The sequence below is a fragment of the Dendronephthya gigantea genome, unplaced genomic scaffold (genome assembly GCF_004324835.1).
Source record: "Dendronephthya gigantea isolate DGI-Jeju-01 unplaced genomic scaffold, DenGig_1.0 000003F, whole genome shotgun sequence".
NCBI classification, from domain to species: Eukaryota; Metazoa; Cnidaria; class Anthozoa; order Malacalcyonacea; family Nephtheidae; genus Dendronephthya; species Dendronephthya gigantea.
The window spans coordinates 3,258,615-3,402,793 of record NW_021163013.1 but is presented as its reverse complement, the minus strand read 5'-3'; the positions used below and the strand labels follow the sequence as shown (position 1 = coordinate 3,402,793).

The 144,179-nt window shown below is 36.4% G+C and overlaps 13 protein-coding genes and 2 non-coding genes across 17 annotated transcripts; 8 read left to right on the top strand and 7 right to left on the bottom strand.

Annotated features, from left to right (window-relative positions):
* Positions 1-17,104: 17,104 nt before the first annotated feature.
* On the bottom strand, positions 17,105-17,506 carry LOC114540247. The gene has a single exon (XM_028560532.1). It carries the CDS (start codon positions 17,504-17,506, stop codon positions 17,105-17,107), a length of 402 nt encoding a protein of 133 aa, XP_028416333.1.
* A 7,739-nt stretch (positions 17,507-25,245) lies between these two features.
* Positions 25,246-26,901, bottom strand: LOC114540241. The gene has a single exon (XM_028560521.1). It carries the CDS (start codon positions 26,899-26,901, stop codon positions 25,246-25,248), a length of 1,656 nt encoding a protein of 551 aa, XP_028416322.1.
* Positions 26,902-26,955: 54 nt separating this feature from the next.
* Positions 26,956-29,631, bottom strand: LOC114540230. The gene has a single exon (XM_028560509.1). It carries the CDS (start codon positions 29,629-29,631, stop codon positions 26,956-26,958), a length of 2,676 nt encoding a protein of 891 aa, XP_028416310.1.
* A 90-nt stretch (positions 29,632-29,721) lies between these two features.
* On the bottom strand, positions 29,722-30,669 carry LOC114540222. The gene has a single exon (XM_028560497.1). The coding sequence runs from the start codon at positions 30,667-30,669 to the stop codon at positions 29,722-29,724; it is 948 nt and encodes a 315-aa protein (XP_028416298.1).
* A 2,254-nt stretch (positions 30,670-32,923) lies between these two features.
* On the top strand, positions 32,924-33,235 carry LOC114540212 (histone H4). Its single transcript, XM_028560485.1, has one exon. It carries the CDS (start codon positions 32,924-32,926, stop codon positions 33,233-33,235), a length of 312 nt encoding a protein of 103 aa, XP_028416286.1.
* A 5,582-nt stretch (positions 33,236-38,817) lies between these two features.
* On the bottom strand, positions 38,818-41,964 carry LOC114540200 (uncharacterized serine-rich protein C215.13-like). Its single transcript, XM_028560475.1, has 16 exons — positions 41,961-41,964; positions 41,796-41,849; positions 41,623-41,649; positions 41,094-41,144; positions 40,965-41,015; positions 40,752-40,802; positions 40,580-40,630; positions 40,407-40,457; positions 40,234-40,284; positions 40,059-40,109; positions 39,886-39,936; positions 39,713-39,763; positions 39,543-39,590; positions 39,370-39,420; positions 39,208-39,234; positions 38,818-39,056 (listed from the first exon to the last, which is right to left on the bottom strand). Exons 1-16 carry the CDS (start codon positions 41,962-41,964, stop codon positions 38,818-38,820), a joined length of 909 nt encoding a protein of 302 aa, XP_028416276.1.
* Positions 41,965-57,757: 15,793 nt separating this feature from the next.
* LOC114542250 (forkhead box protein N3-like) lies at positions 57,758-64,786 on the bottom strand. The gene is made up of 3 exons (XM_028561931.1): positions 64,684-64,786; positions 60,960-61,256; positions 57,758-60,323 (listed from the first exon to the last, which is right to left on the bottom strand). The coding sequence occupies exons 1-3, from the start codon at positions 64,693-64,695 to the stop codon at positions 58,803-58,805; spliced, it is 1,830 nt and encodes a 609-aa protein (XP_028417732.1). The 5' UTR covers positions 64,696-64,786; the 3' UTR covers positions 57,758-58,802.
* A 186-nt stretch (positions 64,787-64,972) lies between these two features.
* Positions 64,973-74,207, top strand: LOC114542207 (transmembrane 7 superfamily member 3-like). Its single transcript, XM_028561924.1, has 11 exons — positions 64,973-65,155; positions 66,619-66,951; positions 67,980-68,269; positions 69,157-69,337; positions 70,152-70,238; positions 70,586-70,666; positions 71,389-71,541; positions 72,265-72,362; positions 73,094-73,142; positions 73,304-73,411; positions 73,673-74,207. Exons 1-11 carry the CDS (start codon positions 64,999-65,001, stop codon positions 74,029-74,031), a joined length of 1,896 nt encoding a protein of 631 aa, XP_028417725.1. The 5' UTR covers positions 64,973-64,998; the 3' UTR covers positions 74,032-74,207.
* Positions 74,208-74,252: 45 nt separating this feature from the next.
* Positions 74,253-115,012, top strand: LOC114540583 (betaine--homocysteine S-methyltransferase 1-like). 3 transcript variants are annotated; one of them, XM_028560722.1, is made up of 10 exons: positions 74,253-75,693; positions 75,759-75,873; positions 78,484-78,616; positions 79,212-79,297; positions 80,349-80,558; positions 81,245-81,392; positions 82,773-82,955; positions 83,845-83,975; positions 84,399-84,484; positions 114,862-115,012. In XM_028560722.1, the coding sequence occupies exons 2-10, from the start codon at positions 75,838-75,840 to the stop codon at positions 114,944-114,946; spliced, it is 1,098 nt and encodes a 365-aa protein (XP_028416523.1). In that variant the 5' UTR covers positions 74,253-75,693; positions 75,759-75,837; the 3' UTR covers positions 114,947-115,012. The 3 variants fall into 3 exon arrangements, with proteins under 3 accessions (XP_028416523.1, XP_028416509.1, XP_028416517.1); XM_028560708.1 differs by lacking the exon at positions 114,862-115,012 and adding an exon at positions 86,487-86,643 and having other exon boundaries at positions 74,255-75,693; XM_028560716.1 differs by lacking the exons at positions 74,253-75,693; positions 114,862-115,012 and adding an exon at positions 86,487-86,643 and having other exon boundaries at positions 75,700-75,873.
* Positions 88,658-104,447, top strand: LOC114540573. Its single transcript, XM_028560698.1, has 11 exons — positions 88,658-89,072; positions 89,268-89,497; positions 90,359-90,386; positions 91,307-91,520; positions 93,568-93,935; positions 94,079-94,322; positions 95,385-95,560; positions 97,399-97,596; positions 98,587-98,824; positions 99,596-99,975; positions 103,695-104,447. Exons 1-11 carry the CDS (start codon positions 88,976-88,978, stop codon positions 103,913-103,915), a joined length of 2,394 nt encoding a protein of 797 aa, XP_028416499.1. The 5' UTR covers positions 88,658-88,975; the 3' UTR covers positions 103,916-104,447.
* Positions 115,013-117,497: 2,485 nt separating the features above from the next.
* On the top strand, positions 117,498-126,521 carry LOC114540189 (sushi, von Willebrand factor type A, EGF and pentraxin domain-containing protein 1-like). The gene is made up of 5 exons (XM_028560467.1): positions 117,498-117,716; positions 118,583-118,610; positions 122,248-122,461; positions 125,696-126,060; positions 126,205-126,521. Exons 1-5 carry the CDS (start codon positions 117,591-117,593, stop codon positions 126,519-126,521), a joined length of 1,050 nt encoding a protein of 349 aa, XP_028416268.1. The 5' UTR covers positions 117,498-117,590.
* A 998-nt stretch (positions 126,522-127,519) lies between these two features.
* LOC114540177 (serum amyloid P-component-like) lies at positions 127,520-133,884 on the top strand. The gene is made up of 5 exons (XM_028560455.1): positions 127,520-127,688; positions 129,028-129,225; positions 130,872-131,106; positions 131,885-132,264; positions 133,664-133,884. The coding sequence occupies exons 1-5, from the start codon at positions 127,634-127,636 to the stop codon at positions 133,882-133,884; spliced, it is 1,089 nt and encodes a 362-aa protein (XP_028416256.1). The 5' UTR covers positions 127,520-127,633.
* Positions 133,885-136,994: 3,110 nt separating this feature from the next.
* Positions 136,995-138,145, bottom strand: LOC114540170. The gene is made up of 2 exons (XM_028560444.1): positions 137,960-138,145; positions 136,995-137,699 (listed from the first exon to the last, which is right to left on the bottom strand). The coding sequence occupies exons 1-2, from the start codon at positions 138,143-138,145 to the stop codon at positions 136,995-136,997; spliced, it is 891 nt and encodes a 296-aa protein (XP_028416245.1).
* A 3,849-nt stretch (positions 138,146-141,994) lies between these two features.
* On the top strand, positions 141,995-142,090 carry Trnal-uaa. Its single transcript is given in 2 exon segments — positions 141,995-142,032; positions 142,045-142,090. It is a non-coding gene; the product is annotated as a tRNA-Leu (tRNA).
* Positions 142,091-142,556: 466 nt separating this feature from the next.
* Positions 142,557-142,654, top strand: Trnal-caa. The gene is given in 2 exon segments: positions 142,557-142,594; positions 142,609-142,654. It is a non-coding gene; the product is annotated as a tRNA-Leu (tRNA).
* Positions 142,655-144,179: the final 1,525 nt, after the last annotated feature.

The following is a 144,179-nucleotide window of genomic DNA, read 5'->3' as shown; positions in this document are numbered from 1 at the left end:
TGCTCAAATCTTTTGATTTAGATTTGTGAATTTTTGAACGGATTACACATACATAGTTTATCAAAAAAGTTATCCACCTTCAACACGCTATTTATGCGAGCTGCTCGCTGTCATTTTTATAAACCCTGTATTTCACGCTAATACACAGAACTTATAAGGTTATCATATCAACAAACGATAATAATGTAATTGACATGATAAATATTGGCTTATTAATTTTATAACAAAGCAAGTGAAGCCGATTTCAAATGACTACTTTCAACCGATCCTAAATGTTTTTGTATTTTACACAATCGCAACCCCAACTCTTTTTTAAAATTATTTTTGGTTTTCCCAAACCTTAGCGTTATTATCCACTAAAGTTGACTAAATTCTGAGCGCGACCGTTTCCCTCTCCTTTGCAGTTAAACCATGCCCCAATTTCTGTATTTGGGAGGATGAAGTTTCAAAGTACGAGTGTTATGATCCTTCCACATATAACTGTCGGCGTGGCAAAAGATGCTGTTACGCCACAAGACGTAATAGACCACGGTGGTAAGTGCTATTATAAACTCTTTCGTGATTTTAATATCAAATGGGAATAAAGCTTTACAGGGTGCAAGAAAAAAGTTTACATTTGGTAAATATCTTCAAGGCGTTTACACCCATGCACTCGTGGTTAGAGAAATCATTTGCTATATTTTCAGGGAGTTATTTTAACACCCCCAAATTTCATTTTTGGGGGAGTTAAATTTTTGGTGCTATTTTGACACCACTTTTAGAGTTATATTAACTCCTCGGTGGAGTTACGAAGTCTTCAAACGTGATTAGTATGCAAAAATAATCCCATCTAGAGGGGTTAGAGGAATTAACTCCATTTTAGGAGTTAAATTCACTCAGTGGTTAAATTCCTCTCATTATATATTCATAATGGAGATTTGAAAACAAGGAGTGAAGATTGGTGATGCACATCGCGTTAATGACCATTTTTATTAAAATTGAACAAAATCTTTTATTGAAATCATTTACTACATCAGAATACGTGATGAAAGATTGCCTCGGATAGTTCTGGTAAGTTTATAACGATAAATGTCATAGAATCAACCGTTAAATAGCGAAATACATGGTCGATCGGCTGGAATAAAGCATTGACAACCGATCATTATATATCGTATAGCGTATTATTATATAAGGTATTCAGCGCATTAAAAATATCATATCCCACGGTCTTGTAGTTCTAGCATGGAAGGCCTTAATTGAAATTTTTTCGAAATCAAATTTTCAAACAAACTATATAAAAGAGCTCATTTGATATGAAATTTGAAATGTGAATTCCCCAAGTTTATATTTTTGGTACTTTAAAACATGATTTATAAAACTTTTTTTTAACCTCTTTATGTGCAAGAAATCCAAGCATGCTTGTTCATTTCAGTTTATAATAAATCAAATAATAAAGATTTTCCCTGTTTTTTGTTAAATATTTTGTAATGAATCTTTTTTATTTTTCTATCCAGGATTACCTTAAAATAACCAGGTAATATGGGACACTGTAATATTGTAAAACCCATTCCTGGTTCTTTTTAATAATTGTCTGAAAGTTGGTCAATATTTGAGTGTAATTCTCAAATGTTACACATTAGCTATTTACACAACCAAGAAGTGCTATAAACATTTGATTGCTGCATTTTTGGATAACATATATATGTGAGAGTTAAGTGGCATTTAAAAGCTTGGTGATTTGCAGTCTTCCATATCAAATGTGGTCTTTATGCTACAAAATTTTAAGTAATACATCTCTCAAAACTGACCCTTAAACATGTTAAAAATGATTATGAAGCTATATTCTCATAAGGCTATAAAATACAATTTTTTTGAAAAAGTTATTTTGTGTTCATATTATCTGTCAAAGAACCATGCATTGAACAGTGCAGATCATGTGAATCAAAGCATTAAAACCTGCAGATAATTTAGAGCCATAATTATACACAATATGTATTGCAAGGCAGGTTTTAATCAGAATTCAATTTTGAAATATTTGACCTTTTGAATTAACATTCTTGAGGGCTTATAAAAGTTAAATCTTCATGTATGAAAAACAATTAATTTATTTGTCTTTTCCATTGTCCCACTTGGAGACCTCAATAACATTTATACAAAATCACCAACAACATCAAATCATAGATTAATTAAACTGAAGAAATAAGTGTTTGTTAGGTACCACAGAATATGTTCAGAAATTAATAAAGAACAAAACATTAGTGATAGTATCTTAACATTAACTTTCATTTTAAATTTTGACAGTTAATTTTAAAATCAAGACCAACTGAGTAAACTAATCAAGAAAAAGAAAACCTCATGATGTGGGTTGAATTGCCAGGGACACCTATGCTAAGACTTCAGGTCTTTATATAGCTCAGTGGCCGGGTCTTTCTTGTCGAAATATTTGCAAAGTACACACGAAGCCCTCGCTCGCTCCGTGAAAAGTTCTCTTTCTCGGTACTTTTCATTCGAAAATGGTAAACTTAGTAAAGAACTTGCGATTTTGGATGCCAAAAGCTAGATTTGGCGACTACTGCGAGCTTTTTCAAGGTAAATATTTGAAGTTTTTCTTGCATTTAGTTTTCCCGCCTTTTAATTGTGTTAACTTGGCCTGCAAAAACAGACAAATTTATTGCAAGATTCTTATAGTTTGATTCTAAAATGTTTTTCAATTAGTTGTTTTCATAATTTTTGATGCCTGTCGATTTATTTTTTCTGTGGGGCTGTTGCGAAAATAGTTTTTCAGTCGCAAAACTGACGGGGAAGTATTTTTGTGTTTCTGATCAGCATGAATACATGATATCGCGAGCCTCCGATATTTACCTTAAAGACTTAAAGTTCCTGGGATATTTTAATAGTCTATAACAATTCGCATTCGTATCTTTAGAAGCAGTAGAAGGACAGAGGTCTAAAATGCCCGGTAGAGGGTAGAAGAAGCAATGCCAATGGGAAACTCAAACACAAATTTCAATTCAAGAAAGCCCTAACTTAGCGAAACTATGTTGAAAACAACCCCAAAATAACTGTTCAATTCTCAATGGATGAAGCAACTTATCATGATGCAGCAAATCTAGGTATGTGGAATTTTTTTCCTATTTTTTACATTAGCTAAGCCTAAGTTACTTAAAATTATTCCTTCCTTATACTCACATGTTTGTGCTTATTTGTTTGATATATTTGCATTTTGGATCACATAGAACATATAGATTTTGAAGGTCTGTTGAACAATGTGCTCTGTTATATGCATACAAAGTACACTACTCGAATTTACACTCATATATACATGGAATTTTTCTATTTGTTCATAGAATGAAGACTTGTTTCGTGCAATTGACACAACAGAAAACCCTCGCAAAATTTGCTACGAGGAAAATTGTAAAAGAAGAAACGTGGATCAGTATCCATAGCTTACAGCCAGGTCATCATCTTGGTACAGTGAGTCTTAGCTTAGCAGAACTCTAGTAGAACTGAACAACCAGTGCCTTAATGGCTATACCATTGTGTTTCATGCATGCATGCTACTCCACTTAAAAACATTTTCTAAATTTTTTGCAAATGTGCATGTGTGTTAATATGTAAATAGAAAGTATTAAAGAGCTATACTATAGAAGCAATTCCTTTAATGCGTAGTTGACTTGCTGTACTCAAACAGAAACGTAAATGATCTCATGTTTTCAATATTATGACAATATAATAACGATATTTGTGCTGCATTGTTTGTTGATTCGGTATTATTAAGGCGGTTTTTCACTATATAGGTGGAGGTGGAAATCTTCGATGGAACGGAATATTTCGCTCAATTCTCTTTTCAATTGTGAAATTAAAAAGAAGCAGATTTACTTGAAAGATCACAATTGAAAAGAAAATCAAGCGAAAAATTTCCTTCGATCGAAGTAATTTACCTATATGGTAGAAAACCGGCCTAACACCTAAAACGGTGTTAAATGTGTTAAACTCCAAAAATGGAGTTATTGATTTAACTCCAAAAGCGGTGTTAGTTCAACTCCGTATTTGGTGTTACATTTTAACTCCTAAAAAGGAGTTACTTTCAACTCCAAAAAGTTTCTTATTTTGAACCGATTCTTTAACACCACTTTTAGAGTTAAAATAACACCCTGAAAATAACAGTATATATGTGTAGATAGCTTGAGACATTCGGTCACCACTTTCACAGAAAGTTTTAGTCTAGGACCTGTAAAGGAGCTTGTATGCATTTCATTTAGGACAGATTATCTCAACTATAAAATGTGAATCCGGGACAAAAGTCCTGAAAATGACCACACCCAGAAACAGCATAGTTGACATAGCTCTAAATCCTGAATTATCAAAGCTACAGTCTTTTTGAATTGTTTATATGGTTCAGAATGGTTGCTTTTAGGGGTGGTCACTGGAGAGTGAAATTAGCCTAAGTTTCATATTTTAAAAGAAAATGAATGTTTACTATTCCAGGTCAACTGCTAATTAAGCATAAAATTACAGATTCACCTGGCAAAGTCTAATTTTCCCTATTTTCTAAAAATTTTTGCCATATGATGAAAAAACATGCTTATTTTAATATATTTATTTTATTTTATTTTACAAGTTTGCCATTTTAAAATTAGGTTAAACATAAATACATAAATTACATAAAATGGCTGGAATGACCACACAGAGATAAAATCTCCAATAACGGGGTTCCACAACATGCACAAAATATAACATATATAAAGCGTGACAAATATTTACTGTAGACATAGTAATAAACTGACAAACACACTGATAGGCCACAAAGAGATTGTAGCATCATGGTAATTGCACTTGCTAAGAAAGCGCCAGCTATATAGTTCAGCTGAACTAACAACAAGACCTCGATGATAAGTTCCATAAAGGACAACTTGTGTGACATTTCACACAAACAGATTTAAAAGTTCTCGGGTCATCGATGTTGAAAATACTGTCTGTTAGACTCTTATAGTAGTTGCGTAATAATGCTTTAAATGATGCTATAGACTTAGTTGTGTCTCTAATATAACTTGGGAGATTGTTCCACACGTTGAAAGCTCTGATATAATAACTGTTCTGGTAGTTAACTGTTCTGAACTTTCCTACATTTAGGAAAGTTCCTTTACTGGCACTTTTTGTTTCTCGCGTTGAAACTTTGACCGAGATGTTATTGTCAGAGTCATTCTTGAGATTTTTAAATATGTAGACGATGTCTAAATATTCGTGCCAGTAACACAGAGGTATGATGCCGAGGATCTGCAATCTCTCTTTGTACGACATATCTGTTTGGTATGGCAGGGATAGGATGAACTTGGTGGCTCGACGCTGAACACGTTCAACTGTTAGAATGTTGCTGACTGTCTGGGGAGCCCACACTTGACTATTGTAGGCCAGCTGACTACCAACTATAGTGAAGTAAAGTGTTTTACGGATGGATTGGTTACGGATTACGTATGTTGTTCGCTTTACGAAACCCAGCATCTTGTTGGCTTTCGACGAAACCTCCTGAACCTGTTGGTTCCATTTGAGGCCACCAGTTATATAGAAATACCCAGATCTTTCTGATTGTTCAATCGGTTGACTGGAGTTGCAAGCACTGTATACTGTGTGATGGTTATTTCACGAGATCTTGTAAGATGAAGCACTCCACATTTAGTTTGGTTTAAGTCCATCTTCCAGTCGTGACACCAGTTGGTAATGTTGTCCAAGTCAGATTGAAGGGTTTTGTTGTCTTCGAAATTTTTAATAGGGCGGAGGCATTTAGTATCGTCAGCGAACATTGCCATGGTACTATCTTGTGAGACAGACTTTGGGAGATCATTGACGTAAATTATGAATAGAAGTGGTCCAAGGATTGATCCCTGGGGAACACCTGAAAAACTGGGAGTGGTTTTGATGTTACACTAACTCCCTGAAAGGAAATCCCCAAACAAACGAAAAAGATTTCCTGTAATACCAAAGTTGTGAAGCTTCGCCAGTAATAGATCGTGACTTACTTTATCAAAAGCTTATATAAATCATAAATTATAAATAAATTACTTATTATAAATTTCCAAGGAAATAACAAATGTTTTTTTGGGATACGACATATTTCATTTCACTTCATTTCACCAACGTTTTTGCAAATGGGTGTATATATATATATATATATATATATATATATATATATATATATATATATACCCGTTTGCAAAAACGTTGGCCGCAGATAGATATATAGATAGATACCCGAAATCTAATTAGAATTGCATATGTTGTGTAATATGATTGAAATCCCATGCAAATGTATTCATATGCAATTCTAATTAGACTTCGAGTATCTATCTATCTATCTATCTGCGGCCAACGTTTTTGCAAATGGGTGTATATATATATATATATATATATATATATATATATATATATATATATATATATATATATATATATATATATATATATATATATAGATACATATATATATATATATATATAAAAATAAAATAAACTTGGTTTACTTCATAAGATTTTATTCACTACAAACTTGTTTCGTATGACAAGCAACGCTTGCCACACTCATCAGGTGAATTTAAATGTCGCGCTATGTTGTTGCCAAGGTTATATATTATACTATATACATGTTTGACGTAAACGGAAAGCTCTAGTGTTAAATTACATATAAATATATACAGATTATATCAAGTAATTATATTGCTTGAGAGAAATTTGTCTATGCCTGCATTTTGTTATCAAAGCAAGCGTTGCTTGTCATACGAAACAAGTTTGTAGTGAATAAAATCTTATGAAGTAAACCAAGTTTATTTTATTTTATCTTATATATTATATAATATATATTATTATATATATATATATATATTATATATATATACAGTAGGAGGCAAAAGTTTGAGTCCAGTCGTTGTAGAATTCCACTATTAAATCCTGGCAGTGTATTCGAGCTAAGACATGCGTATTAGTGTTTCAATACTGTAAACCATATTAATTGCACACTGTTTTGGTCCTAATGATGTAAATTATAACAAAATAAAGTTCTTATTCCTTTACGCTGCCCAAGATGGGTGGGGAAAAGGGCAAAGTGATGGTGCACAAGGACAAATAGTTGCATTAAGTATTGAAGGATTCTTTCCTCGTAAGATCGCAGAAAAAGTGAGAATTTAAAAAGGTGGTATGCAACTAACCTTGGAGAGGTTCGAAGAAACTAAATCCTACTCAAGCAAACATTTAGCTTCTTCGGTCATGCTCGGTTTGGCAATATTGAAAGATATAGCTAATAGGATCCTAATTAAAGAAAAGTATCATCCAATTCTTCAAGGACATGGAATTTCATCTGGGACAAAGATGATCGCGCGTCTAACTATACATGATAATCCCCTAAGCACCTGCACATCTTCTATGTGCCAGAAATCTTTTAGAAGCAAACTCGTTCTGGTGATCTCGTTCTCATGGCTTTCCACCTCAAATTCCAGATCTGAAACCCATGGAGCACTTGTAGAACCGTTTTAACCGGAAAAGGGCGAGGCACAGACTCACCAGCCAGGATGACTTGAGGCAAGTGGTCAACGAATGCTGGCAAGGTATTGAACGTGCGACATTAAAAAACCTATGGAGTCTATGCCAGCAAGAATAAACGTCATTTCAAGAGCAAAAAAGAGGGATACTAAGCATTGATATGTAATGCATTTTTGCAGATTAACATACGTAAAATGAATATCATAGCATCTCATAGTTGTTGTACAGCATGTATTTTTCTGTTTACTCATGTACTTTTTTGTAGTTCAATTATCGGTAAGGTTTTCTGTAGAATATTAATATATGCTGCTAAAACAATGAAATACAGTCACTGGACTCAAACTTTTGCCTCCTACTGTATATATATACCTATATATATATATACCTATATATATATATATATATATATATATATATATATATATAAAGATAAAATAAAATAAACTTGGTTTATATATATATATATATGCGTAGTATTTAACCAGTGCTTGCTATTACGTGTTACAATTCAAAGGATATCATTTAGCTGTAATAGATATGGTCGGCTTCATGTCAAAATGGTCAACAAACAACTCCACTGTCGTCAAGCGCTAGCTACGAATAATAATGGTCGGGAAATCGCAAGCCCAATCCAACCTTTTTGATACAGGCCTTTTATGGGAGAACCTGTCGCCCAAGGATCAACGACATTCCAAGTATGTGCAAGGGTACATACACAAACTCTCCTTCGACGCACCCCTTGGAGCACCTCCCCTGTGAAGGAATTTTACAAACAAAAGAAATTCCAAATCGTTTCTTGCCTATAAAGACAGCCACTTTGAAAGGGATTTCTTAACGAGGCTCAGCATACCTTCTATCAACTTGGAAATGCTTGAGTGTCCAAATTAGGCCAACAATTCCCAAAGCCGAGCACCTCTTCGATGAACTCATTTGGCTTGAAACATGTGGACACCACCTCACCAGCGACGCCTATCATCACTGCCCAAAAGTAGAGGTCGTGGCATATGCCTTATGGTTAGAAAAGAAACAAACTTATTATTTATAATCAATTCACATACCTTTCATAAAATTTCTTGATCATCTTGTTGGTTTTTTTGTGTTTTTTTTTTCAAAAATACATTTCGTTTTCAATTTTTTTTTTCTTAATTCACTCGATCATCTATAAGCATTTCCGAACACACCCATTGGAAGTTACTCGGCCGTTTCCAACCAATTCCCAAAATATTCCTAACCCTACGCGTGGACCCTAGGCAACAAATAAAAATGCTGACGTGGCGTGTTTTTGGTCCTGGATTGGGGGGTTTAACCATTTGTGTAACTGATTTAGTTACACATTTCCACACGTAATACCAAAGGATACAAAATATGCCAACTTTGCATGGATATACTTTACGTATTTTACAAAATTTCGCAGCCAAACTTTGTATTTCCACTAATTCAAGTAAAATCTTTCTTTCGTGGTACGATAGAAGAAAAACGAAATAATCTCTGCATTGCCTTCACCGTTTTTACAAAGGCAGTTGTCCACTAAAACTCATCGATATGAGGTGTTTCTACAACCTCGTTTCCAGGGTCTTTTACATTGATTCTGGGTTTGGCCCTGGGCCCTAACTTCTTATTTGTTAAACATTTTTTCCAATTTATGTGTAATTAGCGAAATATTTTGTAATTATTTCGAAAAAGTCCAACATGCTTTAAAGCGACAATAGGGAGCTTTAGTAGTGACTACGAGTACGACTACGAGTACGAGATTCGTCATTCTCGTGCGTTGTTTGCTTACGCCATCAGTCAAAACTCGTAGTCGCCGGGCTTTTGAGTACGAGTTTTTTGATAAACTTCGTACTCAAAAGCCCAACGACTACGAGTTTTGGCTGATGGCGTAAGCAAACAACGCGCGAGAATGACGAATCTCGTACTCGTAGTCGTACTCGTAGTCACTGCTAAAGCTCGCTAATATTATCCGTTCTACGTGACGCTGCTATTTTGAAAATTTTATGATAAAATATGCAAAATTTTCATGATTAAATACGCTTATTGAAAATACCCATACAGATTATAAATAACACTAGAGGGGTCATCGAGGAGAAATTGGGGAGCGCGTTAATGGGGGGCAAATTCAAGTCCCGGATGTTCAATCATTCACGATGTCCTAGGCCAAAATATGTCGTTTTTAACGAGTTTTTTCGGTTTCTAAATGTTTTCTGCCTAAAATCATTTCAGGATGTCTAAATTAGTAAAACCAGTTTCAAAAAGCACTGTTTTTCATTAAAAAAACGGCAAAGCGACCTAAATAACGAATATAATTTATTTTTAAATTGTTGCTAACGTGGTTGCTAAGGAGGCATTGTCGCATTGATCTAGCCAATCAGCGCTTGTCTTAGCATCCGGGACTTGAATTTGCCCCCCATTATCGCGCTCCCTTTTTTGACGACTGATGTTTTTGATACCAATGCCTCCTCTACACTGAGCTATATAATAATTCCTGGAGGACCGGCTCGTTATCTCGTTATTTTTCGGTAACTTCGCCGCCATCTTTTTGTCCGCAAAAACATGGCGGACTTCGCCCTTCTGCGCAACCGCAGAAGCTCTGCTGACGCCACATGGTTCCTTTTGGCCATGGTATTTACCACTGACCGGGCTCAAATATGAGCCCGCTACAAGTGTTTTCTCCCCCCTGGATTTAGTAAACAACAGGTTCTCCCCCCTGGCCTTTATAAAAAAAAATTCCCGTGAAAACTGGTTTTGTTTTTTTGAAATATAAAGTCGTGAAAACATCATTTATTGCTCTTTTTTGAAACATAAAGCGTTTTTTTTAAAATGAATACAAGTCGTAGACGCTGTTATTGCCAACGCAAGAACAAATATATGTTAAAACGTCAAAAAATTGTGGACAAAATTGAAGATTTTAATTCTGACACGAACTTACAGGTGGTTTTTTATATTTTCATTATTTATACATTCCTATAACAATGCTTGAACTTTTTGGCACTATTGTCGGACATTTTGGGGACAACAGGATATTTATGGACATCAATTAGACTTTTTTGAACCCTGCATGAACTGCAGAATTACTGAAAGTATGCAATTAATAATGTTTTCTTGAATGTCTTGAGGACAATATATTTAGGTATAATCCAAAGAAACAGAGGCCAAAGCTCAGGGGCAAGATGCTTGACAGCTGACTAAGTGCAAGAACATAGTTTCAACCAAGAGTCATATTTGCATAATATACTTTTCCTTTAGGTCATCAGCTTAATTGTACCTCAATGGGCTATAAAAGTTTTCAATATTATCTAATTGCACCCCTGGTCTTAATAATAAATAATATTCATCCCTCCATAGACTCAATTACTCCTGATTAGCCCATTGAATTTGAAGTTTGATACCATAAACAGAAAATTATAAAAGTGGCTGCAGATTGAAGATACACTGCTCACGTACACAATGCATGTTTATATTTATTTCTTTTATAATTATAACAATGGTTATAACAATACCAGCCAACAACAAAATCAGATATCATGGTAATTAAGGATAACTCAGTTCAATGTTCCAACAAATTGCATGACAATTAATTAATAAGCCATCTCTAGCTTGATTTATTTCATTAATTAATAAGCCATCTCTAGCTTGCTTTATTTCATTAATTAATAAGCCATCTCTAGCTTGCTTTATTTCATAGCATCTTCATCCTGAAAAATATAAATGGAGATCTGATCAAGATTTATTCACAAGGTGCAAGAAGTTAAAAAATCAATTAATATAAGCCATGATAATTGATTTGAATTTGACAAGGCAAACAAGATAATATATTAACTCTAGTTTTAACAGTCACCATCATCAGAGGTTGAAATTTACACTGTTTGCAGAAAAAATCTTATTACTTTGTAACAGCACCCACTCAGCACTTTTGTCAGTTAGATCATGTTAATTATTGCTTGAATCTAATAGACTCACTGGGGGGAAGGTTTACCTATTTATATTATTGTTTGCTATCATGAAAACAAAATAGACCAAACTCAAAGATTGACATTGCCAGGAATATAATTCCTTCCCCCACAGTGCCCACACAAGTCAAGAAAAATGATAAAGTTTGACTGTTTGAGTATATAACATTGCACATGTACCAAAGGTCTAAAATAGTATATTTGCTGTTTGTACCATAAGTTTTGATGGATTTATATGGCTCAGAACCTTTCGTAATAAGTTTATATTTGAGTCCAAAGGCAAAAAACTGAAATTGTTATAAAAACCGGCTTACCTGGATGCCATAAAATAACAGCCGAATGAGAAAAATCATTCCCCCGATAAGTGAATTAAGCCATTCACAACGTCAGACGTAGAGCACAAAGTTACGTCTCCTTTCCATTTGTTGAACAGGAAAAAAGAGGAACACTTTTATCCTTTTTATATGAAATAAAAAAAATATATACCGAAAGCCGAAAATATTTTCATAAAAACCAGGAGGGAGATGGACACAGTTTTTCACCTTGTATCGCGGTATGTCAGTGGTAACCACCATGAGCAAAAGGAACCATGTGGCGTCAGCAAAGCTCAAAATCCGCCATGTTTTTGCGGACACGATTTGGCCGCGAACCGGTCCTCCAGGAATTATTATATAGCTCAGTGCTCCTCTAGTGTTATTTATAATCTCTATGGAAAATAGCCACGAAATGTGGGTAATTTGAACCAACGATCCCAGGGCCTTTCCTCATTTGTCCTCTTCGCGCCATTCTCAACCCCATATTTAAAGTCCCCAAAAGGCCCTGGGAACGAGGTTGGTGTTAGTAATCTAATATCAAAGCTCGACCATCATCGATGGAGAGAGTTATCAAAGTTATTCGTTAACAATGGTCCGGCCAAGCTTCGCTTTAAAGACTAACCCTTTAAAGACAACTGCAACTGCATTTTGAAAGTTGGGAATGTTTTAAACAATTGGCTCGATGAGTTGAAAGATAGTGTGAAACAGCGTTTGACGATTAAAACAGCTTCGAATAGATTGAATATCTCAAGCAAAGAAAATTACAAACGAGCCAAATATCGGAAAAAATATAGTACGAAAGAGAGTGTTCAATAATCATAAAAATAGTGAATAGGAGCTTGCTTTTGGCACTAAAGAATAGAGGGTTTAATTAAATGTAATAACTAAAAAACCTATCTTTTGATTTTAGGTTCTCACAATGGGGCGGAGGCGGCGGTGGCGGAGGCGGCGGAGGCGGTGGAGGCGGAGGCGGCGACGGATGCCGCCAACCCGATTCGTAAGCTATAAAGATATGTAACAGAGAGAGAGGTAGAGAGAGAGGTAGAGAGAGAGAGAGAGAGAGAGAGAGAGAGAGAGAGAGAGAGAGAGAGAGAGAGAGAGATCCTTTCTAATTCGGTTCATTCGATTCAATTTAGGCGTTTCTGTCGCTGACGACTGAAATCAATGGCAGGGGTCAGGGAAGAATTATTGGATATCTTTACATCTGGAACATTTATTTCAGTCTAAAGTTTAAATTGTTCAAACAAATCTCTGAAAGATGCTCCAAAAGCAAGCTCCTTTAGTAGGAACGAGATTTAAAGAAGCACTTTAATAACCATAATGATAATAATAATAATCATTATAAACTCATTATAATACATAAATATAGGTTACGCGGTCATTATATACAAGAATTACATTAACGAATTCTATATAACACTATTAATACACGAAACGATATGTACAAAGGAGAAATATTATGTATGTGTATATAAAACACAATGACTATATACAACACAATGTATATATACAACACAGTAGACGAGACAATAAAAACAAAAGAAAGATATAAGAATAAAATGAATATTTGATAGATTGAGATAAAAGTAGAACAGGTGAAAAGTGAATAGGTGTAACATATACACTTAACAATGTTAGTACATGAAGAGCACGAAAATGTTGAAGATGGTCAACTTCATAATTTAAATCACAAAAGAACTTTTTTAGTTTAAGCTTGTAGGCAGAGGGGGAGTAGTCATTGATCCTTTTTAGGTCATTTGGCAAGGAGTTAAACAGCAAAACTCCGCTTTGTGAGAGTTTAGTTTCAGCCAGCTCAGGTTTGACTAAAGGTACCCTTAGATCAATTAAGGAACGTCGAGTATGGACACCATGCATCTCACCAGAGATATGAAACAGATTGCGAAGCTCACTTGGCGATGAGCTACGCAGAGTGTTGACAACTAACAGTATTTTTCTCATCTTAATCAAGTTATTGATGGGATTTTTATGGGGTTTTTATGGGATTTTAATGGGGTTTTTGTGGGATTTTTGGGATTTTTATAGTTAAAGGGTCTGAAAAATGGAGTTCGCCTTTCTAGGTATGATATGAACTATTTCAGAGTGAGATCAGTAACTTCGTATGCGCGGATTTTTTGAAGCAAGATAGTGTGATCGACTAAATCAAACGCCTTGGAAAAGTCAAGCATCAGAACTCGATTGATTTCTCCTTTTTTGATATTATTAACAAGATATTCATAAATCATTGTCAACGAAGTTTCGCATGAATGCCCCGGTCTGAACCCATGTTGGTGGTCCGATAGAATTTTATTTTCAGTTAGTAGGAATTGAACACATGCTTTTCTATGATCTTAGAGAGAATAACTAGAGCAGAAATTGTCCTAAAATTTCCTCTTTCATTCATTTCACCCGATTACTGGATTGAGATTAATTTAGCCTTTTTCCAAAAAGATGGAAAGATACCTGTGGTAAAGTTTTGGTTACAAATATTAGCTATAGAAATTGGTATCACTTTGGCAAAAGCTTTATGAAGTGAGCAGGGACTCCGTCAAATCCTGTTGCTTTAGAAGAGTTAGATTTTTTCAAAGAGTCAGATACTTCCTCAATGGTAATGGGATACTAAATTGGGTTGGCCTAATCGGCAGAGAGAAGGCTTTAAATCCGCTAAATTTATTAATCTAACAATGAGTGCTCGGTATGGGTGTTTTTGTACCGAACCCGTGCAGGTACCTTAATAATCCCCTAAAAGGCTATTTTGGATGATATTTAAAAAGATAAAACCATAAAACAATACACAATTCTCGCTCTCTCTCGTTTACACTACGTTTCGCACATTAATTCCCACGTTGTTTTTAAACCCGCGCACAGGCCCGAATTACACAGGCCACCCAGTTCAAACAATTTCGCTCACTTTCCCCTCTAAAATTTTATAAAATTTTGACATGCAAATAATATCAACTTCGAAGGTTTGCTCAGTTTCTACGGAGCAAATATCTCATAATAAGTTTAAGTCCTATGTACGTCAATCTTCTTCATCGATCATCAATCGTCGTATTCTCTGTTCTGCCTCTTTCGCTGCTCGTCTCTTGCTTTTTCTCTCCTCAGTCGCAGGGTTCTCATCTGTTTCGGTCTGGTTTACCTCCAGCACTTCGGGTTGCTTGAGTTCCAGCGAGCAAACAAAGGGAAGCGATCTCTGAATAGACTAAGTAATACTATGTCCCTTCGTCAGAATCTGTACTCCTCTCACCACGTTATCTTTCCCCTTCAAGCTGCACCACCTTTTCTCTTCTCTATTCAGCCCGATTCTTCTCTTTGCCGAGCACCAAGACGATCTCCCCGACTTCTGGACAAGCATTACCTCCCCTGTTGACCCGATGGTGTTCCATCAAACTGTGTACGTATTCTGCTTTCCATCTTTGCAACGCATGTCGTCGCTTCTGCTTTACACGTTTATGCAACTTCAAAACTTCATTCTTATCATCGGTGTCTGACTCGTCAATAGTGCAAACATTTTGTCCCCACAAAATTTGCTTTGGAGTGAGTACTTGTTCTTCTTCTTGCTCACGTTCCACGTAAGTAATCGGCCTATTGTTCACATTCTTCTCCACATCGATAACAATGGTTTTCAGTTGATCAAATGACAATGTCGATCGTCCTATCACCTTGTACAACGTTTTCTTTATATCTTTAAGTAAACGTTCATACATCCCACCCTACAAAAGAGATTTTGAATGATTGAACTTCCAACTAATTTCCTGTCGACGAAGTAATCTTGAAGCCGCCCCCTTTGCGTATCTTCTTAATCCGGGTTGCTGTTGCTTTAAATGCCGCGCCGTTATCCGACATGATCATCTTTGGCCTACTTCCTCTTGTAATGAAGGCATTCAATTTCGTTTTGAATTCCTCTGCTGATTGTGGCTTTGTCAACTCCAGATGCACGGCTCTAGACGAAGCGAAGGTAAATATCATGATATAGCACTTGCCGTCTTCTTTCTTGGTAAGCTTATATGACAACAGACCGGCAAAGTACTATGTACGCTTTACACACGTTGCATTTGTTTATGATCCTTTTTATCTTTGAGCGTAGCTTAGGGATCCACCATGTCTCTCTTAATGCGGCCATCGTGTTCGCACACCAAAGTGATTGATCTCGTTGTGTGTATGCATAATTATTTGTCCGCGAACTTTCCCCCTTCCAGATCAGATTGGCTGAAACCCGGGAATTCGAACTTTGCATTTCAGCAGACTTGAGCCATTCTCCTGCACGACCTCCCAACCTGGCGTCTTTAAGTCTACACTCATGTCCCTTTGAACCTTCTTTACCCATCGCGCCTTTGATTCTTCGAGCGCTCTTGTCGTCAGTGGGCCTCTCGTCACGCTTTTTGCTCTGGCGTTGTTGCTGAATCGCAATACCCATGCCGTGAGACGGAGGGTTCTCCAGTAGTTCGATCTAGAGAACAAAAAGTCCCAATCGTGAAGAGCTTTCTCCGTTGTGTGAAAAACGTCCTCTATAAAAGGCTTCTGTTCTTCTACGACACTCTTTGTTCTCACGAGCTTCGGTTGCTTTGGCCACCTGTCAGGCTCAACTAACCACTGGGGATCAGCGAACCAGCCACCCTTTTCCATTTGGTCGATACCGGCTTCCCGGCTGCCCAAATCAGCCAGATTGTCTTCCGACGGGCAATATTTCTAAGCAATGCCTATCTCAGCGGTAATTTCCACGATTTTTCGTGTCCGATTTGACACAAAAACTTTTCAGGGTCTCTCTGGGCTGGAGATGCAAAACAAAGCAACCAGACTATCCATCCAAATCGTGACTGTTGTTATCGGCCATCTTCGCAAAGCTACCACCAGATTCTTCGCCATGTTGGCAGCCATGTGTCCACCGACTAGTTCAAGTCTCGCAATTGAATTGTTTCTCTTCGCAATTCTAGACGTTGATGTAAGAAGCCCCCTGATTATCCCACTGGAGTGTTCAATAACTGCGATAGTCACTGCAGTACACGTCGTAAAACTTGCGTCAGCGAACAGGCGCAAGTGTATGGCTTTTATCTTTCGAAAATCTCTAGTAAGACTTCTCGGGACTCTCACGTTTCTTAATCGTTGTCTCCACTTTATCCAATCTTTGGCTGCCTTCGGCGACACTTCTGCATTCCACCACCTTTCTCATCGCACGCTTCCCGATAGATACTCGGCTTTCCTTCGTCCATCGTCGGAGATATTATTCCTAAGGGATCGCATACGCTACTAAGTTCCTTAAGAATTTTTTTTCTTTGTAACTGGTTTCTCAAGGTTGGCAGGTTTTGTTAAAATCTCAAGCCTGTCATCCCTCTTGTCTCATTTGTGCCCGAGTATTTTGCTGGGATTCGCTTCGTTGTCCAACTCTTCGACATTTGACCTCCATCTGTGAACTGGAAATCTCGCATCTTCCCAAATTATCTTCGCTTCCCGTTTGAAGTTTTCCAGTTCCGTGACATCGCTCCAGGTTTTCATTAGGTTGTCAACGTAAGTGTTCTCTTTCAAGGACTCGACCGTGTTTCCGTACTCTTCTCGGTGTAGATCGAAGTGGTGTTGTAGCGTGGCGCCGAGCATAAACGGACTCGGCTCCACTCCGAAAGGTATGCGGGTAAATCTTAAATGTTCCTCGATACCATTGATGTTAATTAGGAACGGGAACGCATCTCGGTCGTCGTTCTTCAAGCCTTTCTGCAAGTCTGCGAGCAGTAGATGGGTTGTCATTTTCGCTGTGCGCGGCGAAGAGTATAGGATTGTGGCACTTCAGCAATAAACCTTCTACATGGATGACTTTCAGATTCCATGATGTCTTTGAACGCCTTGTTTGTGTGTAAATCTCTCCTTGCCTCAAGTGTCTCTAGTGTGTCTCTAGGGAGACCGAGGATATCTATGGCCCGATTCTGAATGTGTTGTAAATCCTTAGCCAACTAGTTAGGGATCCCGCCCCAAATTGGTGAAGCGTACTCAAGAAGAGGACGTATTTTAGTTATATATGTGGTCACACCAATTTCAGAAGGAAGATTTGCTTCACGGCATACACGTAGAAAGTATAATCGCTCCAGCTACCAGATCATCTACATGTGCATTCCATTTTAAATCATTTTGAACATGAACACCAAGTAACTTGAAGATCTCAACCCTGTCAATTTGATCATTCTTAATTTTTATCTGGCTTGCAACTTAAAGCTGTTGTGATTTCCGAAAACTAACCCACATCTATTTGGTCTTTTTGGTGTTTATCTCCATTTTATTTCGGGCCGCCCATGCCTTCAGATTTTCCAAAACGGTTTGAATGTGACCACTGCCACCAATTGGAACAAGCTCATGCTGGGTACAATCATCTGCGTACTTACAGGTCCTGATGGAAACCCCTGGGGGACAGCAATCATCAATGTCATTGTCAAATACATTCAACAAGGTAGGCGAAATAACTCCACCCTGAGGAACTCCTGCTATAACTTTTCCTCTTCTAGAAACTACTCCAGGTAGCTTCACCTGCAGTGTCCTACACGATAAGTAACTCTGTACCCATTTCTAAAAGCTGCGAGAGATCCTCATTGAAGCTAGCTTTTCAAGTAATGTGGCGTGGTCGACCATATCAAGCGCTTTGCGGAAATCAACAACGAGTGCATGAATTTCAAGGTATAGACTCTTTGGTTCAGTGGCGTTGAACCAGTCCTGAATGATACTTGTGAGTGCTGTCACAGTAGGACGTTCTTCTCGAAAAAATTTAAAGCATGCTGAGTAGCACTGATCTTCAGGTCACTTTTATTCAGCATCAGTTGGACTTTCTCAAGAACTTTCGCTGCTAGGGGTAGAACAGAGATCTGTCTAATTGAAATAAGTCATTATTGAAATCTGATGAATTGTTGACTTTGTCTTTGGGTACAGGATTAATCAACGCATGCTTATATGTTGTTGGGTACTTGCACTGCTGTATACTGGCGCAGATGATGTCATGTAGCACTAAATTTTTGCAACTTGTCTCTGAACAGCTTACCACAAGTATCCCACAGGGGGAGCAGTAATCGAAGTAAGGCTGCACAAGACTTTTATAAACAGATTCTGGGGTATGTCTAGAAACAAAGGGTCTTATGCGTTCTATAACGCCAATCCCTGAACTCGCCTTTTTACATATCATTTCAATGTGACTATCCAGGTTAAGATTTTCATCTAGTTTAGTCCCCAAACACATTTGTGTGGTAGTTCGTGATATGGGTTTTGCATTAGCTATAACGGGTACATCACACATCAATTTTCATAAAGTTATATGGGGAACCAATAAACATCATTTTACATTTTGGTTGGATGCATTTGCAACCTGTTTTCTTTAAGCCAGTTAAATACAAGATCCGAGTTTAATTTTATAATAAGTTCATTTGCATCAAAAGAGGATGAAACGATTTGAGTATCATCCACATAAATAGCTGGAGTCGTTGATTTTAGACATTCAGGAAAATCATTAATATATAGTAAGAATAGTAGTGGTCCCAGTATAGAAAAGTATATGTCTGACAATCAACTTAGAATACTACAATCTATTTCTATAACTTTGTGACAATCTTATAGTTAATTTCAATTGTTCATAATAGGTTAGGAGTTTTCACTTAATACTTTACATATTGTTCACTCAACAACAGCAGTGTGTATCCATCTTGCTTTAGACATTTCTGGAAGTTCTTCCCAAGAGTAGCTTTCAAAGTTGAAACATTCAGCAGACTTCAGGTGTCCTTGCTCACCAGATCCTCCCAGGACTACAATGTTGTTTTCAATAACAACTGCAGTACATCCAAACCTCTTACATCTCATTGATGGCAGCATGTGATTTTGTTCTGTCTTGACATTGTACATGATAACTGTATCAAATGGCTGCCATTGTTTGTCAACGCCACCAATAACAACAATGTTGTCTCCCCATCTCGCAGTTGCCATGAGACTCACTTCATACGGCAGTGGTGACAACTGTTTCAGCTCATTCTTCTTTATATCGTAGAGTACGACACTGCTGAGGCCGTCTTTGTAACTGCCTGTTGTACTTCCGCCAACTATCAACAAATTATCATCAAATATTTCCATGCTGTGACATTGTCTTGGTTCTGGCATTCTTGATAAGGCCTTCGCAGTATAGGGAGGATCAAGCTGGACTGCTCTGATCAAGGCAGATGAACCATTTCTATTACCACCTCCAGAGACTATCAAGTGATCATTATACAGCACACTGCTGTGGAATTTCAACTTATCAGGTAGTTTAACAGGACAGTCACTCCAGTGTGTTGATAGATCAAGGTTTGGGTCAATATTCATTCTAATCATATCATCCACAATGTCAGACCAATCACAACCCCCGGCTATAGTCATATGATTGTTATAAGTAAATGAAGTCGCTGCCCAACGTTTCTTTGGCATTGATTGTAATGGCGACCATGTTCTTTGACGCCAGTTAAACATCTCTACAGAGTTAGTTCCTAAACCTCCAGCAACAATTATATTTTCCTTATCACCACTTGGTCTATTTCTTACTTTTCTTGTGTTTTCTACTTTCTTGCCCTCCATCGTGATAAGAACGTCCTTCATTTCATCAAAAGCTCTCACCAAAGCTGTTTTCAGTCCTTTGACTTCGTTGTTAATCGCTTCGTGTTTTCCTTCCATATCTGCTTTTATATCTGCGACTGCGCCTGTGGTATTTCTTGCGATATTTTTCTCTAAATTTGATATTTTAGTTTCAACTGTTTTATTTGTTACCATATTCTTCTCGATATTCGCCATTCTTTCCTCCATATCTGCCAAAGTTTTCGTCATTTCCCCGCATGAGTGACACTTCAACTTTCGGAATTCACAGACTTCACTTTCATGGTGAATGAGATCACGCTTGTTAACAATTAAACCACAGCCTTGATTTGTACAAACGGCTGGTGTATATCCACATGTATCTTCATGGCGGTCAAGATGCTGTAATTCTACAACTTCTTGACAACCTCTGTCGATGTAAACGCAGCGAATTTTCGATTCATTTAAGAAATCTTTTACCATTCTATTTGGTTCGGCCAAAGTCTCTACGGTCAGTTCATCAGCACACGTTGGGCATTTTTGGGAATTTTCCAGATGTTTCGTAATACAACAACGGCAAAAACAATGTTCTTTTGTTGGACACAGGACAGGTTCTTTCAAGACATTGGAGCAAATCTGACAAAGGAAATTTTGACTGACTTTGGTCTCGAAGCGTTCTTCATCGTATCCATGTATATATGAAGCCATATTTCACGTCACAGTTTATGAAGGCAAATATCTCTTCCTTATAAAGTGTTTGCATTAGACGCGTCCTTTCCCGTCTGGACTCAGAAGTTCCTGGAATTTGCTACGGTGTTTCCAGAAATGAATTTGAAAATGTTACGAGTTGACGGAGAGAACGGAGAGAGCTGGAGCCGAATTAAACATTTTTCTGATATTTTCACTAGATTTTAGAGAAATGTTATTTTGCAGTAATTACACTGGCCGATAGGGTCAGTGTCTTAAATCGCTAAGATTTTTTTTCGTCGACACAAAACGCAGTTTTCGCCATGGGATCTCAGGGTACGAGATATGTCCATCTATGGATAAGATATGGATAACTTCAGGACAACTTATGGATATTTTTCGGGCTACTTGTGTTTTATTAGAGATAAGTATCCCAAAACGCTCATTGCTACCACGGCAGTCCCCTGCCAATTGAATGTTGACTTTGTATTTCCGAAACGCGAAGTTTGGCTGTTTTTCATTGTCTTTTTAATATACTGAATTTTCTTGCTGGAAAATATGAATCTACACGTTACTGAATTGTACTTCAAACGGGTATGTACTACCAAACTCAGCTGTTAAGTCGATTTATGTTTTGAAAAATCAAAGCGCAGATTGTATGTCTATACCCGAGGAAACTTCTGGGGTATTAAACATGTACATAATATACATTGGCGACGCCAACATAAAATGTACATATCAAATCATTTTACGGTATTTAAAGAACAGATGCACAACGAATATTCCAAAATCAATCTAATGTTGGTTACTGTACACACAGGACTATATTTTCGCCACATCTCAGATCATCCAGCAATGTTCACAGAAGTGACAGAACTACATATTAAAATAAACCATAATTTTTTGGTTTGTTTTAGAGCACTTGTTGTCTTTTGCAATTTTGGACAATGCCTTGTCACATAATTGTAATTCCTTGATGTTGCTATCTGTGCATGGTGTTGTTCAATATTAGCATTATTAGAAATATTATGAACTTGGGCAATGATTTATGTTCTATGAATAACAGCCCACAATGGCGTTGGTTAGAGATACAGATTAGTCACTTGAGTTTAGTGAGAGTTACCCTCTAGCAATAAAAAATACTCTATTCTCTAGACCTTGAGTGAAGGCATTCCATTTGTCTAGATCTCCATTTGTTGTGCTTTTAAATTCTGTTTTAGAGCAATTGTTGTAAGAAAACATTTACATTTTATTAATAATTCAGCAAAATATTGTATCTGTGTTTACTGACTCTAATGGTTTTGATTCCAATGCAAGGGACTTGTTTGGTATGCCTCGCCTCAGAGTTTGATTTGATAGAATATTTTATGTTTGTATATAGATTAATTTGGAACAATACAATATTCGAAAGAGACAGTTGAAAAATGTAAATTATAATGAAACTGTGACTTCAACTGCTGGAAATAATTCAGCTAATTCAATTATGGTTAATAGTCAAATGTACAACATTAGCACTTAAAATAGTTAAAATATTCATAGTTTTAAGTAGGTTTAAACCACTCAGAAGCTTTGTGGACATATATAACCCCCCCCCCCAAGAAAAAACAATCCAAAATTGTTTAAGATAACAGATAACTAACATATATATAAATAACAGTTCCAATATCAATTAGAAAATCCATTAGTTTGACTTCTATGTACTACAGGGTATCCCCCTAACAAATCCTTTTAGCAATAGAATAAAATAAGAAACTGGTATTTTAAATACAATTTCAAAATGACCACTAATATGTGTTAGAATTGTATGGTTTACTTTTTTTGGAAGACCCCATACGACGTACATAGAATGCCTACATTTCAAATATAACAACTTGTGACCCTTGAGAACAATAATACTTCTAGTATTAGTATTCATACTAATAAAAAAGAACAGTGATGACTTGCGGTTCATTATAAAATGACCCCAATGCAAATATATTCGGCCAGTGTGAACGCCTGAGTCAGGGGTCTTGTTTAAGTTGACTCTAAAAGCTTTAACTTGTTTTATTAAAATGCGAATTTACACTTTCTAAAGTGCTGACGATGCCGCGATAGTTTTTAATATAAAACTCCATGTTAACTAAATCCTAAATACTCAAATTTAATCTTTGGGATTATGTTAGGAATTGGGTTAAGATTATGTTTTAGGTTTATAGTTTAATAGGGTTAAACTTTATCCTAAATTAAACTCTAATCCTAACCTAATCTGAAGGATTAAATGGAATTATATTGCCAAAATAGAAAATGCTAAACATTCCAATGTATCAAGAGATCAGAAAACTGTCAGGGAATGAAATTTCAAGGCAAGAGGAAGTTTGTTTTGGTAGTTAATGAGTTGAAAAAAAACTATCCGTCAGACTTATTTATTACTTGAGATTATGTTACGATTTGGGTTAAGATCAGGTTTTAGGTTTATTGCTAAATAGGGTTAAACCTAATCCTTAATTTAATCTTAATCCTAACCTAATCTCAAGGATTAAATTGAATTATATTGATTGTTATGTTGCCAACATAGAAAATCTAAATATTCCAGTGTTCCAAGAGATCAGAAAACTGCAGTGAGTGATTTTCAAGGGAAATAAAGGAAGTTTGTTTTGGAAAGTGGAAACCGTCGTTTTAATTTTTCAATTTTCAAAGTTCCAACGTTTCTATTCCAAACTTTCGTTTTGAAGCAAAACATTTTGAATTATTTTCTCTCAATTGCAAGGGAATACACGAGTTTCTCTAGCAAAATTTGTTGCACGACGTGACCGTAAACTTCAACGGCAGATCATTTAACCTTCGTTTCCAACCATCCTGGCTATCGCTCAACTAAAACGGGAAACTGCTCGCATGAGAAATGCCAAAACTGCTGGGGCCGGTTGTATAAAAACGTCATTAACTATGATTAGCGCTAATCACTGTAGTAAAATCCATAACTATGATTAGTTAACTAGTAACTACACGACTTAACAACTAATCACGTAGTTAAATTGTGGTTAACTTGCGTGGAGCTTGCGTGGGGTTGTTAAACAGAGAAATAGCATGAAGTATATTGAAATTATTGACCGGTATTATTGATTTTGAAAAGACTGTGGACTCGTATTTACAAAAATTGACAGTATTTTGATCTCAAATATTGGAAAAATGCAATAAAACAAGGAAAAATTCAAAATAATTCAACGAAAACGGCGCTCTTAATATAAAAAGGTCCCTTTGAGTCAAACTACCGGTTGGAGATGTTAACAGTTAACGTAATCGAAAGCAGTCAATCTTTAAATTGCCATCATCTGACAAAATCAGTCTGACATTCAGAGATCTTACTCTTAGACTTTTTTTTGTAGAATGCAGAGATGAACCACAGCGTCATTCATGCTGTTCAGAAATCTGGCCAGCTCTCAGTTGATGCAATTTACAATGCAAATGATGGGAAGACTCAACCTGCGTGGCTGCGTTGTTGACGAAAGTGAAACTGACACAGGAGGACGAGGATTAAGATGGTGAATCTAAACAATCAGGTGGTGACAAGATCATAAACATAAACCTCTCAATAGTGTGACCACTCTCTTTTAGTGTCCTTCCTGGTACCTCCAATCCATCCTCACTATGATAATCATTTCTTTATACCTTTCTGTAGTATATCCCTCACAAATATACCTCAATCTTCTCTATAACAATTCCTTCCACATACCCCTTGTTATATTCTTTCAGTTTCGTGATTTATTTCAGTTCTAAAATAGCTACAAGGCTAGATATCACCATATATGATCGATTGGTTTCTCTTTATTTTATTCAGACTTTTCCAGGCGCTATTTCAAGGCGCTATTATCAAGGCGATTCACTAAAATACATGCAATAGAATGTTACTATCAATCCACTATAACAATAACAATATTTCTATGATCTACTTACATGACCTTGCAGCTTTATAACAATCGATATGTTCTTATTAAATTCTTTATATTAACATGTTCTTCGTTCTATGTTACTTCTCCCACAAAATATCAAAATATATATCGCACGCTTCCTCGTTATTACCCCCAGCGTAGCTGTCAATCACTCTAATCTATAAAGTTCACTATAACGTCAATAATTAACTCTGTAAAGGATACATCGTGGTGATAACATCCCGCCCCCCATGAACGATCTGTTGTAGATGTAGTTCATCATAAACCGATTCTAATTTTCACCACGTTTCAACGACTGTCCGTTTACATATCTTGATCATCAGCAGCTTCTAGTAAGCAAACTTTCGCGACCGGACGTCTGTATACCGAGTTTTTTGATCTTACGTCAATTGTCCTTACTCGTCCATCCGGACCAGGGAATACGTCTACGATCCTTCCCATTGGCCACGTATTTCTGGGTACATTATCATCCGCAATAAATACCAGGTCATCAACTTGCAAATTTCTCTTGGGCTCATTCCATTTCTTTCTCTCTTGTAATGTTGGTATATATTCCCGCAGCCATCTTCTCCAATAATGATTTGCAAGTAGTTGCGCTCGTCTCCATTTCTTCTTACTATATTTGTCATTCTCGGAAATAATCTCGGGGGGTAGGTAAATCGCTAGACGAACGTTAAGGAAATGGTTTGGCGTAAGGGGTTCATCGTCGTTTGGGCTTAGTGGATTCCGGGTGAGCGGTCGTGCGTTCGCAATACGTTCAGCTTCAGTAAAAACCGTCTGCAGAACTTCCTCGTTTACTAGATCTTTCCCGACTATAGCTTTCAAGCTTCTTTTCACAGTTCGAACCAGTCTTTCCCATACACCGGACATGTGCGAGGCTCCTGGTGGATGAAAAACCCATTTACATCCTCTCTTAGATAACTCGTTATTAATCTTCGTTTCGTCCAGCTGCTGGATAGCTTCTCGGACTTCACGCTCGGCGCCGACGAAGTGTGTTCCGTTGTCAGAACGCATTTCTTTCACGTGTCCTCTTCGATTTAAAAATCGAACCAAGACTAAAATGAAATCGTCGGCTTCTAGCGACCTCGCTACTTCTAGATGAACTGCTCTGCTGTTCATGCAGGTGAATATCACTCCCCATCGTTTTTCGGTCGTTTTTCCTCTTCCACGCTTAACAAAAAAGGGGCCAAAGTAGTCCACTCCTGAATAGGTAAAGGCTGGTTCGTATGGAGTGAGTCGAGCCTTAGGCAGTTCGGCCATCTCTTGGTCCTGTCTTACTACAGTTCGTCGTTTGCATTTGATACATCCGTTTAAAACTTCTCTTATCGCCGCACGTGCTTTCAGGATCCAACAGAATTCTCTTGATAGCGCCAGAACTTGTTCATGCCCGCAATGACCGTTCTGTTCGTGCAAAAAACGAATATAGATCTCAGTCACATGGTGCTTCCTTGGCAATATCATTGGGTTTGCGGCATCTCGGGAAATTGGTGCCTTTGATATTCTTCCCCCGACTCGTATGATGGCTTCTTCGTCCAGGATCGGTTTTAAACTTGCCAGCCTACTGCCCTTGACCGTCAGACTCTTTACTAACCTCGTTATTTCTTCCTTAAAGGCTTGCCTTTGAACGAGCTTGATCACTTTACGTCTCGCATCTTCGAGGTCTTTTAATGTGATCCGTTTTACGTCTCGTGACTGAGGTTTCCTTTTCTTGCATTCGATCCATTTAACAAACTTCTGGAGCCATGCGATCTTCCGTAAACATTTCAGCCAGCATGAGGTACTTTTGATAAGTTCATCCAAGGACTTCACATGGCTAACTTCAATGACATATACTTCTTTCTTCAATTCGAGTGAAGTTTCTGGGACATGTTGTAGCTGGGTCTTCGGCCATTTTTCTTCCGGCTGTAAAAGGAAAGCTGGCCCAGACAACCACCGTTCGTTTTGTAGAAAAAAGGGCATTTCCAATCCTCGGCTAGCGTCATCAGCTGGGTTTTCAGCGCCAGGGCAGTGTTTCTACTGCTCAGGCGACGTTAGTTCGTGGATTTCTGCGATTCGATTCGAAACATAGGTTTGAAAGCGTCGCGTTTCGTTGTTAATATAGCTAAGGGTGATCATCGAGTCCGTCCAGAAAAACACTCTTTTAATGTCAAGCTCCAGCTCTCTTTTGATAGACTTGCCCATTCGTGCAGCCAAAACGGCCGCCTGCAGTTCGAGCCTCGGGATGGTAACGGTCCTTACTGGTGCATTTCGCGCCTTTCCAGCGACGAACGAGCACTCTATCTTTCCGTCTGGATAACTGATACGAAGGTACGTGACGGATCCATATCCTACTTCTGATGCGTCACTGAAATTATGTAGTTCCAGGGTACTTTCTTCGTGCTGAGGATTGGTATAATAGCATCTTGGAATCGTTATTTTACTCAGGAGATGAAGACTTTCCTTCCAACATTGCCATCTGCGTAGTATTTCTCCTTCAAGTTGTTGGTCCCAGGAATACTTCTTTCTCCACAAATCCTGCATTAACTTCTTTGCCACTAACATTACCGGTGCAGCGAGATTTAAAGGGTCGAAAATAGTGCATATCGTGGACAGAACTCCTCTCATTGTGTCAGGTTTCTTCAATTCTGATACTTTGAATCCCAATTCGTCTGACTCGAGATTCCAGCGTGTGCCAAGAGCCCTTTCAATGGGCAGTTTATCCAAGCTGAGGTCAAGATTTGGATCGGCTCGTTTCTCGGCAGCAATCGACGACAGTACGTCGCGGTCATTACTCATGAACTTCGTCAGGTTGAAACCGCCTAGCTCACACAATTTGATCAATTCTTCTGCTCGATGGATAGCTTCTGCAGTCGTATTTAAAGACTTTAAAAGATCGTCCACATAGAAGTTCTTCTTCACGGTAGTTATAGTTCCTGGATCAAAGTCTGCCTCGTTATCATCAGCTGTTTTTTTCAGAGCTGAATTTGCTGCGCAAGGGGAATCAGTTGCACCAAAAATATGGACTGTCATCACGTATTCTTCCGGAGGTTTTTCAAGGTTGTCTGGCCACCACAAAAACCTCAGTGAATCTTGATCTTTCGGGCAAACCTTAACTTGGTGGAACATACTCTCGATATCAGCTGCTATTCCCACGCTTTCTTGGCGAAATCTTAATAGAACACCAACCAGGCTGTTCGTGCGGTCTGGTCCCTGTAGTAGGTTCTTATTTAGCGAGGTGTTGTCAAATTCTGCGGCGGCATCGAATACGATTCTCACTTTTTCTGGTTTATTTGGGTTTAATACCGGGAAATGGGGTAGGTACCATTTTCTTGGTCCGGATTCACGGATTTCGTCTGGTGAAAGGCGACGTGCGTACCCTTTGTCGAGATAGTCCTCCATTACCGAGCGATATTTCGTTTCGAGGTCGGGTTCTCTTTTAAAGCGTCGTTTCAAGCCTTCTAGTCTCTTCTCAGCCTGCTTCCTGTTATCAGGCAAAATTGTGTTATCATCTTTCCATAGAAGCCCTGTCTCATAGTGACCATCTTTCAATTTGAACGTCTCTTCCAATATTTTCTGCGCACGTTCGTCTTCCTTTGACATACTTCCGTTTGGAAGGTAATCTTTTGCCCTTTCATGTCCAGTGGCTCTTGTTCCATACCCTTCGATACTCCAGAAGTTCTCAATTTGTTCATGCAATGTTTTATCACAGTCATTGTAATTAACGCTTACGTCTTTCTTCATTGAATCACCATCTAGAGTACCTGTTATGACCCATCCCAGAGGGCCTCGTTGGCCTTGTAGTTGTCTACCGGGCTTCTTCGATTTACGAATCTCCATGACTTCGTGTGCTTCTTCCACGTCCTTGCCAATTAACACCGACACCTTGCCAAGAGTTACATCTGGTATGTCAAGGTCAGCCAAATGCGGATACAGGTTTCTGTCGACATCTTTTGGTAAATATCTTTCAGCGATGTTAAACTTCTCGGACACCAGACCCTCTTTGACCTTAATTTTCTCTCCTTCCGATGAAGCGGGTCGCAGGTCAAACTCAACTACTGTTTCCTTTCTTCCTTTAAGATTTAACTCTTTTGCTAATTCTGCACTTATCATTGTTCCGCGTGAGGCATTGTCTAATAGAGCATATGTGGTCAGCGATGCTCCCTCAGGAGATATTACTTGCACAGGAACTACATGAAGTAACACCAATTTCGAGGCCGTGTTTGTTATTGTTGCATACTGTTCGGTCTTCTTTTCTTTATCACGTTGTAATTTGTTGCGTTCCTCTGTATCCTCGGTTAATTTCTTGTCATTAGAGTTATTATTATCATCCTTTTTCCTCGTGTTATGGAGCAGCACGTGATGTTTCCTCTGACTATCACAGGGACAGGAGTCGGTACTGCGACAATTCTCTCTGAAATGTCCAACCTTCATGCACACATGACATAGTCTCTGTTCCTTCACGATTTCCCATCTTGCATTCAAATCTTTCTTATTGAATTCTGGACAAAAGGCGAGTTGATGGGACCGTGGACAACATGCACATTTTGGCCATTTTGTTTTCCAGGGTTTCGGGTTGTTATTATCTTTCTCACGACCTTCCTCTGTTCTCTTCTTCTCAAGATCGGTATTGTATGTCAGGGTTTCCCTCATTCTTTTGGTGTCTTCGTTCTTCCGTCCGCGCCATCCGCCCAATTTTGGCTTTACATCCATGTTTTTCCCAGTGATGGATCCTATAAACGCAGGATCATTCTTGATGGCCGCTTGTCTTTTGACAAATTGTGCAAGATCCTTGAGTCGTGGCTATCTTCCACTTTCTCTTATCGAGTATGACGCGTCTCCCCATTTGTTGATCAGATAGCTTGGAAGCCTGGCGGCGATCAAGTTTAAATTCGATGTTGTGCTTGCTTCTTGTTCGTATTCAGTATCAAGTCTTTTCACAGACGATGTGAGCTGTTCAGCAAAGTTACGCAATCCTTTGTAGTCAGTGTTCGTTAACTTTGGACCGGATATCAAGGACTCAATACAAGAGGCAGCCACTCTTGCTGGCTGGCCATATCGTTCTTGCAAAATCGCGACGATATCCGGGTAAGAACAGCCGGTAACTCTTTTAACGGTTTCATACGCTTCTCCCGACACAAACTTAGGGAGAAACTCAATTTTTTGACTGTCATTTAGAATACCATCCTCATTTTTGTCGATTAGCCTTTTTCTGAAAGTAGGAAAGTCCGCTGGGTTGGCATCAAATTTCACGGGTTGCATCGCTTGAAGCATATTTACTTTTAACATTACTGCTTGACCATCCAGGTTTTTACTCGCTTCCGGTTTAGGATTTTCACATCCAGCAGTCTTGGTATGGTGTAAACTACCATGTTCGTTTTTTCCAGTTTTACTTTCTACCATGTCATTTCTGTTGTCATCCCGTTTTGGTTTGTCGTCATCACACCAAGTGGGCTCTAAATTTTTAAAGGCGGCGCGATCATTTGATGTTACGCTTGGACATGATTTTGCCCATAACTCGGTCTGTTCTATCTTTGTTAATTGTGTATTCTTGACTGGTAGAGACTTATTACTTATGCTAGATTTGTTTTCGCCATTCGGACTCGACAGGTCATCACTGTCATCATCTTGTATTAGTTCTGCCTTTCGCTCTGCGAGAGCAGCCTCTGCTTTCAGCTTTCTTACTTTCTCACGAATTTTAAATTCTATTCTCAATCTTTTTCCTTTCAAACTCAGATTCAAACATCGCATCTTCTTCGGCTTGGATAGCTGCTAATCGCTTCAATTCTGCCTCCACTTTAGCTTTCTTCCCTCTTGAACTCTTCGAAGATTTTGTCGAAACCGATTTTGAATAAACACTTTTGCTTCAAGGTGCTGTGGCTTGCTGTTGCATCGTCATTAATTGACAATGACGTACCCATTCTTGCGCTCCACAAACAGAGGAAGTATAGTTTTTACTAATACTTGAATATGCCTCCTCGACACGCGCGAACTCTTCTTCTGGCAAGTTCTTCGAGATATACTTTCCGTACGCCATATTATAAGTTTTCCATGCATTTTCAAGGGATTCTATGAGCCCCATAATGTCGTCGGGTCCGTACCCGTTCGCGATACAACTATCTAAATGATTTATCATGGCTGTTACACGCCCTTGGCAACCGCCTAGGTTACGCTTTTGGCGATATATTTCCTCATTTTCTACAGATTCTCTATCAGTATAATTCGGTATTTTCTGTCTTCTGCTACGCCGTAGACCTAGTTCGATTTCAGCTTCGATATTTTCGTGGGTGTTGCTCGTATTATTTTTCGCATATTTGTCATGAATATCAGGCTCTTCGGGCGGTTTTTCACCGCCTTTTTCACTAGACGTTACACTTTCTTCGCCTTTCTCATTCGGTTTATCCATTATAACGTTTTATATCAGTTTTAAACGCATAACTTGTTCGAGTTTAATACGTTTCGGTTCAGAATTTCAAATGCGTAATACGTAAACAATACGTTCGTTCGTGTATTTGATTCCACCAAACAAAGTCAAGATTCGATCGGAATCGACAAGGTCATTGAACGATGTTATATTCTTTCAGTTTCGTGATTTATTTCAGTTCTAAAATAGCTACAAGGCTAGATATCACCATATATGATCGATTGGTTTCTCTTTATTTTATTCACACTTTTCCAGGCGCTATTTCAAGGCGCTATTATCAAGGCGATTCACTAAAATACATGCAATAGAATGTTACTATCAATCCACTATAACAATAACAATATTTCTATGATCTACTTACATGACCTTGCAGCTTTATAACAATCGATATGTTCTTATTAAACTCTTTATATTAACATGTTCTTCGTTCTATGTTACTTCTCCCACAAAATATCAAAATATATATCGCACGCTTCCTCGTTATTACCCCCAGCGTAGCTGTCAATCACTCTAATCTATAAAGTTCACTATAACGTCAATAATTAACTCTGAAAAGGATACATCGTGGTGATAACACCCCTCCTTTGTAGGATTCCTCTCTTACGCAATAATCCTCTCTCTCTGATTAACCCCCTATAACAACTCCCTCTTTAAGGCCCTCCCAATCTTATATTATAATCCATCAATATAAAACCCTGCTCTTTCTAACACCAGGGCTCCTTTAATAATCCATACTTTTCGTACTCTCTCATCTCAGAGAAGCAAAGTTTCTTCTTTGTTTATTGTAAAATGTGAATCCAATACAAACTGTCAGGGAACAACAGCTGTAAGTTATTGACCTATCAGACCTAAAATACAATAGTAGGTCACATCTGGGTGCATTGCAAGCAAATGGGTTAGCAAGAGACACTGACAGATAGTTTTGTAAACTCATTAACTGACAGTACTTCTCTTTTTTGTACTTTCGTAAAAGTTTAAAAGTTAAAACCATTTGACCGATACTTGTACAACCGATAAATAAATAATGTGCTCGCGGTAAGGTTTTCAAGCATTTCACATTCGTTTTCACGCCAAAACGGTGTAAACACCGTCAATTTTGAAGCTAAAAATTGAAGCTAATTTAACCTATAAAGCATATTCAGTTTCCTTGGATCGCGCGGGTCTAAGCAATAAAATGGACAAAAAGCGATTTTGAGAACCCTCGAAATCGTCGTAAATCTTTGACTGGCACTTCCACTTGGTTCAGATTTCTCGTCTATGGCCATGCCTAGGGAGATATTATATGGCTATGGCAAAATGACTGTTGAACCTCACCGTTGATCCAAGTAAAAAATTTTAACTAAAAGAATGAAAACGAATATTGAGCTTGAGAAAAGTTAGGATCAATATTTGCATGAAGTGCACGGGCGTATGTAAATTATGAGAACATGAACCAATCAGCGAGTATTTACGCCAATGTCTTCGTTGACGTCCGCCACCAAGCCATATATAAGGACTGCGATTTCTGTTCCTTGATATCATTCTCACTCACAAACAAGCTCGAAGACACAGTAGAAGAAAAACCGAAGAAAGTGCTCGAAGATGTCTGGACGTGGTAAAGGAGGAAAGGGTCTCGGAAAGGGAGGTGCAAAACGTCATCGTAAGATCCTGCGAGATAACATCCAGGGAATCACGAAGCCCGCCATTCGTCGCCTCGCTCGTCGCGGTGGTGTTAAACGTATCTCTGGTCTCATCTACGAAGAAACTCGCGGTGTTCTTAAAGTGTTCCTTGAGAATGTGATCCGTGATGCAGTCACTTACACCGAGCACGCCAAAAGAAAGACCGTGACAGCTATGGATGTTGTGTACGCACTCAAAAGACAAGGGCGAACTCTGTACGGCTTTGGTGGATAGATAACCGCTACAATTTAAAGACGAAAAACAAACAAACGGCTCTTTTTAGGGCCACAAAATCTCGCAAAAGAATACAAACTAAATCAGAATATTTCTAATCCTTTTTAGTGCAAAGTTTCTGTGAAACTTTGCAGTATTGTGGTGAGTGGCGAAAATTCACATCAGACAGTCAGTCAGTCAGTCAGTCAGTCATAGTGTAAACTCCGGGGGGCGGAGTCTTTTTTGTTTGTCGTCTTTGATCCTATGTGGGTGGGTATCAGGAAGTTTGTTTGATCAAGTATATAGTTTTCTGATTTGTATATTCTTTTAGCATTTTCCAATTTAAACAAAATATGAAAGAATTACTGTGGTTATTGTAAATTTTATAACATTCGTTACGATGATATGTGTGTTGTTCCCCCCGGTACACGCGATTTCATCTTGAACAGCGCATTAATGCGCATAAGGCCGCGATTAATATTCAGAAGCGCAAAATACAATAAGGAGCGATGGAGCGACGAAGTGTTGTTTTGAAATATTTTAAGCGAAAAGCGAGCAAATGTTCGAGAATTTGTGAACTCATTAAACGCAGAACCAAGAAAGAATACGTCCACATCCACTATCGTATTTTAACTACACGCATAACATAATATACACGACTTATTTTGATAATGTACTTGTTACTTCACGAATCTAACATGACTTTGTGTTGATAGCAATTGATACTGCTGTATAATCGACTATGGAGGTTAAAAATTTTTTAACCATAACAGTGCTTAATAATTACTGTTTGTTATAGAGAAACAATGGAGCGAGACAGTTCTGTTTAAAATGTACAAATCTGAAGCAAATGGCGATATTACTAGCAAGTGCCGATCAGTATTATCAGGTTAAATGGTATGCTAAGGTGCTACACGACATGCACTATTACTACACGTAATAAACACTATATTTGAACTGATCCATTGATGCGCGCTTGTTATAAACACACGCATCGAATATTACACTGCGCGATTTGTTTAGATCGTATACTTCATTGAATACAGTGCTAGACAACACAAACTTCATGAAGCATAGGATTGTTTTGTATTTTACGTATTGCAGTTAATTCACGCTAAAATGTTGACAATTAAGTGCTAATATTATTTAGTTCGTTTTCTTACAGCACAACTTCATAGAGCTATATTTATTTAGTGCTTTGTATTTTATTTAGGTAGGCTATAGGGCGATTGCGCGCATATGGTTATGTAAATAGACGGATCGGTTTTGAATATATACAGGCGTCCAATCAGTCCAAAAGAAGGGCAAAGTAACTATTACATTAATTACGTTAGACCATGTTTCATCTGCGCGACCACATTTTAAAAGTCCCGTACGCCTATGCACAAACCAATTTTACTGTCATAAAAAATGCTTCAAAATGAAAACTGTGCATGGATCCACACAGTAGGCATTCAAGGCTAATTATATTGTTATGGTTGATATCCATATATAATATCGCGACTATAGTAATGTAATTTGAGTATGTTTGGTTATATTTTCGTGCTGTCAGGACAAGTGATCGATTCACGCATCGGTTATGTAAATCATGCAAGGTTTATTTACTTTAAGGTTTATACAGTATAGTGCAATTTGAAAGTATCTTGTGGGATTCTTCTCAGAAATATTTTATTATAAAATGTTTACATCATTTATTTAATACTTCAGTTCAGGCGAGAACGGGTTGTTTGTTTGAGCTATATTCCTCAAAAGCACAACTCGCAAAATAATGATGTACGTAAAAATTGAGCTAGACGCACACCTTGCCCGCTTGCCGTAGCTTTTGTTTTCTCGATAATAGATGAAATATATTGATAAGATAATACGCATCACAATAATATTTTACCTCGGAAGTTGAAACATGAAGCGTCAATTCACAAGTAAACTGCAGTGTAATATTAGTAAAAATAAACGTAATATATAAGTAGAAATACTCCTTGTGTGCGAAAATTGGGATTTTTAGGACTCTCGACCTGATACTTTCGACTCTCGACTTTATACTCTCGACTCTCGACTTTACACTCTCGACTCTCGACAATTACCTAGACTCACGAAAAAGCGTTTTATTATACTTAAAACGGATAATATGGATAACCGCGCATTTTTGCACAATCACAAGTATAACAGCATTTGCATTATAGCTAAAACTTTGCACTATCCTTGGATCCCTAGTTTTATTTTCTAAGCCCGGAAATAGATTTTTGTGGATTTTTTCCCTCTCGATGCTCTCCCTGCATGTCCTTAAATATAAAGTAGTGTTTGTGCGGACACCAGAAATTTGTATTTATAAAGCTTTGACGGACTTCTGAGTGCGCATTCGGCTATCTTTTTAAAGCTCATCAGTTATTTCGAAGCTTAAGTATATTAACTGATTATTCACCGAGCGTGAGGTCTGTACTGTCCGAGCGACAAAGGAGCGAGGTTCTTCCAAAAAAATCGGTTCACATTTCACATCACATATCGAAGAAGCGAGGTCAATAGACAATAACCTTTCTATATATGGTAGAATTGCATGGGACATCCGGGATACTGGTTCAGGGTTTTGACGGACCGCTCGTCAACAAATCTGAATAGGGGATCTTGAAAAGCCATAATAATGAAAGTTCACTGCGTTCACCGGAGTTCACGGCGTTTAGCTGTTAAAGGACACTGTGCGTCGTATAAATTTGTTCGAATGTTTTCAATCATGCAATTTCATATGAGTTCTGATTGGGTTACTTTGAAAGTGTAAAAAATGTTGATCGGTTTAAAACGCAATCTCCCACACCAAGCTCCAATCGAATTATTAGCTTGGGATCCAAGGATAATGCAAAGTTTCCATGCCCTGTAATTGCCTAATCAACCAGACGTTTGTCCCAACATAAACATTTAGACTTGTGCCAGAAAAAAATATAATGAACTAGGTTGAACATTAATCAAAAGGAAATTACTCAAAGTGCTCGTGATCAAGTTACGTTTATACGTTAGTCGCGGATATTGCCATTATTAGATTATAATTTTAATTGCCCATTTAAACTGCGGGCGCGATTTTCTCAGTTAAGTCTCTTTTCTTCGTCAAACAACTGTGACTACATTCACTACATTTATATGATGGCAACAATTTATCCGTCATTTCACAAGAATAGCCAAAATAGTTGCGTTGTAAATAATGGAATCTAGAAGTTACTATCGCAAAGGAAGTGCTGCCATACGCAAAATAACTTTGTACAAACAAGGATCGGTGATTAAGTCGCTTTTACACGACAAAATTTCCTTTGACAATTTTTTTCTCCTGTTGTTCTCCAAAAGTAGGTGATAATAATAAAGTAGGTGATAATGGTAATAACAGAAAATTTGCATAGAATGACTAAGTCGTCAGGCTGACTACGCCACTGAAATCAACACATGCTAAGCACTTTTGTAACATTTTATAAAATTAAAATAATTAAAATTTAATTAAAATTACATTTGGTACTATATGCACATAAAAAGGATGAAACCATATAGAATTTATTACAAGCAATGGATTCCAAATGTGGTATGCCTCAAACAAATAGTGAAAAACATATAATGTCTTCCCATAATTTTATTCCTCTGTCTCTGTACAACTAAACATTTCCATTGTTAGTAATTTTCTTTTGTACAGGCTATATAACAATCATTGTCCACAGAGAAAGATAATAGATCAACACCTGGGTCTAGAACAATTAAACTGTTACTTACATTATTTCATAGTCGCAGTAAGACATTCAAACTTGTTTTTGATTAATCTATACAATAGGGCCATTTATACGAGCGAAAATAAATCACGACCTAAATAAACCCAGCCTTTAGTAGAGCTCGTCCAAAACAAGTCACGACGACCAAATCCTAATTAAACATTGGTGTTCAGCATCAATTTACACTGCAAAAACTGTCTTGGCGGCCGGGACTTGCGACAACGAATTTGAATCGTTTATACGAGTGTTTGCATGCAACCAATTTGGAATAATATAATATAATAACAATATCCCATATCAACGCGCTGTTCGAGACTTATTTAGGCCGCGGCTTATTTTCGCTCGAAATAAACGGCTTATTTTCGCTGGAATAAACAGCCCTATAGCCCCTGGATATGTATATCAGCCGTATGGAGGGGCATATTTTAAAAATTTTCTTCTGATTTTTATCAGCATATGGGTGAAATATTAAAAATGCAGCGCCCCCCCTCATTCCGTAAAAAATCCCCCGGAAATCTGTGATAGACAGAAGGACAGACAAAAATCGAGATTTCGACTATATATACGTCCGATGTCAAGAATAGTGTGCTGCCGTGCTGGTAAACGGCAGCAATAAACCACCGTGCATATTATGTCTATATATGATGTGGATACTTATAATCAATACTGTATACCGCCAAAATTATTTGATTACTGCACAAAATGTCCGTTTTGTATAGTATCATTTTACTATACGCAGAATATCGACTTGCTATCAACATAATCGACTCGCTTTCAACTTGCTATCAACATAATATATATAATTCGTGTAAGAGATCTATCAATACATAAACAACAGTGCATCGTTTCTTCCTAACCTCTTAGCTCTATTTATGGAATAAACCTTCCAAATTATATTTGTGTTGAATTAAATATTGAATGCTCATAATTCATAACATAAGTTGATAAATAGTGTAGATTCTCTAAGAATTGCATTGCTCGATTTTACGCCCGGTATGTCTTAAAACAATGCTCGTCGCTCCTCGATTCTTTTAATACATCGTGAATAATGTTCAAGGCTCGACGGCACATACGCAGTTGCGACGTATGAGAAGAAATCGGGTGTTCCGGGGGGCAAAATCCCTTTAAAACAAAACCGAAACCATGGAAAATCAATGCCTCAAAATGTACACTAATGGTCAAAATTCTTCAATATTTTTAAAAAACGGCGTATTCGACCATGGTCGAGTACGCCGGAAAATAGCCTATTCGTTTAGAAAGTTTTGTAAACCTATTTCATTTTATTTTATATTTTAGACATTCGACCCGCATCGCTTTAGCAATAAAAATCATTCAAAATCGTCGACCAATTCTGGTGTATATTTTCCATTTTCGCTTGGACAAAGAAACTGCATTGGAAAAGTTTCTGCTGAGATCCAAATCAAATTATTATTGGTCCGGCTTTTTCAGATCTATCAACTACAGCTAGTGCCAGGGCAAAGTCAGCGAATCAGGGAAAGGCTCACGTTACGACCGAGAGATGGCGTAGCTTGTACGATGAGACGACGAGAGTTTACGACAAGTAAACTGAGATCAGTGACTTTCAGTTAGCCTTATAGACTCGCCTTAATTCAGACTTTCTCAATCGATGCCAACTCCACAAAAGTTTAAATTTCTGAAATTTCTAATGAACATAATTGCATACCTACACTGGCTATAAAGTTTAAACTTAACACTATTTCTTTGATAGAGTTTATGAGAGTTGAATATTTATCCATGAGTTGACTTTACGATTACAATAGTTTGATTGAAAATTTAAATTATAATAGTTTGTTAATGAAACATTGAGCAGCCTTGTTTTGCACTGATATAAGACTTTCACTTTTGTCAGTTCTTGTAGAAATATGTCACACCAAGACATGGTTTGAGGTTTTTTGAGCCCAAATGTTCAATTGAATTAAAGAGTTCACAACTCAGTGAGGAGGGAATGAAATTAAATGATTGACAATCTTTCTCACCGAAGCACTTCATGCCGCATTGTGCAACATTTTTAACCTGAAATTCTTTAAAAACAAAACCCTCGAGCTTGTGATTCTCAACACGAGTTGTAGCCATGCCAACGCAAGCTGAAGAGAAAGTAACAAAACTTGCATTTATCCTCGATTGGCGTATCATTTTTCATGATTTTCAGTGACAACATGAAAGGGACACCCTATAGTGTATTAGTGCATGCTATAGCTAGTAAGATATGGATCACACGGACAACTTATTACTTACCAGCCCGAGAAGATGACATGCCATTTCCTAAATATAAAAAGAAAGGAAGTGTTGAAGTCGGGTTAGTTAAATACACAATATTTCAGTCAGCAGCCTCTGAAAAGTTCTGAAGTCTAAATAATCTACGGAATATAAAGAATGTATTTACACATATGTTCTTACCTTTACCATGTGAAGATGTGCTCGTTGGAAGATGACTCAAAGAAGAAGTTTCTGCGAAGAAAATTCAAGATATTTAGTTATTATAAGAGATCTTATATTTGATTTATTGTCCATGAAAGGATTAAATTATACACTCACGAGATATAAAGATTATACTTTATACATTTTCTTACCTTTACCATTTGAAGTTGTGGTCGTTAGAAGATGATTCAAAGAAGTTTCTGCGAAGAAAATTAAAGATGTTTAGTTCTTATAAGAGATCTTATAGTTGATTTATTGTTCGTGAAAGGATTAAACTATACAATCACGATATATAAAGAATATACTTTATACATGTTCTTACCTTTACTATTTGAAGTTGTGGTCATTGCAAGATGACTCAAAGAAGAAGTTTCTGCGAAGAAAATTCAAGATATTTAGTTATTATAAGAGATCTTATAGTTGATTTATTGTTCATGAAAGGATTAAACTATACAATCACGAGATATAAAGAATATACCTTATACATGTTCTTACCTTTACGATGTGAAGTTGTGGTTGTTGAAAGATGACTCAAAGAAGAAGTTTCTGCGAAGAAAATTAAAGATGTTTAGTTCTTATAAGAGATCTTATAGTTGGTTTATTGTTCATGAAAGGATTAAACTATAAAATCACGAGATTTAAAGGATATACTTTATACATGTTCTTACCTTTACTATTTGAAGTTGCGCTGGTTGGAAGATGACTCAAAGACGAAATATCTGCGAAGGAAATTAAAGATGTTTAGTTCTTATAAGAGATCTTATAGTTGACTTATTGTTCGTGAAAGGATTAAACTATACAATCACGAGATATATAGAATATACTCTAAATACATGTTCTTACCTTTACCATTTGAAGTCGTGGTCGTTGGAAGATGACGCAAAGAAGAAGTTTCTGCAAAGAAAATTAATGATGTTTAGTTCTGATAAGAGATCTTATAGTTGACTTATTGTTCGTGAAAGGATTAAACTATACAATCACAAGATATAAAGAATATACCTTATACATGTTCTTACCTCTACCGTGTGAAGTTGTGGTCGTTGGAAGATGACTCAAAGAAAAAATTTCTGCGAAGAAAATTAAAGATGTTTAGTTCTTATAAGAGATCTTATAGTTGATTTATTGTTCATGAAAGGATTAAACTATACAATCACGAGATATAAAAAATATACTTTATACATGTTCTTACCTTTACCATTTGAAGTTGTGGTCGTTGGAAGATGACTGAAAGAAGAAGTTTCTGCGAAGAAAATTCAAGATGTTAGTTCTTATAAGAGATCTTATAGTTGATTTATTGTTCATGAAAAGATTAAATTATACAATCACCAGATATAAAGGATATACTTTATACATGTTCTTACCTTTACCATTTGAAGTTGTGGTCTGTGGAAGATGACTCAAAGAAGAAGTGTCTGCGAAGAAAATTAAAGATGTTTAGTTCTTATAAGAGATCTTATAGTTGATTTATTGTTCATGAAAGGATTAAACTATATAATCACGAGATACAAAGAACATACTTTATACATGTTCTTAATCACGAGATATAAAAAATATATTTACGCATGTTCCTATACCTTTCCCATTTGAAGTTGTAATCATTGAGAGATGACTCAAAGATGAAGTTGCTACGAGGAAAATTGAAGATGTTTAGTGGCCTTATAAAAAGTTCTTCATGGAGGTAGTATACATGCACACATTCCTACCTGTATCGTGTTGAGATGTTTGTGTAGGAAGTTGACTCAACGAACGAGGTGCTGCAAGAGAAACTAAAAAATTAACTGACATTTGAATTTCTGCGCCAAAAATGGACAATGGATATATGGGGCCAACTTAATGAATAACTGAGAGATCCTAATATATACAGCTGGTTTTATTTTTATAGTTTATAAACGGGTTTATGCCGCATGATAAAATGATAAAGAATATATATTATGTGCAAATGTTTGCACCTTTAACGTTTGCAGATATTTGTATTCGAGGCTGACTCGCGAAATTCCTTTTAGAACTAGTAACTGGAAATTCGGCTGAGTATAATTTTTGAGAATAGTTTTTAATGATGACTTTATAAACGGATATATATTTAGAACGCAATTATGATTCTGGTGTTCTGTATGGTTAGTAATATACTCTGATCTAGATCTACTACGATATTACTGGCCGGCGGTAATCGGGTACACAAAGGTACATTATGCTATTAGTAAAATGGATTACACATGATAACTTAGTACATACCAGCCCGAGAAGAAGAGGCAGCTCTTGCTAAAAATAAAAATAAAAAGCAAAATGTTTAAAATTTATAGACATAATTGAACAAACAATGTTGTGGTCAATTTTTTTCCGAAAGAGTTGGGTTGAACTACAATCCACAAGATAGATATAAAGAATATATTTACACATGTTCTTACCTTTACTATGTGAAGCTGTACTCGTTGGAAGATGACTCAAGGAAGATGTTGTTGCTACGAGGAAAATTGAAGTTATTCAGTTCGTATAAGAGATCTTATAGTTAATTTATTGTTCATGAAAGGATTAAACTATAAACTATCACGAGATATAAAGAATATATTTACACATGTTCTTACATTTACCATGTGAAGTTGTGCTCGTTGGAAGATGACACAAAGATGAAGTTGCTACGAGGAAAAGTGAAGATGTTTAGTTCTTATAAAACGTTATTAATTGAGGGAATATACATGCACACATTCATACCTGTATCGTGCTGAGATTTTTGTGAAGGAAGTTGACTTGACGAACGAGGTGCTGCAAGAAAAACTAGAAAATTAAACAAATGAATTTCTGCGCCAAAAATGGACAATGTATATAATTATAAGGCCAACTTAATGAATAACTGAGAGATCCTAATATACACAGCTGGTTTTATTATTATAATTTATAAACGGGTTTATCCCGCATGATAAAATGATAAAGAATATAAAATATGTGCAAATATCTGCACCTTTAACGTTTGCTGATGTTTGTATTCGAGGCTGACTCGACGAATTAATATGTGCTGCAAGAGAAATCATGGACTTTTGTTAGTTTTTTATGTAGTTTCAGCTAAAAAATAACAATAAAAAGTTGCTCCTGGGACAATAAAATTATCGAATAACATATAATGTGATATAAACATTATTATTCTTCAAGAGGTTAGACTTTATATAAGTTTTCACTGCGAGAAAATAGCAGCATTTACATATTACCAAAATGAAATATGGCAATTTATTGTTGGTGATCCTAACAGACTTGAGATCACCCTTGTTTTAATTGTCTTTCTTTAAAGGTTTTGACTTGTGAATACAATCTTTTTAAAAAAAAACCCACCGCAATGCATGGCGGTAAAAAGTACATGAACAATGTTTGTAGTCGGGAACCATATGCATCCAGTACCTGTGTCCTGGGTTGAGGTTTGTTTGGTCAGTTCACTGGACGGTGGTGCTGCAGGAATATTAAAGATATTTGAGATACTTGATTGTTCTACGGCTTGTAATATTTTGAGAAATGCTATTTCTCGACGTCCAACTTTTGTCATTCATACTATGGTCATAGAAATTCAGTTATCACCTTGTTAGTTTACTCATCCTGGGCCAGGTTGTATAAAAGACTAGTTAACTTTTAACTGTAGTTAAGGACAGAATTGGCGAATCAGAGTTTTGTATTTCTGAGTTAACTAGGATTTAACTATTCAAATGTAGTTAAATAGTCTTATACAACCGGCCCCATTTGCGTTTAGTCGTAAACGACTAACTATCATTCCTCGGCAATAAGAGTAAGTAATTTTTTGATTTTTTCTAATGACAAGAAGTGAAAATATTTTTTCGATTATGACGTATTTAAATTCACACCCAACTTACCGAACGTCTTTCTGCACCACACGGTTTTTGCCAACCTGTTCTTAACCCAAATCCATTGTGCATTTGATTCAATGTGTTTTATTTTACCCTTGTTATTATTCTTATACCATGCCGTTGTCACATCATCATTTCTCCCATATGAAACGGCTGGTTTCCATGCAGGTTGAGAACTCCCATCATCACAAGAGAACGTGCAACCTTTCACATGAGCACATTCCCATGAGTCATCCGTGACCACGTTATTGTTGAAGGAGGCGAGAATTCCACCAATATTGCGTGGGTCATTATGGGCTTTTATTGTCACATTTCTCGTGTCACCTGGCAAAGTGAAATGTTGAGATCTCTTAAAGAGGTTATCAATACTGCAGTTTTTCCCAGTGTCGGTGAATAATCTCCCATAGTTGTCAATTGTTATGTTGACTGATATGTCATCTATGGCGTTACCTTGAAAAGAAAAAGGTGATATAAGTAATTTATGTGGGATTGCAAGAATCGTCTTAAATAGTCGATTTCATTTTTTTTTCGGTGGGTTAACAACAAATCCTCATTACGAAAAAGATAGCTGTGTGTGCATGATGTATATAGGATGAACTAAAACAGGTTAAAGTATGAATATAAAATTGTATTCAAAAGGCATAAAAGCATTTGAGTTAAATGAAAAAGACTTAATTTGCGGTTTTGAACTTGATCGATCAGTCAAGCCATATTGATTGAATGATTTATACGTTTCGCGTAATTCAAAAAATTGTTTGAATTTCTTATGTCCCGTCCAATATGCATGTCCTGATTTTCCTGTAGCTTCAAACATTTTGTCAATGTCAGCCTGATTAACAAAGCTGAGTAGTGTTCCACCATTTTGTTCACATTAATTTTGTTTTGGACATCTAAGATGGAAAAATTTAACGCTTTCGAAAATAATGCGCTTGGAAATAATTCCCGTCAAGCATTGAAATCAGGCCTATCGATGAAAATCATGAAATCATGAATCACCAGATTTCGTATTACAGCACTGCAATACAGTGTATTAATATAACGTATAATGACGTAAAATATATAGAACATATAATTATAACACTTGTACACTTTAAGGCTTATATGAAATTTTGTAGACTATATGACACGAAAAATTAAGTTGCTGTTTGGTCAAGATCACTTCAGTCCAGCGAACATTGTAAAATCGAACATCGTTTGCCAGAGGTTCAAAGAGGTTTGAGTACTTTAATTGGGTGCATGGTCACAAAACTGAGATAACATAAATAGGTGCATCGATCGGCACTTAAAGAACCAAATTTTTTCTTACCAAAAATTGTATGCAAATTCCGAAGTAATTTGTGTGTAGATGCAACCTTATTAATTGCTAAGCTGTGACAGGTAGGACAAGAAAAAAGATTTTTCCAGACACGAGAGTCAGTAGATACATTTTATGCATCAACACATAATGTTTCTGGAGAAGTCTTGCTTGGGTTATCGTAGGCAGGGGGCACAAATTGTGTCACAATTAGATGTCTCGAAGATGATGTGGATTGATTTTTTGTCATAATTGTGAGTATAAACCTCCCAGTGCGTGCATTTGCATGGGATTGTCGTGTCTATATGGGCGACTGCACTGCTATATGCTTTGCAGAAAAAATTGTGCGCACTTTTGACAGTTTCGATCCGCTGTTTCCATATGGGCAGTATATGTAATTGCTATATGGTTTGGCTAAAGAATTGTGCACCTTTGCGCCAGGACGGAGTATTAAGTTGCTTTACAGGGCGTAAGTCATGACCTTTGGATTACGGAACGCGGGCCTTCGATCGCATATTCAACTAACAAAAGCGCAGATATATAGCGTATAATATTATTCAGATAACATGCTAGTTATATTCTACTGTTAAAGTTTTGGCAGATGCTCTAAAATATTGGAAGGAAATAAAGCATTTCATCATGAAATATTTAGAGATATTTTTTGACCACCAAGAATTTTTAGTTAAATAAGATTTGACATAGAGCTCATATTTTTCCTACAGATCTAGAGGTCAAATCTTTTCAATAACATACATAAATATTGCGTCAATTTTAAGTACAGATTAGAATAATCTGATTACACAGCATAACGCTATAATATGACTGTGTAGTCGTGTGTTCTCAAAATGAAAGCATATATAACTGTAGTATAAAAAGCGATCGGTATGGCAGAAAAACGGCGATTTTATATATATATATATATCATACCGATCGCGATTTTTTACCAACCCATTTTCAAACTTTGACATGCACGCACTGGCGAAAATTGGTTAAATGCACTTTGTTGAAAAATGAAAATATTGTGAATATGTGTAGTATAGCGTATATAAAAGTTGATGTAATACAACAGGAAACTCGCACACGATTCCATGCATAACGCATTAATTAGTTGTTTTTGCCAAAATGGATCGTGAAATGTATGGGTATAAACGCGAAAGTAGATTGGTCGTGCCAAATTACTTAGTGTATATACGAGGTAACAGATTGTGCGTATTCATTATATAATTGCGAAAATACCCAGGATTTTGAAGCCTGTTGACCCAGAGATGGGTTTCTGGCAGTGCAATGGGTTTCTGTGTCTTCCCTTCTGTGATAATACTTTATTGCGATTAACTTTACATTTTCACGGTTTTATTTAAACGTTTTACGGCTCTACCAAAACGTTTTCACGGCTTTACCAAAACGTTTTTACGACCCAAGCAAAACGTTTTTACAGCTCTACCAAAATCTTTTCACGGATCGGTCAAAACGTTTTCACGGATCGATGAAAACGTTTTCACGTTTTGAACGAAGGTAACCGTTTAAACGCTAAGCAATAAAATTTAAACGGGCGTTTAAATTTTTTTCACGGCAACCGTTTTTGTTTTTCACGGTTAGAAAACGGATAGCAAACGGTATTTCAGCCCGTTTTTGCAAACCGTTAATGTAGGTTTTTCCGTGGAGGGTCACTAACCCAAGAACAACAAAAATTGCGAGACTGTCGCTAATTCTGTCCAGTATTTGGAGGGCCATGCAGCCCACTTTCGCAATGCCCGCACACTTTTCAACCTTTCGCTAAAAATTCCAAATCATTGTAAAAAAGTGTCCTCATTTCGTAATTTTCCTTTACCAAAAAATTCAGTGTGGTCATGCATGGCATACAGCTGGTATAAGAATGGCAAAATTTTACTTTTTTACAAAATGTCTCGTTTGTTTTCAACTTTTTACCAAATCGGATTTCTATTTTCTTTATAGCCATGCAATCAAATTATCACCATGGTCTTGGCTGTTTGAAACGTTAATTTACTGCACGCAAGAAATGGAGGCATGATTCGTGAGAAAGAGAAATTGCAGCTAATGGCGCATGAAACTTACCAGCATTTATGATTGTTGTTCGAAGAAGGCAAACCAAGGCGGATATTGCTATTGATCTCATGTATTTTTGTTGCCACATTTTTCGCTCTAACAAGATGAGGCAAATGTTTTTTCAACCAAAATACTTTAACGTTACTTAGATCTTTAGGTCCAGCAAATTTTCAGCTCTCTACGGATAAAAGATCGGTTTTTAACCAGTTTCATCTAAACTACCTATATCACTTGTGGGGTCTTTACGGATTTGAATAGAGCTTGAAAAATTAGTTTATAGGTTCTACAACTCTTTTTGTTATAGTTAAATAGTTTCGGAAATACTTATATCTAAACATGACGATTTGCCTAAATTTCCGTCGTGCTCGGGGGCCTGGGACTCAGGAACTGAGTTCTTGTCAAACATAATATAATCAATTGTAATTTACTTCGATCTTCCAATAACGTAAAATATTTTGAGAAAAACTCGCCCAGTTGCTACAGCCATACACAACGCACCGTTCTCGCATTTTTTTCTTGAAAAGCGCAAACTATATCGCCAGTGAAACTCTTCATGTTTACATCATAAAAGACGGCGTGTTTGCAAATCATTCCTGAGTCCTAGTCCCCCCAACCGACGTATTTTCGAAACTATTTAATTATATCAAAAAGGGTTGTAGAACTTATAAACTAATTTTTCAAGCTCTATTCAAATCCGTAAAGATCCCATAAGTCATATAGGCACTTTAAAGAGTATAATGTGAATTAACACATAATACAAAATTATAGCATAACACTATATGCATGCCTACTACACCAGATTGCGAGAAATGTTTCACTTTTTGGGCTCAATACAGCAAAAGAACTAAATGAAACAATCTAATATCAACTGATAAAGTTCATGAAATGTTTACGTTTTCGAAAATAACTCATGGCAGCGTTGAACTGAATGTATCTTTAGTCAACGCCGAAGAAGGCCATTCATCTGTTAGAAACTGTTGGTTAGAAATATAATGTGAACTCTCTCTATAACGTGTTCTTTCAAGTTCAATTCATTGCAATCAAAATTATTAATACGCATTGCCATTGGAATGGAATAACAGCTTTATAGAAGACAGTTTACCTTAGATTGTAAGGATAATAATAAAGATTATATATAGAGTGCATTTTATTTTTAACGCATTTTATTTTTAATTTCATTTTTAATAATTTAGACTATTTCGTGAAGTTTGAGGACATTCTCACCAATTTTCCCCTCTAAATAGTAATATATGGAAAGTTTGAGATGCAGACAATACGGCGTTCAATTATATTTGAATAAGTCTATAGAGATACTCCGTTTTTTTATTATACAGTAATTTCAAGAAGGAAAATATTTAGCACTATCCGGTAGTTTATATATTGGGCTTTTTAAAAAACAAAGTCCAATAAAAAAGGCAATAAGTAACTGTCTTCGCAGAAAACGCAACAACTTAATAGCACAATTATATTTATAAGAACTATACAATTTCGTCCTCATGAAGCTAATCTTACTTTGCAAAACGTTAGCCAAACCATGCCATGGCAAATATATGTCGATATATAAATATTCTTACTTTCATTCAGTATAGAAGTTCTTTACTTACCAATTAAAGACAGCGCGTAAGATAGTGTATAAGGTTCTTTCCACAAAGCCTAAAGATCAATAACCGGCACACATCTGGTGAAAACAATGAGAGCAATATGCATTATTAAGCTGATATTATCCTTAATTAAGACAATTCGCAATATAAACGAAGTTATATATAATTAGATTGGTTTAAATACAATAACAATTTTTTTTTTTTATTTATTTAATTCGCCCAACAACAAAAAATATGACATTTACAAAGAATAGATATATACAAGAAATGGGCTAGGAGCCTACTAGAAACCACATGGCTTTTGCTTTAGGCCCCTAGGTTTATTAAGCTATATCAATAAATTTAAGCTCGTGTCAGTTCAAGTGTTTTTCAGATAATAAGGAAAAGAAAAGAAGTATTTTATGATACATATAAATACATACATTCATACATACACATACATACACATACATACATACACATACATACATATACATAATTATATTTACAAAAACATGTTATATTGTTAAATCTAGTTGTAAAAAGTACTTTTTTATTATTGATTTGAAGGAAGCATAAGACCTAGGTTCTTTATATTTTGTGGGAAGATTATTCCATACTTCTATGCCTTTATTGGCAAGGGTATGTTTGGTATAGTTTGTTCTATTATTCTTTTTGTGTATCAATGAAGAATTTCTTGTGTTATGATTATGAATTTGCTTATTTGTCAAAAAATAGTTTATGAATACTTCTGGTAGATTCTGTAGATGAAAATACCGGAACATGAATAAACTTGTTAAATAATCATTTATTTTATATAAATTGAGTATTTGTAAGTCATTAAAAATTGGTTCCGCATGATCGAAATAAGATTTGAAAGTCATTAATCTGACAATCTTTTTTTGAACATTCACTAACTCTTGAAGACGTGATTTATAGGTGTTACCCCAGATTAAATTACCATAAGTTAGATATGGATAGACCAAAGCATAATATATTAGCTTTAAGGAATTTAGGTTTGTAAAATGTCGAATCCTGGAAATAATTGCCGCACATTTGATAATTTTTTTCGTAATCAAATCCAAGTGATTACACCATGTCAGAAATTGGTCAAGAACAATTCCTAGAAATGTGATATTTTTTACTTGTCTTATATTGTTATTATTAATTGAAATGTTTATCGAACCATTAAGTTTCTTATTTTTTGATCTAAAAAGAATAAATTTCGTTTTTTCAGTGTTTATAGATAGCTTATTGGCATTCAGCCAATCTGTAATTTTATTCATTTCATTTTGAATAATTTCATTCAACTTTTTAAGACACGTATGACTATAAAGAATGTTTGTATCATCAGCAAATAAAACAATGGAAATCAGTTCACTACAGTTTTGAATATCATTTATGTATAAAATAAATAGTAAAGGACCCAACACTGATCCCTGTGGGACACCGCTTAAAATAGTCATTTCCTCCGATTGTACTCCATTATATTTGACTATTTGTTTTCTATTTCGTAAATAGTTTTCAAACCATTCTTTGGCCACTCCCCTTATACCATAATGTTCCAATTTCTTTATCAGAATCTTGTGATCAATTGTATCAAATGCCTTTGACAAATCAAGGAAAATACCAATTGAGTATTTTCCTTCGTCAATTGCTTTGGTAATTTTATCAATAAAGTCAATTAATGCATGTTCTGTCGATCTATTTTTCCTAAACCCATATTGATGTTTTGATAATATTTTGTTTTTATCAATAAATTTTGATAGTCGATTAGTCATAAGTCTTTCCAGTAATTTAGAAAAACAAACAAGAACTGATATAGGTCGGTAATTTTCAAATTTCATTGTGTCATTAGCCTTAAAAATTGGTGTAATCAATGCAACTTTGAGATTATCTGGGATAATTCCAGTTGAGAAGGTTAGGTTGAATACATGTGTTAATGGTTTAGATATTTCTTTAGCTATTAATTTTACAATCTTTGAACTAATGCCATCATATCCGCAACTTTTGTTCGACTTCATATTTTTCAGTTCTGCTTCAAGTTCATTTTCTGTGATAGGATTAAGAAAGAAACTGGATTGATAACTACCTTTGAGATATTTTTAAAACTATTATTGGCATTGTGCTTAATCTTATTGGCTAAATTAGGTCCAACATTAATAAAGTATTCATTGAAATTGTTTGCTATTGTTTTCGGATCATTTATTATATTTGACGAGTTTCTTTCGAAAAACGTTTTTGATAGAGTGGTATTTTTTTTTGGCTTATTTAGTAATTCGTTTAATGTGTTCCACATCATTTTTGAATTTTGCTTATATTTTATTAATTGTTCCTCATAGTATGTTTTCTTTGCTATTTTTATAATATGGTTTAATTTATTTTTGTATTTTTTGTATAATTGTTCATTTTTTCCATTAGGATTCTTAAGGAAGGTTTTGTATAATTTGTTCTTTTTTCTAACTGACCTTAATATGCAATTAGTCATCCATGGACTTTTGCTTTTATTTATGTTTTTTACATTGTTTTTTTTTCTTTTTAGTGGAAAATTCGCTTTATATACATCCCCAAACGTTTCTAAAAATTCATTATAGGCATTTACCGGGTCCTTTGTTTCACTTAATATATTATCCCAGGAAATATTTTTAATTTCCTTTTTAAAGGCTTCTATGTTAGTTTTATTAAACAATCTTTGAAATGGTACACTTGTAATTTTTTTTGTGGTTGTTTTACTTAAAATATTTGTGTTAAATATATGCACTATTGGCAAGTGGTCTGAAATGTCACTAAAAATAATACCGTTGGTACTATCCTCAAGATCTTCCAGGTTATTGGTGAAAATATTGTCAATTAGCGTGGCAGTATGTTGAGTAATTCTCGTTGGTTTAGTGATTAGCGGGAAAAAAGATGATGTGAACAGTTGTTCAATAAAAGTATTGGTATAATCACAAGATTCTGATTTCAAAAGGTCAATGTTGAAATCTCCCATTAAGTAAGAGAGTTTATTTTCTTTGTCTATCTTTTCTAAAATTTTATTAATTGTATTTTTGAATGTATCAAAATTGCTATTCGGTGGTCTATATATTACACCAATAATGATGTTTTTACCATTATCATTTATTATTTCAATAAATTTGGTTTCAATTATATCTTCTACGTTTTTGTCTAAATCATTTCGTCTTTTAAATTTTAATTGTTTCGAAATATATAAACCTACACCTCCACCTCTTTTATTTTGTCTGTTTGAACCAAAATACTCGTATTCATTTAAAGTAAAACAATCCATATTGTTATCATTCAACCAGGTCTCAGTAAGTCCTATTACCTGGAATGGTATATTTAAAGTATCAATCAAATTGTTGAATGAATCAAACTTATTTGATACGCTTCTGATGTTTAAGTGTAGTAATGAAAATCTTGTTTCTACATTTTTATTTCCTATTTGCGTTTGAAAATCCTTTGGTAGGAAATAATCGCAGTTTATTTTATTTGTATTGAAAGATGTATCAATTTCTGAATTATTGCCGGAAAGCGCTATGTTTTGATCTGGTAGAAATGGATTAAATCTTAATTGGCTTAGTCTATCCATATCATTCTGGCTAAGTCTGTTTTTACTATTTAGTGTTTCAAATTCATTTTTGCTAAGATTGTGAAAAGGAAAAGGATCATAGTTATCATACATTTCTAGCTATATAAGGCATTATATAGTAGCGTGAAAATATTGAAAGGTAATATATGAATTTTAGTTCTAGCAGTAATATGATACTCTCAAGATCATTTCGCTGGTTTGTAAAATACTTGCCCTTCGATGATGAGTTTTTCTCTCACAAACGTAGCTTTTTTACCCGCTTCCCTCGCTTTCTTAAATTCCGGATATAGTTCCTTGCGGATCTTCATTATTTCCTCGGGGAATTGTTCGCCTATTGCCAACTTTGTGCCCTTTAATTTCCTTGCATTGCGACGTATTTGTTCACGGTCTTGAAAGTAATTGAATTTTGCGACAATGGGTCGCGGTCTTGTCGTTCCAGACTTCGGTTTACCAAGCCTGTGCGATCTGTCGATCTTTACACTGACTCTGGCATCCTTGATATCAAGCTTTTCTTCCAATAGCCCATGTATTAGGTTAGTTGTATCTTCATCTTTAGATTCGGGCAGGTTATAAAAAATAAGGTTATCGCGCATTGACCTTGCTTTAAGGTCAATGACCTCTTTCTGTAGTCGTTCTGTTTGTGTCTTGTGTTTCTCTAGTCGCTGTTTTGTGTCTTCATCCGTTTTCTTTCGTGCAATGTTTTCAGCTTTTAAATCATTTACCTCCGCGTGCGCGTATTCAATAGAATCTCTCATTTTTCTCAAATCTTCCTCTACTGCGTGAACTTTGATCTCGATCAAGTCCAGCTTTTCAAGTTTTGTCATCATGGCTTTCATCATATCGTGTATATCCTTTAACTGTATTGGTTTTTCGGTTTCTTTTTCTTCCTTCTTGTCCTTTGACAATGGCTAATATATGTCGATAAAAGTCACATCTCACCGTCAGTGTAGCAATTATGAACATGGGGCATTAGCAAAAAACGGAATTCTCATATTTTCGTAATCGTTTTCGGGTTAAAATACAAATAGATACACCAGCGTCTTTGATAAAAGCCAAAACATAACAGTAATTGAATATTCTACTTTGTTTCAAAACAAATTTGTTGAGTTAAACAAGCAGGAACTGGATGAAACAGATGTTTCGTACAAACTTCGTGATACTACGTGATCTGCAGGTCCTAGACTATAGTTGATGTGCACGCACACATTTCAAAGGAAAATTAAAACGCTGGATGTAGCTATACACATTTAAGAAAATGTAAACGCTGGATGTACACACTCTAAGAAAATTTAGGCCTGTTTCAGACATTGAACTTTTCATGTGCCGAACCTAATGTTATAATGAGCTTTTAATAAGTTTTTGTTTAAGTTCATTTGCATTCGAATCGGCACATGAAAAGTTCGACGTCTGAAACAGGCCTTAAACGCTAAAACAAATTGGACAGTGAAGAGTTAATATACTGCCGAGTAAACATAAACGTAAACAAGGTCTTCTTTTGTATTTGTAATAACAGGATTGCAAATTTAACCTTTAATTAAGTGAAGACCGCTATATTAGACTGAAATTTTAAGTGAAGGCTGTTAGGATTGAAAATTTTTCGAAGAGAGGTGAAAAGCTGACACGAAAAGTTGAATAATCCATTTATCTAAATATTGACAAGCAACACAAGTTGAAATATGCACAGAACAATATTAAGTTTGAAAATCCAATATGGCGGATTATAATGTGTATGAACTATCAGAAATATTGTTCAATGAAATAATTAAAATCTGAGATACAATTGTGATATCCTGTTCTTAAACTCTAGATTATAATGAAAGATACAACAATAATTATACCCAGCCCAAATCATGGTGCGAAATAATTTGCCATCGTTGTTGGAAGCGAGTTCGCTTATCAAGCACCTGCCCTATACGCCATTGTTGTCATTGCAGAGCGAATACTTGACGTCTTAGCTTGTCGTATGAATTCACAAAACCTCATCCTTTCAGGTTCTACTCGATGTATTCCCAGTGTAAGATAAAATGTTGTTTAATAAAGACGTGAAATATCTTCAATCATATTACGAAACAAACTTCATACTAAGTATGCAAGCGAAGTAAACTAGAATCACACTTTGTAAAGGTTGGCAGATTCTTTGAATAAAGAAGTCAAACACCTCATACTATCTTTTCTTTTTTCTTTTGGCCTTTTGTTTCATGATGACATTAACGTTGATATAATCCTCATTTATTCTGCTAATCGACCAACCTGCACTACCCCTAACAATCGAAACACCTTTCTTATGTCTTTTTAAAGCACATTATATTTCATTACCTAATGACCAAAAACATGCAGTCAAAGACAGACATAGTCTTGCAAAAAGATGTTCTAGAAAACAAGCTGAAATCACGTGCTAAAGTATACTTGTTCTATCATTCTACTCATGTTCATGTATATTCAAACATGGAAAAGATGTAAACTGAATACGAAATTTCCTAAGTATAATTTCATTTGTTTTTTAACTGCACAAAAAATTCTAGTTTCATGTAAGAATCACAAGTCATGCTGTTAAAAATCTAATAAACACAGTTCATAAGATATATGAACGGTAAAGCCGTCTCAAAGTCAAACCATATAGTTCTTAATATATCCTGTCATGTCCCCTATAGAATTTGACATTTACCTTTTAAATACCACTACTGATATCAGAAACGATCACATCTACAATATTTTGTGAACTATACTGAATGTGACTACTGCTGAGAATAGTCAACTCTAAAAATTTAATAGTTACATATTTGCCACAACAATTTGCAATGCTCATCATTACGAGGCTTGCAACGTTCGTCATCAATCATTCCTGTTAAAATATGTCACACCAGGAGCTGGTTTGAAGTTTTTTGAGCCCAAACGTTCAATGAAATCAAAGAGCTCACAACTCAAAGAGGAGGGAATGAAATTAAAGTGCCTATATCACTTGTGGGATCTTTACGGATTTAAATAGAACTTGAAAAATTAGTTTATAAGTTCTAAAACCCTTTTTGATATTGTTAAATAATTTCGGAAATATTTACATCTAAACATGACGATTTCCTAAATTTCCGTCGTACTCGGGGGCCTGGGAATCAGGAACCGAGTTCTTGTCAAACATAATATAATCAATTGTAATTTTACTTCGATCTTCCAATAACGTAAAATATTTTGAGAAAAACTCGCCCAGTTGCTACAGCCATACACAACGCACCGTTCCCGCATTTTTTTCTTGAAAAGCGCAAACTATATCGCCAGTGAAACTCTTCATGTTTAACATTATAAAAGACGGCGTGTTTGCAAATCATTCCTGAGTCCCAGTCCCCCCAACCGACGTATTTTCGAAACTATTTAATTATATCAAAAAAGCTTGTAGAACTTATAAACTAATTTTTCGAGCTCTATTCAAATCCGTAAAGATCCCACAAGTGATATAGGCACTTTAAATGATCGACAATCTTTCTCAGTGAAGCATTTCGTGCCGCATTGTGCAACATTTTTAACATGAAATTCTTTAAAAACAAAACCCTCGAGCCTGTGATTCTCAACACGAGTTGTAGACATGCCAACGCAAGCTTAAGAGAAAATAACAGAACTATACGTTTAGCCTGGATTGGCGTATATAGATCCCTGATTTTCATATTTTTGGATTGTGAAAGAAATCCATTATAAAGCTCCACAAAATAAAACACTTTTGAGGCCGAAATCAGTGGCGGGAATTAGTGGCGGGAATTAGTGGCGGGAATCAGTGGCGGGAAAAACCTTTGGTTAAGAATTTAAAACTCAGGACAATATTACTGGTCAGTGGTTATCGGGTGCACAAAGGTACACTATACTACTAGTAAAAAGAGTCTCAGATTAGTACATACCAGCCTGAGAAGATGATGCAAAACTTGTTAGAAATAAAAAGCGAAATGTTTATATTATTTTGGGACGATGTAAAAAACAATATTGTGATCAACTGCGAAGATTTGCCCACTACTCGCTTCGTAGTGAACTGAACGCATCAAGGGACCACTAACGACTGATGAAACTGAACGTCAGAGACAGTTTTGGATCAAACAAGCCCAAGCGAATTGCGATTTCAAACAAGACCGTGTGGAGCTGAATTTGCAACCTGGCAAGGACGGTGTTCTGGAGTGCTGTGGTCGAATACAGGGAGTGTATCCTATTTACTTACCAGTCCGACACACGCTCACTCTCAAAGCGCACCTGGTAACACTGCACGGTGGAGTCGGGCTAACTATGACTAAAGTTCGCAACCGTTGCTGGGTACCAAGATTAAGAAGATTGGTGAGAAAAGTACGAAAAGGCTGTCACGGGCCGGGTGCAAGAGATTCACAGCAACTGCTTATGCGACCTCGCCACCAGGGCTCTTACCAACAGCACGAACTCAAGGAATTACCCCTTACCATGCAAGTAATAGGAGTGGACAACGAAAATTTTTCTTTAGTGTATAAAAGTCTTGAATTATCTCATAAGTAACTTATCTCATTTACTTATCTCGATTCAAATTACAAACTTAAGTAAACTCATCAAAGGAAAGCGACCCATGCATGCAACTTAAGCAGAAAATTTGTGTCTTCATGCATGCAAAACATTTTGTTATACATCCTAATATTTCGTGCATGAATATAACTCTTTTTGATCCAAGTCCCCCACCCTTGCCTTCGCGCACGAACAATGAAGACAACTTAAAACTTTTATGTCAGTACTAAGGGTGTTTCGTATCTTTCGTTTTGCCTTTGGAAATGAAAATATATTTTAATATCTAGCCTTGAAGGAGCGGATCGGCTGAAAGCTAAAACACAACAGTATTAGAGTATTCTATTTCTTTCTCGAAACTATTTTATTAACTTAAGCAAGCAGGAACAAGGAATCAGCAGATGTTTCAGACAAACGCGTCAAAGATAAAATATAAACAACAAAATATATGAACTAAGAGGCTCGTGTAGAAAAGCAATTCTCCTTAATATTAACAACTGTCCAGCTATTCTTGTGCGACACGACAAATATTTCTGCTCGCTCACGCATTTCACGATGTTACGTAGGTATGATTCAGCTGGTTTGGTCATAGTTTACTGGATGTATACACACATTTAATAAAATTTAAACGTTTAAACAAATTAGACAGTGAAGAGTCAATATACCGCAGAGTTAACATACTGGGTCACGCCCAAGGTCTTGTTTTGTAACAACAGGATTGCAAATTTAACCTTTGTATTTCATTAACTATATTAAACTAAAAGACATGCAGTCAAAAACAGACATAGTCTTGTAAAAACATGCTCTAGAAAACAAGCTGAAATCACTTGCTTAAGTAGACATGCAGGTTCTATCATTCTACTCGTGTTTATATATATTCTAACTTAGTATAATCTCCTTTGTTTTTGAACTGTACAAGAGATTAGTTCCCTGTAAGAATCACAAGTCGTACTGTTAAACATATCAAACTCTCGCTATACAAATAGTCTATAATTATCGCGTTACAAGCGAGGATACCCCCAACAGTGCGCAATACAAACTCGTCCAAAATAATAAGCGCTTTTTCTGTTCGTGTGCCTTTAGACCTATGCCGCACATTCTTTATTGTTTTTGGTAAAGATTCGTTGTATCCCGGAGTCGGACTTTGGGGTTTGAATGTTTCGGGCTATATAAGAATATTGGTCAAAAATCGCCGTTTAGAGCGAAAGTTGCGGGAAAACTCCTCGTACTGCTACCACTATCGACATGTTTTGGCGGGTATTTTGATATGAATTTCGTATATATTCAACGTGAATTAGCTTCGGACCGATGGCCATGAACTGTAGGTATTTTGCGACATTGGCATGATTATTTTGTTCACACATTAATGCAGTCTCTGCTGTTGGTGATGCGAACACAATCAGAATGGAGACCCGCCGTTTACTTACGAGATAAGCAGGCAAAAGGATTTTATATTTTCACCTTCTATGCTTTAATATCGTACTGTTTAATACCACAGTTGTGTATATTTTGGCAAATTTTAAGCCAGACAAATGCTGTCTATACTGTAAATACCGTCGGCAATAGCCTACACCGCTACAGCTAGTACATATTAATGATTTTCTTATTGATATATTGTGTATATAATATTCTGGAATAGGGGACATTAATTTCGTTCACATCTGCTACCTATGAGTATAAGGGCGAATTTTAATCAAAAGGTTTTATTGTTATTATCGGCTCTATCGTGATGTATCGTCTATATTGACGCGGCGGCCAAAACACGAGGCTTTTCATGCTGAAGAAACGGGAAATATATTATCTTTGCCATAGGGTCGCCATTCATCAAAACGCGAATCGTATCCTTTAATTAAAATGGGTACAACACATTTATTTTTAAATCAACCTCTTTAATCTCAACCTCGTAGAGGTTATCGTTTTTCGCCTCCCGTTTAAATGATTTTTTTTTCCACATCGAACCGCGAATTCGTTGACAAAACGTCGAGGTTTACATAATGCGCGCTTTTGTCTAGACACCATATTGTTTTACAAGGCGTTTTGTAACAGAAAAAACTGGACACTAGTTTGATGAGCAAATGTTCATCTCAATAGGGAAAGAGTTTGATGTGTAATAGACCTTTTGCATTATAGACTACTTTTTTATCCATGCAAGGAAATGCAATCAAGTCACCACAGCTGAAAAGAGCGTACTGAAATTAGTAGAAATGCAAAGTTTGGTTGCGAAATGTTGCAAAATACTTTCAGGCCAAAAATGGTAACAATTTCCGTTTGTCGTAAAAGGTATACAAATTTGCAAACTTTGCAACGCTATACTATATTTTCCGTATTTTACAACATTTCGCAATCAAACTTTGCATTGCATTTCCTTGCATAGATCAAAAAGTAGGCTGTAATGCAAAAGGTCTGTTAGTTTGCGAAAAAAATAGAACCGCTCCCGACTTTTTTAAGAAGTTCGCGCGAATAAATTCGCCTAGTGCAAAATGGCCTTAAAGAATGCTGCCACTGACCCATTTCTACAAGTTCAGCGTAGCACTGCGTACCAACTACCAAGTAGTTTTTGATATAGATTCGTTCAATTCGTTAATTGGTTCAAGTGAAAGAGACTTTCTACACCGCTGGTTACTGGTACAGTTAGAGTTTGGTGTATTATTCGATATCGGTGTGAATCCCTTGTGTAGCGGAGTCCAATTATTAAATGATAAATCTGCCAGACAAGATCTGATCGGCGTACTCAAGAACTCTGCTTCACAATCACCTTGCGTGGGAGGAGTAAAACCCGAGCTAAAACAAACCGGCGACCGGAGAGGTGAAATTCCAGGACTGCCAAAGCAACTTCGGAGGAATTCAAACGAGCGATTGCGTCCCAAGGGCGAAGCTCCAGGAGCGCCAAAGATGTTGGCAAAGTCGTCCACTCTTCCGTTTGGAGAACGCGGTGTGCGATCATTGCTACAGTTAATTTCAGCCAAAGTCGATTGTGCAGCGTTTTTGAGCGGGGTTTGCATTTTCGGTGTTATTTTTTCAGGTGATTTTGCACGGAACATTTCATCACGTCGTAATATGTTGGGAACTGGCTTCGAGAATTTCGACTCGTCTAATTGTTCTTTCAACGACGTTTCCTTAGGATCATTACGACTTCTACTTTTGCGTCTACTTTTACATTTAGCTGGTGTTTTTGAAGAAACTTTGGTTTCAACAGCTTCGGAGGTGGTTTTTCTTAAAGATCCACCTTCACAGGCACCGTTATTTAGTTCATCTACATTTTCAACAGACTGAGAAAATGACATTGGATTTTGACTTCCACTGTCAATTTCTACAGTTTCTGATTGCAGGGTATGAATTTTCGATTCTTGCTTGTCAGGTGATTTTATGCGGAACTTTTTATTACGCCGTAATATATTGGGGACTCGCTTTAACGATTTTGGTATATTTGATTGTTCTTTTAACGACGTTTCTTTAGGTTCACAACTTGTAGATTTGCGTCTTCTTTTACCATTTGTTGGTGTTTTTGAAGAAACTTTGGTTGGGATGGCCTCGGAGGCGGTTTCTTTCAAAGATCCATCGTCAGAGACACCGACATTCAGTTCATCAGCGCTTTCAGCAGGCTGAGAAAATGACATTGGATACTGACTTCCACTGTCAATCACTACAGTTTCTGACTTGGCAAAGGTGTGGACGGGACCTTGTTGGGACGAGTTTACATAACAATTCTGCGCAACGTCATGAGTGGATTTTACATTCAAAGAGTGAAACATCTGGTTTTCACTCTCGGTGGTGCTCGGTACTAGGACGATAGGTACGCTAAAGTCGAGCATGGGAACGTACTGTAATTTTGCTGCGTCCAGACAAGGCTTTGGTAAAATGTGTCGTAGCTTGCTGTTGGGGTCATGTGGGAGGAACATCATCGGTGGTCGAAGGTTGCTAGCGGATGGCTTCAAAATATCACGTAACAGGTTTTCCTTGCCCTCGGGCGAGATTCGCCAGAAGCTTCCTTTGCCGTAAAGGACGTCAGCACGTTGCTCTTTGATAAAAAATTTGTGAAGAGACAAATTGTGCCGAATGGAGTTCTAAAAAGAAGAAGAAAACAAGTATAACATATATTAATGTAAACGACTGTTGAGATCCCAGATGAGAGCTATTATATAGGCTGCGGAGAGAGAAACTGGAATAATTTTCATGCGAGGCGCAATAAACAACAACAAACGGACTATGAAATGTAAAAAAATTATCAAAATGGACTGCATCCAGACCTTCATTTGGTATATGCTTTATATACTGTATATACTACCACGCGTAAAAATCATCATTTTGATGCAAGTTGTTCAAAACAGGAGTGATCGAACAATGTTGTGCTACTCCCTGGGAACAGTATTGTTATCAATGTTGTTGAAGCTTGTTGAATCATCAATGTTGATGCAAATTACAACAACATTGCATCAACCTGATCAATTTTTGGCCGTGTAGCTAGTACGTACGTCAAAAAGGTCAGCATCACGTACGTATAAGAAGACTGATAAAGCGTAAAATTATCTGGTTCGTAAAACATGCGCGCTAAGCACAATCTCTATGCTACGTAGCTAAGAACCACAGTAAATTAAGACACGTGTCTGAAGTGCCTGTTCTTGGGCACCGTGTCAAATTTCTTATTTTAAAGCGTGATCGGCGATCGTGTTCAGGAGTACAGTTGGAGTATTTTTACTTACTTTCCAGCCTTTCTTTGCATGTTTGTAAAAAGGAAATTTGTCCTCAATCCAAGCATAAATTTGCTGCAAGGTCATTCGTTTGTCCTTCGCACTATTAATTGCTAACACAATCAGAGAAGCATACGAATACTGAGGTTTGGGATATGGATTATTGTTTTCAATAGGGCGGTTGATTGAACTGGAAGCCGCAGGCTCGGGTTTCTTATACGACTTGGTTTCCACGAGGTTGTCTGATTCCAGTTGACAAAGCCATTGAATACTGGTCAAACTGTCATCCAAAGATCCTTTTCCCGTTGTCTACAATGTATAAAAATGGATCACCTAAGTTTCCTGAAGAATTTCACTCAAATAAGTATATTTATAGTCTGTGCCAAACCTGTTATAAAATAAAAGGTCATGGGCAGACCGTGTCGGCTCTTTTATATAGCGTTTCTTATTCACTTTCACACTAATAGATTCAGACTTCATTGAGTATGAAAATAGCCGGGCATCCGACGTACAAAATGTGGAATAACTTCGCTAGTACTTTCTCAGCTAGCCTAAAGCTGCAGATTTGCAGGGCTTCGACCCAAAATACTACAGGGAGGGAATATAGTAGTCCTCTTTCAAAAATATTGTACTATAGTACATGCATGTACTTTTACTACAAATACATTACTAGTACTTGTAGTAAAAATAATTTCTATTTCAAAAAACGTTTATTATGGGGGTACTGCTTTATCTATAATTATAATATATAGTGCAGGTATACCTATAATGCAGTCATTGCAGTGTGAATAACTGTGAAAAATCACACCCTTAAGGAAATTGATCAGGTCTCAGTGCTGGTTAAAGGCCCTGTCCCGTACACGGTTGCAATTTTATGGCAATTTTATGCGTGGAATAAAATTCTACTTTTGAGAGATGTAAATTTGGCAATAACGAACTTCTGTACAAATTGGAAGAAAAATTGTGTAGCACGTCAAGTCGTCAACCTACAATTTTCAAAAATTTTTTGAAGGATCATGCAGTTATAGTGTCTGTCCAGCCAGCATATTATATACGACACTGCTTTATATATCCTCCCAGAAAAATTTTAAAGAATTTGTGAAGGCCATGGCCACATGGTACAGGTTTACCGCCAGTAGTGAAGGAAACGGCCCACACTATCTCGTAATATAGCATTTTCATTATCGTGAGACTATAGGACTATAAATGCAAGATGTAGTTTAGCGTTGGCTGGACGGGATTGTCATTCAAATAAAGCCTTCATTATTTTAAACATTCGAGCCCGACAAGGACTCACTTCTTCTCATTGGATGCATTATGAATATTGGTAGGTTTACATAATTACGGAAAATTCACAAAAATTTTCATAGCGAAGAAGATTCGCGATGTTCATGCATTCTCAAGTTATTTCAGAACTTTTCTTGAAATCAGAAAATATAACAAAATAACAGGTTGTAACAAAATAGGGCATAAAGCAGAAATGATCTATTATGGCCATGTATCATGATTTTAATGATCAAATATTCTTCTAGTGGCACAACCATATTAACTTGATGAATATCAAAGCCATCAAAGTGCGCAATCAAATTGCTGAGCCACATCTTCACTGAAGGCTGAAGCTGAGATGCATGACAGAATCCTATGTGACAGAGTCCAGCAAGCAACATTTGGTTGCCAAAACAGTCAATAAATTGTTTGGTAAGAAGTTATATTATGCTGATCAATGCATGTCCAATAAATTTACCTAAATTCATGGCAAGGTCTTAGACGCAGAGTAAAATATATGCATACAGCATACAATGTTTTATAAGACAATATTTTTTTTCCATTTAGATGTACTCATGCAATATCAAGTTTGGCGAGGACAGGGTACAAAAGTCACAATCACACCAAGAATACCAAGTGATCATAGATGCTTTACATAGGCAGAAATATGAAGAAAGAAAAATGGAGGAAACATGAAGAGATGTAAAAAACACCATAGTGATAAAACAGAACAGTAACAAAACAATACTTTGATATAAAGTTTTTGCATGCCCTTAATGTAACCAAACGTTAATAAAGTTTTTTTACTGCAACAGAGTGTATCTATGTTTTTTCCCTAATCAATCTAGATCTTGCCATGGTTTTGCAGGATCTTGCCATGGTTTTGCAAGATCTTGCCAAGATGTTTCAGGATCATGGAAAGGTTTTGCAAGATCTTGCCAAGACATTCCAAGATCATAAAGGTTATGCAAGATCTTGCCAAGATGTTTCAAGATCATGGAAAGGTTTAGAAAGATCTTGCCAAGATGTTCCAAGATCATGGAAAGGTTTTGCAAGATCTTGCCAAGATGTTCCAAGATCATGGAAGATCATGACAAGATCATGGCAAAAATCTTGCAGGATCCTGCAAGATCATGGCAAGATCCTGTAAGATCTTGGGAAAATCTTGACATGATCTTGCAGGATTTTTGTAAGATCTTGGAAAGATCTTGGCAGGATCTTGTGTAAGATCTTGCAAAGATCTTGTTAAGATCTTGCCAAGATTGTCAACCTGGGCATCCAAATGGCATGCAATTGCATAATCACAGACACAGTGGTACAAAATTACATGACCTATAACCATATGCTATATACCAGTATATGTATAATTTTTTAAATTTCTTTGCTGGGGGAATATGTATAGCATGCACATGAGCGGCCAAAAACATTTTTTTTCAGCTCAGCTAGCTGGGCCCCCTAAAATTCTCTGTGTGTTCCTATATAGTACCAAATTGTACCATGCAGTCTCAGTGCTCCCAATATATGCATGTTGATCAAACTACGGAACCACATGAGCATGCAGGTAAATTCATGCAGAAACGTCTTTGAATTAAGATCTGAATTATTAACATGCATGCATGCATATCTAAAAGTTGGGTAAATTGCATCAATATGGCAAAACGACATAAATATAAAAACATAAATATAAAAACATATTTGACATCGATTCATGAGCTAATATATATGAAGAACTAATATTTTGCAATGATTTTATATAAGCTTATAGGGAATCTGAGCATTATTAAATTAATTTGAAAGTGGGTATTCATGCTGAACTACCTTTTAAAATACCGTAAACAAAAATATTTTCTATCATGTATAACATTAATACAGGCCACTGACTTGCCCAATTTGATTTCTTATTGCACTGAAACAGCAGTAATCATATAACAAAATATCAGCAATTAAACCATCAATTCTGATAAACATCTGTTCTTAAACCTTAGGGTCTCAAAAAATTTTAATGAGGTCATAATAAATAACCCATGCAGGCTTCATTGATTGTATGTCTTGGCCATTACATAGAAAAGTGATTCAAAACGCCAGTATAGATCTACATATCTGTTTGAAGTTATACTTGAATAAATATATGTACATATAGACTATCCATGATAATACTATTATGGTATTATAAATATCAATATAAAATATATCGAACGCTGGGTTGCCATATAATTAAATTAATTCAAAATAGTCTGGTGTGAGTATAACTATATATAGAAATATCGACGTCGCGTTTTAAGCGAAGTCTTATATCCAGACGGAGTCTTTATTTACATACAAACGTCGAGAACCTACAATCTCAATATGAACCTTTTGGGCAAATCGATCTAAATCACACCATTCTATGTCTTCTATTAATTCAATATGTCCATTAAATTATTATGAATCGTACAGTCTCCCTGCTGTAACAAACCAGCAGTTCACTCACCTTTTCGTCCATATTCGATGTACCGATATTATACTATTCAGTAGGAAGTAGAAAAAACTCAAAATATAACCAAAAACTCGTATAATTTCTCGCTGCTATCTAAACAAATAGTACACCAACTTTTAAAATTACCTTTACCGTTTATTAAAATTCAAATTTAAAGCTTTGAAATTTTGACCAATCAGATGCCGCATCTGAGCGATTGTGACCTTTGACTTTCAGGTTGGATCTTCAGTGGGCTGGGTTGCCTGGATGCAGGTTGTATTTTGACAGGGTCATACCACTGAGCTATATAGATATCATACATCATCCAAAATGGATCGAAGAAATAAAATAATATGGGGTTTACTTACGTTCTTGATCGTGTTTGAAGGCCGTCAATTCGTCTCACCGACCATACATACTATATTTAACACCAGTGACACATCACTTCCGAAAGAGAGGATTTTTAAAACCGTATCAGAGACGAAAGGTATTTGTGTTTTAAATATATGCAATTCAATACTTCCTTGACCAACTTGTATTCAATATACATGTCAAAACAGTTTTATGGATAATAATTGTGCAAGCGGACTGGTTGCATTACCTGGTTTGGACATCTTTTAAATTGTTAAGGAGTCACGTATTTCATATATACGTAAACATTTTGGCCAAACAAATAATTATGTATTAGGTACAATATTATACTTAAAGCAGTCAATAAACAATATCCCCATGCAGATGAGCTATGATCACCTGATTCATCTGTTTTAAAATTCGCTAAAAGAACAGTTTATGATGAAAGTAAACATTCTGTCTCCTGTGTTATATTGTAATAATTGCATCTCGTGGCCTAGCTATTTATATAAAATAAATGCAGTGCACCACAGCTAGTATATGCATGATCTAGCTTGGTTCCAGTTGAGACTGCAGTATAATATGGGCTAGAGGAGAGATTGAGTATGTTTCTTATTGCAAATTAATGGAAACCTGATGTCTTGAGTTCGTTTGACCTACAATATACCTATTGAAATTGTCATTTTATTTTGCAATATAATTATATACTTTTCAAGATAAAAAGCATATAAATTCAGAGGTTTAATTAATTGCTACATTTAATCAACGTAGGTTTTTGTTAGCGCATGCGTGGGATTGTCAAAAGCAAATACACAACTCTCATTTTCTTTGATCCTGGTCTAATAAAATAATATGGAATATTGTAAATGTAAAATGATTTTTCAAATATGACATAATATTAAAATAGATAATAATGACTAAATGACCAAGCATATATAATATATGTACAGTATGTAAAAAAATCTGATTACTGCATCCTCATATCTTGTTTTAACAAGATTTAACACATATCAGCCTTTCTCACAATGAAGTTTTTGGGGTACTTTCAATTTTCTCAAATGGGTTTAAAAAATTATAACAGCATGGAAATTAGCATTATTTTTAGAAATAATAGACCATTTAAAGAATAAATTCAGCCTAAATTTAAAGATAGTCCCAGCTAGGTCTTACGCTCATGGTTTTGAAAAAAAGTACCCCAAAAGTGGCAGCGTTAGAAAGGCTAATTGCAGCCATGAACATGATTGTTATAAAGCGTAGTTGAAATGAAATTATGTGACAATACCAGAAAATGGAAATCTAGACTTAATAACATGTCACAGTGATCAATAATAAGCCTCTCTATATGGTTATTGTACATTAGTACATATATGGATTTAGAGTCAACATAAACTAGCTTGCACTGTAATCTATGACATCACATGAAACCTAAAATGAGAAGGTCACCAAACTGTCAATAAAATCTTAATATGGCTTCCAATTTCTAGGCTTCGTCTTACGAATTTCAGGCAAATTAGCCACAAATTGTAAGATTTCAGTGTGTTCTTGTTGATTTACAGGTTACTGCAGAACTTTAATAATCTCAGCTTTTCTTTCTTTTAGATGTTATCCATCTTGGTGATGAACCTAAGATTATAGACCTCAAAGAAAAGACATTGCTTATTTATTCCATTAACTCTTCAGCTAATTTAAGTTTTCTGGTTGTGCAAGCACATACCCAGTACCAAAGTCTTTCTCTTTCTCTTTCAACACGTGATGGCCTGCAAACGAACACTAATTCTGACACAGCTGTATTGAAAATCATCTCATACCCCTGGGGAATTTATACCACGAATGTAATCTCCTACCACCAGAATGGAACAGACTACGTTCTCAGACCTCCAAATGCTACAAAAGTAAAGACCTTGGTTGCTGGTGTATCCTCAGTTGGTAGAGGTACGGGCCTCATACTTTTTAATGGGATAGTTACAAATATATGAATCTCGATCAGTACGGACAGATTACGGGTATTTATAGTGTTTAAGAAGTCTCTGTTTATATCACTTATTTACATCTGCCAAGCACGGGAAATGTAATTTCACCGCTTTACTTTGAACTAAATAATCTACTGCAATTCAAATGCGCCCGGTTTGACAATTTCGGCTGCATGCTCAGAGGAAACGTTTCAAAGGTTCAAAACCATGTGTTGTACAGTTAACTAAGACTTAGTATAGGTAATAGCATATGGTTTCGAGTGCAATTTGGAATAAACATGCACGAGTGAGTCTTTCGAAGACCTCAAAAAGAACGAGTCAGAAGGACGAGATGCTGCTGACTAGTGGCATTGGGTGCTCGGATCGTAAAATATCGGCAAAGCACGACGCGTTTGAAACCAACGTCGAACTTTTTTCGAGCTTCGTCGATATTGCTAAGCTATTGCACTTATGGGGACAAATACTGCCCCAGCCAAGATATTACTAGAGATGCCAGACGCCATTTTCGGGAGTTGACGACATAATTTCGTGAATGTCAGTCTAGCTAAATTAATAGTTTAATTGAAATAGACTTGAATGGAAGTCTGCTTATACAGGACTAACATTTAGCTAATAATATTTTAAATCCATTCAAAATAATGACAAGAAAGAGACTCGCTCAATCGGGTAAGCGAGGTAAAACATTCTCTTGCCCGCATCCTGGGGCCGGTTGTATGAAAGCCAGATAGCGCTATCCACCGGATAGTGATTTTTTCAACCGTTTTAAAAATGCTCGAAAAGCGATAAAATTTCATTTTTGGAACCAGCAATTATTAAAGAGGATACTCGATTTAGGAATACTAAGATTCAATCAAAGTTATAACAAACAACGGGCGATATTAAAGCGATTGAAAAAACCACTATCCGGTGGATAGCGCTATTCGGCTTTCATACAACCGACCCCTGATATTTATACTTGCCACAGGTAAAACGCTTTCTATTTTTTTCCAGCTCCAATACCAGGGGGATGCTGCCTTACTTGCAGTCTTTCGATAGATCCCAACCTTTTTATAAACAGTAGACGCTACTACAAGACTGTTTTATCGTTTTCTTTGGCGAACGTCTATGATTACCATACGTCGGACTGCAGCGGTGAGCCTATTTCCGAACCAAAACACTATCGGTTGAAGTATTCCATTTACCAGTATTTTCTGGAGGAAGGAAATCTGGATGATGACGAGTTATTTGATGGCATTTCAAAAATGTTGACGTATTCAAAAGTTAAGGAAAACGGAGACAAGGTACACTGAATATAATCGTAGTTTTCGTGTGTCGCCTATGACGATGTATCGTTGGGTCGCCTATGACGATGAAAATTTATACAAACCAACAAAGCACTTTATTCTCCGTGATCACCGGCGACTTTCGGTGACATGTGAGAAACTTGCTTTAATATGGAGCTATGGTTAACATCGACAGTTGGTGTCGATGGTAAAAAAACGCAACCTTAATAATTGCCAGGCGCCTGGCTACGATCTTTGACTACTATTACAATAATAGTCGACTTCCAATGAAATCATAGCTCAACCGACCAAGCTGAGTATTTGTAGTGTTATGCAGTAAAACTTTATAAAATTCGCTTGTGTGCATGTAACCCATGGCAAAGGTTTAACAACAATGAGATAGTTCCTATACGCAGTCTCACTTTTCGGGACTACTTCTGCAACGCGAGCACTAAAAGGATGATTGATTTCTAAAGTTTGAATTAAAGTTTAAAATATCGGTAACCTCTTAGGAATTTGTACCAATATATAATAATGAGATGATAATGAAGCTTAATGAGGTTTATCATCTGAATGATCTGATTATCTATTGTTTGAATTGCATTCGACGCGAAGATAATGCGACGTATAACTTAGGCCTTATTTTAATTAAGTTAGCTGTGTACACCTGTACCCCAGTTGAACAATCATGTTGACATGTCCATCTTATTCACACCATTTTAAGTTGTGAATTTTGGGTATTCAGATGGCGGCTAAGCTACACACGTGAAGATTGGAAAAACTTAAAGTTGTGTGAAAACAATCTTGCCCCCCCCCCGGCTTTTTCCCAATTTTCACTCGTGTTGATATAACTATAATACAATATTAACACGGAAATTCATTCATTGTTAAATGTACTTATGTAGATTCGTGAGTGGGATCCAAAAACAGATTCACCATCTGTCGTATTCGACACTGAGCGAGGTCAGGGAATAGTATTCAATGTTCTCGTTTTTGATCCGCTAACTAACGACGAATCCGTGTATTCGCCTGTGGCAACATATGGTTGCAGTTTTACCGCAAAAGTCGACGGATGTGACTCACTGGGTATGTTTCAGTCTTTTTGTGCAATATTACAGAAGGCTCATTCTTTTTATGTTCGTGAAAAAATTGTCGAGTTTTTTAGCATGCATATTCTGGCCTGCCCCAGATTACAAAGTTGGGTGTACTTTCGAGGCATGCAAGACTGTTAATTTATGCGCTAATTATAAATGTTGCCTCAATGCTCACTCGCGTCAGGGAAAGATCCAATGTAGTTTTTTGGGGTTGCAGTTTGCCACCAGCCATAAGCTGGGGGTACAAGCACCAGCTTTTCGTAATATTATATAAATGATATATATAAATGATATGCTGTGATTGTTTTTTGGATTGCCAGACCCTCAGATAAGATTTTAAACTCCCTATTTACAACTTACAAGAGCAAGCATGGTTAATGTGTATATGATGGTAATGCCAGGAATAGGTGAGGGTAAGTCAATTATGCTCAAGAGCATTGCACCGGCATCGCGAATGCGTAGGTTCGATTCCTGCCGGAGGACCTATAGTTGACTCATTTTTCCATCAACTGTTCCTGGCTTGAATTTGAAGTGTGTATAATACCACTCGAGATTAAACCTCTAGAATTTACTTGCATCGAGTGAAGTTCCAAAATTAATCATAATTCATTTACATTTTGCATAGTTAAATCCTAGTTAACTCAGATGTACACGACTCTGATTGGCTGATTCTGTCCTTAACTACAGTTAAAAGTTAACTAGTCTTTTGTACGACTGGCCCTTTGGTGCATGATTAATATTCCCCATGTTGCCATTCGAACAACGCAAGTCAACATTTTTTTAGTGTAAAATTTTGTTCTACGCAGGTTCAATTGCAAATCTTGTTTTGGCATCATGTGGCGCTCTCTTTGGCTTATTTATTTGCTTCTTTGGTTTGCGATTCTACAGATTATGTGAGTCTTTTTTAAATTTTTAATAAATTTAGGTACACCGGACTGAGGCGTTTGAACCAGTAGCTCATGCTGTGTGTTTTTGGATTATATGCAAATTCGCCAAGAAATAGATATCAGACATTCTGTTGAATGTTCTTCACTTTCGTGTAACACTATTATTAGATAGAGATACCCTTTTATAGATTCGTATATAGATAAATCCATCCTATACTTTTTATGTGCAAGAGACATCGCTGAGCTATGGTAAACCTATTTCAGTTCGGCCAATGATGACCGCAAGTCATATCTGAACCACGCTATTGTTATGCGCAAGACTTTAATCTTTATTATTTTCATTTCGTATTCAGACATTCTTGGCAGCGGGCTCACGTTATTTTCGTTCATTGGATTTGTAGTGCTGACCATTGATACAGAATGGAGTCACGATGGTAAGGTTTATAACGGTAAATTAGTGTAAAGGGTGTGAAGAAGTAACTGCATGATGTAGCACTAACTGATCCCAAGATAGGTAAAACATATAGTAACGAAAACATGTATAACCAGGGAGCAGCGTGGCAGCATCAAATGTGATATAACAACTGCCTATAAAATAGACAAATCACTTCTCGACGTTTCAACCTGAGGGCTTTTGTCAGGAGAGTTAGTATGATCTAACCCCCCCCCCCCAATCAAGCTTCTAGCTACGGCCCTGACTAACTCTCCTGACGAAAGCCCTCAGGCCGAAACGTCGAGTAGTGTTTTGTCTATTTTAGGCAGTTGTTATACCACATTTAATGAAAACGTAGTAACATAGTAACGTATAAAATAATAATGAAAACACGATCGATTAAAATAGACCTTGTATAAGAAACAAGCAATATAAGATTTTTATTCATTACTGCGATCGAACTTTGAATTATGCACTTTGCTGAACCATTTGTGAAACTTATAACTTGTATTTAAACTCAAGTTGTGAGCCATTCGAAAACAATGAATAAAACGTGTTTCAAATCCCAGAAGTATGATTTGTCAGACTGCATGGCATTGAAATTCTATTTGCAGATCTATACCTATGCAATGCACTTGTATTATGTGCAAGACTAGTATAATAGGAAGATAATAGGAAGACGTCCTATTTCGTTACGTCCTATAAGGTTTCTTTTCGTTTCAGTGCGGATGATTGGAAGTGTGTGTATAGGCATCGTAGGGGGACCGCTTATATACTTGCTCTGGTGGTGGACAGGATACAAATACCCTGTGCTCTATATATGTGGTTTACCTTTTGGTTTTCTTGTTGGTGCTTTGGTGTTTTTTACACCATTCGGTAAGTTTTTTTTGTCAAATCTTACTGTTATACGATCCCTTTTGCTGGAAAAGAACGCTATATGACTTCGATCCACCCTTGGATCGTTCACGTTAAATTTTTATACCTACATTTTTACCTTCTAGGCAAACAAAAATAGTATAAAATACATTTTAGTGTATTTTATACATTAACGTTTAAAACGTTTTATTGCGAAAATAACTGCAGACTATTTTCACAGTTTTTTCGTTCTCTTCGTTTTTTAGGCACTGCACATTTCTGTAAAAACAGTTTTTTATCTGTCACTTTCACAAAAACAATTAGCTAAGTCGCGGCTACACCGGCCATTTTAATGGACGATTTTCTCCTTCTAGCGTATGTTATTGTGTGAATTACGTACGCAGTGTATTAGCTGGACGAAGTAAAGTTACCTACTCTGTTCAATGTACTTAATACCATACACCAGGAGAAGAAAATCGACGTCAAAAATCGCCCGTGTATAGCCGGGGCTTTAACTCGCCGCCAGTTTTAAAACCCTTTGTAATAGAACTTTATTATCAAATTTATCGATAAATCAATAAATTGGGCTTGTTTATGAGTAAAAATAATAAACAGTTTATCTGCATGCCAACACTGCATGGCACTGTCGTGCGGAACGCACTAGCTAGAACGCCGGCTTGCTCGTAACTCTGCATGGGAACAGGCCTGGTTGCGAATACAGTTTTATATCTATGTTTTTATTAGGAAACCTGTATTACTGGAAGAATGACGTTAATTACTGGGCTGTGTTTTTTTGTATAACAATCACCACCCCGTGTTTTTTTCTTCTCACTTTAAAAACGGTAAGACTTTATGTGTAAAAAAGACATTCCTTTACAATATGCATCCACACAAACAAAAAAAAAAACCCATGTTATGGACATATAGTAAGGACGTTTACGATATACATTTTCATACTATGGATATAGTATGGAAAAAGTATAGAATATCCATATTGTAATTGCCTTTCCATAGTATTCATTTGAAAAAAAAAATCAGTGATATACAGGGTGTGTCAGAAAAAGCTAAAAGTGTTGGATTTTAAAAACTATCATTTTTTCAAAATATCTCAAAAATATATTTACGTCTGAAGTATATTTTAGCATCTTTTGGCTTATCTAACAGTAAAAACTAGCAGAAATTACCACTAAATGAAAACCAGCCTTTAAGGTTGTATCTCGCACACAAAAAACTAAGATTTATAAATCGATCAATTTTGTAAAAATATTTCACGTTGTAAAAACATAAGCATTGAATATGTTTCAATATAATTTTATATATTTGCACGCGAATTGGAATACCTGAGCTGCAAAATTAGGATTTTTCATTCTAAGCACATTTTGTTCCACATGAATTGATTTGAATAATGTGTGAATCATGCGTATGCATAAAATTCAAACATATTTCCTCTTTTTCCCTTCAAGTTAATTTACCCTTCAGGAGCGATTTGGTTTGTGGAGGAAACCCTGGACACGAATCATAATTTATTTGGATAATCAATTGCAGTCTATTAACATTTTTTTAAATCCTATAGTTTGCTATATCGGTGTGTTCTTTGGTCGGGGCTTATGGATTCATAGTAGGTAATACATACTCTTAAAGCGTTGAATTAATCTAGCAAATTACTTCAAAATCACTATATATATAATGCACATGCGTATAGCTATACGGCTGTTTTTTAACGTGACAGTGAGTTTTCACCCTAATACATTAATATGCACATTTTTCACTTGCCCCAATAAAGGTATCGATATATATGTGAAGTCTTCCATGACATATATAATACTCAATGTTATCATGAGGGCTACAGTGGATGATTTCGTTAAATACGATGTGCCATTTCAATCTAAAGGTAAGCGGCATGTGCATATATTACTTGAAATTTGAAAGTCTTTTCAATTTCATTATAAGTTCCAATTTTTGTGCATTAGTTCTATATCCGTTTTACCCCATACGTACCCGAGAGGTATGTGTGTCCAGTTTCATAAGTGCGGTCAGTGCACTGACCACAATGTATGAAGCTGGACGGTTTTCCCTGTTACTTACTTTTCATGTCCAACCAAAACACATCTTTGTAAGTTACACCAGAAGTTTTAATTTTCTATTCATACAGATTATATACTTTCTGCATCCTGGGGTGTTATAGCAGTTCTAGGCTTGATTGTGCAGTTTTATATGTCAAAAGGAAAACCTGTTTTGCCACACGAGGTTCCGCGTAAGAAACGAGAACGCGAGAGGACTCGTAGACAGGCATGTGTAGCTGCAGTGCGCAGATCTCCTGTAGTAAACAATGGAGACGACCCTCTGCCCGTATTAGTAAATTCCAGACATGGAAATAGAACAATATTTTTCGACGACTTTGATGATGATCATGAACAGACACCAATACTGGTTGAATCACGCTCTCGTGTCCCCCAAACCAAAGGAGTCGGGCAATATTCAACAAAATATGGAACTAATGTCGTTTGCTAAAAATTGTCTCAAGCGGGTGGGATTGCATACTGCTGATTGCATATGGGATGTTGCTCTTGGCCTTATAGGTCAAGTACGGTAGATAGCATTCCAAACTCAAAAAGGGGACGTTTCTTCCAAAGGCGTTTAGCTTAAACGGTAGATAAGTTCAAATGGAAAACAAAATTATTTATTTATTGAACAACCGAACTGAAATATCTCGAGTAAATAGTTTAATTTTCAAGTACATTTTTTTAATGCATAAGATGCAGGTTAAGTCATTCACAAGATCTATGAGAGTATTCGTAAACTTTGGCGTATCACAGTGGTTTAGGCTAAACGCCTTTCGAACAACCGGCCTCTGGTTGTAAAACTGATAAACCATTAAGGCATTGTCGCACACATGCATGGTATTTTATTTATTTAATTCATGTTTTATAATTTTTCCAACGTAAAATAATATATTAATATACAATTAATACTCGCCATCATTAAAATTATCAACCGAAATTCTGACTAACTTGAATTTTACGCACTTTTAGCGGGGCAAAACCTTTAACTTTTAATAATTTATGTATAAACGTCGATGGTGACCATAATTTTGATAACATAATTAATGTAAATAAATTTTATAATATTTCTTAAAACGACATATGAAAAGAAATTCGCAAGGCGTTCGGCCTATTTAAATCAAATTTGTCAGGTGTTTAAAAGAAAGTATACCGTATAAAATACCACACTATAGCGAGATTTGCAAAAAGTCTGTAATTAACCTATTAAGTACTGTAATCTTCTCCCGCACAGCTAGAACATTGCAATTGTTTAAGATGCTAGACATTTCATTCGTGGGAAAAGTTGTTTTTAAAGCCCCCGAAACGGCCTTGCCCAAAATAAATACGCATCAGAAACACAATATTTAATCACACTGAGTCAAAAAATTAATATGGACTATATGAATAATTGAATATAGCAAAAGATATTCGCAGTTTTTAAATAGTCTCATAATTTTTTAGCTGAACAAGTCAGCCGGTAAAAGCACACAAATACTCAATATATCAAGTACAATCCACGATTTCATTGGGAAGGGCAATTTTCACTTTCCCACGTTTGAACGTACTTATCACTTGCCCATTTTCAGTCCACTTGCACAGCGACAACAAATTTCCCAGCTGTTTATGGAAGTTGTCTGCTGATAATATGAGCCTGCACGAGTGGGAGAAATTCCGCTAATAATAATTATAATATGGTAAAATGCACTTTACCTAGATTGAGTTGATACAGAAAAACAGATTCTTACGCCTGTATTCTAAAAGCTCACTCACTAAACGCTCATTGAGTGGGAGTTCTCATTCCTCTCATAACTTTTCCAGGACGGTATTTTCATTCAAACAGTAGCTTGATTTAATATTTTACGTTGAATCTTTTCATTGATTATGAAATAACTTTCACACTGATTGCAAAATTTCTCTGTCACAGCCGGCGAGCGTGAGTGAGCTTTTTGAAGACAGGCGTTAATCTTAAAAAGCAAATCAATTTCATTTCTCAATCTTGCTCTTCTAAAATGAAGAAAAGCAATCCGAGGCTCTCGGAACCGTCACCCAATCAAAACTATCGAAAAAACATACCGCCATGTGCGAACGGAGCACCTTCAATTTCGAAGATCGTACTCCATAACATATAAAGGTCAGTGCTGAGTGATACATCTGTTTTGTAAAGTTAGTATTGCGTGATTGCTACATTGCCTGCAGATGCAGAACGAAATCATTGACCTGAAACTCCACAGTTCATTCGACCCGCCGACATCACTGCAAGATATTAGCTTGAAAAATGTCCAAGGAGGCGAAAGCCGATAAAAGTTTACCGGTATGTACGTGATCATCTATATATAGATAAGATATAGTTATATTAGTTTGAAACATGTCCAAGAAAGGCAAAGTGGAGAAAATTAATCTGATGCATGTATGTGAATAAGGTGATGAATCATTATATATAGCTATGCCTATAGTCTATAGACGTATATTTCTATCGTAGGTAATACATTTTAGTGTTTCAATGTTTGAAGATTGACGTACTATTTTGAGGGGTTTGTTCAAACAAATGCTTTGTCGCTGCTTTAGTTCGCTATACTTTGGTTCGCCAAATTTCGCAATATATGAAATGTGTGAAATTTGATCGTCGAAATTTGAATCAAAGAACCAATACCCATTGTAATGATCAGATGGCAGTGTCTCAAATCTCAATCGACTTAATGTCAATCGATTGTAACCACAACACATATGATCCTTATAAAAGTACTAATTTCACGCGGATTACGAAGGAATGAAAGGATTTAAATGCTTTAATAATTTATGTTTTCTCAATTGAATTGCAAAATACAAATTATTGAGCTGTATAAACTGAATTGTTGCGAATCTCTGATCTGTGTATTAAGTGTATTGCTGCTGCGAGTCTGCGACATCCTCCGTGCTGCGGGTGAGTTTTGAGTTCATGCCCAATCTTCAGTTTGATCTTCTTTGCCTCTCGTGCTGCGGTTCGTAGTTGTTTTTAGCGGGTAATTAGACCGTTGGTACGGTCTGTGCTAGTTTTTATACTTGCTGTGCGTACTGTTAGTACGGCCTGTGCTAGTTCTAGTTCTTGCTGTGCGTTCTTGTTAGTACGGCCTGTGCTAGTTCTTCTAATACTTGCTGTGCGTACTGTTAGTGCGGCCTGTGCTAGTTCTAATACTTGCTGTGCGTACTGTTAGTACGGCCTGTGCTAGTTCTAATACTTGCTGTGCGTACTGTTAGTACGGCCTGTGCTAGTTCTAATACTTGCTGTGCGTACTGTTAGTACGGCCTGTGCTAGTTCTAATACTTGCTGTGCCTTCTTGTTAGTACGGCCTGTGCTAGTTCTAATACTTGCTGCATGTGCGTACTGTTAGTACGGCCTGTGCTAGTTCTAATACTTGCTGTGCGTACTGTTAGTACGGTCTGTGCTAGTTCTAATACTTGCTGTGCGTACTGTTAGTACGGCCTGTGCTAGTTCCAATACTTGCTGTGCGTACTGTTAGTACGGTCTGTGCTAGTTCTTATACTTGCTGTTCTTAATGTTAGTACGGCCTGTCCTAGTTCTAATACTGGCTGTGCGTACTGTTAGTACGGCCTGTGCTAGTTATTATATTTGTTGTGACTTCCCTTCTTGTTAGTACGGCCTGTGCTAGTTCTAATACTTGCTGTGCGTACTGTTAGTAAGGCCTGTGCTAGTTCTAATACTTGCTGTGCGTACTGTTAGTACGGCCTGTGCTAGTTCTTATACTTGTTGTGCCTTCTTGTTAGTACGGGCTGTACTAGTTCTAATACTTGCTGTGCGTACTGTTAGTACGGCCTGTGCTGGTTCTAATACTTGCCGTGCGTACTGTTAGTACGGCCTGTGCTAGTTCTTATACTTGTTGTGCTTCTGTTAGTACGGGCTGTGCTAGTTCTATACTTGCTGTGCGTACTGTTAGTACGGCCTGTGCTGGTTCTAATACTTGCCGTGCGTACTGTTAGTACGGCCTGTGCTAGTTCTTATACTTGTTGTGCCTTCTTGTTAGTACGGACTGTGCTAGTTGACTAGTTCTAATACTTGCTGTGCTTACTTGCTGTGTGCTGTAGCCTGTGCGTAATGGGATGCTCATATTCGATCTATAATTGCGAAAGCATCCCAACGTTTGCACATAACTGTAACACTACGACGTAGTGTATTTCACAACCTGACCTTGCCCTTGCCTGCGAATAACAGAATCTATTTATACGCTTATTCCACGGTGGGGGGAAACGCGATGAATAGAGTCTGCGCGCTGATGTCACGAATTCCATTCATATACGTATACTGATGACGTATTTTGTCGTGAATTTCGGCAGAATTAATCAGTCATAAACACGTTATGTTATTATATATAAATATGCGAATATAGTGCAACATTCAAAAAAATATTCCCGTGTTTCTCAGTTTCTATAAAGTTATAGGAACACGCTTCTCACCCAATCAGCACGCCCGTACTATAAATGTTAATGGTTCACGAATAATTTCTCTTTTTGTGTTGGTGTTGCTGTTGAATGCACGACTTCGCATTGTGCCCTTTTCGCGAAGCGATATATTCATTAATTTTCTTTCAGAGCTCTCACTTCATCCATCTACAACAAATAGACCTTTTGAGCTGCTATGCAAATTAAGCCATTTCAAAATGATATACGATGATTTTTCACGTGTGAAGAATATCGTACGTCCAATCAAAAGGCGTGTATAGAATTTTTCACACGTGAAAAACATCGTACGTCCAATCAAATTGCATGAAATTAATTTACACAGTGAAATACGTCGATTTTTATTTCATCATTCTGCTGGGCATAAATCTCTATGCAAATATAATAAAATGTATAATGCGATGTTATTGTATTTTATTGTACTTTATTATTATTATAATGTGTATTCTCGCGATGCCTATAATTATAGGGCATTTTAGAACGGTTGAATGCGGGTGAAATTTTGATTGGTGATGGAGGATATATAACGGAATTAGAACAAAGAGGGTATGCTTGTGCTGGACCTTGGACAGCGGAGGTGACTGTAGAACATCCAGATGCAGGTACAGACAGCTAGTTTAGGTCATTTTTTGAGGATGACTCTGCATGGATTTCTGCGCATTTCTGCATAGAACATGCATGAGGCTTCTTTTTTATCACGCATTTTAACGTTGATAGTATTTCACATGCAAGTCAAAATGCTAAGTTACGCTGGTGTACGTGCAATTAGAATTTACGTATGATTTTTGTGCAAAGACCACAAAAAGTTAATTGCAAAACTGCGCCCGTGTGTCGTAGGGCCCAGCTTAGGCTTTCCCTGCAGCTAGCAGTGTTTGCGTTTCAGTAATCTATTCCAGCTGATCTGAGATCATGACGTCCTAAAGCGTCTCGACAAAACTGAGTTATTGTGCGCCTGGTGTTATTCATCCCTATTCTTCTAACTAATAGTATGGTGAAGTATTTAAATTCTAATTTACAATTGGTAAAAAATAAACGTGTTTTCACATGAATATAATAAAATTACTTCATATTTTCGAGTGTTGAAGTCATACTCAATGAAGGAAATGATAATTCAGTTTTGTCAAAGATCTAGCTTCTGATTGGCTTATACCCAGATCAGCTGGTTGGTCAATCACGTATAATTCCTTCAATATTTAGTGGAGGGCCTCCACAAGGAATTTGCCAGGGCCGGATCGGATGTTTTGCAAGCATTAACATATGCAGCCAACGACAGATTGGAAAAGGTAAATCAACTGTTTATATATCGCTATTGAGTTGAAAAAATAATGACTTGGCGAACTTAAATGATTATGTTATAATCGATTACGTAGAGAATAATATATGGATGGGCGGAAATATGGAATTAATTTCGACTTTTGAGAATGATATTCACGAGAATGATATACACGAGTTTATTATATAATAAATAACTGGGTTTTTTTTAAAGTTTTTTTATCTCCCTTTCTGATTCCAGATCAATGGATCAAACCAATGGATAGAGATTATAAATAACGCTTGTGGGGTAATCGAGAAGAAATTGGGGGGCGCGTTAATAGGGGGCAAATTCAAGTCTCGGATGTTCATTCACTCACAATGTCCTAGGCCAAAATATGTCATTTTAAACGAGTTTTTTCTCTTCCTAAATGGTTTTTTTTCATAAAATATCATTTCAGGATGTCTAAGGTAGTAAAAACAGTTAAATTTTCCTTAAAAATCGGCAAAGCGACCTAGAAAACGAATACAATTTTTTTAATACAGATTTTAGTTGTCTCTAACGTGGTTGGTAAGGAGGCATTGATCTAGACCAATGCCTCCTCTCTATCAATCAAACACGATAATCGCACTTTTTTTATCGCTTTTCAAAATGGCAGATTCGCCAATAAAACACTGCAATGACTGCATATCATATAATAAATTATGTTAATTAATGTTTTTAGTTTAACTTATTTATTATCATGTTATGAAATTATTTAACATCCTAATCTAATATATAATCGTGGTAATCGTTTATCGCTGACCTATTCTCTATAATTCCTGACCTATAATTCCCTTCAGAAATTCCTGTTGAATTGAAATTAGAATATCGTGTTCAAAATTGTTTCTTAATTTTTAGAAAAAAAATTCTCGAGAACAAAATTCTGATAGGAAAAAAACGATGTTATGTTTGTACAGATCAGTTTCGCTATGACAACCATGCAGCTGATCTGCATACATAAATCAACCAATTGGTAGCCACATCAATAACAAAATTGATTAATAATTTCCTAAACTCTCATGCTTTACTACTTTTTTTAGTATCAAGTCGGAGAATTAGAAGATGTCAATGAGTCTGCTTGCAATATTGTAAAGAAGATCGCAGGGAAATACGATTGCTTATGGGCGGCTGGGGTCTCGCCCACAGAGCTTTACCAAGATGGATCTAGATCTAAGAAAGATGTACAAGAAATCTTTAGACAGCAAGTGGAAATTTTTGTGAAACAAAACCCCGATTTCCTGATTGCCGAGGTAACCTTTGTGCCTGAACACCATGGAATGTAGCAAGCGGGGGGCTATAAACATTACTATGACTTTCAAAGTCGATGAATACTCATCATGGGATCATGCATTTTAAAATTGTGTGCATATTAGTTGCATGTTCTGCCTCCATTTACCGATGATGGTGAATTATGTAGATCCCATGCACTTCAAACAAACTCAATTTTTCAAATTTTATTATAATTATAGGGCGAGGTTTATTTTTAAAAATAATTGAATTTCGGCTAAAAAGCGCCTATCTTGGGTTTTAGTCTAGAAAACTATTCGTGTAGTTTTTCTCACATTCTATATTGCTCTAATCACAAGCTTAAAACACAAAGATATAAAACTGATTGAATATAGACAAAATGACATGATTTGTTAGCGCCCTCTTCTCATATAATTCAAACAACTGAAGCTGGTACTTTTTATAGAGGGGGGGGGTACTTTTTTGACCACCCCCTGTACTTTATATATGGCCGACGGATATTTTTTGGTATTCTTATTATTATTGCTATTTTTGAACTTGTTTATACGTTTTCAAACAAATTGGTCCAGCAGGACAGAACTCCCCCTGAATTATCGCGCTTATTTCTTCTCTGTGCGTCTTTTCACTTTTAGAGCAAAAATGCATTCTAATATCTCTTGTAACTTGTATTTCAAAATTTCATTTGTAGTTATTTGGTTTTTGTGAAGAACTTGAATGGGCTGTGGAAGTCCTTAAAGAGACAGGAAAACCAGTTCTAGCCAGTATGTGTATAACGTCAAAATCAGACAAAAACGGGGTCCCAACTGATGAGTGTGCTGTGCGTTTGGTGAAGGCAGGTAATGATTGTTTCGGACAATCAATAAATTACAATGTCGAAATTAGACTGACCAATAACATATTAAACTCAGAGTTGCATATGGAGTTGAACCTTCCTCCTGTAGGATTTCAAGTTTTGAAAACCTTCCTCAAAATGACGTTACTTCACTGAGTCAAGTGGCAACCAGCATAAAGAAATAAATGTTTTTTTTTGTACATGCATGTTCAACTTAAAATTAGGGTGTTCAACTTCGTGTGAAATCTCCTCACAAACCTCATTCAAAGCAAACCTTCCTCCAGGTGGTGCCCGCGTACCTGCAGCTTTATTGCAACTCTGATTAAACTCGACGACGGAGTTCTGTGGCTCAACTCAGTATTTTCTTGGTTGGTTTTTATACACTTGTACCCAGAGCCTTTTTATACATGTGCAATCTCGCATTGTCACGAGTCATGAAACTCGTTTGAAAGTTGATACCCAACTCGTTACGAAATTTTGTCACGAGTCGTGACACAATGAGGACTCCTAAAATCTATTGCCAAATATATATACACTAAGTCGACGGGATTCGTAACGGGTCGTGAAAACGCTAAAATATTATCCGGTATCATAATTATTTGGTTTACCCTCCCTGTCCCAATTGCGTCGTTGTCGCTTCACTGCGTTCTAGCTGTTTAAGGACGGTCCACAGTGTATATCTATTGTTTCAAAAACAAAAATTGCATTTATCAGTGTCTTGTTGGCAACTTGCTATATACGACGGATATGGATTACTTATGCATGTCATTTTGTTTGGGACAATAATTGTGAAATGATAAAATTGTGAAATTAATATAAAATGTGGCAATTACAATTTTAGCGTGAAATCAAACTCGTGTTTACAAAACTGCCAGTTTGTGATCATGGGATTTTGTGATTGCGTGTTTAATTTTGCATTAAATTGGACTGATTACTACTGTAATAGGCACTTCAATGTGCAAACCTAACCTAAATGACGTCATTTAGGAATTTTTAGATTTTCATGTACAACCTTTAGTGATTAATGTACCATCTGCATGTGATTAAAGATACAATCGAGTTACACCAAATTGGACTGATTACTAGTGTAATAGACACTTCTCGAATTTTCTCGGGCAATGAAAACCATCCCACTAATAATAGATTTCGTTGCCCGCCTCGTTTCCAAGCTGTTGTTTTGTGTTCACTCAAGCAAATTCGGGAAGTGTCTTTTAGCATTATAATAAAGTGCACAAAAATAGTTTTACGATCAAAATTATTTGATTTATATAATTTCTCTTTTATTTTCATGTTTAAAAAGCAGAAAAAACTGTGATATTAATCCACTGTTATAAATAGAATGTACAGCCTTAGGAGACTCCATATACATTCTCGTTATTACCAGGTGCTGATATCATTGGAGTAAACTGCGATATTGATCCTTCTGAATCACTAAAAAGCGTGGCGAAGATGAAAGAAGGTATAGACAAGGCTGGTTTGAAGTCCCATCTTTCTTTTCAGCCACTTGGATATCATTGCCCGGATGGTGGAAGCACTGGTTATTCTTCTGTAGCCGAGTGGCCTTATGGTGAGTTTTCAGCCTTTTTCAAAAATTAATAAATTAATGAACCGATATGACTTTACCCGAGTTTAACTAAATTCAATGTGTACTTCCCATTAAATCTATTTATAAATCCTTTTTTCTTCCTCTCTCAAAGTCAGTAACTTTTTACCTTCATTCGGAAAAATAAGAAATAATATTTAACGTGTGTAGTTGCTTTGATCTGTGGTGTCAAATTCAGTAATAATGGTAATGTTTCGCTAACACTCTTTTAAATTGAATTCATTTTCATCATCTGCCTTAACTTTTCTTGGCGTTTAATCTTTCATCGTTAAAGATTAATATTCCGTTATTAATTTTTGCGGATATATATATATATATATATATATATATATGTATATATATATATATATATATATATATATATATATATATATATATATATATTTATATTTATATACACGTATATCAGCAGAATATAATTATTTAACGATAAAAGATTAAACGCCAAGAAAAGTTAGGGGAAATGCAGAAAATGAATTCAATTTAAAAGAGTGTTAGTGAAACATTACCATTTATTTATATATATTTAGATAATTATTTAATATTGCGAAGTTTTATCAGTGCAATGATGGTCCGGGTTTACGGTCCGAAAGCTTTGCAATATTAAATATTTAGATACTTACGTGAGGTACCAACAAGCTAGTTTAATTATATCTATAAGCCTTTAAAATAGGTATAGAAAATCGCTTATTCGTGGTCGGTTTTAATTCAACATGGTTAGGAAAGATCGGTCCAGGATCACGATTGACCGGTATCGATTGATTGTGCTCGCATGATGTTACCTCTTCCACATATTATTACATGCAGCTAGAGTTTTGGTTTCAAGTTGATAAACTTCATACTATCATTGCAGCCTTAGAACCACGTCAGTTAACAAGGTGGGATGTCCACAAATTGACACGTAGAGCGTATGATATTGGTGTGAGGTATTTTGGTGGATGTTGCGGGATTAAGTCTTACCACATTCGAGCCATTTCTGAGGAGGTGAGGAAACGAGTATGGTATACAGGTTATTTAATTCCGTGACGTTATATATTTTAAAAATACTTGTGAAATTCGTGAATAATTAACTTCAATCATTGCGCAGTATGTTGCTCACATGTATACATGCATCTGTAACTTTCCATTTAAGGAAGATTGATCATGACATGTTCATTTCAAAATCGAAGCCGAAAAACGAACATAGAAACAAGTTCAAGCGTTATTATTGTTTGTTTCACTTGATTAATATTCTATCATCATCCGGAGAGATTAATTCCTTTTTAATTAAAATATATAAGTTATAGGTAACTAAAAAGAAGGAATCAAATCTACGTAATCGTATCCGTTGTGATTGTTATCATTATTTTGCCCTTCATTTATTTTTACTATATTTGCGATCTTGTAATAAAATCGTTACTGTTTTAGCTTGAGAAAGAACGTGGAAGAAAGGCAGAGAGCAGTCAGAAACACACGCCATTTACTGGAAAATATTCTGTAACGGCTTCAGGGATGTGAGTATTAAAATTTGTAGTATGTACACCGTAGTTTCGGCCCTGAAAGCGCACTATATTGCTAGTAGCTAATTTTCTAGTCACTTTATATTATATATTTTTTGCAATGAGCTTTAATAATTCTAGCGTTTATATATTGGACTAAATTGCGAGGAAATTTGAAAAAGCTTTACATAATTATTAGCAAAGAAAAGTGAAAAACGTCGAATAAAACATCGAATAAGAACATTACCAGCAATGTGCATATATGTTTACTTTGTGTTTGTTCACTCTGCATCAAAGCGTGAGTAAGGACTATATACAGGGTGTATCAAAAAAAATGTCCCAAATGTAAAAATTCCTTTTTTCAGGATATTTTGCAGAATTTGGCAATTTTTTGTGTTCCTAGAGATAGTTAAGACTTATCTGGTATGCCTAGGCCAAGTTTGGTTTTTCATTAACAAAATTATGTTACCGGGGGGGTGGTTCCTTTCCACTGATATTGAGAGGGCTTGCGCGCGAAAATGTGAAGCTGAAATTGAGATATTATTTAGCTGTATAAAAGTAGGAAAGCTTTTTAATAAACTGTCAAAGTTTCAGAAAAAATAATGCATACTGGGAGCAACGCGCGACGCCTAAAGGTGACAAATATTTCATTGCGCGCAGTGGATTAAATGCATCGTTGATTTTAGCGTGACCAATCTCATACAAGTTGGGAAAATGAATAAATTAAAGCGAGAAACTGAACACAAAAACAAAGCGATTTATTCGTGATGTTAATCCTCAGCATGTCCACCATTTCATTCTAAGCAAACTGCGGCTTGTCTGAGCATACTAAACACTGAACAGCGAACCATTTGTCTGTCCATTCGCCTAGATTTGCCGGTGGTCGCGTATAGGCGATTTGCAAGAAAGAATTTCGAACGAAATGGATAATTTGAGGCCAGGACAGACAAATGTGGTTCGCCGTTCAGTGTTTACCATGCTCAGACGAGCCGCAGTTTGCTTAGAAAGAAATCGTGGAAATGTTGAGGATTAACATCAAGAATAAAAATCTTGTTATTAAATCGCTTCGTCTTCTTGTTCAGTTTCTCGCTTTATTTTATTCATTTGCCCAGCCTTGCATGAGATCGGTCACGCTAAAATCAACGATGCATTTAATCCACTGCGCGCAATGAAATATTTGTCACCTTTAGGCGTCGCGCGTTCCTCCCAGTTTGCATTATTTTTCCTGAAACTTTGACAGTTTATTAAAAAGCTTTCCTACTTTTAAACAGCTAAATAATATCTCAATTTCAGCTTCACATTTTCGCGCGCAAGCCCTCTCAATATCAGTGGAAAGGAACCACCCCCCCGGTAACATAATTTTGTTAATTAAAAACCAAATTTGGCCTAGGTATACCAGATAAGTCTTAACTATCTCTAGGAACACAAAAAATTGCCAAATTCTGCAAAATATCCAGAAAAACGGAAATTTTACATTTGGGACATTTTTTTGACACACCCTGTATATGGACCATTTTTGTGGCAGTCTGTCAACACGATGATTTTTTTTAATTTAGCACTCCCCCCAAAAAAAATATGATCCGCCACCCTGCTATTTAAGGAGAACGCTTCCTAGCCGTGTCATATTGAGATTTGCAATGTCAGATTTACCTAGCTCTGATGTGTCGTCATAGTAACTGGAGACCATGTGCTCGCTCCATTTTGCATTTTTTTGTTAATTAAGGCATATGAGTCATCACTGTTGTTAAATTACTCATTTTGCGGGTAACCTTTTAATCACATACGCTGTGACGTTATAGCATTGATGACATTTCTGTTAATGATCGGTACCGAAATCAGCACAATCCGAAAGCACGCATGTAGGCGAACAAGTTTAACCTAATTATGTATCAGAGGCAAAATCTTATACTTCACTTGATGTGCCGCAAAAAGCTTTTGAGGCCTAAAACCTCATAGACATCCGAAAACTCAGCTTAGCTCCTAATTTGTGTTGTTATTCTTGTTATATTTTTATAAGGTTGAGAAAAGAAGAATATTGGATGAAATTAAAACCTGCGTCTGGTCAACCTTATTGCCCCGCCTTTGCTGAGCTATTGAAATAAACGACGCTGTGACTAAACGTTTATATAAACGTTGAAAATATCTTCTTTTTACATGCATGCATTTTGTGTACAACATATATTAGCTATATATGTTATATTGTATAATATAAATATATATATTTTGATAAAAATATTTTTTATTCATATTAAAGGATTACGATTATGTGACTCACGTGAGGCAGTTCTAGCCAATCTTGAGACATCTTGAGAGTCAATATGACAATGATATAATCGGATGTACATGGTCAATCCTTTGGTTCTTTCAAACCATATAGCAACCTTAGAGTGTCATTTTCACTAACTTCAATAGGCTACTAAAAGAAAAAGTATCGTATGTAGAATGTTGAACATAATCACAAAAGCTTTTTAGTGGCTAAAGAAGATTTTCTTTGTTAAAAGGATCTGCAATGTGTTTTTCCTCTGTTATAATTTCTCCGTTTATTTTCAAAGATCGTACATTAGTTGTTTTTTATATCGATCCTTTACCTCGAATGAGGTTGACACTTTTCCACACATTGCTTTACATGGGTTTTGTTACTGCTGTTTATTTAAGAAATAGAAAACATTTTCCGTGTTTCTATACAGTTATAGAAACACGCGTGGGAGTTTGGGAGAACGAGAAATAATCAGTGGTAATACGAGCCCGTAGGGCGAGTTTTTCCACGTTATTTCGAGTTCTCCCAAACCCCCACAAGTGTTTCTATATAACTGTATAGAAACACAGGAAAAAATGTTTTTTATTTCTTTTATAATGTAACTCAATAAAAAGATTTTGTACAAATATTATGATTCGATTTAATTACAAATTCTCATTACATCGCTTCGCTTGTCAAGTTCGGCGGGAAAATTCCCGTGTTTCTATACAGTTATAGAAACACGCTTCTTGACCAATCAGCACGCGCGTACTATAAATGTTATATTATAAACTATTTTGGAATATTTTTCTACTATTTGGTTGGTTTTGTTTCGTGCAATTTTTGCCTCATAGAAATACCGAGAGCTGGGGCTAGTCGCTTTAGTTTTTAAATAATCTCGATGATTCATTAGGTTTTTAATTTCGTTTGTCAGCCAAGGGCTTTTCGTGTCACCAGTGGGGCATATTTATCACCAATAAAAGTAAACACTTTTCTCCATTTTCTGCACATTTTAATTGCTTGGGTCTAGTTCGGCTTCAGTATATATTGAACGAATTTAATTAATAGAATAGATCCCTTCTGAATGAGAGTTTGTTGTAGTTTTTATAGAATCTAGTTTCAACAATTTTGTGAGGCGGTCTGCTGATTGCATCTTTGATGCATTCAAAAGCCTGGCTTGCGAGGTTGGCCTAAATCATGTAGTGGTCGCTAATGCTATAGTACGTAACACACCACTCGATTTAACTTTTTCGAAATGCTTGTAATAAATATGTCTATTAATGATGTCGTTTCATGCAGTAGTAACTCATGTTGGCTTTGTTATAATTTGTTCCAGCTGGTAAATATCAATTATAGCTAAAAGTCGTTTACTATGCAATCGTCGTTTTTTTTTCATTTTCTAACTAATTTCAATTCAAATCGCCCACTTTATGATATTCTTTATTTTCCTTCTTAAGTTTGGCTATTTCACTAACCCCTGACTCACTTTTACTATTGAATTTTGACTTAGTGTATCGGAACTTACCTTGGAATATGAAACTAACCTCAGCCTGTAGAAAAATATAAACACTCCAAACATCAATAATTAATTGAGGAACAAATGAAATTTCAGTCAGCAAAGTCGTTTCTTTTTCCAAAATTTGATTTCTATAATGAATGTTTTGATCACGAGCGGGCAAGATGAAATTCTGAGCTCGTTAAATAATATTCTGAGCGGACAAGATGAATTTTTGAGCGGGCAAGATAACTTTTTCAAGATGAAATAATAATTATACAGCCCTATGCTGCCATCTAAATAAATTATACAAGTAAAAATTAATACTCTCTCGTTCATACATTCATCCAAACAAACTTTACTTTAGTAATATTGACTGCGTAACATGAATAAGATAGATCTTATGCATAATGACGTCACAAAGCGTTAGTAGTAGTCACGGCTGGAAACTTTCGAAACGAAACGTTTCACTATGTCGACATAACTATAATAACACGATATAAAACCGTCTATGATGGCTATGAAGTACATCTTTATGATTCGTCACATCATATAAACACAGCCGCAGGTGCCTGAGAGCAAAATTTGATTAAACCCGACACGTCTCCGGTTAACATTTGAACACAAATTGGGAATTCATTGGCTGCATGCATGTATAGACCACTGCAATATTTTATTAATGCCACTAAATGCCCCAAGAGTCGTTTCGAAATTGGGCCACGCCGATTAAGTACGACTATATCAAAGTGATGTGCGGCAAGGATTGGAACTAAAGATGCATCAATTCCAAAACCGAGTAATAATTTTTCTGCTCGTTTTCCTTCGTCGCAATGGATTCTGTTTGGATTTCTGCTTCAATGCTAGCCTCGAAGGTAATAAAAAATATCGCATTTTAATCGACGAAATTATCTTGTTCAGGGTCTATATTCACTTCCACTAAGTCAATGCATAATATGCTTAATATTTAAATATGTGAACAACCAATACTACAGGAATAATATAATAATATAAGATATTTAGCTACGTCAATTCCATGCAGCTAAATAAATTATCTTTCTACCGAACAGGCTCTCGGCTCAACAGTTCAGTTCTAAAGAGGACAAAGGTTTCGAACGAAATTGATTGCATAATATCGTGCGTACAAGAACCATGTTGCAGATCTCTGAACTACATGGAAAGATTACCGCAAGAACACGCCAGTCTCTGTGAAATGCTACACGATGTCATTTTTGATACCTCAGCAGGGTTGCAAAAGAATTCCTCTTATGATTATGTTTTTATTACTGCGCCACAGAAGGTAAACTTCTTACTCATATAAACGAACGAAGATCGCAGGACTTGCAGAAATAGTAAAATGATGTTAGTTTTGTTCTCAGTACTTAATGTATGATGATGATATTTATATACAAATTCCGCACACCAGAGCATGCACTGCATACGAAAAATAAAATCCAATATGGTGGTGCAAAATGAATTGGTGGCTAAGGCCATATTGGATTTATACTTCCGTATACATACGCTGTTAAGACAATTCATTTCTTTAGAAATTCATGGTTTTCACAGACAATCAACATCAAAATATTAGCATAGCACGACTAAATTGTCGAGCTGGCTACGCCACTGAAAATAATTATCCTCATTCTGCATAATGTTTTTCTGCCATTTGACAAGATGCAATTGGCTATGGCCGGTTTGTTGCAGAGGTTACATGAATTTTCACGATAGGATTACTATACAAGCGCAAAAAGATTGGCGTCTTGTTACGCGGTGCAATTTTTTAATTTCATGCAACTTTCAATGCAATTCTACTTTTGAAAAATGCAAGTTTGGAAACTAAGAAAATATTATTTTTATTAATTACTCCATAGACGCTAATAATTCTTACATTTTGAATAACAAAGTAGAATTGCCGGCATTGCAAGTTGAAAGAAAATTTGCACCGTGTACTAGGGGCGTAAAAGATAAAGCTCTTCTACTTTAAATGCGAACGAGACAAAGCAGCTTGTAAATTATTTTTTAATTATCACACCGTAATTTGCATGTGCAAAATGTAGCTATATTTGTGTAATGCATCTTAGAATAATCGATGAAATGAAAAATACTTAGTCACCTGCCAGAAGCCTATTAAGCATAACACAGGGTGTTCTTTTTATAACAGGTATACAATGAACGATGCACCGAAAAAGGTATTTTATTATTTGTATTAGAGCCGTAGCTGGAAGCTTAATTCGAGGGAGCATATTATTCATCTTATGCCCGGCTGATTTCTAAGTTTTTCTTCCTACGTTTTGTAATTATTATGAGTACAGCACTATGAATATGCATCCTCCAGTTAGACCGTGCAACTATACGGTCCTGTATATTATGCATCATGCGTGTTGACGTGTTCTGCATTATTTATTCCCTTTGAAATAAATTGTTCTTACGGCATGAGAATAAGGCTTGTTTTCCACTTCAACAGTACGTAGGGTAATGTAACGTATTTCTATGTGTTTCCGAGTATTCGACCAGAACTGATGACTCTAAAAAGATACGCTACGTTTTGCTAGGATACGGTTGAAGTGTAACACGACCGGAAGCCTATTATAGGAATATTTGCCAAGTTTGCCTTTAATTATACAGGAATATAATTATCGTTCTCCCGGCGCCTTTGATAATGGCCGAATTTATATTAGAAGACGGATTTCTAGTCTGCTCGCAGAAGACACAAAACTCGACAAAAACCGTAACTCGTTTGTATCCCAATGTATTCCGCAAAACTTAATTACCAGTCTTTTATTTCTATTTTGGGGAAAAATTTGTCTGATTTATTCGTCAGATATAAATTTAGGACGAGTCGTTTAAACGGAAAAGTTGGACGGAGAAATTAAGACTAAGAACCTATACGGTTTACCGAATTTGTATCAAGACCTGTTACCCGTCTGGGTCGAGTTTGTGTCTCAGACGGAAATCCGTTTTCGAATAATTTTTATAAATTCGGCTAATGCCCTTTGAGTTTTACTATAAAATACATCGAGTGAAAGGATGGGATATAAAATCATCGGGCACTGTTGGACCTTGGTAATTGAATTCGTACAGCATATATGATTTTTACATCCACTTGCAGGAGATTTTGATCTGACATTTGAAAGCGCTGAAAACTTTACTTTACTTGACCAAAATGTGCCGAAGATGTCCAACATGACACTAATGTTCTGGATGAATACGCTGAAAGCAGACGAAATGACAGTTTTCGCCTACAGAACGAGGGAAGGTGCGGGGGAATTTAAGCTTAAAATGAAGAAAGAAAGGATAATGCTGGAAGTTCAATCGCTGAAAAAGTATGAGATATATGTATTTAATTTGTTTTAGGTATTTTGCAAAACGAAATTGCTTTCTGTTGTCTTCGAAATGAATTAATAATCAGCGAAATTAGATAATTGGGTTTTCGTCGTTCTTATATATACAGCGAGTGTCTGAAAAAATCCCTAAATGGAATTACCAGATATATGGGAGCGATATTTTCAATGTAATGATTTAATCCTTATATGCAATATGAAAGAGCTGTAATTTCGCATCCCAATGATATATCTTTCTTCAGTTCGTAACAGCATGAAATAATAAAATACATTTTTCAAAATTTAAGTCACCAGTAAATCAATTAGTGACCGAAATCAAACTTGCCTGCTTAAAAAACGGCAGGCAAAACGAAGCTAATTTGAATTTTTAAAATTGGAATCTATTATAGACTTTTAATCATGCGTGTTTGCGCCAATCAGATTGTCGAATTCAATTCCAGGCGGTGAGAGAGTGTTGTAGCTTTCGACGGGCAATTTTTAACAGACAATTACTTTGCCATTTCTGGCCATTATGGCATAAAAAAGTTGTTGTTTAAAAGATAAATAACTCATCTCTCTTGTACCTTGAAAAATAAATCGTGTGGCTCAATATCTAATACTAGAAATACATGCATGCAGCAACCCCTCGCCATTTTAAAGGAAGGAAAATATTTCGTGCGCTACCCTGACCTAACTTTCTACGCTAATATTATGAAATAATTCGTGCAAATTTTTCGCAAACAAAGACAGTCGTAAAGGTGAAAAGAAATCACCTGTTTGCCTGCTGCATTACGTTGCAGTTTAAGTAAGTGTTAAACTTTTCTATAGCTAAACCTTCAAAACATCAAAACAGCACAAATAATTATAATAATCATACAAGCACTAAACGTCGAATGTTGTTTTTCAATTATTTATTTTATTCAATGATTTTAGCGACTATATATATATATATATATATATATATATATATATATACGTATATATATATATATATATATATATATATATATATATATATATATATATATATATATAAGCTGCAAAGTGATATTTGTTTTATCAAAACTCCGATGTACATATTTGAGAAATCTTTTTAAAGTTTAAGCGATGATGTAAAGCCTTAAACGATCGGTTAGCTTCTAGTAAAACGACATACCAAGATCGTACTTGTTAAAATAACAAGGCATTCTTACAGCAAACACTGAATAAGCAAAATATCAGTAGACACCTACCACTTCAAAGATTATAAACTACGAGTCGTTCCTACTTCACCAACTGTTTCTGTGCTGTGATGATCTTTAAATCTTTTGTTATTGTTTTAATATTTGACTCCATGATTTCATTTTATATTTTTAGAAAATAGTTTGCAAAATGACGGCTAAAATGCTGACGCTCTCATGCATGCTCTCTTTTTGTCTTAGCCAATCAGCAAGTTGTAGTCGACCATTCTTTCTTCGTTCAAATTTCGTGCATGCGCACAACTACAATGACCATTGAACGTCCATGACATTTGGGCAACTTTGGATTCGCCTATGTTCTGTCAGAATACCAGGGTTTAATTCCTAATCTCCGGGCGGGATTATTACTCTCGCACAGCACTTCGCGCCGGCTCGGGGATTAAAGAAATAGAAGACTTTTTTCGTGTTTCTATACAGTTATAGAAACATGCGTTGGTTGTTGGGAGAACGAGAAATATAATGAGCGAGTTTTTCCACGTTATTTTGAGTTCTCGCAAACTCCCACAAGTGTTTCTGTAACTATAATATAGAAACACAGGGAAAATGTTTTCTATTTTTTCTATAATACCACTCAATAAAAAGATTTCATACAAATGTTATATTTCGATCCAATTACAAATCTCATTACACTTTGCCTGTCAAGTTCGGCGGGAAAATTCTCGTTTTTTCTATATACAGTTATGGGGGGAGGTATACTGAAAGTCAGTCAGTTGCTCATACCTGTTACGAAGACAAATTGCTATGTTCAACCTAGTTACTTTTTACTAAATTTTTGTGGAAGTAAATCCCAAGGTTTTAATGCTATTTTTAAGGTATTTCTTTATTCCCCCAATAAATGACGGTTATTGGCATCACGTGGCGGTGACATGGTCTCTTGGGATATACAGTGTTTCTCTTGATGGTACATTAGAGTACAGTGGTGATGGTCTTTCCTCTGGCCAACCGTTGAAAGCTGATGGTGTCTTTGTCATCGAGAGTTCATTCTCGGGCAAATTGAGTCAATTAAATGTATGGAGTGATTTAAAGTCCGCTACTGCGGATCTCGATATAAATTCCAATCCACAAAGCTGTTTAACTGACGAAGTTGGAGATGTTATTAATTGGCGTTCCCTTGAGGACAGCTATCATGGCTGTGTGGTTGGCAAAAAACTAATAAGTTCGTGTAAGCCGCTTCGAAAGAGTAAGTCGAATATTAATAAATTTTTTTGAAAATTTGAAATTAAATGGACTATACTTAGCGGTTGTAAAATGTTCGTAGGTACATAATAATTGAAAACTGGCTCGTCTGACGTCATGCATGCATCTCACTTTTTTTTACTTTAGATCCTGATTATGACTTTATCATGAAAAAACCATCATCAAACGAATTTAACATGATAAAGTTAGGAAGTATTTCAAGTCTTGAGGCTTTCACAATAACAACCTGGTTAAAACACGAAGAGAGGACGCAATATGACTCAAAATCTATGGAATATGTTAAATACCGAAGTGCTAACGGAACAAAGTTGGTGTCACTTTATTTTACTGCAGAATATTTCATCTTGAAAATAATCGGCACTTTTGCAAGGCAAGTTTTTCTGACAAATAATTTTGTCTTAATAATCCCTTTGGTATTTTCTGTTTAAACGCCATTAGACTGAAGTAGTGTGACAGTTTTTTTTCTCTATTGAAATATAACTTTTATAAGTTTTGTCTTGCGTAAATGAGGGAAGATGTCATGCGTCATATTCGCCGATTACCTCCTGGGGGATGGGTCTGGAGGAATGGGGAACTTCTAGTTAGGCTATATTTAGGAATTGTACTATTAAAGTGGTACACCAAAAAAGATCATTTGCATAGTTAAAAATTAGAAGTATTGAAATATGTTGAATTAGAAATGTATGACTGTTCTAATTCTAGTTCACAGAACTCACAATCGTACCGAAGTTAATTTGAGTATATTGCGGCAAAAACTCTTCCTTCGTTTTACCATAAAAAAACCTCTGAAACCACTAAAGCATACTTGGCACACTGATGTCTTTGCTTCGAACTAGACTCTAGCTAAAAACAGATATTAAGTGTGTTAAGATATTTAGATATTTTCATATTTATAATATGCGGCAAAATAATGACCTTTTAATTTGTCGTGTAGCACCTTAAAGACTTATTTACTCGCTTAACATTAGCCCTGTTGCACTATGCAATTGAAACTTGTCAAGCATTTCTACTTTTGAGATATGTAAATTTCGCAACTAGTAAGCTTTTAGGGTTTTACACTCCATGGACGTTTCATAGACTTACATTTTGAAGACTTTTTAGTAATTTAGCTACATCTCTTAAAAAGAAAATTACATTGCCTTAAAACGTTTTGAGAATTTTCGTCTACGCATTCGTTTTATAAATATAAGATGTCGGCGGTGAGTCGCTAGCCACGCTGGTCTAAATTAACTAAATCTCACCCCACTCGTGTAGGCTCATATATTGTCAGCGGACAACTTACATAAAATTGAGAGCAGTGTGAAGTGCGTAAAACGAAAATTTTCTAATTTTGATGCGAAGACTGCTGAAGAAGACTGAGCCCTCTGTACTGGGAGAAAATTTGCCGAATATGACCACCGTGAATTAACTAATCGTTTATTAATTTTAAAAGGAAAGCAAAGATTCCATGGCTTTGGAATGAATCTCCAGCATACTGGCACCATTTGTCTACGACATGGTCGAGCGATTCTGGCCACTGGAAGATATATCTCGATGGTTCCATGGTCTCCATTATGCATGATGTAGCTTCAAATATTACCTTTCATGCACAAGGAAGAATTTTCTTACGTAAGTGCTATGCTATTTTATTTGATAATGCTCAGTGTATGGTTGCTCAAAAGCCGGTTAACGCTGACCCAGGGTTAAAAATGCCTAACCCATCTTAAATCTGGGTTAATTTGCGTTGCTGAAAGCATTTTAGAGGCTAAAAATGGATGTAAATGTGTTCCCCAACTCGATGAAGTTCATCAATTTCGCTGAGTGATTTTACGCCATTCAACGATCAACGCCATTATTTTCTTTTAGCCGTTGGTATGATACAATGCAATAAGTTAAATATTTAACAATATTTAGTAGGCAGAAAAAATTTTGTAGGGTCGTGAGGCATTGTGGTTTTGCGTAGTTACATGCGCATAATCCATGAATTCGTCTAACTTTACCACATGTGGTTTGGCTGTAAGTTGTTTTCATATCGTGCGAAAAAAATACGAAACATATCATTTACGAGGTTATAACAAAATTCTAGAAGATCAGTTGCGATATTTCGACCAATATTCTGTTTACCATTTGCGTTTGTTTTTTTGCCTTTCTACTGTAATTTGTTTCACTATAAGTTTTAAGTAATTTGTTTCACTATAAGTTCACTCATCGATCCGTGATATAAATGTAATAATAGTACTGTCAGGACAACTCATTATTTGATCGGCGCATTCGAAATGTAGAGTTTATCAGTTTCTACTTGCTTGGATTTGTAAACTATAAAATTAAGCCACAGTTTAGTGTTTTTAAAGATAATCCACGTATACCTGTAATTGCCTAATAACATTATTGATATGTGACAGACAAATGAAATACTTAACAGAATCAAGTCGAAATCTCCTACTTTAATCTTGCGACGTGTTAATCTTGATGCTTATTTGCTTCCGTGCTGTCGAACGGATGTAAAAAGTGTGCTTTGACTCAGGGGCGGGGGAACGTGGGGGGAACGGGGGTGGCTAGGGGGGCCTTAGCCCCTCAGAAGTAAGCCCCTCCAAAAATTTCATGAAGAATGCCAGAATGGGAGATTAAATATACAAACTACGTTACCACGAAGTCGTCAAATTAATGCTCCCCGGCGTATCAAATGCTAATAAGATATCCTATATTGTGTTACGGATCAAGTGAATGTGAATTGACTTTCTTTGATCTTTCATAGTTGTCTTTTACAGCAGAATATTCGTGGTTGTATATTGTTAGTATTTCCGGACCGCCATTTTGTTTGGAAGTTATTTTGAGAATTTGAGAGATGATTTTTCAAATGTAATATTACTAATATATCACTACACGCGCTGTGCCGTTTTCAGATTGTGTTTGCTCATGAAAAACTACGATGAAAGCGGCAAGTAAGAATCTGAAATGACCATTTCCTGAAGATCTAGAGCATTGAAATTCCAAAAAACTTGCCCCCCAAAAAAATGTTATGTTCCGCCGCCTCTGCAGTTTAACTGCCCTGTGTTTCTAAGAGTAAGATCACACGTAGACACGTGAGAGAATTTAAAAACAATGCGCAAACAACTGCACGCAACCACTGACAATGCCCTTCGATCCTAAAAATTTCCTTTTTTACTGCCTTCTGCTGGAAAAATCACACTATTTTTTATTTTTACTGTATACATATCCTGCGATAACATTTAATTACAGGAAAAAATTTATAGGAACGTGAATTATATTTAGAGCAATTAAGTTCAGGATTTCTTCTAGCATAATTAAAATTGAAAAATCAAACTATAAAGGGTAAGAATACGTAGAATACCACCGGTGAAATTGTAACAAGTCGTATTCTTGTCATAGCCTATGTAGTTTTTATTTATAGTGCCCACAGAAACCCCTACCTTGCAGGTACACTAGTATGGTCACTTGAATTTTAGATGGTGGTATGGTGCACAATAGCCATCAAAGTAGACTTAATGTTTGGAGCTATGAAATTGATGGCCATGCTTTATCATTAATGGCAAACAAAGGACCATTGTTTGAAAACGGTAACGTCTTCGCGTGGTATGGAATAAAGTCCAAGGTTGCGGCAAGCACAGTCTTCCAAGAAACCTCGAGTGATCTACACCACTCTCGTAAGTATGACCTCTCCGAAGGCCATGTTTCCCAGAAACGAATTGAAACGAATGCATTCATAAGGAATTTATTAAGTTAAGCTCCAGTAGGTCATCAGTGAAAATGACTGCAGGATTAAAACATTTCATTCACTTTATACCGATATGCGGATTTAAACCAAAATGTATGCATAATCCAAACATACCCTATGAAAAACGTTTGTCTAAACGTTTGTTCTCATATTTGTACCATCAATAGGTTCTATAATAATCTTCGTATTAAAATGTGATTAAAATTGGGTTGAAATTAACTGGAGATAATAAATTAAAACAGAACAAAGACAACAGCTCGATATTTTGGGCGTTGAACGAAAATATTTATTAACGAATGATACTGAATTGCCTTTAGGCTGGTAAGATTATAGACTGTAATAGCAAAGCTGGGGAAATATTAAATCCGCAGCCGAAGACAACAATAGGGAACTCTAGCAGCGACTACGAGTACGACTACGAGCATATACGAAATTCGTCATTCTTGCGCGTTGTTTGCATACACCATCAGGCAAATCTCGTAGTCGTTCCATATTCGAGTACGATATTTGATAAAAAACTCGTACTCGAAAGCTCGGCGACTACGTTTTTTAGCTGATGGCGTACGCAAACAACACGCTAGAATGACGAATCTCGTACTCGTAGTCGCTGCTAAATCTTCCTATAATAGTAAAAATACTGAGGATGATAGCTCATCATTAATATCGTTATGAATGCTGCCATTTCATTTCCCTCCCAAACGTCAGTCGTTTGACCTTTGCGAAATTTCAACCACTTTTTCCAGTCCGTTGCCGTTTAATTTCCTCTTGTGACTCTAAAAATCCAACACCCACAGAAATGTCAAGTTGAACGTTAACTGTTGCGAATATTATCACAAAATTGAAAATCAAATTTCATAAAAATGTCTTGGGCGAGACAGGCCAAATGAATAATTATCAACTTATCAACTTTTCTTGCTAGGGTCGGTGTCTGTATACCAGATGGATTTTCCCTCCGCTTCAAAAGAGAACTACGTATTAATAAAAGACGTTGTGCATGAAGCAATCACGGTCTTCTCCCTTTGCTTTTGGGCAAAATTTTTGCGCACATATGCTGGCGTATTTGTCTACTCAAGTACAAAGCATGATGCAGAAATTGGGGTCTTTTTATTCAATGACTTTGTATTGGGCCTCTCTATCAAGCAATCCGGGAAAAACGGGTTAGTAATCAATATAAAAAATCATGCACAACAAAATATTAGCTACCCTATAGAAAGCAATTACATTACATAATCCATATTACCCAACACCGAAATAAAGACAAAAAGTTCGACATTATAAAATTTAATTACGCAAATCCGGAGATTTGATCAACCTCCGGAGATTATTCAGCAATACTTTGTTATTCGCGAAAGTGAGTGCAATTAAGTGAGCTTCAGCAGCAAAGTAAACTTCCGAACCGTAAATGAATCAATAATTATTACCGTGCATTAAAACGAAATTCTGAAGAATGTTTACGAATTACGTCTGATTTGTTCTCTTTTCGACTCCTGCTACACAAAAATCATGATGTCCCGGACGCACAGAAATGCGAAATAGTTCATTATACGTTAACTATTGCGAATCTTCATCACAACATTGTAAAATCAGATCTCATACTCGACGTACAATCCTGGTGAAAACATTGACGACACTACGTGTGTTAATTGACACTGTATACAGTCAGCAGCCATAGAATACATTTCAAAATTCTCTCCCTTTCCTCCAAAAATAAATGTTGGGTGATGTCTCAAAACTCATTCAAGCATTTAGCATGGACTCAACATTGATTAAGGGGGGGGGGGGGGGCGAAGGGGAAAATCGACACAGAAACGTTGATGTTTTGTGTAAAAAATTCAAAATCATTAGAGTGCATGAATGGTTTTGGCCAGAATTGTAGGCCTGCCCGAGAAAGGCCTCGATTAAATTTTATAGTATTTTATGTATTTAAGGGCTGTGATTTCCAGCCACACATCATGGCATTTTTATTGCCTGCAGTGGAGAAGCAGTGATGGTTTAGTCCAGACTTATCAAGACGGAAAAAACCTTGGGACGAGAATCGAATCGTCAGGTTACACAATACCCTCTAAAGGCATCGTGGTTCTTGGCCAGGAATTGGATGGTTATGGCTCGCGTTTTAATACCAATGAGGCATTTCAAGGAAGCCTTGCAGGGTTAAATCTCTGGAGCCAATTTTTGACAGCAAATATTATACAAGGAATGGCATCAGGGGTCCTAAATGTTAACGGAAATCTTCTCCAATGGAGAAATTTCAGAAATCATACATTTGGTATCGTGACTGTACGACATGGATCCGAAGTAGAGATTCCAGGTACCTTGTGATATAATCTCATTTTTATTTATTATTTTAGTTGCAATGAATAAGCAATGCATGACTTCGAAACAGTATTTCTTTTCCGTTCCTCGTCAGAGACACGATTGTCAGCCATTCTTGACAAAATGCAAACTCATGTGTGGGATCACAGATGGTCATTTTTCTAGCATCACCAGAAAAAAAACAGCAAGAAAGACACCAGGAGCCGGTGGTATGAAACCCAGTTAGTGCTATCAACCAGTAGTGATTTTTTCAACAGTTCTAAAAATGCTCGAAAAGCGATAAAATTTCAGCTTTAGAAACAACACCTAATAAAGAGGATCTGTGATTTAGGAATACTAAGATTTAATCAAAATGATAGCAAACAACGGGTGATTTTAAAGCGATGAATAAATAGCGCTATCCGTCTTTCATACAATCGGCCCTAGTGTTATGTAGCTTTTTTTTCTATTTACGCGAGGTAAGAGATCTTTACAACGTTTTACTAAAGTTCAATAATGTACTCTTCTTTTTCCGTTCTTCTCTTCTCTTCGGATTCTTCGTACTTTCGGACCTCGTTGTTTTCTGTTCTTGTCTTTGGTTGTCTGTCTTGTAAGGTTGAGCTTCTTAACGTTTCATATGCTTTTTACTCCGCTAGTCCACTCCTTTTAGTCCACTCTCGTGTTTAGCCCACTGAAGTTTCTGTTGCTGTGCGCCTCCTTTTATAATAAAATTTGAGGGGATCTTGAAGACGCCCTGTGCAAGGTGGTGTGATTCACACAATCCAATCAGCGTTGTAGGTTGTAAATGTGGGTTGGCGTTAGAAGCTTGGTCCAGCTCTCATACTTTGTTTACTTAAGGCCGGTGACGCACTAGTCAAGTTGGTCTTTTACTTAATCGATCACTGTTAAAACTTGTTGACAACTTAAAATATTTATCATCAACTTAAAGTACAATTATCAACTTATTACTCTGTGAACCGTATCTCAACTTATAAACTATTTTACAAATAATTTCATCGAATTAAACTTTACATACATACATACATACACTTTATTTAAACACGGAAGGAAAACCATCAGTACATTTGATATTTAAATATTTACAGTCTAATTTATATATAAATAAAGAGAGTATCGTGGGAGTACTGTTCTACCTGGTTGCCGTGTGGGAGTCGGTTGAACTAGAATATAGAGATTCCAGTCTACTTTTAGCGATAATCTAGAGGATTCAGGCAAGCTGTTCCAAAGAAATGCTCCGCTATAAGAGAAGGAGCGCTTTAAGTAATTAGTGTTAGGTTTAGGAATAAACAACTTGCCATAGGAATTCCTAAGAGCATACTGCCCCCTTCTAGAGACGAACATGTCTTGTAGGTATTGAGGTGTTTGACCATTAAGAATTTTGTACATGAGTATGGCCTTCTGTTTTTGACGGTTGAGTGATAAATTATTCCACTTTAGCTTATGAAGAAGGACATTGGATGATACATCATATGAAGAACATGTTATGACGCGTGCTGCTCTATTTTGTAGTCTCTGAACTCGATCACTTAAAGTAACTCCGAGTCCGTCCCATACTGGGGCGCAGTAGGAAAAATAAGGTTCAATAAAACCTTGGTAGATCTTAATTGCGGTTTCCTGATTCATTAGCCCTCTAGTACGTTTGAGTGCACTAATTGCAGACGAAACTTTTTTAGTAATCACGTCAACATGGTTAGTCCATGTAAGATGTTCATCTACGGTCAAACCTAAAGTTTTGGCGGACTCAACTTGTTCGATTGGTTCATTATCCACAGTTACACAAAAGTCATGATCATCAAAGGTTGCTAACCGTTGTCGAGAACCGATGACCATGAATTCTGTTTTAGCAATATTTAAACTTAACTTATTTGCTATTAACCACCGTTTTAGGTTTAAGAGATCAAAATTCATGAGGTTTTCGAGCTCAAAAAGATTATTACTCTTGAAACTTATATTGGTGTCATCAGCGAACATTCTAGGAAAACCCTCGTTCAAGCAATTCGGTAGGTCATTGATATACACCAAGAACAAGAGAGGCCCTATGATAGAGCCTTGGGGAACCCCTTAGATATGGAAGAGCTAGACGAGTATTTGCCGTTGACGAAGCACTTTTGCTTTCGATCAGTTAAATAAGATCGAAACCACGCTAGCGCGAGATCGTCAACACCATAGACTCTAAGTTTTTCCAATAGAATGCATGATCAATAGTATCGAAGGCTTCTTTAGATCGATAAAAACTACGCCATTAAGAAGACCCCTGTCTATATTGACACACCACTCATTCGTTGTTTCTAGCAAGGAGGTTAGAGTGCTATGAGATGCTCTAAAACCAGATTGATAAGTATTAATTAAATTATTAGCTGATAAATAACTATAGAATTGATCATGTACGAGTCTACCAAAGACCTTAGCAATTATAGAGATAATTGAAATCGGTCGATAATTGTTAAGATTATCTTTCTCGCCACTTTTAAAAATAGGCAGCACTCTAGCCATCTTCCAATCGTCTGGGTAGATTCCCATATTAAGTGAGCGGTTGAAGATGGCAGTTAGAGAAGGAGACAAAATATCAGAAGCAATCTTCAAAACCCTACCAGGAATATTATCCGGGCCGGTTGCTTTGTTAGAATTAATAGATTTAAGAGTTTCAGTTACAGTCTCCACGTTTAAAACGGTAAAGGAGAATGAACTGTTGGTAGAATTGATATAAGAAATAGGATCTATATCAGAGGAAGGTATTTCGTTTGCAAGACTTACTCCTATCGTGGTAAAGTACGAATTAAATGCATTAGCTATATCGTGAGAGTTTGTTATCTCTACATCTTTTTGCCTAATACATTTTACATTTGTGGAGTCGTGAACTTTGCGCGAAGACAGCTCATTAATGAGTTTCCAAGTTTTTTTAGGATCACTTTTAGCCGAGTTAATACGATCCATGAAATATTGGCGCTTAGTGTTCTTGATGAGCTTAGTAACTTCATTTCGAGATTTTTTATATTTAGTCCAAATTACGTCATTGGGATTTTTATCAAATCGTTTTTTTAAGGAATCCCTTTCACGTATTTTGCTAATTACTGTGGAGTTAATCCACTGCGATTTATTGCATCTAAGCCTTTTTGTCTTAATTGGTGCATGAATATCTAATACAACCGAGAATCTAGAAAGCCAAGCTATCCACATATTATTAGGGTTATCAAATGAGCGAATATCAGACCAGTTAATTTCGCGTAAGTCATTCAGAAATTCATCATCGTTGAAATTTTTAAATTGCCTCTTAGTTACCGAATGATTTACACCAACTGCTTGCCAATTAGATTTTCGTATTAGATAGATGAGAGAATGATCACTTATACCCCTTTTAGTGACGCAAGGCTTCAAGCGCTTAACCTAGCAAAATATGACAAAGAAATGATTGACATAAACTAGTGTCCGCCTAGAACTTATGGTCTTGAGTCGTGACACTTGTACTTTGCACAACATACTATTGTTTCGGAGGAAATCCCATGGGCTGTGACCTTATGACAGGAAAAGTAATTTTGTGATTCCGAATGGTCATAATAATATATACTTTACACTTCATTTTATATGACGTGTTCCCAAAGTAAGTTCCCCGTCGATATTGACCTTGTGTTTTTTAACAATGCTAAATTACATTATATTTTCGCATTTCGTAACACAAACTTTCAGAAGTAGAAATATGCTTCATAATTCTTTCAGAATATCGAGTACAGAGTCTTCGAGATAAGTGGTGTGCGAAAAACATCACTGAAGTTTTCACTTATGCAAGATTTGTTTTCGGTCCGGACACAGATGGCTACAAGTGGCGGTGTGTTGCACCTGCGGCCATGTTGGATGAAAATATGTGTTACAATATCACTAAGAAGTCATCTTTGTACTATCCCATGGACACGAACGAAGACATTTTCGGAAATAATTGAAAAATATTTCCTTGACATAAATAACTTTGATATACGTATAAATTGGTCCCAATATAACATGCAGGGAGCAGCGTGGCAGCGTCTTCGAACATGCAAATTCGCGTCAAATCAGGTATAACAACTGCCTTTAGTAACTGCATACTAACTCTCCTGATGAAAGCCCTCAGGTCGAAACGTTGAGAAGTATTTTGTCTATTTTAGGCAGTCGTTATACTACATTTGATGCTACGTAAAAATAGGTAAAATAGATGGGATGTATTTAAAGTTAATATGTTTTGTCCCGACTGTCGGTAATAATTTTGTAAATGCTTAATGCATGCAATTACCAAATATTTTGGGTTAGAGCTAGGGTCATCCGATTGAATTTTTAACCGTGTGAATTACTATGCAGACGCACAACGAAATTTTGCACTACGCACTCTTCGCACTGTGGTTTTTGGATCGACGCACTAAGACGATAATTTTCCACAAAGGTTAACATCCACACAAAGTCCTTCGTATATAGTTACGATTACATAATAAAAATATTAAAATGGAATTGATTAAGCTTTGATCAAAATAAACGAAATCTTTTTCTTTGTGTATTATGTTGCATGAATCCAAAGAGCGCGAACTTTTTAAGAAATCAGTTGGGGGGTCGGAGCAGTAATATTAATGGCACTTTCTTATTATATAGAGCCATTTATACAACTCTTGAATAAGACGCGTCGAGCTGTCCGTTTATATAGCTGCTAACCAGCCAAGCCTGTCTTACATATGACGCATCTTAACTAAGTTATTGAACAAGCATTTTGAATAATTTATACGGCGAAATCGCGTCTTATTTAAGTCGCGTCTTATATAAGTTGCGATTTATTTTTCCTCCTATAGTTATTATATTGATGAAAATTTCCCGAAATTTACCTAAAACTAAACCAAAAATGAAGGCTTTTATCGCTATTATGATATCGATTGATCCAGTCGCTTTACAGTTTACATGGTGTATAAAAAGCTGCCAGTATTCATGAATATCCCCTTTCTTTTCTATTACAAAAGATCGTAAGCCCCTGGGAATACGCGATGTTTGCAATTATACATGCAGGGTGTCTCAAAAAAACAAAAACTGAAGTCACTCATTGTTAAAATTTGAATGCCGTGTTCACGAATTTAAGCCCGTGGGGATTTAATGCAACTTATGTATAACATGATAAATACGAAAAATTTGAAATTGTGAATATGATTAAATTTAAATTAGCCTGACCGCGTAACAACGAGTGTTTATTGTGATATTATAGGCATTAAAACTGCAACAATTATGAGTGATTTCAATAGTTTTTTTTGAGACTCCCTGCAGAGCAGATGGCACGCGTGCCAGAAACCACTCAAAACGCCACCGCAAATTAGAGGAACTTCCATGGGAACTTACGCGGTTACGCCAACCATCAGGAGTAGCGCTAACGACAGAGCAAAGAGTTTTCATTGTTTTGCATCACACAGAAACTCACAATACAGACGAAGTATAAAACGCATTTTATCGACGGTTCCCTGATCGAAATTCGCCGCTTAAATCAACCATTATGTACCAAAAACGTCCAAAAGCACTCTACCGAGGAAACGAGCCTAAATCGCAACAAAAGCAATTCGGGTCGTCGCAGAATATCAACACGATGTGCAACCGGCAAATATTGCTGCTGTTTGAGATTTACTTGAAGATTGCCCACACATCAGTGCCTGTCGCAATCCTCTGGTTGTTTCGTGGCTAAACATAGCTATAAAGCTATATAATGTTCTAGGCCTTTAATGGTAAAAGAATCATCCACCACTTACGCATTTTTCACGCTACTTACTTGCGCTTTAACAGTTGGATTTCAGTCATTCGGATTACGTTACATAGACAGTTAAAAAACAATTCAGCAAAAGCTTGTCCTAGCCAGCTTGCCGTCCGCACGAACCCCGGGGACGCAATTTGATTAGCTACGTATTCAATAATAGATTGTGATTTGTTAATGCGATAAATTAATAATGATTGTGATTCAAATAATGATTGTGATGCATGACGTTAGACCGCAAAACTGGGTCTTCGCTAAAGCGAATCTTCTCTTCAATTGAAGAAACAGTTTCGGTAGGGCGTGGGCGTTTTAGTGCTTGTTCTGTCCCGTTTGTCCAGGGCCGAAACTAGAACGATAATTGGGGGGTGTTTATTCATATATTCAGTTCTGCCCGACGGATTTCCATTGTGAGCTATTGCACTTACAAAAGAAATCCGTAGGGCAGAACTGAATATATGAATAAACACCCCCCCATGCAATTATCGTTCTAGTTACGGCCCTGCGTTTGTCTACAGTCGTGGTTCTCTTTCAGGCGTTCTTCAATGTCAGATATTTGTGATATTAATCCACGCCGCTTCTTTAGAGCGTTCACACAGCATCGTCATATGTACTGGCTCCGCTCCAAGTCGACAGTGAACGGCAAGCTCTCTCGTTCAGACTGTATTATTTCCTTTACTCGTTCAGACTGTATATTTCCTTGAACTAAATAATATATATATCTTTCGCTCGGCTAAACGTTTATTGGCAGAGGACACAACTCTGCAAACTTGCCGAAATTACAATGATACAATGATTTACATATATTCCGATGGCGCATAATTTCACACAAAATATCCGCATTGGCGAAGTAAGCTGCAACAAATTGCAAACAAATTATTTCGACGAATAAATTATAGAACATGGATTTCGGCCCCGATGCGCAGACGCTACATTACAATAATTCGATTTATGCAATAATTCGATTTATAAGATATTACAATAGTGTAATAAACGTTATAAATATTATTGGTCATACCTGACATTTTTTCAGTAATACTAAATTATATACTATTATTATTATTATTATTTAAAAATATTTAAACACGGTAACCTTTCAGTTAGCCTGATTTTCAAAGGGCCGTGTATCACACGCATGCAATTAAAAAGAACTAAAATACATTACAGAAATATACAAATATAACTATACATATACATTTCGTGTTGGGTCAAGTGTCGTCAAGAATACGTTTAAATTTTTTAGTACTTATGCCTAATTCTTTCGCTTCATTGGATAAACCATTCCAAAATGATGCAGCTGAGTAACTGAAACTTTTTTTCATGAAATTTGTTTTAGGTTTCCCAAGATCGTAATCGTTATAGTTGCTTCTTAGATTATATCTATCGTTGCTTTTTATTTTGAACATGTTAGAAATTGATGATGGATTTTTTTGATTTCGCATTTTGTGCGAAAGATTTGCTTTGTTGACATTGTATCGTTGATTTAAAGGCTTCCAGTCCAATTCCTTTAGGACATCTTCGCTACTAACTTCGTATGTTTTACCAGTTATGACGCGAGCTGCTCTATTTTGCAATTTCTGAAGTCTATTTTTTAAGTATTCACAACAGTTATCCCATACAAGGCTACAATAGTCAAAGTGTGATAACACAATAGCATTATAAATTTTTATTAGAGTTGATTTTGGGACAAACTTTTTTATTCGTCGCATCATTCCTATTCCTCGTGAAGCTTTGGTGAAAATGTGTTGGATTTGATGGCTCCATGAAAGATTTTGGTCAATTATAACACCTAATGTTTTTGATTTTTGGACCTGTTTAATAACTGATTCGCCGAGTTCAATTTTAGGATTTGATATTAGATTTGAAATTCGTTGTCTTGAGCCAATAATCATATATTCAGTTTTATTTTTATTGAGTGTAAGTTTGTTTGCAAGTAACCATTGATGCACGTTTTCTAAGTCAGTATTTAGGTGTTCTTGTAATTCTTCACTAGTCTTGCCACTGGTTGAAATATTTGTATCATCTGCAAACATGCTTGCCGATGATGAAGTTAGACAATTTGGCAGGTCGTTTATATATAATAGAAACAAAAGTGGTCCAAGGTTAGATCCTTGAGGTATTCCGCATTTAACAGTTCTTGGTTCAGATAATATTTGATCTACCTTGCACATTTGAGTTCTATTAGAAAGATAAGACTGGAACCAGGCGAGCGCGTGATCCCTTATTCCATAGCAATGCATTTTTTTAAATAATATGTTATGGTCAACGCAATCAAACGCCTTCTTAAGATCCAAAAAAATCACTCCATTTAATAAACCCTTGTCCATATTCATTAGCCAGTGGTTTGTATTATTAAGTAGTGAAGTTTGAGTAGAGTGATTTTTCCTAAATCCTGCTTGTTGTTCTACTAGTATTTCATTAGTTTCAAGAAAAATTTCTAGTTGTTCTGTGATAAGTCTGTCAAGTATTTTAGCAACAGAAGATAAAACTGAAATTGGCAGATAAAACTGAAATTGGCGTGCTATAGTAGTGCTATATTGTTTTTAAAAACACTTTGGTGAAATTACTGCTGTCGTGTCCCCGTCAGTAACGTGGAACAAAGCGATATTGGTTCAAAAATATTTGGAACAGTCAGGTTGGCCGAGCAGTCAAAGGCGCCAGACTTATGCCGGTTTTCCACTAGCGATATTTTTCGCGCGAAGCGACTTTATTCCTTTGTATTTGAGCAATTTGTTCCGGATGGTTGCAGTTTAGAGCTCTGGAACAAAAGTAAAATATCGCTTCGCGCGAAAAATATCGCTAGTACTATAGTGGAAAACCGGCTTTAAGATGGTGTACGAGTTCTACAGCCTAGTTCAAGGCCTCTCATTGCGTGTGTTTTATATTTCCGTGACGTCACCGAATGAAACGCGCGCGAGAGGCTTAGCACAAAATGTTTTCCAATATGGCGGAAGCAATCGCAGCGATGGGGGAGTACGCTAAGTATTTAGAGAGCAATGTAAGTTTCTAAATATTTTTTACATAGCTCAATTAAGACGCCACTGCCATATTTTTATATTTTTATACATCTCGCTATTTATAGTAAAAATCAGACCCTTGATGCAGTTACTTCTGCAAAATTAATGTTGATATCAACATTTGCAGAAGAAAACTGCATAACGACACGTAAGGACGAAACTCCGTAATGTCAATAACAACTTAAGTAACAGACGTTCCCAACTTGGCCTTGTAGCTCAGACGCTAGAGCATCGTTTTAGAAATGCGAAGGTCGTGGGTTCGATTCCCACCGCGGTCAAGTAGAATTTCTGCTTGCCCGGTTGGTTATACTTGTGTAGAAAGAACATATAAAAACACATATCATATATATATATATATATATATATATTATATAATTATATATATATTATATATATATATATATATATATATAATATATATATATATATAAAAATATACAAGGCCAATTTTTTGGACATATCTTAAGGCCGGCAAACACTAGAGCTATGTGCTTATCAAAAAGTCATTCGTGGCCATTGGCGTAAGCCAGTTGCTCTCGTGTGCGGGCGACTTTTCAGGCAACTTTTGTCATTCGTACCAGTTACGGACTTACGGCAAATATCGGCATGTTTGATAATTTCTGCCTCGCCTGCCGAAATCTTTCCGTGTGCGGCAAACTGAGAGCTATCTGCTTATGGATTGTTTTAACAGCGCATGCGTAATATACGAAAGCAAACATCCAAGATGGCGTACAGATTGCAAAAACAAAATTATAGATGAAAGTGAAGACGAAGAGGTGTTGTTATTTTGTTGCTGTAGCGTCGGACTATACTAGACGTCCGATTTAAGCACGGTTATCCAAGTGCTATTAATTATATTACCTGCATGTTTGAGAAAGCTTACTAGCTATTTCTGCAATAGCGCATTCCCGTTTCTCTCTGTTTCTTAAATCTGTAGAATTCACATCGTATAAACACCTGTACTCTGGCGAAAGATCAACCAGTTTGTCTTCCAATATGACCTCAGCCACCGATTCGTTTTGCTTTGTTAGCACCGCTATCTTGGATGCTTACTTTTGTATATTACGTATGCGCTGTTAAGACAATCCATAAGCAGATAGCTTTCATTTTGCCACACACGGAAGAATTTCGGCACGCGAGGCAGAATTTATCAAACATGCCGATATTTGCCGTAAGTGGTTCGAATGACCAAAGTTGCCTGAAAAGTCGCCCGCACACGAGAGCAACTGGCTTACGCTAATGGCCACGAATGACTTTTTGCTAAGCACATAGCTCTAGTGTGCGCCGGCCTTTAATATGTTAAAGGACGTTGCAGTGGTAGCTACTCGTCCGGTTGGCCGAGCGGTCTAAGGCGCCAGACTCAAGAACGTCGTGAGGGGTTCTGGTCCACAATGGTGGGCGTGGGTTTGAATCTCACACCTGATATTTTTTAACTAATACTAAATTAGTAGTGTTATAATTATTGTTTTAAAAAAACACTTTTGTGAAATTACTTTTGTTGTTTCCCCATCGATAACGTGGAATAAAGCGATATTGGTTCGAAAATATTGTGAAGAGTCAGGTTGGCCGAGCGGTCGAAGGCACCAGACTTAAGATCGTGTACGAGTTCTGGTCCACAGTTGTGGGCGTTGGTTCGAATCCCACACCTGACAGATTTGGACATGTTAGAAAACAATTTTTGGGATGGTCAAAAATTCCTCATACCTCTTAACGTGAAAAAGAAAGTGAAACATTAAAAAAAGTTATTAGCAATAAAAATAAACGAGATACAATATTTTACAGTGGATATAAAGTTTCAATCCGGATTGCTATACTTTTCTAAAATTTGTTAACATTCACCGAAGGTGTTAAACGAAGGTAAATTCAGTTATATAAATTTTTTAACTTATGAAGTTGAACTGTGATTGGCAGCATTTGGAATATATGTAAATGTTCATAAGCACCTATCGTTTATACTGTAGAATGTGCAACTTCTGAAGAATTTATTGTGCTTCAATTCGCTAATATCAATTTCGGATCGAAGGTAGCTATGTCGGTACCTGTACACGCCTAATCTATAGATCATAAGATTTCCTAACTTATCGTGTCGTACATGTCAGGTTGTTCAAAATCGTGTAGAGTTTAAAAATATGAAACGTTTCTAGAAAAGCCACAAGAGCTAGTCACAAGGGAATAACATTAGTTGTGCAGCCCCGACAACGTAATAAAGAGCAATAAAACTTTCTAGTATCAAGTTATATAAAACTCGTTTTATACCTTAACTCCCTGTGAAATATCGATTTGTTATCGCTGCATGTACAGTGTAGTAATATCATTTGATTCATGAAAAGATTTAAGAATTCCAAAATATTCAGTACTTTCAGGAACAGAAATATTTTCGTAATATATTCAAGCAAGTATACTATGATAAATTCGCACAGAGCTACATGCACGACGATCTTAGAAAGTTAATGAGTAATCTATATACCGTTTCCCCGAGTTGTGAAATATGAAATTTGTGACATGCCACAGGTCCAGAGTTAAAACACCTCATGCAAGCAAATTCCATGTTCGCGTTCCGTTCCCAAGCAAGCAAGCGTTCAGTTCCAAGCTGGTAACTTTCGTGCGAATAAATTAAGCTGAACTTTATTAAATGTTTGTCAAGTAAGAGCTTGCTATTCTACGGATTCAGCACTTTTAGCCAATGGGAAACTGTATTTTAGCGATTGTTTCATTCAATAATGAGACTTTCCGTTCGTTTAACGCCTTCGGTGAATCAATGAATCAATGAATCAATGAATCAATGAATCAATGAATCAATGAATCAATGAATCAATGAATCAATGAATCAATGAATCAATGAATCAATGAATCAATGAATCAATGAATCAATGAATCAATGAATCAATGAATCAATGAATCAATGAATCAATGAATCAATGAATCAATGAATCAATGAATCAATGAATCAATGAATCAATGAATCAATGAATCAATGAATCAATGAATCAATGAATCAATGAATCAATGAATCAATGAATCAATAAATCAATAAATCAATGAATCAATGAATCAATGAATCAATGAATCAATGAATCAATGAATCAATGAATCAATGAATCAATGAATCAATGAATCAATGAATCAATGAATCAATGAATCAATGAATCAATGAATCAATGAATCAATGAATCAATGAATCAATGAATCAATGAATCAATGAATCAATGAATCAATGAATCAATGAATCAATGAATCAATGAATCAATGAATCAATGAATCAATGAATCAATGAATCAATGAATCAATGAATCAATGAATCAATGAATCAATGAATCAATGAATCAATGAATCAATGAATCAATGAATCAATGAATCAATGAATCAATGAATCAATGAATCAATGAATCAATGAATCAATGAATCAATGAATCAATGAATCAATCAATGAATCAATCAATGAATCAATGAATCAATGAATCAATGAATCAATCAATGAATCAATGAATCAATGAATCAATGAATCAATCAATCAATCAATCAATGAATCAATGAATCAATGAATCAATGAATCAATGAATCAATGAATCAATGAATCAATGAATCAATGAATCAATGAATCAATGAATCAATGAATCAATAAATCAATGAATCAATGAATCAATGAATCAATGAATCAATGAATCAATGAATCAATGAATCAATGAATCAATGAATCAATGAATCGATGAATCGATGAATCGATGAATCGATGAATCGATGAATCGATGAATCAATAAATCAATGAATCAATGAATCAATGAATCAATGAATCAATGAATCAATGAATCAATGAATCAATGAATCAATGAATCAATGAATCAATGAATCAATGAATCAATGAATCAATGAATCAATGAATCAATGAATCAATGAATCAATGAATCAATGAATCAATGAATCAATGAATCAATGAATCAATGAATCAATGAATCAATGAATCAATGAATCAATGAATCAATGAATCAATGAATCAATGAATCAATGAATCAATGAATCAATGAATCAATGAATCAATGAATCAATGAATCAATGAATCAATGAATCAATGAATCAATGAATCAATGAATCAATGAATCAATGAATCAATGAATCAATGAATCAATGAATCAATGAATCAATGAATCAATGAATCAATGAATCAATGAATCAATGAATCAATGAATCAATGAATCAATGAATCAATGAATCAATGAATCAATGAATCAATGAATCAATGAATCAATCAATGAATCAATCAATGAATCAATGAATCAATGAATCAATGAATCAATCAATCAATGAATCAATGAATCAATGAATCAATGAATCAATCAATCAATCAATCAATCAACCAACCAACTAACCAACCAATCAATCAATCAACCAATAAATCCATCAATCAATCAAACAATCAATCAATCAATCAAACGAATGTATTTACACACGGCAAAATCTTCGGTATGCCAGCTTATGAAGGGATTAACAATACATGATTACTTATAACTAATTACATAATATTACAAGTTAAAATTTGACTGATTTAAAAGATTGCCGTGTGGTAGTTCAGATTAAGTATTAAAGTATTCGTTTACAGCCCTCCGAAACTGGGAAAGTGATTGTAATTTTCGTAAATTTTCGGGAGGGGTGTTCCACAGTAATGCTTCACTATAGTGGAAGCTTCGCTTTAAATAATTGGTACGCGGCTTAGGAAGATTCAACTTCATTTCAGGATTTCTAAGATCGTAGTCTGAATTGCGAATTGAAAAAAACCTCTGTAGATAGCCAGTAGTATTACCTTTTAGAGTTTTAAGCATCAAGTTAATTTTTAACTTTTTTCGTGTCAATGAGAGGTGGTCCAGATATAGAGTATTAAGTAATGTACCTGCGTTGGTGTCATAGCTAGTCCTCGTAATGACTCTAACTGCTCGATTCTGTAGTTTTTGTAGTTTATTGGTTAACGTTTCGCCAAGTTCCTCCCAGACCGAGCAGCAATAGTCAAAATGAGGTTGTATTAGTGCATGGAGATCTGGATAGCCGTACTCATTGGAATATAAGTTATAATACGTTTTAATGCTCCTATTGCTGAAGCTATCTTTTTACAATGATTGTCGATATGCACTGACCAGGTTAGATTAGCATCTATATGTACTCCAAAGGATTTAACAGAATTTGTCTTGTTAATTACCTTACTATTTAGTTTAACATTTATTTCTTCGTTTATATTTCTTATTCTTTGCCGAGATCCGATTATCATGAACTCTGTTTTAACTATATTGAGGCTTAATTCATTTGTAACAAACTACTCATTTTTCAATTCTAAGTTGATGATATTTTGGAGGTCATTAACCGAATTGGATGCATAGCAGAGACTTGTATCATCAGCAAACATCCTTGGTGTTGCATGGTTCAGAGAATTTGGTAGATCATTTATGTAAATAAGAAATAGAAGGGGTCCTAGCCTGCTACCTTGTGGTACACAACAGGTGACTGGTTCAGAATTTGACAATTGATCACCGACTCTACATTTTTGAGTTCGATCGGTAAGATAGGAATGGAACTAGGACTATTTTTGTCGATGCCATAATTTTGAAGTTTTAAAAGAATGATTTCATGGTCAATTGTGTCGAAAGTTTTTTTTAGATCAATAAAGACAATGCCATTCACTAGGCCGTTGTTAATATTTACAGACCAGTCACATGTGGCTTCCAAAAACGCTGTTATGGTACTGTAAAAAGATCGAAAGCCAGATTGACAGGCATTTATTAGGTTATTATAGGTGTCGTCATAGTAACTGGAGACCATGTGCTCGCTCAATTTTGACATTTTTTTGTTAATTATACATATGAGCCATCACATACGCTGTGACGTTATAATGGTAAAATTTTTGTTAATGATCGGTAACCGAAATCAACACATTCCGAACGCACATCACTAATCTGTGATTACTGCTAGTATTTCTTATGTAGGCGAACAAGTTTAATTAACCTAATTATGTATCGGAGGCAAAATCTTATACTTCACTTGATGTGCCGCAAAAAGCTTTTGAGACCTAAAACCTCATAGACATGCGGAAACTCAGCTTAGCTCCTAATTTGTGTTGTTATTCTTGTTATATTTTTATAAGGTCGAGAAAAGAAGAATATTGGATGAAATTAAAACCTGAGTCTGGTCAACCTTATTGCCCCGCATTTGCTGAGCTATTGAAATAAACGACGCTGTGGCTAAACGTTTATATAAACGTTGAAAATGTCTTCTTTTTACAATCCTGACATGCATGAAGTGTAATACGTGCATGCAGTCTGCATGCATTTTGTGTACAAGATATATTAGCTATATATGTTAATATAGTATAATATAAATATATATATTCTGATAGAAATATTTTTTATTTATATTAAAGGATTAAGATTATGTGACTCACGTGAGGCACTTCTAGCCAATCTTGAGACATCTTGAGAGTCAATATGACAATGATATAATCGGATATGGTCAATCCTTTGATTCTTTTAAACCATATAGCAACTTTAGAGTGTCATTTTCACTAACTTCAATAGGCTACTAAAAGAAAAACTATCGTATGTAGAATGTTGAACATAATCACAAAAGCTTTTTAGTGGCTAAGGTAGATTTTCTTTGTTAAAAGGATCTGCAATGTTTTTTTCCTCTGTTATAATTTCTCAGTGGCGTAGCTATGCAGCCTGGCGATTTAGTAATGCTATGCAAATTTTGTGTTATTATCATTATTCATTTCTTTAGAAATTCATTGTTTTCATGGTCAATGAACACCAAAATATTAGCATAGCATGACCAAATTGTCGGGCTGGCTACGCCACCGTAATTTTTATGCTACGCCACTTTGTTTATTTTCAAAGATGGTACATTAGTTGTTTTTGATATCGATCCTTTACCTCGAATGAGGTTGACACTTTTCCACACGTTGCTTTACATGGGTTTTGTTATTGCTGTTTATACTATTTTGGAATTTTTTTCTACTATTTGGTTGGTTTTGTTTCGTGCAATTTTTGCCTCATAGAAATACCGAGACTTGGGGCTAGTCGCTTTAGTTTTTAAATAATCTCGATGATTCATTAGGTTTTTAATTTCGTTTGTCAGCCAAGGGCTTTTCGTGTCACCAGTGAGGCATATTTATTACCAATAAAAGTAAACATATTTCTTCATTTTTTGCACATTTTAATTGTTTGCATGGGTCTAGTTTGGCTTCAGTATATATTGGACGAATTTAATTAATAGAATAGATCCCTTCTGAATGAGAATTTTTCGTAGATTTTATAGAATCTAGTTTCAACAATTTTAGGAGGCGGTCTGCTGATTGCATCTTTAAAGCATTCAAAAGCTTGGCTTGCGAGGTTGGCCTAAATCATGTAGTGGTCGCTAATGCTATATAGTACGTAACACACCACTCGATTTAACTTTTTCGAAATGCTTGTGATAAATACGTCTATTATTGATGTCGTTTCAGTAGTAGCTCGTGTTGGCTTTGTTATAATTTGTTCCAGATGGTAAATATCAATAATAGCTAATAGTCGTTTACTATGGGCGTGTTTTTTTTTCATTTTCTAACTAATTTCAATTCAAATCGCCCACTTTATGATATTCTTTATTTTCCTACTTAAGTTTGGCTATTTCACTAATCCCTGACTCACATTTAGTATTGAATTTTGACTGAGTGTATCGGAACTTACCTTGGAATATGAAACTAACCTCAGCCTGTAGAAAAACATAAACACTCCAAAAATCAATAATTAATTGAGGAACAAATGAAATTTCAGTCAGCAAAATCCTTTCTTTTTCCAAAATTTGATTTATATAATGAATGTTTTGATCACGAGCGGGCAAGATGAAATTCTGAGCTCGCAAAATGAAATTCTGAGCGGACAAGCTGAATTTTTGAGCGAGCAAGATAACCTTTTCCAGACGAAATAATAATAATTATACAGCCCTATGCTGCCATCTATTTAAATTATACAAAAGAAATTAATACTCTCTCGTTCATACATTCATCCCAACAAACTTTGCTTTAGTAATATTGACTGCGTAACATGAATAAAATAGACCTTATGCATAATGACGTCACAAAGCGTGATTATGATTAGTTGTCACAGCTGGAAACTTTCGAAACGAAACGTTTCACTCTGTCGACATAACTATAATAACACGAAATAAAACCGTCTATGATGGCTATGAAGTACATCTTTATGATTCGTCACATCATATAAACACAGCCGCAGGTGCCTGAGAGCAAAATTTGATTAAACTCGACACGTCTCCGGTTAACATTTGAGCACAAATTGGGAATTAATTGGCTGGATGTATAGACCACTGCAATATTTTATTAATGCCACTAAATGCCCCAAGAGTCGTTTCGAAATTGGGCCACGCTGATTAGTACGACTATATCAAAGTGATGTACGGCAAGGATTGGGAGTAAAGATGCATCCATTCCAAAACCGAGTAATAATTTTTCTGCTCGTTTTCCTTCGTCGCAATGGACTCTGTTTGGATTTCTGCTTCAATGCTAGCCTCGAAGGTAATAAAAAATATCTCATTTTAATCGACGAAATTAACTTGTTCAGGGTCTATATTCACTTCCACTAAGTCAATGCATAATATGCTTAATATTTAAATATGTGAACAACTAATACTATAGCTAGAGAAATTATATAATAATATAAGATATTTAGCTACGTTAATTCCATGCAGCTAAATAAATTATCTTTCTACCAAACAGGCTCTCGGCTCAACAGTTCAGTTCTAAAGAGGACACAGGTTTCGAACGAAATTGATTGCATAATATCGTGCGTACAAGAACCATGTTGCAGATCTCTGAACTATATGGAAAGATTACCGAAAGGACACGCCAGTCTCTGTGAGATGCTACACGATGTCATTTTTGATACCTCAAGAGGGTTGCAAAAGAATTCCTCTTATGATTATGTTTTTTTCACTGCGCCACAGAAGGTAGATTTCTTACTCATATAAACGAACAAAGATCGCGGGACTTGCAGAAATAGTAAAAAAATGATGTTAGTTTTGTTCTCAGTACTTAATGTATGATGATGATATTTATATACAAATTCCGCACACCAGAGCATGCATTGCATACAAAAAATAAAATCCAATATGGTGGTGCAAAATGAATTGGTGGCTAAGGCCATATTTGATTTTTACTTCCGTATACATACGCGGTTAAGACAATTCATTTCTTTAGAAATTCATGGTTTTCACAGGCAATCAACATCAAAATATTAGCATAGCACGACTAAATTGTCGGGCTGGCTACGCCACTGAAAATAATCATCCTAATTCTGCATAATGTTTTTCTGCCATTTGACAAGATGCAATTGGCTATGGCCGGTTTGTTGCAGAAGTTACATTAATTTTCACGATAGGATTACTATACAAGCGCAAAAAGATTGGCGTCTTGTTACGCGGTGCAATTTTTTAATTTCATGCAACTTTCAATGCAATTCTACTTTTAAGAAATGTAAGTTTGGAAACTAAGAAAATATTATTTTTATTAATTACTGCATAGACGCTAATAATTCTTACATTTTGAATAACAAAGTAGAATTGCCGGCATTGCAAGTTGAAAGAAAATTTGCACCGTGTACCAGGGGCGTAAAAGATAAAGCTCTTCTACTTTAAATGCGAAAGAGACAAAGCAGCTTGTAAATTATTTTTTAATTATCACACCGTAATTTGCATGTGCAAAATGTAGCTATATTTCTTGTGTAATGCGTCTTAGAATAATCGATGAAATGAAAAATACTTAGTCACCTGCCGAAACCTATTAAGCATAACACAGGGTGTTCTTTTCATAACAGGTATACAATGAACGATGCACCGAAAAAGGTATTTTATTATTTTTATTAGAGGCGTAGCTGGAAGCTTAATTCGAGGGAGCATATTATTCATCTTGTGCCCGGATGATTTCTAAGTTTTTCTTCCTACGTTTTGTAATTAATATGAGTACAGCACTATATGAATATGCATCCTCCAGTTAGACCGTCCAACTATACGATCCTGTATATTATTCATGCATGTTGACGTGTTCTGCATTATTTATTCCCTTTGAAATAAATTGTTCTCACGGCATGAGAATAAGGCCTGTTTTCCACTTCAACAGTACGTAGCGTAATGTATCGTATTTCTATGTGTTTCCGAGTATTCGACCAGAACTGATGACTCTAAAAAGATACGGTACGTTTTGCTAGGATACGGTTGAAGTGGAAAACGACCGTAAGCCTATTATAGGATCATTTGCTAAGTTTGCCTTTAATTATCCCCGAGCCGGTGCGGATCATTGTGCGAGGGTACTAATTCCGCTCGGATATTTATACCCACGATATGCAAATGCGAAATCAAAGTCGCCCGCCATTATGCAATGGACCTCACGCCATGGACGGTCTTCTACGTTTTACGCATGCGCCAGTGTGAACTGCTAAGCTCTTGATTGGTCGAGACAAAAATTTATATTTTCAAACGTCAATGAATAACTGTCATTTAGCAAAATTTTGATGAAATTTACAAATTTATATTTTTATAGGTATGGACATAGGCGGCCCAGAACTGATCTCACTGACCTCGCGCGACGCTTATGTTGTCTGAACAGTTTTATATAATGACAAGGTAGGCAACTCTCACGCCAAATAAGCTAAAAACGCACGACGGTTGACCCAAACACTTTCACAAAACCGCAAATATTTCATAAAAATATGGCGAATAAGAAAAAAAAAAGTACAACACATTAAACTTGAATAATTTTACTACATTTATACTATATTTTTAGCATTCAAATGTATTCCTATGCATGTATAAAACGTGAATGTTTTTTGGGTTTATGGCAAATATATTTCAAAACCTATGCTGGGGACACCTTGCCTATACCTTCGTCATATTTTTAAATTGAGAATAGAAAGCTGATTGGCTCTTTTTAAACGACAGCCAATCAGCTTTCTATTCTCAATTTAAAAATATGACGAAGGTATAGGCAAGGTGTCCCCAGCATAGGTTTTGAAATATATTTGCCAGAAACCCAAAAAACATTCACGTTTTATACATGCATAGGAATACATTTGAATGCTAAAAATATAGTATAAATGTAATAAAATTATTCAAGTTTAATGTGTTGTACTTTTTTTTCTTATTCGCCATATTTTTATGAAATATTTGCGGTTTTGTGAAAGTGTTTGGGTCAACCGTCGTGCGTTTTTAGCTTATTTGGCGTGAGAGTTGCCTACCTTGTCATAATATAAGACTGTTCAGACAACATGAGCGTAGCGCGAGGTCAGTGAGATCAGTTCTGGGCCGCCTATGGTATGGAATATATTTATTTTTACTAAATTAGGGGGAAACTCGAATAATGTCAGACTTTTCACGATTTAACAAATAACAAGATCAAATTTTCGACCAAATTCACCGTGTATAATGAACTGGGAATATTTTACACTTGATAATATTTCATCCGGCAGACCGGCACAGCTTTAAAAAGTAATTCTTTTGTGGTAAACACAACTTTTATATTCTCAAATGTTTTTCACTATAAATCTGTATGTGTTATGTGATAAACGACATTATAATTTCATTATAAACTCCGTTTTCATAATGACAAAAAGAAAACAAAATCAAAACATTCCCGTACAAAAACCGGTCGAAGCGTTGTATGAGACGTCTGATGTTATATTTCATGGCATTTAATAATTAAAATAATTTACCATAACACTGACTATAGATGAGTAACTTAACTTCAAGAAAAATGTAAGAATCTTGTCGTATTTTTGCCATTTTTTTCAAAAAAATATGAGGGCAAACATTGATTCTTTAAAAATATACCGCCGTTGCGAGTTGCTATGACTACAGTGTTTCCACATGCAGAAAAATATTTCCATACTTTTATCAATTTCTATTTCTCACATACCATCAGATACCATGTACCCTCCAAAACCCCCAAACCACATAAAATTTCTAACAATCATTATCTAATTTCGTTTAACCGAGGCGAGGGGTTGCTGCATGCATGTATTTCTAGTACAGGGGCTGGTTGTTCGAAAGATGATAACTTATCCAACGGATAAGTCCTATCCAACGGATAAATCTGCTATTCAGTGGATAGTTATCCATTGGATAAAAACGCGTTGCACGAAGCGTGGATAGTGAAGTGGATAGCTATCCTATAGATAAGTTAAAATATACCGGAAGAAAACAGGATTATCCTGAAATTTCGTACCACAACGTCAGCTGTTGCTAAGCATTTACAACATTGAATTCATAATCATTACGAATTCTCGAGTATAGTTACTGAATGGAAAAGACTTGAACAAGTGATTTGCTCGAACTTTACATCATAGTGATTTTATTAATTAAACACATTGCAATTTTATTCCTTGACCTTGCAACGCTTTGCTATTCGGTTCCATAGCAAATTTAGGAACACTACATTAATGTTCGTGAATGAAATTACTTAGATACTAGCAAGTTTCCTTGGAATAGGTTGAATCTTTCTTTGCATATTCGCGTTTATAAACTGATTAGAAGCGTATAGTAAATTTACCGCCTGTTATAAATGCGAGGATCTCCAAAAAATCGCCGCTCGGAACGGAATGTGTAGGCAACGTGAAACGCTGCTGCGACAAATTGCACTTCGAAAACATTTCTAATAGTGAATACAATAATGATGTGTATTAGTTTGTTGAAACACAGTAACAGGAATATGGCATTTTGTCCTATTTTATATAAATGTTTACAGTGTTACCTTGTATCTTTGAATTTATCCACTCCATGGATAGTGGATTTAAACTACCTCCGGACCTTGGATAAATTTATCCGGTAGATAGCGATTTTTATCCGCTGGATAAAGTTATCCAAGCTTCGAGCAACGCAAATCACACAATGGATAAAACTTATCCGTTGGATAGTGAGTCATCCGTTGGATAGCGACTTATCCACCTTTCGAACAACCGGCCCCAGGAATATAATTATCGTTCTCGCGGCGCCCTTGATAAAGATCGATCTTATATTAGAAGACGGATTTCTATCTGCTCGCAGACCGAATTAGGGGGCCGGAAATTTTTCCCGTCAATTCAGTCTGCGAGTAGGCTAAGCGATTTCCGTCTAAGACACAAAACTCGACGAAGACCGGTAACTCGTTTGTATCCCAATGTATTCCGCAAAGCTTAATTACCAGTCTTTTATTTCTATTTTGGGCAAAAATTTGTCTGATTTATTCGTCAGATATAAATTTAGGACGAGTCGTTTGAACGGAAAAGTTGGACGGAGAAATTAAGACGAAGAACCTACGGTTTACCGAATTTATATTAAGACCTGTTAACCGTCTGCATCGAGTTTTGTGTCTCAGACGGAAATCCGTCTTCGAATAATTTTTATAAATTCGGCTAATGTCCTTTGAGTTTTACTATAAAATACATCGAGTGAAAGGGACCTTAGTAACTGAATTCGTACAGCATTATATGATTTTTACATCCACTTGCAGGAGATTTTGATCTCACATTTGAAAGCGCTGAAAACTTTATTCTACTTGATCAAAATGTGCCGAAGATGTCCAACATGACACTAATGTTCTGGATGAATACGCTGAAAGCAGACGAAATGACAGTTTTTTCCTACAGAACGAGGGAAGGTGCCGAAGAATTTATGCTTAAAATGAAGAAAGAAAAGATAATCGTTGAAGTCCAATCGCTTAAAAAGTATGAGAAATATGTGTTTGTATTATGCATGTGGAATAACGAAATTGCTTTCTATGCGTTTTTAACATTTAAAAAGGTTGAAGGAAAATAAATTTCGCCACTCGACGTAACCACTGACGGCCAAAGGCAAAACATTATGGGAAATTATTTAACTCTTTCGTGGTTTTGTCTTTTTTATGGAAATTCATGCAAATTTCACATTTATTAAGTGTTTTTGTGAGTGACGTGAAACTTGGAAATTAGAAGACAAATATATTGCAACTTCTTTAATCAATGTTGATTAATGAGTTGTATGATCGACGCGTGTTTGATCACTTAATAACAATCCTTTTGTCTTCGAAATGAATTAATAATCATCGAAATTAGATAATTGGGTTATCGTCGTTCTTATATACAGCGAGTGTCTCTGAAAAAATCCCTATGAATGAAATTACCAGACCTATGGGAGCGATATTTTCAATGTAATGATTTAATCCTTATGCAATATGAAAGAGCTGTAATTTCGCTTCCCAATGATATATCTTTCTTCAGTTCGTAACAGCAAGAAATAATGAAATACATTTTTCAAAATTTAAGCCACCATTAAGTCAAAATTAGTGACCGAAATCAAACTTGCCTGCTTGAAAAACGGCAGGTAAAACGAAGCAAATTTGAATTTTTCAAAATTGGAATCTATTATCCCCGAGCCGGCGCGAAGCGCCGTGCGAGGGTACTAATTCCGCTGGGAGATTTATTACACCCGGGTATTGTGACAGAACATAGCGGAATCCAAAGTTGCTCAAATTCTATGTCGTGGACCGTGGACGTTCAATGGTCATGGTACTTGTGCGCATGCGTGAAATGCGAACGAGTGTAGACTGGTAATCAACGAACGTTCTGATTGGCTAAGACATAAAGTTTGTAATTCAATGAGAACGTCAGCAATTTAACTGTCATTTCGTAAACATTTTTGTAAAAACGTTTCATAAACTTTGTGCAAAGAAAGTAAAACGAGAAGAAACAAGATATATGAAGCATGACAGATAGCAAAGATGAACGTGGATACAGTCAAAACAAAGCCGTGTAAGAGGAATAATTCATAATCTGCAAGCTTATAAATGTTTTCAAAGACAAAGGGTACGTGTTTACTTTGTTTATCTTGTACTTGTTTCGCGGTAAGAATGAGCCGTATTTGTATACTTTTCAGCTTTGTATGCCGTCCATTTGTTAAATTTTCAGCTTTTTCTGCCAACGCATAAACCTGTGAAGGGCTATTACACCTTTGCTTTAACTTCAAAAAGTGTTTTTGAAAGTGTAATTTGAATTTTGGTATCAAAAATACACACTATATTTATAAAGTATACTGAAACTTAGCCGCCGGCGTTGACTGCAATTACAGAATGAAATAACATTTGAAGTTTTTTCTTTGTCTGTGAAGATTTTGTACTGTTTTAATCGTTTGAAACTTCGATTTTAAACCGTTACTTAATTGCTGGCATGGTATAATGCAGCAAAATTGAACGGGCAATGTTTACACTAGCTTTGTGATTATTTTTGTATTGAATGATGGAAACTTTAAGACTGATTTGAGTTTAGTGTCATTTCATAATATAAGTTTAGGTCAGGTTAACTCAGGAAATTGTGTACTTGGTTTGAAATAGCGAGGGGTTGCTGCATGCATGTATTTCTAGTAGACTTTTAATCATGCGTGTTTAAGCCAATCAGATTGTGGAATTAAATTCCAGGCGGTGAGAGAATGTTGTAGCTTTCGACGGGCAATTTTTAACAGACAATTACTTTGCCATTTCTGGCTATTATGCATGGCATAAAAAAGATGTCGTTTAAAAGATAAATAACTCCTTTCTCTTGTACCTTGAAAAATAAATCGTGTGGCTCAATATTTAATACTAGAAATACATGCATGCAGCAACCCCTCGCAATTTTAAAGGAAGCAAAATATTTCGTGCGCTACCCTGATCTAACTTTCTACGCTAATATTATGAAATAACTCGTGCAAATTTTTCGGAAACAAAAACAGTCGTAAAGGTGAACAGAAATCTCCTGTTTGCCAGTTGCATTACGTTGCAGTTTAAGTGAGTGTTAAACTTTTCTATTGCTAAACCTTCAAAACATCAAAACAGCACAATTAATTATACTGAATAACCATACAAGCACTAAACGTCGAGTGTCGTTTTTCAGTTATTTATTTTATTCAATGATTTTAGCGACTATATAAGCTGCAAAGTGATATTTATTTTATCAAAACTCTGAAGTACACTTTTGAGAACTCTTTTTAAAGTTTAAGCGATGATGTAAAGCCTTAAACGATCGGTTAGCTTCTAGTAAAACGACATACCAAGCTCGTACTTGTTAAAATAACAATGCATTCTTACCGCAAACACTGAACAAGCAAAATATCAGTAGACACCTACCACTTCAAAGATTATAAACTACGAGTCGTTGCTATTCCACTAACTGTTTCTGTGCTGTGATGTTCTTTAAATCTTTTGTTATTGTTTTAATATTTGACTCCATGATTTCATTTAATATTTTTAAAAAATAGTTTGCAAAATGACGGTTAAAATGCTGACACTCTCATGCATGCTCTCTTTTTGTCTTAGCCAATCAGCAAGTTGTAGTCGACCATTCTTTCTTCGTTCAAATTTCGTGCATGCGCAAAACTAACATGACCATTAAACGTCCATGACATTTGGGCAACTTTGGATTCGCCTATGTTCTGTCAGAATACCCGGGTTTGATTCCTAATAACCGGGCGGGATTAGTACTCTCGCACAGCGCTTCGCGCTGGCTCGGGGATTAAAAAATAGAAACTTTTTTCGTGTTTCTATACAGTTATAGAAACACGCGTGGGTGGATGGGAGAACGAGAAATATAATGGGCGAGTTTTTCCACGTTATTTTGAGTTCTTGCAAACTCCCACAAGTGTTTCTGTAACTATAATATAGAAACACAGGGAAAATAATTTTCATTTTTTCTATAATACCACTCAATAAAAAGATTTCATACAAATGTTATATTTCGATTCAATTACAAATCTCATTACATCGCTTTGCCTGTCAAGTTCGGCGGGAAAACTTCCGTATTTCTATAAATACAGTTATGGGGGGAGGTATACTGAAAGTCAGTCAGTTGCTCATACCTGTTACAAAGACAAACTGTTCATGTTCAACCTAGTTATACTTTTTACTAAATTTTTGTGGAGTTAAATCCCAAGGCTTTAATGCTATTTTTAAGGTATTTCTTTATTCCGCCAATAAATGACGGTTATTGGCATCACGTGGCGGTAACATGGTCTCTTGGAATATACAGTGTTTCTCTTGATGGTATATTAGTGTACAGTGGTGATGGTCTTTCTTCTGGCCAACCGTTGAAAGCTGATGGTGTCTTTGTCATCGAGAGTTCATACTCGGGCAAATTGAGTCAATTAAATGTATGGAGTGATTTAAAGTCCACTACTGCGGATCTCGATATAAATTCCAATCCACAAAGCTGTTTAACTGACGAAGTTGGAAATGTTATTAATTGGCGTTTCCTTGACGACAGCTATCATGCTGTGGTTGGCAAGGAACTAATAAGTTCGTGTAAGCCGCTTCGAAAGAGTAAGTCGAATATTAATAATTATTTTTGAAATTTCTCAAAGCAAATGGAGTACACTTAGCGGTTGTAAAATGTTCGTAGGTACATAATAATTGAAAACTGGCTCGTCTGACGTCATGCATGCATCTAACTTTTTTTTACTCTAGATCCTGATTATGACTTTATCATGAAAAAACCATCATCAAACGAATTTAACATGATAAAGTTAGGAAGTATTTCAAGTCTTGAGGCTTTCACAATAACAACCTGGTTAAAACACGAAGAGAGGACGCAATATGACTCCAAATCTATGGAATATGTTGATTACAGGAGTGCTAACGGAACAAAGTTGGTATCACTTTATTTTACTGCAGAATATTTCATCTTGAAAATAATCGGCACTTTTGCAAGGCAAGTTTTTCTGACAAATAATTTTGTCTTAATAATCCCTTTGGTATTTTCTGTTGAAACGCCATTAGACTGAAGTAGTCTGACAGGTTTTTTTTCTCTATTGAAATATAACTTTTATAAGTTGTGTCTTGCGTAAATGAGGGAAGATGTCATGTGTCATAATCGCCGATTACCTCCTGAGGGATGGGTCTGGAGGAATGGGGAACTTCTAGTTAGGCTATATTTAGGAATGGTACTATTAAAGTGGTACACCAAAAAAGATCATTTGCATAGTTAAAAATTAGAAATATTGAAATATGTTGAATTAGAAATGTATGACTGTTCTAATTCTAGTTCACAGCACGGACAATCGTACCGAAGTTAATTTGAGTATATTGCGGCAAAAACTCTTCCTTGGTTCTACCATAAACAAACCTCTGAAACCACTAAAGCATACTTGGCACACTGATGTCTTTGCTTCGAACTAGACTCTAGCTAAAAAACAGATATTAAGTGTGTTAAGATATTTAGATATTTTCATATTTATAATATGCGGCAAAATAATGACCTTTTAATTTGTCGTGTAGCACCTTAAAGACTTATTTACTCGCTTAACATTAGCCCTGTTGCACTATGCAATTGAAACTTGTCAAGCATTTCTACTTTTGAGATATGTAAATTTCGCAACTAGTAAGCTTTTAGGGTTTTACACTCCATGGACGTTTCATAGACTTACATTTTGAAGACTTTTTAGTAATTTAGCTACATCTCTTAAAAAGAAAATTACATTGCCTTAAATCGTTTTGAGAATTTTCGTCTACGCATTCGTTTTATAAATATAAGATGTCGGCGGTGAGTCGCTAGCCACGCTGGTCTAAATTAACTAAATCTCACCCCACTCGTGTAGGCTCATATATTGTCAGCGGACAACATACATAAAATTGAGAGCAGTGTGAAGTGCGTAAAACGAAAATTTTCTAATTTTGATGCGAAGACTGCTGAAGAAGACTGAGCCCTCTATACTGGGAGAAAATTTGCCAAATATGACCACCGTGAATTAACTAATCATTTATTAATTTTAAAAGGAAAGCAAAGATTCCATGGTTTTGGAATGAATCTCCAGCATACTGGCATCATTTGTCTACGACATGGTCAGGCGATACTGGCCACTGGAAGATATATCTCGATGGTTCCTTGGTCTCCATTATGCATGATGTAGCTTCAAGTAAAACCTTTCATGCAGAAGGAAGACTTTCCTTACGTAAGTGCTATGCTATTTTATTTAATAATGCTCAGTGGATGGTTGCTCAAAAGCCGGTTAACGCTGACCCAGGGTTAAAAACGCCTAACCCATCTTAACTCTGGGTTAATTTGCGTTGTACAAAGCATTTTAGAGGCTAAAAATGGATGTAAATGTGTTCCTTAACTCGATGAAGCTAATGAATTTCGCTGAGTGATTTTACGCCATTCAACGATCAACGCCATTATTTTCTTTTAGGCGTTGGTATGATACAATGCAATAAGTTAAATATTTAACAATGCTAGTAGGCAAAAAAAAGCAAATTTGTAGGGTTGTGAGGCATTGTGGTTTTGCGCAGTTACATGCGCATAATCCATGATTCGTCTAACTTCAATACATGTGGTTTGGCTGTTAGTTGTTTTGATATCGTGCGAAAAAAATAAGAAACATATCAGTTACGAGGTTATAACAAAATTCTATAAGATCAGTTGCGATATTTCGATCTATATTCTGTTTACCATTTGCGTTTGTTTTTATGCCTTTTTACTGTAATTTGTTTCACTATAAGTTTCAATGTTCACTCATCTATCCGTGATATTTGTAATAATAGTACTGTTAGAATAACTCATTATTTCATGCGCATTTAAAATGTACAGTTTATCAGTTTCTACTTGCTTCGATTTGTAAATTATAAAATTAAGCCACAAATTAAGCCACAGTTTAGTGTTTTTAAAGATAATCCACGTACACCTGTAATTGCCTAGTAACATTATTGATATGTGACTGGCTAAGACAAATGAAATGCTAAACAGAATCAAGTCGAAATCTCCTACTTTAATTATGCGACGTGTTAATGTTGATCCTTATTTGCTTCCTTGCTGTCGAACGGATGTAAAAAGCGTGCTTTGACAGTGAGTTTGACTGCCCTGTTTTTCTAAGAGTAAGAGCACACGTAGAAACGTGAGAGAATTTAAAAACAATGCGCAAACAACTAAAAACAACCACGGACAATGCCTTCGATCCTAAAAATTTCCTTTTTTACTATCTTCTGCTGGAAAAAATCACACCAATATTCTATTAATTTTTCTGTATACATATCCTGCGATAACATTTAATCATAGGAAAAAACTTATAGGAACGTGAATTATATATTTAGAACAATTAAGTTCAGGATTGCTTTCATTTATTTATCAGAATTAAAATTGATAAATCAAACTATAAAGGGTAAGACTACGTAGAATACTACCGGTGAAATCGTAGCAAGTCGTATTTTGTCATAGTCTATGTAGTTTTATTCGCTTATAACGCCCACAGAAACCCCTACCTTGCAGGTACACTAGTATGGTCACTTAAATTTTAGATGGTGGTATGGCGCACAATAGCCATCAAAGTAGACTTAATGTTTGGAGCTATAAAATTGATGGCCATGCTTTATCATTAATGGCAAACAAAGGACCATTGTTTGAAAACGGTAATGTCTTCGCGTGGTATGGAATAAAATCCAAGGTTACGGCAAGCACAGTCTTCCAAGAAACCTCGAGTGATCTACACAACTCTCGTAAGTATATGACGAAGGTCATGTTTCCCGAGTGTTTTGATTACCTCGTTTCGTTCGCCATGACACGAAACGAATACATTTATAGAATTTATTACACTAAGCTCCAGTAAGTCACCGGTGAAAATGCCTGCAGGGTTACATTATTTGTGTCACTTTATACTATTATGCGGGTTCCAACCAAAATGTACTTGCGTAATCCAAACATACCTTGTGAAAAACGTTTGTCTATGAACAACAAACAGTTCTCAGATTCGTACCATCAATAGGGCCTAATATTCTTCGTTCATCACTTTACGCGGTTCAATTTTCGAACGAACTTGCTAGATTAAAATATGATTAATATTGGCCTGAAAATAACTGGAGATAATAAAGCAGAACAAAGACAACAGCTCGATATTCTAAGCGTGGAACGAAAAATAACGATTGATAAATTAATTGCCCTAGGCTGATAAAATTGTAGACAATAAGAGGAAAGCTGGAGAAATTTTAAGTCAGCAGCTGAAGACAACAATAGTCAGCTTTAGCAGCGACTGCGAGTACGACTACGAGTATACCAGATTCGTCATTCTCGCGCGTTAATTGTTTGAATACGCCATGAATGACGAATCTCGTACTCGTAGTCGTTGCTAAAACTTCGTATTAGTAAAATGAGTATTGAGAATAACACTTCTTAAATCATGAACAAAGTCAGATACAGACCTCGAGAGCGGGATACATTATGCAATCTACGCCGTTTGAACGTGAAAATAATGTATCATGATAAATTTGCTAGTACTTCAGCTCATCATTGATATTGTTCTAAATGATGCCATTTCACTTCCCTCCAAAACGTGAAACGTCAGTCGTCTGAACTTTACGAAATTTCAACCAGTCCGTTGTCGTTTTCCTCTTGTGACTCGTGCGGCACAAAAAAATCCCAGACCCACAGAAATGTCAAGTTGAACGTTAACTAGCTGTTGCGAATATATATCAAAATATTGTAAATGAAATTTCATAAAAATGCTCTTGGGCGAGACAGGCCAAACCAATCAGGTTACATTATAGTTTAGCCCTTTTAACGTACAATGTATTTTGTTATATACCTGATGTCAAAATTTATCTTCTCTGCTTTCCTATTGGGCATGAGGTCCCCACGTGGAGGGTCGCAAATCTCCATGATTACGCGTGATCACACCAGCGTACATTAAATTTCATAATTTTCCTTAGGGCAAATTATGGTTGGGCAAATTATGAAATTTGATGCCCGTTGCTATGCTTTGCCAAGCACCAAGATCCTGGAAGCCACAGGAGAGTGGCGAAGATATATATTTTTTGAGATTAAAGAATTTTTCTACCGTTTTTGAAGTTAATTTTATATTTTAGCAACAACTGCGGTCGCAGGTCAAAAAAACACACGGTTTCCCTCATCATCAGTAAATAAAAAGGCCATTATTTTACCCGACATAGCGGCCTATCCTTCGATATAAAATTATTTTCATCAAAAGCATTAGTTGCGTCTACCCTTTACTAAATTTTAACCATCCTATCCAGCTCCCTGTCGCTTTCCGTCTGATGTGAAGTCAATGATAGTCATACTCACATAAATGTGAATCAATTTCTTCCTGTGTCCTATAATTAGCCTGCTGCTTATCAACTTTTCTTGCTAGGGTCGATGTCTGTATACCAGATGGATTTTCCCTCCGCTTCGGACAAGAACTACGTATTAATAAAAGACGCTGTCCATGAAGCAATCAGGTTCTTTTCCCTTTGTTTTTGGGCAAAATTTTTGCGCACATATGCTGGCGTATTTGTCTACTCAAGCCCAAGTATGATGAGAAATTGGGTCTTTTTATACAATGACTTTGTATTGGACCTCTCTATCAAGCATTCGGGGAAAAACGGGTTAGTAATGGACATTTGTTTCTCAATTTCAATATAAAAAATCATGCACAATAAATATTAGCTACTCTATAAGAAAGCAATTAAATTACATAATCCATGTTCCCACACCAAAATAAAGACAAAAAGTTCGACATTATAAATTACGCAAATCCGGAGATTTGACCAGCCTCCGGAGATTATTCAGCAATACTTTGTTATTCGTGAAAGTGAGTGCAATTAAGTGAGCTTCAGCAGCAAAGTAAACTTCCGAACCGTAAATGAATCAATGTTTATTACCGTGCATTAAAACGAAATTCTGAAGAAGGTTTACGAATTACGTCTGATTTGTTCTCTTTCGACTCCTGCTACACAAAAATCATGATGTCCCAGACGCACAGAAATGCCAAAGAGTTCATTATACGTTAACTACTGCGAATCTTCATCACAACATTGTAAAATCAGATCTCATACTTGACGTACAATCCTGGTGAAAACATTGACGACACTCGGTGTTAAATGACTCTACAGTCAGCAATCACGGAATGTATTTCAAAATTCTCCCCCTTTCCTCCACAAATCAATGTTGGGTGATGTGTCAAAACTCATTCAAGCATTTAGCATGGACTCAACATTGATTAGGAGGGGGGGGGGGGCGAGTGGTAAAATCGACACAGAAATGTTGATGTTTTGCGTAAAAAACTAAAAATCAATTAGAGCGTATAGTCAATGGTTTTGGCCAGGATTGTATGCCTGACCGAGAAAGGCATCAATTAAATTGTATTGTATTTCTATCTTTAAGGTCTGTGATTTCCAACCACACATCGTGGCATTTTTATTGCCTGCAGTGGAGAAACAGTGATGGTTTAGTCCAGACTTATCAAGACGGAAAAAACCTGGGAACGAATCACAAAGCGTCAGGTTCTACAATACCCTCCAAAGGCATCGTGGTTCTTGGCCAGGAATTGGATGGTTATGGCAGCCGTTTTGATAGCAACCAGGCATTTCAAGGAAGCCTCGCAGGGTTAAATCTCTGGAGCCAATTTTTGACAGCAAATATTATACAAGGAATGGCATTCGGGGTCCTGAATGTTAACGGAAATCTTCTCCAATGGAGAAATTTCAGAAATCATACATTTGGTATCGTAACTGTACGACATGGATCCGAAGCAGAGATTCCAGGTATTTTGTGATATAATCTCATTTTTATTTATTATTTTAGTTGCAATGAATAAGCAATGCATGACTTTGAAACAGTATTTCTTTTCCGTTTCTCGTCAGAGACACGCCATTGTCAGCCATTCTTGACAAAATGCAAACTCATGTGTAGGATCACAGATGTTCATTTTTCTACCATCAGCAGAAAAAAAACAGCAAGAAAAAAAACCAGGGGCCGGTGGTATGAAACCCAGTTAGTGCTATCAACCAGTAGTGATTTTTTCAACAGTTCTAAAAATTCTCGAAAAGTGCTAAAATTTCAGCTTTAGAAACAACACCTATTAAAGAGGATCCGTGATTTAGGAATACTAAGATTTGATCAAAATTATAGCAAACAACGGGCGATTTTAAAGCTATGAATAAATAGCGCTATCCGGCTTTCATACAACCGGCCCTAGTGTTATGTAGCTTTTTTTTTATTTACGCGAGGTAGGAGATCTTTACAACGTTTTACTAAAGTTCAATAATGTACTCTTCTTTTTCCGTTCTTCTCTTTTCTTCGGATTCTTCGTACTTTCGGACCTCGTTGTTTTCTGTTCTTGTCTTTGGTTGTCTGTCCTGTAAGGTTGAGATTTTTAACGTTTCATATGCTTTTTACTCCGCTAGTCCACTTCTTTTAGTCCACTCTCGTGTTTAGCCCACTGAAGTTTCTGTTGCTGTGCGCCTCCTTTTATAATAAAATTTGAGGGAATCTTGAAGACGCCCTGTGCAAGGTGTTGTGATTCACACAATCCAATCAGCGTTTTAGGTTGTAAGTGTGGGTTGGCGTTAGAAGCTTGGTCCAGCTCTCATACTTTGTTTACTTAAGGCCGGTGACGCACTAGTCAAGTTGGTCTTTTACTTAATCGATCACTGTTAAAACTTGTTCACAACTTAAAATATTTATCATCAACTTAAAGTACAATTATCAACTTATTACTCAGTGAACCGTATCTTAACTTATAAACTATTTTACAAATAATTTCATCGAATTAAATTTTTAGTGACGCAAGGCTTCAAGCGCTTAACCTAGCAAAATATAACAAAGAAATGATTGACATAAACTAGTATCCGCCAAGAACTTATGGTCTTGAATCGTGACACTTGTACTTTGTACAACATACTATTGTTTGGGAGGAAATCCCATGGGCTGTGACCTTATGACAGGAAAAGTAATTTTGTGATTCCGAATGGTCATAATAATATTTACTTTACACTTCATTTTATATGACGTGTTCCCAAAGTAAGTTCCCCGTCGATATTGACCTTGTGTTTTTTAACAATGCTAAATTACATTATATATTCGCATTTCGTAACACTAGTAATGTGTACACACCCATAACCAAACTTTCACAAGTAGAAATATGCTTCATAATTCTTTCAGAATATCGAGTACAGAGTCTTCGAGATAAGTGGTGTGCGAAAAACATCACTGAAGTTTTCACTTATGCAAGATTTGTTCTCGGTCTGGACACAGATGGCTACAAGTGGCGGTGTGTTGCACCTGCGGCCATGTTGGATGAAAATATGTGTTACAATATCACTAAGAAGTCATCTTTGTATTATCCCATGGACACGAACGAAGACATTTTCGGAAATAATTGAAAAATATTTCCTTGACATAAATAACTTTGATTTACGTATAAATTAGCTCCAACATAACATGCAGGGATAGCAGCGTGACAGCGTCTTCGAACATGCAACTTCGCGTCAAATCAGGTATAACAACTGCCTTTAGTAACTGCGTACTAACTCTCCTGACGAAAGGCCCTCAGGTCGAAGCGTCGAGAAGTGTTTTGTGTACTTAAGACAGTCGTTATACTACATTTGATGCTGCGTGTAAATAGGTAAAATAGATGGGATGTATTTAAAGTTATGTTTTGTCCCGACTATCGGTAATAATTTTGAACTGCTTTACATGCAATTACCAAAAATTTTGGGTTAGTGCTAGGGTCATCTGATTGAATATTTAACCGTGTGAATTACTATGCAGAAGCACAACGAAATTTTGCACAACGCACTCTTCGCATTGTGGTATTTTGATCGACGCATTAAGATGATCATTTTCCACTAGGGTTAACATCGACACAAAGTCCTTCGTAATTACCATCACATGATTAAAATATTAAAAAAAAATTGATTAAGCTTTGATCAAAATAAACGAAATCTTTTTCTTTGTGTATCATGTTGCATGAATCCAAAGAGCGCGAACTATTTAAGAAATTTGGGGGGTCGGAGCAGTAACATTAATGGCACTTTCTGATTATATAGAGCCATTTATACAACTGTTAAAACAACCCCTTTTTGTATTCTTCTTTACTCCTCGCGGGATCGTCGGGGCTGTTAGAGGGACAGATTTCCACGACAATGATACAGAGTAGTTTGGTTTTGTGCTTTATTTTATTTTATCACAAGTGACTCAGTCGTTCGTGGATATGCGCCGACAGTGTGTGTCTATGTGTGTCTCTCACAATGTCTCGTGTTGCCTATATTGTGCTACCCGCGGTGCTAAACTTTAGTGCGCGTGCATGTGCAATCCCGGGTTTAATCACGCGTGCATCTTTTATGATAATATCAATTTCACACAACTCTTATATAAAAACGTGACTAGTGAATAAGACGCGTCGAGCTGTCCGTTTATATAGCTGCTAACCAGCCAAGCCCGTCTTACATAAGACGCATCTTAACTAAGTCATTGAACAAGCATTTTGAATAATTTATACGTCGAAGTCGCGTCTTATTTAAGTCGCGTTTTATATAAGTTGCGATTTATTTTCCCTCCTATTATAGTAATAAAAGTTTCCCGAAATTTACCCAAAACTAAAATTAAAACGAAGGCTTTTATCGATATTATGATATCGATTGATCCAGTCGCTTTACAGTTTACATGGTGTATAAAAAGCTGCAAATATTCATGGATATCGCCTTTCTTTTCTATTTTAAAAGATCGTAAGCCCCTGGGAATAGGAGATGTTTCCAATTAAATGAGAGATACGAGACGAGATTTAACAATGCATTCCCACCTCTTTGATCCCACCCTATGCATTGTTAATTGTTTCCTTGCAGGTCGTTCACAAAAAGACGAAGAGAAGGCGCATGCCAGCGGCAATAAGGGACTGGATGATTAAATATTTTGTTTTGTTATAGTTTATATTCTTTGAATTCACTGTAATTTTGTTAAAGGAGTGAATAATAAAGACAATGCATTGTTAAATCTCGTCTCGTATCTCTCATATAATTAATATTATACTGCATCTGCTACACAGACTTGCATAATCTACAATTATATTTCGAGATACTCGTTATTTTTTTATATTTCGTTATACAATTTAACAATGCATGTTCAAAGCCATCAAAACATCCATTATGCCATCAAGAATTACCGGCTGTTAACACCGCGTTACCAGGTGAAGCCTTAAACTGAAGCTTATAATAAAATCGGGTAAATGTACTTTCCTGAGACCAGTCTGCCATACCCAAAATATCTAATACTGATACACCCTGATTTAATGCTTCCGTAGTAGCCGCCCCTCTTAACGAGTGCGCTGAGAAAATGGACGTATCTATGCCCGCTAATTGCAGCAAAGATTTTATCCATCTGGCTAAAGTTGATGACGATACGGGATTATGAGGAGAAATATAGGATAAAAACAGTTTGTTACTTGTAAGTTTTTCACCTGAACGATAGTCACCAGTTCTAATTTCGTAACTCTTTAAACATTCTACTAAGCAAAGGTCCCTGTCCTCTTTAAACGCGGCATGAAAGCTCGTTTTAGGCGAATCTCCCGGCTTAGACGTATTTGGGAGGCCAGAGAGTGCGAAGGACACTCCCTCAGGATGAAAAGTACGGAATCTCAAATCTCTTTTCGCTAAATCTGAAGATCTATCTGGAGCTGTTAGACCCAAAAGTGTTACTAACTTGAAGGACAAAAGTTTAAGACTGAGCGTATCATTTGGCCCAAGTGATTTAATAAAACGCAACAACTGGGAAACTTTCCAAGTGTGAGAGTATTTTGGTTGTGGAGGGCGCGAATTAAACATTCCTTTCAGTAATTGAGAAACCAAAGGATGAGCCCCAACTTTCCAAGAATCAACCGGAGGCAGCACTGAGGAGGAAGCTGAGCGATAAACATTAATAGACATATACGCCTTACCATCCTTAAATTGCGTTGTAAGAAATTCTAAAATACTTTCTATAGGTGCTGAAAGTGGATTAATTTGTTGTTGATCGCACCAGCTAACCCACTTACTCCAGGCAGAGGCATAGGTGCTACTGGTGTTCTGTCTCCAGGCTGCCAAAAAAATGTCTCTAGCGTCCTCTGAAAGGCTTGTAGTTTCGTGACATTTGCCGACAGCCTCCACCCAGTTAACTGCAGATTGTCCAGAGGGTGAGCTTGATTGCCCTTCATCAGAAGCTGGGGAGATACTGGGAACAGTATCGGCAAATCTACGCAGAGTTGCAGAAGCAGTGGGTACCAAGCCTGAGTGGCCCAAACTGGTGCTACCAGCACCAGATAGTCCACTTTTTGATACATCACCTGCCGTAAACACCGGCCTATGAAAGAGAAAGGGGGAAATGCATATCCCTGTATCTTGTTCCAATTCATGGAAAAGGCATCCGTATAGGTTGCCCCTGGATCCGGCTTCCAACTGGCAAATATTGGGAGTTGATGAGTTAGTCGGGATGCGAAAAGGTCGACTTGGAAAGGCCCCCATTAGGTTAAGAGTATTTGAAAAACTGATGGGTCCAGCTTCCAATCGCTGGAGTCCTGAATCACTCTGGACTCCTGATCTGCCCTCACATTCAAGTATCCGGGTAGATGCTGAGCAGACACCACCAACTGATTTTGGAAGCACCACTCCCAAAGATCTATTGCTAAATTGGCGAGAGCTTGGGAATGGGTACCTCCCATCTTGTTTATGTAAGCAACTGCTGATGCGTTGTCCATCAACAGTCTTACATGAGCACAAACTCTGGATTTGGTGAACGTTTTGATCGCCAAAGAACCTGCTAGGAGTTCGAGACAGTTGATGTGATATTTCTTTTCTTTGAAGGACCAAGGGCCCCCTGTTCTCACACCTTCGCAATATGCTCCCCATCCCTTCTGCGAGGCATCGGTCTCTATTATGAGGTCCACATTGTCCTGAAACAGAGCCCGGCCGTTCCATGCATGGAGATGGTTTCTCCACCAAAGAATTTCTTCTCTGGCCGGGAGATCTAAGGCAACCAAGGCCTCGTAGGTTTTTTGGGAGGATAAAGTTATATTCTTTAACCTCTGAAGATGTCTGTAATGGATAGGGGCTGGAAATATCGCTTGAATGGATGAGGTCAGGAGGCCTAGGAATTTTGACAATTCGCGAACTGAAATTGAGCCTTGATCCAACAGCCCCTGACACTTCTTGCGAATTTTTCGCAATTTCTCGCCCGGAGGTTGAAGTGTCATGGAGTTTGAATCCATTAAAAACCCCAGAAATCCCATCTGCTGGCCAGGCGAGAGATGGGACTTTTATAATTTACTAGAAAGCCCAGTCCCTCTAGAAGATTTAGTGTAGAGGCTGCATGATTCAATGCTAGATTGTGAGACTCCGCCATAATAAGGATGTCGTCCAAATATATAATTAGACGAATTCCTCTTTGGCGCAAAGCTGCTACAACGGGCTTCATAATCTTTGTAAAAACCCTTGGAGCTGTGGCTAGCCCAAACGGAAGACACCTGAATTCCATCATTGTGCCCTTCCAGAGAAAACGAAGGTATTTTTGGTGATTTTTGCAAATCGGTACCGTCAGATACGCATCTTTGAGGTCGATTTTTACAAGAAAATCGTCCTTTTTCAGTAAATCCCGCAACATGTGAATGCCCTCCATTTTGAAATGCTCGTAGGCCAGATACTGTTTAATTAACGGTTTTAGATTGACTACTGGGCGATTTCCCCCATCTTTCTTGGGTACCACAAACGTGGAACTTATAAACCCCCCCCCCTCTAGAGATGAAGGTGGTACTGGATGAATTGCCTGTTTCCTCCACAGTTCTAATACCTCTTGTTCCAACACAGTCTCCTGTGTTACAGCAATATTTGGGGGGGGGGGGAGGGAATGCTGCAGAGGGGTAGAGGCAAACTCTATCTGATAACCCTGGATAACCTGTAAGACCCAAGGATCCTGGGTAACCTGCTCCAAAGCTTAGGTGAAAAATTTTAGACTCCCTGTTTGAGGTGCAATCTCGGGTACCTTGAATTGCAAAATCTCTAAAAACATACCTTTTGGTAGAGTATATGGTCTGGCATTCTTTAGTATTGGAAGTTTTTGTAGGACTGCGGGTTTGGAAATCGTGGAAACTGGCCACGGCCCCGGTTTCCACTGCCCCTGGCTTGTATGTTCCCTGGCCTCTTGGTCTGAAACTGCTTGGGCGGAAGGTCCTGAAGCTGAATCCTTGACGGCCTCCACGGGGTCTGTGAACTTCCCTGGAGGCCCCCCCCCTCGAAAAAAGGGCTTGCCAACACGGGTTGCTTTGCCAATTGTCTCTGCGGTCTCAGATCTAGTCTTGAGGCGTTGTTCAAACCCTGGCCCAAACAAATTACGATTCGTATCTGGGAACTCCTCTTGAGCAAGGGACACCATTAGGGGGTTTATTTTTTTTCAAGACCAGCTCTCGTCGGTTAGAAATTCGAGAAGCTACGTCCCCTGTCAAAAGCATTGCATGCTTTATACAATCCATGAAACCGCGAACGCTAGTTGCATCCAGTTGCCCACCCCATCTGTAGAAATTGCGCTTTCCATGGATAGAAAGTTCTCATATGCTGTACACAGAGGACAAAAGACATCAAGTACATTGTCCTGTAGCTCTTTGAGGGGTTTTTCAGGCAAGGTTATTCCCTGGATGAAAGGTTTCAAATATTCATCCATAGTAGGGGTATAAACCACATCCACATTTGGTCTAGGATAAACTTTAACTAAGGTCTTCCGCTCAAACTTATTTCGCTTCTTCATTGTCGTAGCTAGAAACTGGGATAGACTTTCACTAGCCTCCCATCGCGAGTTTGGAGAGAGCAAATGATCCGTCTCTGTCTCTTCCACCTCACTCTCAACATCGCCAGTAGTGCGAACCTTTTTGGCTGACACCGGACAGTCATCGTCCAGTTGAATAACTGTTGTTCGCTCTCGCTTAGTACCAGAAATAGATGTACCCAACTGATCATCCGATGCAGCGGGATTTGAGAGATTCTGTGTACCAGTTTGATCGTCAGATACTCCTGGTAATGTTAGATTTTCAGTTCCCGTTTGATTTTCTGATACTCCGGGACTGTCAACGACTGCTTGGGCATGAACCACTGCAGTATTTTGCTTTATTAAATGCGGAGCCATTTGAGCCAAAAGTGCGGATGAAAGTTGTGCAAGTAAGCCTTGATCGGCCACTACGGCCTGAACAAGGTCTGTCGGAAGAGGTTTCCTACCTTCCATGGAGTCTTCCTGCTCTGATTGATCCGGATTGACTATAGTTTCCAAGACTGAAACATTTTCTTGATTGTCCGCCATGCTTGAGTGAACAAAAAAGACGAAGAGAAGGCGCATGCCAGCGGCAATAAGGGACCGGATGATTGAATACTTTGTTTTGTTATAGTTTATATTCTTTGAATTCATTGTAATTTTGTTAAAGGAATGAATAATAAAGACAATGCTTTGTTAAATTGAAGTCGAGTATCTCGAAATATAATGCAACTTATAACATGTTAAAAGTAATACGAAAAATTTGAAATTGTGGATATTGTTATATGACGTTTTTTTCTACGCGAGGTAGGAGATCTTTAACAATTGTTAACTAATGTTCATTAATGTTAGGTTCTGCCTTCGTTATTCTCTTCTCTTCGGATTCTTCGTCCTTTCGGACTTCGTTGTTTTCTGTTCTTGTCTTTGGTTGTCTGTCCTGTAAGGTTGAGCTTCTTAACGTTTCACATGCTTTTTACTCCGCTAGTCCACTCTGTAGGTTCACTTCGTTTCAGGATTCATCTGAAGTTCTTGTGTCCACTCTGTAGGTTCGTGTTGTGCACGCCCTTTTTTAGTAACGGTTTAGGGAAACTTGCAGACGTCATCAACCAGAGTGGGCTGATCCTTATCCAACCAATCAGCGTTGTAAGTTAGAAACGTGGGTTGGTCTTAGAAGCTCGTTCCAGCTCTCATATCTTGTTTGTTTAAGGCGTTGTCGCACTAGTCGAGTTGGTCTTCTGCTCAATCGATCAATACTTAAAAATATTCAAAACTTAAAATATTCATCATCAACAACTAGTAAAATTTACAAACAATACCAAAATTTACAAACACCGCTTAAATCAACCATCATGCACCAAAAACGTCCAAAAGCACCCTACCGAGGAAACGAGCCTAAATCGCAACAAAGGCAATTCTGGTGGTCGCAGAACATCATGCACGATGTGCGCCAAATATTGCTACTGTTTGAGATTTACTTGAAGATTGCCCACACATCAGTGCCTGTCGCAATCCTCTGGCTGTTTCGTGGCTAAACATAGTTATAAAGCTATATAATGTTCTAGACTTTTAATGGTAAAAGAATCATCCAGCACTTACGCATTTTTCACGCTACTTACTTGCGCTTTAACAGTTGGATTTCAGTCTTTCGGATTACGTAACATAGACGGTTAAAAAAACAATACACCGAAAGCTTGTCCTAATTAGCTTACCGTCCGCACGAACCCCGGGGACGCGATCTGATTAGCTACGTAGTCAAAAATAGATTGTGATTTTTTAATGCGATAAATTAATAATGATTGTGATTCAAATAATCATTGTGATGCATGACGTTGGACCGCAAAACCGGGTCTTCGCTACGGCAAATCTTCTCTTCATGGGCGTTTTAGTGCTTGTTCTGTCCCGTTTGTCTACAGTCGTGGTTCTCTTTCAGGCGTTCTTCAATGTCAGATATTTGTGATATTAATCCATGCGCTTCTTTAGAGCGTTCACACAGCTTCGGCATATGTACTGGCTCCATTCTAAGACATCAACAGTGAACAGCAAGCTCTCTCGCTCAGACTGTATATTTCCCTTACTCCTTCCTTGAATAAATATTACTTAGTATAATAAACGTTATAAATATTGGTCATTTAAATCGGCAGTGTTCAAGCAACTTGGCCAGGTGGTGAAAGGCGCTACACTCAAGAACGAGGCTAGGAATTCTGGTCCACAATAGGGGGCATGAGTTCGAATCTCACACTGACATTTATTCACTAATAATAAAACAAGTACTGCTTTTTGTTTTTAAAAATGCTTTGTTGAAATTGCTGCTATCGTTTCCCCGTCGATAACGTGGAACAAAGCGTGGGTTCGAATCCCACCGCTGCCAAACTCAATGAAATTTTAGCATTTGAGACACGTTTATTTTATACTTGAGAAGTAATCCAATAAACTTTCTTCACTTATGCAAAGCGAACGTTTGCAAAATGTTAATCACCACAGCCTCAGGTAGCGTGGCCAAGTGGTCCAAGGCGCTGGTTTAAGGCACAAGGCGCTAGACTCAAGAACGTCGTGAGGTATTCTGGTCCACAATGGTGGGCGTGGGTTCGAATCCCACACCTGATATTTTTTCACTAATACAAAATTAGTAGTGTTATATTGTTTTAAAAAACACTTTTGTGAAATTACTTCTGTTGTTTCCCCATGGATAACGTGGGACAAAGCGATATTGGTTCGAAAATATTTTGAACAGTCAGGTTGGCCGAGCGGTCGAAGGCGCCAGACTTAAGATGGTGTACGACTTCTGGTCCACAGTTGTGGGCGTGGGTTCGAATCCCACACCTGACATATTTGGACATGTTGGAAAAAATTTTTTGGGATGGTCAAAAATTCCTCACACCTCTTCACGTTAAAAAGAAAATAAAACATTAAAAAAAGTTATTAGCGATAAGAATACACTGGACGCAATAAGTGGACATAAAGTTCCAATCCGGATTGGCAAACTTTTCTACAAATAAGAAAAATACTTAACCATATAACCGTAATACATTTTGCAAAGGCAATAGTACTTGTTATTGGACATAAGCCTTTGCAATATCCAAAATTGGGCGGCAACGCATGCAGGTAGCGTGGTCGAGTGGTCAAAGTCGCTGGTTTAAGGCACCAGTCATTTCGATGGCGTGGGTTCGAATCCCACCGCTGCCACTGTTGGCCCGGATGTATGTCATGCGGAAACAATTTTTTCAGATTTTGACATGAAGGAATTATTTTAATTTTTTTATACCAGTAGGTGTCGTTGCAGTGGTACTTACTCGTCAGGTTGGCCGAGCGGTCTAAGGCACCAGACTCAAGAACGTCGTGAGGAATTCTGGTCCACAATGGTGGGCGTGGGTTCGAATCTCACACCTGATATTTTTTCACTAATACTAAATTAGTAGTGTTATAATTATTGTTTTAAAAAACACTTTTGTGAAGTTACTTTTGTTGTTTCCCCATCGATAACGTGGAGAAAAGCGATATTGGTTCGAAAATATTTTGAACAGTCAGGTTGGCCGAGCGGTCGAAGGCGCCAGACTTAAGATGGTGTACGGGTTCTGGTTCGAAGTTGTGCGCGTGGGTTCGAATCCCACACCTGACATATTTGGACATGTTAGAAAACAATTTTTGTCCTGGTCAAAAATTTCTCTTAAATACCTCTTAACGTGAAAAAGAAAGTGAAACATTAAAAAAAGTTATTAGCAATAAAAATAAACTAGACACAATATTTTACAGTGGATATAAAGTTTCAATCCGGATTGCTATACTTTTCTACCATTAGTTAACATTCACCAAAGGCGTTAAACGAAGGTAAATTCAGTTATATAAATTTCTAACTTATGAAATTGAATTGTGATTGGCAGCATTTGTAATATATGTAAATGTTCATAAGCATCTATCGTTTATATTGTAGAATATAACAACATAATAAAGAGCTATAAAACTTTCTAGTATCAAGTTATATAAAACTCGTTTTATACCTTAACTCCCTGTGATATCGATTTGTTATCGCTACATGTACAGTGTAGTAATATCATTTGATTCACGATCAGATTTAAGAATTCCAAAATATTCAGTACTTTCGGGAATATAAATATTTTCGTAATATATTCAAGCAAGTATACTATGATACATTCACACAGAGCTACATGCACGACGATCTTAGAAAGTTAATGAGTAATCTATATACCGTTTCCCCGAGTTGTGAAATATAAAATTTGTGACATGCCACAGGTCCAGAGTTAAAACACCTCATGCAAGCAAATTCCATGTTCGCGTTCCGTTCCCAAGCAAGCAAGCGTTCAGTTCCAAGCTGGCAACTTTCGTGCAAATAAATTAAGCCGAACTTTATTAAACGTTTGTCCAGTAAGAGCTTGCTATTCTACGGATTCAGCGCTGTTAGCCAATGGGAAACTGTATTTTAGCGATTGTTTCGTTCAGTAATGAGACTTTGTGTTCGTTTAACGCCTTCGGTGAATGTTAACTACTAAAACAGATACTTAACCAAATAACCGTATTACATTTTGCACAGGCAATAGTACTTACATGTCTAAGGTGTTGGTTTAAGGCACCTGTCATTTCGACGGCGTGGGTTCGAATCCCACCGCTGCACATTAGAGCTATGTGCTTAGCAAAAAGTCATTGGTGGCCATTGGCGTAAGCCAGTTGCTCTCGTGTGCGGGTGACTTTTCCGGCGACTTTGGTCATTCGTGCCACTTACGGCAAATATCAAGCATGTTTAATAATTTCTGCCTCGCGTGCCTTTCAGCTCTAGTGTGCGCCGGCCTTAAGTATTTACAGAGCACTGATAAAAGCCCGGTTTAACGGAACGAAAGCTTTGTAATTATTTCTTTTTCACGTCAGGAGATGTGAGGAATTTTTGACCAGCCCAAAAAATTTT

Excerpts from the sequence above, each read along its gene's own strand:
- LOC114540247 (XM_028560532.1), bottom strand. The coding sequence starts at position 17,506 with ATGACAACCCATCTACTGCTCGCAGACTTGCAGAAAGGCTTGAAGAAC.
- LOC114540241 (XM_028560521.1), bottom strand. The coding sequence starts at position 26,901 with ATGCCCTTTTTTCTACAAAACGAACGGTGGTTGTCTGGGCCAGCTTTC.
- LOC114540230 (XM_028560509.1), bottom strand. The coding sequence starts at position 29,631 with ATGGATGTAAAGCCAAAATTGGGCGGATGGCGCGGACGGAAGAACGAA.
- LOC114540222 (XM_028560497.1), bottom strand. The coding sequence starts at position 30,669 with ATGCGATGTTTGAATCTGAGTTTGAAAGGAAAAAGATTGAGAATAGAA.
- LOC114540212 (XM_028560485.1), top strand. The coding sequence starts at position 32,924 with ATGTCTGGACGTGGTAAAGGAGGAAAGGGTCTCGGAAAGGGAGGTGCA.
- LOC114540200 (XM_028560475.1), bottom strand. Across the intron at positions 41,650-41,795 it reads TACAGCTTCACATAGTAAAG|CAAGAGCTGCCTCTTCTTCT; the intron begins GTAAGAACATGT and ends TTTTATTTTTAG. Across the intron at positions 39,057-39,207 it reads CATGTCATCTTCTCGGGCTG|CTTGCGTTGGCATGGCTACA; the intron begins GTAAGTAATAAG and ends CTTTCTCTTCAG.
- LOC114542250 (XM_028561931.1), bottom strand. Across the intron at positions 60,324-60,959 it reads ATGCAAAGAAAGGCTGGAAA|AACTCCATTCGGCACAATTT; the intron begins GTAAGTAAAAAT and ends TCTTCTTTTTAG.
- LOC114542207 (XM_028561924.1), top strand. The coding sequence starts at position 64,999 with ATGGATCGAAGAAATAAAATAATATGGGGTTTACTTACGTTCTTGATC. Across the intron at positions 65,156-66,618 it reads AACCGTATCAGAGACGAAAG|ATGTTATCCATCTTGGTGAT; the intron begins GTATTTGTGTTT and ends TCTTTCTTTTAG. Across the intron at positions 73,412-73,672 it reads TGTGCCATTTCAATCTAAAG|ATTATATACTTTCTGCATCC; the intron begins GTAAGCGGCATG and ends CTATTCATACAG.
- LOC114540583 (XM_028560722.1), top strand. The coding sequence starts at position 75,838 with ATGTCCAAGGAGGCGAAAGCCGATAAAAGTTTACCG. Across the intron at positions 79,298-80,348 it reads CCAACGACAGATTGGAAAAG|TATCAAGTCGGAGAATTAGA; the intron begins GTAAATCAACTG and ends TACTTTTTTTAG. Across the intron at positions 81,393-82,772 it reads TGTGCGTTTGGTGAAGGCAG|GTGCTGATATCATTGGAGTA; the intron begins GTAATGATTGTT and ends CGTTATTACCAG.
- LOC114540573 (XM_028560698.1), top strand. The coding sequence starts at position 88,976 with ATGCATCAATTCCAAAACCGAGTAATAATTTTTCTGCTCGTTTTCCTT. Across the intron at positions 91,521-93,567 it reads GAAGTTCAATCGCTGAAAAA|GTATTTCTTTATTCCCCCAA; the intron begins GTATGAGATATA and ends GCTATTTTTAAG. Across the intron at positions 98,825-99,595 it reads AAGCAATCCGGGAAAAACGG|GGCTGTGATTTCCAGCCACA; the intron begins GTTAGTAATCAA and ends TATGTATTTAAG.
- LOC114540189 (XM_028560467.1), top strand. The coding sequence starts at position 117,591 with ATGGAAAGATTACCGAAAGGACACGCCAGTCTCTGTGAGATGCTACAC. Across the intron at positions 118,611-122,247 it reads TGAACGATGCACCGAAAAAG|GAGATTTTGATCTCACATTT; the intron begins GTATTTTATTAT and ends ATCCACTTGCAG. Across the intron at positions 126,061-126,204 it reads GTGTAAGCCGCTTCGAAAGA|ATCCTGATTATGACTTTATC; the intron begins GTAAGTCGAATA and ends TTTTTACTCTAG.
- LOC114540177 (XM_028560455.1), top strand. The coding sequence starts at position 127,634 with ATGCATGATGTAGCTTCAAGTAAAACCTTTCATGCAGAAGGAAGACTT. Across the intron at positions 127,689-129,027 it reads AGAAGGAAGACTTTCCTTAC|ATGGTGGTATGGCGCACAAT; the intron begins GTAAGTGCTATG and ends CTTAAATTTTAG. Across the intron at positions 129,226-130,871 it reads GAGTGATCTACACAACTCTC|GGTCGATGTCTGTATACCAG; the intron begins GTAAGTATATGA and ends TTTTCTTGCTAG.
- LOC114540170 (XM_028560444.1), bottom strand. The coding sequence starts at position 138,145 with ATGGAGGGCATTCACATGTTGCGGGATTTACTGAAAAAGGACGATTTT. Across the intron at positions 137,700-137,959 it reads GGCTAGCCACAGCTCCAAGG|AAATTGCGAAAAATTCGCAA; the intron begins GTTTTTACAAAG and ends CCTCCGGGCGAG.